This window comes from Sturnus vulgaris, chromosome 10 (genome assembly GCF_052056855.1).
Source record: "Sturnus vulgaris isolate bStuVul1 chromosome 10, bStuVul1.hap1, whole genome shotgun sequence".
Lineage (NCBI taxonomy): Eukaryota > Metazoa > Chordata > Aves > Passeriformes > Sturnidae > Sturnus > Sturnus vulgaris.
This window is the reverse complement of record NC_142252.1, coordinates 13,407,435-13,549,786: the sequence shown is the minus strand read 5'-3', so window position 1 is coordinate 13,549,786 and position 142,352 is coordinate 13,407,435. Positions and strand designations below refer to the sequence as shown.

Below are 142,352 nucleotides of genomic sequence, written 5' to 3'. Positions count from 1 at the left end.
TGAGGCAGGCGGCCTGCCTCAGCTCACACACTTTCTCAGGGCAGCGATTGAAGCGTCTGTGGGAAAGTCTGCTCCTTTGTAATTCCTCCGGCATAATCTCCACAAATCCCACCCCAGGCCCGCGCCCTGGAGGGCGAGCGATGCCGGCGGCCAGCCCCTGCCCCCGGCCCTCGCGTGCGGGATGGCAGCACTGGGGCAGGCGGCAGAGTGCCGGCCACGGGCACTGCCCAGGCTGCTCACTACGGGCAGGAGGAACCTTGGGGGCCCGGCATTTCGGTGTGGAGCTGTGGAAGATGCTGAGATCTCTTGCCACTGCTCCAGGCACACAGCAGGGCTGGCCAGCCAGATAGGCAGCAAATGGCTTTGAACCAAAAAAACCTCACTTGCCAAAGGCCAGGTGTTGTCCTGACAGACGAGTCCTGCTGCCCTGGTGCCTCCCTCTCCTTGCAGGAGTGCCAGGCTGTGCACCCAGCAGCTGCCGTCCAGACACACATAACACTTCCCTATCTCTGGAAATGTTCAAGGTCAGGCTGGATGGGGCTTTGAGCAACCTGATCTAGTGGGTAGCATCCCTGCCAGTGGCAGGGGAGTTGGAACTAGATGATCTTCAAGGTTACTTCCAACCCAAACCATTGATTGCATGATCCTATGACATTGTGCCAGTGTGCAATGCAGAGACAGGTTCAGCTTCTTTTTCTTCCTGACTCAAGATATTTGTTAATGTGGCAGAGGAAATCTTGGTCAAGCCTTGCTCGTAAAAGTCAGGGAGGGGTGAAGGTGCTGCACAGTGGAGGTAGCAGTGGTGGGCAGGGCAGCATTTCTGTCTGGCAGCTCAAAGCTAGTGCAGCACATAGAAAACAAAGCACTAAGGCACAGCTTCCTGCCTGACCCTTTGCATCTCAGAAAGTGCCTCTGTGTGCTCAGCTCAGCCTTATGGTCTGGTATCCTGGTTCCTTCATCCTTTTCCCAGGCCAATAATTGCCAGCTTGCAGTGCAGCAGGAGTCCCAGGCCCTGCTGTGAAGGTGGCAGGTACTGGGGGGAGCACAGGAGCTCCGATGTGGGTGAGCTCTGTCTCAGCTGCTTGCAGTTGTTGTGTCAGACAGACTCAGCATCAGTGGGTGCAGCTTTCCCCACTCTGTGCTTTTGGCTGCTACTACAGCATGAGGCCGAGGGTTTCACAGCTGAGCAGCACTGATGAAGGCAAAGGCTTCCTCCTCCTTGTTTTAGACATTCTCAGCCTGATTTCACTGTTCCAGTTTGATAGTTTGATGTCACGTCTTCCTCCACCTCCTACTCTGACTCCTGGGAACTTTAAGACCTTCCTTCAGCTTTTCCAAGCTAGTGTGACAAGCCATGACATCTGATCTTTCCTGATCTTTTCTCACCACGCCTCCAAACTATATTCCCGAGCATCCTTAAGGCCTTTCTTCATACATTTTTCCTTTACATCCTTTTTGAGAAAAAAACACTGCACATACTACTCCAAAAGAGAAAGTATTTAGTTGTTCTCTCTTCTTTCCCTAATCACACATCATGCTCACTCTCCTGACTCTTTCCCACCATCACTGAAGAGGGGGTCAGCATTTTACATGGCTCTTGAGGGCTGCTTGTCTGTGGGTTGTTGCTTTGCCTTTATCAATACTGAACTTCATGTGCCATCTTACCAGCCTGAAGTTTAATACTATGAGCTCCTGCTCAGCAGCCAGCTTTACTTTTGCTGTCTGTAAGTCTTTTAACCAGTTGCTTTTCCATGCAAGGCAAATGTGCCTTCAGTCCATTGGGCATGCAGAGCCTTTTGGAGAGGTGCCAAGGCAAAAAAACCCAAACATTTTGGAAGTGTCACTGCTCCATGACCAGCACATTGCTCTGCTCCCCATGCTTGGCGACTTGGCTGATTTGTGAGGCATGGCTTCCTCCTGCAAGGTGGTGTTGAGTCTCCCCTAAGTGCTGCATTGACCCAGATCTGTTATAGATGAGTACTCTCAAATCGTCTGTGAGATCCCCTGAGCCCCTCTGGCTGCAGCTCATGTTTCCTTCCCCACCCTCTGCCCTAGGCTGGCAGGAAAACTGGGTACCACGAGCTGGGCTGGCATTGCTTTGTCCCACGTTTGCCATCTGTAGCCCCTCATTTTGTTGGAAGATGTCTCCAGCAGGCCCCTGCTGTGGAACCGACACAGCCCGGTAGGAAGGGTGACAGGCACTGTCTGAACATTCTCAAGCCACCACTCAGCTTTTCTGCTGAGGCTTTGCCTTCCCTGGGTGTTCTGTTCATGCCTACATCATTCACAACCTGCACCAGCTTGTTGGCTGGTTTCCTGCTCCTGGCATTTATGCAAATATGTTTATTTTCAGGTTTTAATACCTTTTGCAAGTTCTTCCACAGACTTTTAAATTAATTTTATTGCGACTTTACTTTTAACTTGCTGAGGTTTCACGGTCACTTTTAAAGGCTGTCTCCACCAACTGGTTTGCTTCTCTCTACAATCACGGGGCTGTTTATAGGTCTTCCAGAGTGACCAAGTGTGCTGGAGGCTGCCCAAGCCCCAAGTGCTGCTCAGTGGCACTGGCAGAACAGGGCAGCTGTCCCCGGGGCAGCCTCCTCCCCCGCAAACACCCAGCCGCCCTCTGACTTTTGCCCTTCGTACAGCAGAGGCTCTTTCACCCCCCGCCGCATGCCCAGGCACTTCTTCTCTTCCCTTTGACAAAGCCAAACGGGAAACAAAGCTTTTCCCCAGCGCTGCCGGCAGCCGGTTTGACTCCTTGAAGTAATCGCTGTAATTGACCCTTGCAGGCGCTGGGCGCCGAGGGAGCGGGGCCGCTCATCAGCCTGCCGGGGTGTGAAAACCAGCAACTCTCCGGCTGGGCTGGCTCCGGCCCCGCCAGGCTCTGCCGGGCTGCCAGCGAGCCCCACTCCGTCCTCTTCCCACGGACCTCACTCCTGGTTCAGGGCTGGATGGGTTCCTGGGGTGCAGTAGGGAGAAAGTGAGAAGTATCTCTGTTTTCACTGCGCATCCCTATGACAGGCAGGGGTTGGGGTTGAAACACCTTCAAAAATAGCTTGCTTTCACCCAAAATCTGCCGAGTTTGTGTCAGCACCTCTGGAGCCCCAGGATGTGGGGACAGGCCCAGCTCAGTGCTGAGGCTCTGCTCTACCAGCACCATCACAGCCTGGGGTGGCACCATCCCTTCAGTGCACCCACATCCTATTCCAGGGTCGCTGCCATTCACTGTCCTGGGTCTGGAGCCTGGAAGCAGCTTTTCCTTAGGCAAAGGACATCTTCAAGGCATAGAGCTGATGTCAGAGGTGACAAGCGCAACACATACCCAGTGATAAACCCCATGGGGCTGGCTACTCCTCACCAGTGCCTTCTCCTCCTCCAGCTTACAGAAAGGAGCAGGCTTAGTTCCTGTGTGAGCAGTGGTGAGTGAGGCCGTGGAGACACAGTGCAATGGATGCCTGTCCCTGCCAGCCCACGCTGGCTTGTCCCTCTCACATGTAGCTCATGTTTCAATGAGCAATGAGGTTATTTTCTGACTGCGACTGCGACTGCTCCTGCTGGGAGTTGCTCTGGACCCTCTTGGTCCCAGTGGTCATTTCAGTCCCATTTGTCTTGCCAGCAGTTTTGCCATTCTCTTCTAATGTTTTCTTCCTCTGACTCAAGCATGCATGTGTAGCAAGCATGTTGTCCAGCCACCCACCAATGCCAGGGGACTTGACAGGAGCTCCTGGCCCCATACCGTCCTCATCTCACCTTCCAGGCTGGGGAAACACATTTTGCAAGCAAATGCACCCTTTTTGTGTCCAAGTCACTGGTGGAAGGAGAACAGAGCCACCAGTATCCTTCTCCAGCCCTCCAAGCACAACTGTCTGCCATCCTTGCTCCTGTCCCTCCCTGTGCTGCAGCTCTTTGCTGAATCCTCACTCCTCCTTTTCAAAGAGCATCTTCCCACAGCACACCAGTGCTGCCATGCATCACAGCAGGCAGCAAATAGCTAGCATTTCCAGGTCTAAAAATGGTGTCTTAAAAAAACAGATCTCAGATCAACAAGACAGAACCCTCCAACCTCTTCTGCCCTTCAAGCTTATTTTCCATTTACATCTCCTCCTTTAACCACCTTTCTTTCAACAGGGATTGAACATGTTGCATGTGAGAGAGAGTAATTTAAAGGATTGGCACGCTGTGGGCTGGGATTTCATGGGATTATGGCTTCCTCCCTCCCTGTTTCTCCCAGAGACATAATATTTGGGATCTCTGGCTGTGGTGTGACCGTGGGAAGGCTGTGGGAGGAAGGCTCCAGGTGGGACCTGCCTCTGCTGAACTGTGAGTGCATCTCCTCCCAGGAGAGCATCAGTGAGTGGGGCCAGCCCAGGAACTGGTGCTTGCTTTCCCCTGCTGTTTGCAGCTTCTGCTCACAGTTGTTAGCCTGGTGCAGGTGTCCAAGGCAGAGGTTACGGACCTTGGCAAATCCCTGTATCCCCGATTCCAGTGCTAGCAGCTGCCAACTGCAGTGGCATGTTTGTCACCCAGCATCCCAAGGCAGATGCATGTTCACTTCCCCTGGCTGCCAGCTGCCAGGGAGAGCCTGTCGTGCCCCAAGGATGTCAACCAGTCCTCTGCTGTCACCCCAGGAGAGATCTGCCCTCCCTGCTCTCCAGAGGCCGTTTGCTTTACAATCTGTGAACATAAGGAAGAAATGAAATGGCAGTGGAGAATTCCCTTCAGCAAAGCTTTGATGGTGAAAAATGTGCTGTTGGGTTGTCTGCTTCGTGGAATTCAGGGCAAAAAAAAAAAAAGGACAAGGAAAAGAAAGAGGAAGGAAAGAGAGAAACCATCTGCATTTTTCAGAAGTTCTTCACCCACACACTAAATCGGTGCTTCCCAGAAAGGCTTTTTCTCCTCTCCCCTCCACTGCAGTGCAATCAGATAGTCTCCAAACTGCCCCTGGGTTAATTGGAACCAGAAGCTGCTGTCACTTCCAAGTGTTATGAGCACAGGGACCACAAGGAGTTCAGGTGTTTTGGAAAGGCTGATGTCAGAAGGGGCTGTGATGAAAGGCTCGTTGACAGCCTGCGAGGCGATGCTGCGGGAATGGCTGCAGGCAGGGGCTCAGCCCTTCTGTGGGTATCAACTCTGCTCCATCAGCCCCACACTGACAGGTGATGTGACCAGGGCCACCCTGTGCTGCTGGCTAACCCACAACAGATATGGCAAGGCTGGACACCAGGTCAGGGACTTTGCTCTGCCTGCTATGTGCCCTCACTCCCATGCTGTTATTTTTAGGGCATAAATAGTTAGATTTTAATGAAGAAAAAAGACCAGAATGGAAAAGGCTCTGAAGTCCTTCCTGACAGGGAACAGACAGTTACAGTGTGTGCCCAACCTCCCTTCAAAGTGCGAGTGGCTAATCTCGTCTCAATAAAACCAGCATCATGTCAGGGTAATCAGCAGATGTCAACACTTTAATGACACTGGCAGAGTCCCAGCAAGGTCCGGGGGTTATCTCGGCTGCATCGTATTCCCACGGGAAAGGTAGATAGCAAGGTCCCTCCCTCAGGTACCCACCCGAAGGCTCTCAGGCGCCGTGGGGCAGGCACAGCACTGCCGGCACCTCTGCTGCTGCTCCCGCTGGGCTGTTCACGCGCCTTCTGCTGCCTGCAGCCAGCCCTCCTGGGCACCCTGCCTGTCTGCACTGCGAGGGCACAGGCTGGCATGGCATGGCATGGCATGGCATGGCATGGCATGGCATGGCATGGCATGGGTTGCCTCGCTCACCAGTGGATGGTGTAAATCTCAGCTTCCCAGGTGGAGGAGCTCTGTAAACCACAGCAGCTTCAGCACCAGGTTTATGCGCTTACTTTTACAACAGGTAAATTGACAGATTAGGCTGTGTACACAGATTGTGTAAACTGCTGGGTGCTGCCCTGTGCCCCTCGGCGGGCGCTGGCGGGTGCCCAGTCCTCCCCGTGGGAACAAGAAGGAAACAGGGGGGACCTGCCAGCAACGCAGCCCAGGGCGAGCCTGGTGTGCTCCCACGTACCCCGTTCCCTCAGCCTCCAGAGCAGGCCTGGAGGAAAGCGAGGAAGGGAGGGGACCATTGATTTAAGATGTGAGAAGGTCAAAAGTTTTCTCAAGCAGAGTTGCTATCACAACACCGAACACTTCATCCCCCTTTTTATCTGCCCCAGTATTTATTGTCCATGAGCAAATACTTGTGTTTTTATAAATTCCTTTAGAGTGAATCACCCTTCTCCTGTTTAAACTAGCAAAGACCACATCAAACAGTATCACTCCATCTAGAATTAATCATTAATTTGAAGTATTTGACAATATTTTGCCAGCATTATTTCTTCCTCTCTCCAATTAATAAAGGTTAAGCCTCAATTCTGGCACTTTTGCAGGACACTTGCTACAGAGTGGTGTCACTGGGAGCTCAGAGTCCCAAACCCATTGTGGGCAGCAAGGGGAGAGAGATGCAGGTCTGCAGCAGGTTTTCAGGCTGGTGGAAGTGTCCTCGCTGCTGCCTTTGCATCATGTGGAGCAAGGAGCTGAGCAGCCCTGGGATGCTCCATCCCACACCGGGGGAGCCTACATACATAGGGTTGGTGTCAGAAACCTTTTCACTTGGAAAGTGCAGTGATCTTGCCTACAGGATTGTAGGAGGAGATAAAGACTTCTTCTGCCTGCTCTCACTGCAGCCTCTGTGAGCACAGCTTCAGATCACGCCAAAATCTGATCTCAGATGAATGCATGTGGCTTCTATTCACTTGAGATGGAACCCAGCCTTTAAACACCACATTTTGTACTTTGGTTTTGGTTTAAGTCTCAGGCATGTGTTTTGCTAGGACACTGCATTTCATTTAAAAATTAGTTTTGACAAGGCCTTATGGTTCATGAATTCCTGCACGCCAAGTCCTGCAACATGCATCCCAGTTCTGCTGGCCTCTTCAGAGGCACCAAATCGGGGTGGTTTTGCTTCCTGCTCACAAACAAGCCATGAAACGACCTGGATTTTCCAACGTCTTTGCAGCAGAGCATTTTCCTGAGACTTTTCTGCCACTCTATTGCAGTCTTTTGATGGTTTGCAATGCAGCTTGCTTGGATGCTCTGCTAGAGAGCATGGCTGGTTGGTAAATCTTGTGGCACTGGTTCTTGCTTTCAAATAGATGGGTAAAATGTATAAACACACAATGGCACATGATGAAGGCAGAATACAGCCTGCTAAACACAAATAAAACACAGGAGAAGGAAAGATCAGGCATAGTAAGCTTGCCACACTGACACCACTCAGGCAGCTGAAAGACCTCTGGGTCTCTGGCATTTCATGAGCACATTTGGCTCTTAGTCTGGTACTCAAGGAAGCTAAACAGGAACAGGCTTGGTGTTACTGCAGCTTGGGACCTTTTGGCATGTTTTTCACATTGTAACACTTCACAAACTGCTCTCCAGGTGCCTACAGAAAACCCTTCTAATCCACAGGTGTCTTCAGCTCTGAGAAAGCAGGGACAAGCCCCTGGGCATGCAGGACAAACAGTCTCTCCTAGCTCCTTCCTTGTCCTCTCCTGTCTGTGTCATCCAGGGTGTTTATATCACAGGGGACAGGGAAGCCACCACCATGGTCTGCCCTCCTGGCTGCAGCTTGTGCTGCTCAAGAGTGCGATGAAGATGGCGCTGGGCAAGGCATGAGAGCTATTTTTTCACCTCCCCAGCAGCAAGATTGCAGAGGCTGGATGACCTGTCATAAAGCCAGGGGCAAGGGTTGCTTCTTGTTTTGGAGCCAGTCACCTGCCAAACACTCCCCAGATTTACACCAGAAAAGCCCTCTTTTATTGTGGTGCAGTAACAGAGAGAGCAGGGCAAAGCACTCTGTAGCCAGGGGCTGGACCACCATAGCATCCCTTCAGGGAGCATCCCTGCCCACTCTGGCTGCTGGCATTTCTCCACCAGGTTTATCACATGGTTTATCAGCCATGTGAATACACCTTTTTTTATGGCATGAGCCTTTCAGTGGATTTTTTGAAAGACAATGATGAGCCTTCGAAAGTTTGGCCAGTCCTGTTTCCTGTATGCTCCTGAGCCTTGTATATATTTAAATTGGACTTGTTAACTTTATAAGGTACTTCAGACTTGTATTGTACTGAAATTGGCTGGGATCTCAGTATCTCCCTTATTCCCACGTACTTTATTCTTAGAAATGCTTTGTAGTCATGTTATTGCTGTTGGGAGGTTTGGCTTTAACAGCCTCCAATAAAGATATGGGCCTGCGAAAGGGCACCAGTAGCCCAAGATTATTCAATATCAGCAACTGAAGCACAGGTGCCTTCTGTTTGCAGGGCCTCTTACTCTGGGCAGCAGCAGCCAGCCCTGGCTCAAGCAGCAGGCAGGGCTCCTCACTCCCCGGAGAACAGGACACAGTCCTGCACAGATTCCTGCAGCCTCCCATGGTGCAAGCAAAAGCCACTGGGCACGCTGGCCAGCAGCAGGCTGCAAAATCCCCCTTTGCTGGGTTTATTTGCTGCTGCTTCTGCTTGCATCCTCACACTGGGCCGAGGCCTCACCAGTGGCCAGGCAGCAGCACTAATGCCTCCCTTTCATCACCAATACCCCCAGCTTACCTCCTCAAGTGCTCCCTATGCTTTTCACAGCCCCACAGCCATCCTGCCAACAGTTAGCACTGATGTGAAGCCTCCCAGTCTACTGCAGACATCCCCCATTTTCAGCTCTATATTCTCTCTTTACATTTTGTAATATTAAAACCCTGCATCTGCATAAACCTAGGTTTGCTACTCTGCTCTCTGTGTCACTCCTGAAGGATTCTTGCCTTCCCCTGTGTTCCCAGGCAGCCTGGACACATTTCTGAAGCAGCCGATGACAACACTGCCCTTCATTGCACGGAAGGAAGAACAAGGACCTTGAAATCTCATTTCAGGATATTTCATCATGTGAAAATAAATGTCATTTCATACGACATTCAAGATTACTTATCAAATAATGATCTGCCTCTTAATGTCTAGACTTCTGGAATCTGTGCAAATTAAATGTTGTGCTTGCAAATGTATTTATTCATTACACTTAGCAATTAACACATGATTTAAGCAATTGAACTGTAAATTATCCCCTTGTTTATAAAACAACAACATCCTCTATTGGATGCAGCAATATTTATTACAGCAATTAGTAACACATCAATTCTTGACTAGCTCACAAGAGATCTCATATTAGCCCATTTGAGGATGATTCTCCAGCGTGATCTCTGGCACCAGGGCATGCACACAGCTCTGGACCAGCACATGTGCAGCCGTGCACCAGGCAAAGCAAATGGAAAACGCACAGGAGTTTTTCCAAAAATCCCACCCCTTGCTAACACCTGTCAACGGCCAAAGGGCTAATGGAGAGCTCTGGCTGCACAACAGAAGGTGGGAAAAGAAAAATAAGGGAGAAACCACTCCATTCTAGCACACACCCTGCGCTGCTGTCAAAGCGTGCTTATTGAGGATTTCAAATCCCCTCCTCCCACTGCCTGCCCTGGGTAGAAAAACAAACAAAAATCCACCGTCCCTGTGTCCCCCTGGCACGCCGCCCCAGATCACCTCACCTGCCGCCACTGCTGAACTCTGGTGCAATTCAGGTGGCTCCCCAGGACTGCCGCAGGCAGGAGGCAGGGCGGGATCCGGCTCCCCGGATCCTGCTGGCCACGCACCTTAGCACCGTGCCCTGCCGCCCTACCCACGTGTGTGAAAGCATTGTCTGCATGAGGTCGCTAATCCAAATAGCATGTGATCATCCTGATTCCCTTGATATAGCTAAAGGACTAATTTGAGCTCTGTTGTCGCCTTGAATAATGAATATTGATTTTAGGAATGCAGGATTCAGATTATGTATACATTTCAATATTAGCGAGATAGGCTAATTCTCTCCATAACCCTGCCAAACTGAAACAAAACTGAAGACACCAGGGAGATCAGGCACCAAGAGCAAATGATTCATTGTACCCTGGATTTATCAGAGTCCATCTACTTACACATCAAGAAAGATGCTGGCTCTGCAAAGGCTCCATTCTGCAGTAGGAAAGCAGTGCACCATGAAGCATCCTGGGTTTTCTTGAATAAAGGGACACAGGAATAATGGAAATGGGAGGGCTGGTAAATTGTGACCAGACCCATCTGTCAAGGGGAAGTGCCTTGTGTCCCAAGGGCTCCAGGACCTGGTCAGCCCAGAGATGCCTGAGACCTCTGTCCCCACCCTTGGTGGCACACAGCCTGCCTGTCCTGCCTGCCCTCAGCTTAGCTCCCCAGCATGAGGCAGGGCTGCCCTGTTGCAGCATCTCTCAAAGGTTCCAAATATTTTCTTGCTGCATCATCGCGGTTGCCAGGGTTTTGAAGATAACGTGAAGTTTACACAACACTCCCTTCTGCCAATTCATGGCATGAAGAGAAGAGATGGTGATCAGCTGGTAAATTTAGCAGAAATCTCAATGGCAGTGATCAGTCCAGGCTGCCTTCTTGGACTGATTAATATCAAGGAGAAGGAACTGTGTTGGAAAATATGATTGATCGCTCTGCAGAAGAGCACAGACACTATGGCCAAGGGCTGGCCCTGTGGGATTCATGAGTCTGCAGTCGGTGAAGGTTGAGTCCCCAGGGAGCCACATGCCAAGGCTCCCACCTGCCCTTGGCCACAGGCGCCAGCAGGGCCAGGGGAAGAGGGCAGAGGGGGCACAGAAAAGGGCTTGTGTGCTGGGAATTTGAGGGCAGGCTGACGCACCCAGCCACAGGCTCCCTGCGCCGAGGACGGCTGGCGAGACTCCCACCTCGCCACGCTCCCGCCCACGTCTTCCCATCCCCTGGCTGCGCCGACCCAGCTGCGCACAGCTGGGCTGCAAACCGCACTGCTGGTCTGATCTGACTTAAAAGCCATGTTCTGGAAAACCCTGCGGGGTTTCCTGCAGCCACAGCCTGTCAGGGATCACAGATGGCTCAGCAGACTAGTGCTGCAGCAACACGGCTGGAGACTGGACTCAGGATGTGGAGCTGTTGCACACCCACCTTCATATGGCCCTCAGAGGGTTCCTTCTGCTCAGTTTTTGGGAACACGCCACTGCCAGTGCCAGTGCCAGTTCTGTGCCAGTGAGCCCTCATGCCCTCTCCAGTCTCACCACTGCCAAACTCACAGTATTTTCATGTATGTATTACGGCTTCATAGCTTGCAGTCTTTCCATTCCCTGCAAGCACGCAAGCACCACAGCTCCAGCAGAGACCAGCAGCCTCAGGCAGCAACACAAGTGGGATCTTAATAAATAAATAACTCAGCTCTCACTGCCAACACCTCCCACCACAGAGGGAGTGAACCAGAGCCGAGATGCTCCTTCTCCCTTCTGAAGTGTGGCAGTGACTGCGCATTTATTTCTGGTTCTCAGAGGGATGCAGGCTCAGCTGTCTGTCCCCTGCCTAGAGCTCCTATATCTTACCAAGGATGCTGGCTGTTGTAGTGGAGTGGGACTGCCCTGTCATGGTCAGCAGGCTGCAAACCAGTGGTCTGGTGAACTCCGGGCATGAAAAGAGCATCTCTCAGAGAAGAGTATAAGGCAGCTTACAGCCTCTGGCTGCTAGCAGCAGTGCCAGATACCAGTCCAAGTCCCACAGGAAATTTAGGGATGTTCCCATAGCTCGTTCCCAGCTGCAATGCCTGCCAACACCCAGCCTTGGCTGCCAGCAGAGGACCAGGCTGGAGCTGGGGCTCTGGAAAGGCACAGAGGGGAAGGCTGGGGCTGCACCATCTCATGCCTATTAGCACATTGTGGCTGCTCTAGCCAAACCAGCAACCTCTGAAGTAACGCCATGGGTATCAGGAAGGGAATTCCCATCCACATGGGTGGCATTTCACAGCTGCCAAAATGCCCTCCCCGCCAGCTCCCCGGCAGCGTTTCCTTGGTTCAGCAGGATAGGAGCCTGCCAAAAGGAATCAGCTTAGCAAGAGATCCAGGTATCCTGGCTCTTATCCCAGAGCCTTTCTCAGCACAGAGCCATGCTCCAGCCTGGGCTGGGATGGGCTGGGGAGATGAAAATGGTTCTTCATTGTCCGTCCTTAGTGACTCTGGAGTTTCTCAGACTGGCACTTTGCTACTCAAGCAAAGCTTTGGCCTCTCCATCCCAGTTTCCTGCACCATTCCCAGGGATGCCTCCCTGGTTGTGTGGGCAACAGAATGAAGGGCGGCATCAGTTCCTGGAAGCCAGGATGCTCCCTCCACACAAGGGGGTGTCACTGCAGAATGGCCAGAGCTGCCCCAAACACACCCGGCATGACTCACACAGTGAGGGGTAAAATGAATAAACACTTCAGCCTCTCTTCTGCAGTAGCAGCCAGGGACAGCTGAAAGGACCCAGCTTCTGGGGAGCAGCTGCTACACAAGCACCCACCCTGAGATTTATCTGTCAGAGCTGGGACCCCAGGTCTCAGCAGGTCTTTGGGAAATGGGTTCCCAGTGGAACGAAAGGGCAGGACATGCCATAAAACGAGGCTGCTGCCTTAAAATGAGCTGCTCCTGCCATCGAGGGGGCCAGGCAGTGACACTGCTGTACAAAAGCTGTCCTCTTTACTGCAAAGACCTGGTGTGTAGGGGAGCAACGTCCATGAAAGCTCTCCTTCATCTAGGGAGCTCTGTCAGGAAGTCAGTTTGAAAGTGACCTTGTTCCAAAGACCTGGCAAACGTTTATAGAAGGGAAATAAATCCTGAAACCTGCGCCCAAACCTTCTGAGATCATCCCTCCCGGGGAAGCCGGTTGGGTATGGATTGCACAACCACTTTCTGGGATGGGAACTATGAGCAGAGGCAAGTGTGCAGGGCTGTCCAGAGGAGACACCTGTGCCAGGGACATGTCCCTGAGACGCAGCACTTGTTTTCCAGCCTTCAGGGTGGTGACAACTTTGAGCTGTGGCCAGGCTAGGTTTTCAGCCTGTGACCCAAAGAGGAAAGGCTTGCTGTGCCATTCCTGGGATCCAGCTTGCAACCTAACTCTTACAAGCCACTTCGTTTCTATTTTCTGTATTTCCTAGGATCCTTCAAGCTTTGGATATTGAAACACTTGGATCTCTATAAGCACATTTTGCTCATCTTGGCTGCTTCCTAAAGGACTGGAGAGCAGGCATGGCCAACCCTGCCACCTCCTCACCTCCTGCGTGCTGCACCAGCAGCAGCATCCTATTTTATTCCTTCCCACCCCTGGGCCTGTGCCCAGGACTAGTCTAAATTTTCTTGCCAGCACATTTTTCCTCCAAGATATTCTGCCAGTCAGTAAAGCCCTGATGCATTGACTAAAGGTTCTTCCCAAATCTGTTTTGGACAATTCCCAATTTGTAATCCAAGATGACTGCCGGAGCAAAGCAAAAAAACATTTTGAGAGGACTGTGGGACAAGGAACATCCCAGTCCCTGAGGCAGTCCCTTATCTCAGGTTTTCACCTCCCCCTAGACACCTCTTTCACAAGAGAAGGCGGGGCTAGAGATGCCCAGATCCTCTCAGTGGTTAGAAACCTCTTCACTACCGCCTTCCAGCCTAAAGTTGGCCTCAGCCATTTCATTTCCAGAGACATCCTTCCATGCAAATCCTCCCCTTCCTCTCCTGATCCCTGGGGAATTCACAAGTATACGTGCTTCCGCTTGGAGATCACAACCCTTGCACATGAAGGCATTTCACAGCAGCAGGCAGGCGGAGGAGGAGATGCGGAGCTGGGACACGCCAGCGTCGCTGCTCCCACTGCCCCGCGCAGCACTCGCTGATGGATCTAAGAAGCCTCCCTCGAAGCAGAGGCTTTTAGAGCCCAGTCCCCACAGCCCGGCTCCTCACACACCCCAGAAAGCGAAAGGCACCCGCAGGCTCAGCAGTGAGCAGCAAAGGGAGCTGCCGCCAGGCAATTCCCAGGTCGCCGGGGTGGGCGAGGGCTGGCAACCCCTAATGACAGCCTGTCCTTGCTGCCTGCCCCGCTCTCGTCCCACAGAGACACCGACCTGTTGCCGGCAATTACAGGCGGTTTGCAGCTCCTCGGCTACCACAAACACAGACATAATTGCAGCCTGTTCTCACTCCGGCCGGGAGGGACCGGGCTGCCGCATGTCCTCAGCCCTTTGCAAATCCCCGCAGGAGGGAGAGAGAATACCAGCTCAGTAATTGTCATAACTTTCTTCCCCACCAATATATGCAAAGATCAGCACTAGAAGAAATATTGATCCAGCGGAGAAGTTTCTAAGCTCTCCAAAAACAAAGTGCAGTTTTCACGCAAATCTGTTGTCTCCAATTTCCCCAGGAAGGTAACTGTGAAAGTGCTTTTCAGCACTGACTTCCCAGTGCAGTCTCGGTCTTTTCCTCACACGAGTTTGTCCAGCTGCCTAGATAATTGAAACTTACGTCAAATATTGTTCATCTGAAGTTAAACCTTACACGCTGAAGGTTGCCTTCCTTTTTTCTTTTTTTTCCTTTTTTTTCTTTTTTTTTTAGTCAAAAGGCTTGTGGCTCCATCAAGGAGCTGAAAAAAAAGCCTGGATTTGTACTTTTCCGCAGTTTAAAACATGACACTCTCCCTTTTATTTATTTTTCTTTTTTTAAACTCTGAAGGCTCAGCAGGCAAGCCTCTGCAGGGACAAGGGCTTTGCACCGGTGAGATCTGCAAACATGTCTCTTCTTTCTTGAACTTTATTTTTCTCACGGTCTCTGAAAAGGCAAGATCGGGTGATACGTGTGGGATTGGCCCTGTACAGGTGCAGATCAGGTACAAGAGGAGGTGGAAAAACATTACTGTGTATACTCAAGAAAAAAAAAGAGAGAGAGAGAGACAGAGAGAAAGAGCGAGTGAGCACATTTTTGAATAGGCCAGGTCTAGTTCTTGGCAGGATGACTCAGGCCTAGCTGGCAGACTATGGGAATAGGAGTGTGAGAAAGTCAGTCAAGCGGAGGGGAGAAAAAAAGGATTCAAGTCCTCAGGCAAAATACTTTTTTTTTTCTTTTTCTTTTTTTTTTTAAGTAACCCACAAACTGTCCAAACCAGCCGGAGGTGGCAGCAGGGTGGCTGGGCCAGGGCCGAGGGACAGGCACCTCCCTCCCTGCGGTTTCGCCTGCGCCCCGCGATGTCAGCGCACGCACCACCGCGTCTGTGCCCGCGCCGCCAGCCTGGCGTGCGAGCCGGGCACCAGAACCCACGGCGGCGACCTGAGCGTGCCTCCTGCCCTCCGCCCTGAGTGTGCCACCGCGCACCTGCCCCGTGCCCGCGCTCCTCCGGGCACCGGCCCCGCCCAGCCCCGGGCACACCTGCGGGGACAGGGGCAGCACCACGTGGCATTGCCCGAGCGGGCGTGGGGACAACCTGGGCGACCGGGGGAGAGGCGGTCTGCTGCGGGGAGACCTGGGTTGCCCTGGGGAGATCTGGGCGACCGCGGCAATGCTGCGGGCACCGTAAGAGGACGCAGCCACCGCGGCGCGCTCCGCGGCTCGCCGCAGCCCCCGCACACAGTAGCTGCGCCCCTGCCACCACAGCTGGGCCAAGCCCGCCGCGTCCCGGCCATCACCCCGGAGGGCCGCGGCCCCCCACAGCGCAGCCCGCCCCGGGGCCGGCGGTGCTCGAGGGGAGCGGGCGGGGCCGCGCCTGCCACGGGCGCCAATTAACCCGGTAATTAGCGCGGCGCTCCCCGCGCCCCCCCCCGCCGCGGGCGGTGCCCAAGGGGTTAAACCGCGGCCGCCCGCCCCGCGCCATTGGCCGGCGGCCGCCGCGCGGCGCGCAGCCAATGGGCGGGCGCCGTCCACGAGCGGGGCCGCGTGCGGGCGGCGCCCATTGGCTGGGCGCGAGTGTGGGAACGGCGGCGGGGGACGTTTCACACGAGCCGCGCGCGTGCGGCGCGCGCTATATAAGTAGGGGCGGCCAAGGGCGCGCGGCACCCGCGCCCCGCCGGCCCCGCCGCCGCCGCCCCGAGCGCTCCCGCACGGCCCGGCCCTGCACGGCCCCCCCACTGCCGCCGCCGCCGCGGCGCCTCTTCCCGGCGGCGCACCATGCCGGCCGACCTGATGGAGAAGAGCAGCGCCTCGCCGGTGGCCGCCACCCCCGCCAGCGTCAATGCGACGCCCGACAAGCCGAAGACGGCGGCGGAGCACCGCAAGGTAAGGACGGCCGGGATGGGACGGGACGGGACGGAACGGGCAGCGCCGGGCGGAGCCGCGCCGGACGCTGACTGTCGCCTCTCTTGCAGTCCTCTAAGCCCATCATGGAGAAGCGGCGGCGGGCGCGCATCAATGAGAGCCTGGGGCAGCTGAAGACGCTCATCCTGGACGCGCTGAAGAAGGATGTAAGGAGGGGGGTCGGGATGGGGGGTGCGGGGGCAAACTGCGCTGCCGGGCCGGTCTGACCCCCGCCTGTTCCCGCAGAGCTCCCGGCATTCCAAGCTGGAGAAGGCCGACATTCTGGAGATGACCGTCAAGCACCTGCGGAGCCTCCAGCGAGCCCAGATGACTGGTGAGTCCCAAGGGAGAACCAGAGAGAGGGAGCTGGGGTGGCGCTGCCTGCAACCCGGGTGCTGGGGACATCGCACACTCTGCCTGCCTGCTCGGTGGAGAGGGGAGCAGGAGCGCCAGGCTCTGCACCTGCATCCCCAGGGAGTGATGGAGGGAGAGTACTGTGTTCTGTACCTTTATTCTTGGTTGTTCTGCATCTGAATTCTGTATACTGGAGAATCATGGGGGACACAATGCTCCGTCCCTGCTACTGGGGGATGCTGAGGGGCAGCGTGTTTTGCGCTAGTATCCCCAGTAAGGCGATGCTGGGAAGGTCACTGTTGTTTGTGCATTTCTGGTGCTGGAGGTCACTGGGAGGGCTGCAGTCCCAGCTTAAGTTCCCTCTGCTAGCAGACCTGTGCTCCACACATGGATCAGTTTTGGCGGTGTGAGAGGCACAAGAACTACTAGAGGGGACTGGGTCCCTGGTGCTGGTGGACTTGGTAGCAGAGGGGCTGTGCTTTCCATCCAAATTCTTGGCACTTGGGAACACAAGACATACCGCCAGAGGGGCTGCTTTCCCCATCTGGATTCCTAGCTCAGAGGGGCTGTAGGATGCAGTGCTGGTGGGCTGTGCACCCCTCTTCCTTGTGGAGCCTGCTGACTGCTGTGTTCCTCTCTCCTCTCACAGCTGCCTTGAGCACAGACCCCACAGTACTGGGCAAGTACCGAGCCGGCTTCAGCGAGTGCATGAACGAGGTGACACGGTTCCTCTCCACCTGCGAGGGCGTCAACACTGAGGTGCGCACCCGGCTCCTGGGCCACCTGGCCAGCTGCATGACCCAGATCAACACCATGAACTACCCTGCGCCCCCCCCGCCGCCCCCGTTGCCACCAGCCGCAGCCTTTGGGCCACCCCTGGTTCCTCCAGGCAGTGGTGTGGGGCCGCTCCCGGGCATGCCCTGCAAGCCGGGTGCCGATGCAGCCAAGGTGTACGGTGGCTTCCAGCTGCTTCCAGCCTCTGATGGGCAGTTTGCCTTCCTCATCCCCAGCACTGCCTTTGCTCCTGGTGGAGCTGTGCTGCCTCTGTATGGTGGCCCACCCACAGCTGCCACTGCTGCCTCGCCACCAGGCCCACCACCCGGCACAGCCGACTCAGTCTGGAGACCTTGGTGAGGGTGGCGGGCACCGGACTGGACTTGGCACTGCACCCCGTGCTGCTGGCACGGCTGTATATAGATTATATGTTCATATTGGATTGTGCCTTTGTACCATAGCACTCCCTTGACAGTGTTTCGTGTTTTACACGAGATCTTTTTTCTTACTTTCCTCCCCTTCCTTATGTGACACCAAAGATTGGGGGTTTGTTTTTTGGTTGGGATTTTTTTTTTTTTGAATGCTCTTAAAATAAAACTTTCCCTTCCATTTTGGAAGGCCTTTGGAGAAAATTGGAGCTCTGGCATGTGTGCATAGGAGGGAGCTCAGTTCCTGGCTGCCTGTGGATCTTGCTGCTCCAGGGCTGCCTCTTCCTGCTTGCCAGGCTGGAGCTGTCACTCAGACCCTCTGTCCCCTCTGTCTTGTGAAATCACCTGGCCCCTCTCCCTGCCCTGGAGCAGATGTAATTACTGCTTCTTTGGGAGCAGCTCAATTAATCAGACTTGTTAAAAGGAGCTTGTATTTGCAGAGCTGGTGAATGTGCTATGGGAAGCACCTCTGCTCTGTTCTGGCACCTCGGGCTGATGGAGTTGGTGTAGCTGCCCAAGTGAGCCTCCTGCTCTGGACCCGGAGGAGCCTGCTTCTCAGGCTGTAGTGTAAATTGCAAGTGACTCCAGTCAGTTGATTGAGAGAGCGGTGCCTGCCAGCTTCTCGTGTTACAAAAGCAGTGGCTCTCCACAGGACAAGCCTGACATGAGTGTGCCTGTCTCCTGGCTGACGGGCTGCAGCAGGCGCTGGGCACCACCTCCACCTGGACTTAAAAGCATAGAGCTGTTCCTGACCCTGAGCACCAGCCAAGCTCTGCTTGATGATTAATGATTTGCATGTGGTTTTGATAGAGTTGGGCATTTCCTCTGCTGTTATATGGAAAACACGTGGCCGAGGGAGTGATGTGGGGCTGCAGGGAGTCTGTAATCATGTGCTGCAGCTGACCCCTGTGACTTGGGGATGCCCTGTTTCCAGGCAAGATGCAAGCCATAGATAGTGGCGAGCAGCAGTCTCAGGTTACAGCTTGCATGGCCTTTCTTAACAAGTCCTAACTCAGAGCGGACAGCTTTAAGATGTGCCAGGATCCACTGAGGTTTCCGTCCAAATCCTGCTGCAAAAGCTTGTTGGATTTTGTCTGGATCAGCCAGGTGCTTGAATGTATCCAGGTGCTGGGGAAATGAAAGCTGGGGAGAGTGAGACCAGATGGATTAAATCTGCTGGGGTTTGACTCCCCAGCTTTGCTCCTGAAAAAGAAACTTATTCACCTGATCTCAAAATACAAAAATATATCCTGGGAAAGGGGGTGGTATATGCCTGGGATATCTCTCTTTGCAGGGTATACTGATGAGCCTGGGGGCAGTGGCAGCCTTTTTTTTTTTTTTTTTTTTAAAAAGAGCTGGTTTCCCTGGCATGAACTTTTCCTGCTCTTTCTCCTCCAACACCTTTCTGGCCTGCCTGCATTGCCACCCTCTCAGAGGCATCTCACAAACAGGCTTTGTGTGCAAAGCTTGGGAATATCAGATTTGCTGCCCCAAGGCAGGTGTGTAGCTGTACTGGCTGAGCTTTCCTTCCCTTCCACCACCCAGAGTGTCACCTTTCTGCAGTGGAGGTACTGAGGGTAGGACTGAACCCACCTTGTGTTCAGAGAAGTGCTCACAGGACCTGTCTCAGAATTGCATCAGACCAACTCCTGTTGCTGGATGGCTTGTGTGGAGCTGATGCAGACCAGTAATGCATCTGTATAAGAGTGAATGCTGTTCCATCTGAGCAGTCTTCATTTTCTGCTGAAGCAGTTGGTTTGGAAAGCACATTAGAAAAAAGAGACTTTGCTGTAGGCTAATGGAGAACATACAGCAGATCCCAGAGTGAAAGACAAGATGAACCTATTTGCTAATGGAGTTTAAATAGCCTAGTATAAAGCAGATATGGCATGCTTGGACTGGTTTCTCTAAAGCTTACTCTGTTTACTCTATCCCACAGCCTGTTGACATGAGAGATCTGCTTGAGTTTGTGAGCTTTAAGGGGATCAGAGCAATTCCCAAGAGCTGTGCTCTTGGTGCCAGTTCACTGAGCCCGTGACAAATTGGGATGACAAATGCAGGCTGTGGGTCTGTGGATCATTGTGTGTGGGAATTCTCCTTCAGGTGCAGCAAATGCCTTTAAACTGATGCTGTGGGATGAGCAGGTAAGGGAGGGGTGGGGAGTGTCAGGGAAGGTACAGGGCTGAGCTATGACCCTGTATGGGCTTAGTGCTGCCAGATGGGATGCAGCTTCTGTTGGCTTCCCTGGGCACCTTGCTGAGCCCTGTCTGCCAGTGGAGAGGATCCTGAGAAGGGCTGGAGGCATGTCTCTCTGTCATGACCACTCTTGGGTTGGTCAGCACTTTACCATAATCCGATGGGTGCATTTGCAGACCAGAGGGTGCTGACCTGTGGAAGGAGCAGTGCACCTGCACGGGGGTCCGTGGGCGGGGGGGCTTTTCCTGCTTTCCAGCACCCTGCCTTGCCCCCCGCCCACCACGGGACTTACAGCCCCGGCTGCCCCTCGCATGCCCGCAGCTCCCTTCCATCTGCTGCTGCTGCCATCCCGGGAAACCTGTCATTAAAGTCAATTAACTTTTCCCACACTCCTCGTGAGCGGTGCAAAAGCCCCTCCTTGCTTCCTCCTTGGCTCTTAAGTGCTACCATATGGCACAGGCCCCCGCGCCCCCCCACGCCCGCCCTGCCTTTGATTCCAGCCAGACAGCCGGAGCTTTATGATTTAAGCCGGGAGAGCCCTCGTACCAAGCCCTGGGCCGCTCTGCGGCCAAGGTGGTTTTTTTAGCAGGCAAGGCTGTTTTCTGGCAGGAAATGAATAGCTCCCAGATGAGCTCAGGAACCTGAGAGGTCGTGAGAAAGGAGCGAACCCCCGGCGCGGTGGCGGGCTGCCAGCGGTGTGGGGAGCGCGGGAGGGAGCGCGCCGCTGCCGCCGCACACGAGCGCGCCCGGCCCCCGCTGGCAGGCGGCGGGGCCGGACGCCGGCAGCCCGCGGCCGCACGCCGCCCGCACGCCGAGCCCGAGCCCCGGCCCTGCGGCGGCACAGCCCCCCGGCCGCCTGTCCCCAACCATCGCCGCGCTCTGCCAAGGGCCCGCGGCCGACGGCTGACCTTGGGCTGCCGTCCAGGCGTCCGGCCCGCAGCGAGCGTGGGGTGGTGGAAAAGCAGCCTGGCAGCCGCGCTGAGGTTTGGGGGAGACGGGACGAGAGTTCCCCCGGGAGCAGCGCTGCAAACCTGCCTGGGGGCTGCGTGCAACGGGGCGTGTGAGCGGGTTGGAGAGACTGCGGGGGCCGGGATGCTCCAGCCCCATGGCTTCCAGCTGAGACACACATCCCGATGGTGGGACCGGACTTGCCAGCCCGTGGCTCTAGCTTGCACCAGCAGCCCCCTTTGCTCTGCCGCTGCCCCTGGGGCAGGGAAGGGGACCTGTGATTTACAAGGGTGACGTGTTTTACTTAAAACAAGTCAAACAAAAGCCCGGTTTGTTTTGCGGAGTACAGACTTCCTGGGGGGATCAGCCCAGACAAATGACTCCACTCCCATTTATTAAACATTTGTGGCCCTGCGATCAGCTGGTGCTGGGAACGGCTGGGACAATCTTCTCCCCTTCCCAGCCTCTGCAGCAGGAGTGATTTCTGACGTCTCTGAACAAGCAGAGCTGTGCCCCAGGGGTACCAGCTCCCCATTCCAGTTCCTTTCAGGTATCCGGGGACGGTGATATGATACACATAGACCATAGCTTCTGGACAATTCTCCTGCTCAGCCCTGCACCAGCATCCACACTGAGCACTGGGAGCAGGCTGGGGGCACATGTCCCTTGTGCTAGCACCATATGAGGATTGTGAGGGGGCTGTGTGGCACTGAAGGGGTGCGGGGTTGGAGGGGGCCTGCTCCTGGTGTGTTTGCTAAGGGGAGTGGAGGGGCAGCAGGGCAGAGGTGCTGTTGCTGAAGGACAGCCTTGGAGGTAGGGCTACCTGCAATCTGTAATGATTAGGAAGCTGCTCCCAGGAGGGGTTTATTGCCAATAAAGCCAGCTCAGCACAACTGCTGGGGCATTAACCCTTATCTGCCTGGCGCGATAAGAGCCCTGGGCTTTGCCTTCCGGCCCCAAGAGAGCAAACACCCGCCACAGGGCATGGTACAGACTGCACCATGCCCTGTCACCCTGGGGACACAGCCAACATCCTGTGTGGGTGGGACGCGCCGCCCCTGCACGTGCTCCCAAAGCCCCTGGCCCCGGCTCCCCCCGCCTGCTGCCCTGCACACAGGGGTGAGCAGCCGGAGCCGCAGGGGTGAAGGCTCTGTACCCAAACTCCCGAGGGGTTCAGCTGTACAAAAGCAGTATCCCGCTTAATTAAAAGCAGACGTGCTGTAATGAGCCTGCCAGCACAACAGCGTGGCTCAGGCAGTGCTGCTAGAACAGAGGCTGGGACTCAGCCTCACTGCAGGACTGAGACATGAGGTGGCTCAGGGGCTGCGAGCCGGGGCTGGGAGCCAGGGCTGGGTCACCCTGTGACTGCCTGCAAAGCCATGTCTTTCTCCGTGTCCTTCCAGCCCCGCCAAGAAAACACAGCCTGTCTGATCCAGCCTGCTGTTGCCTAGCACCTCAACAAAACTCATCCCTAAAATTGCTCCTGGAGCGGGGCCTCTGCTGGGTTCTTTCCCTCAGGTGGGGTCATGCACCATCCCTGGGCTGTTGGCTCCCATGCCCAGCTGTGGCATCCCAGCCACGCTGGTATCAGGACAAACAGTGATCGTGCCTGCCCTGCAAGGGGGCATCTCCCAGGCTGTGCCAGGAGGAGGCTGCTCCCTGCTCGGGGCTGGGATGGCACACACTGCTCTGGATGTAGGTGCACTGGGGTGTCTCGCAAGAGCTTTTCCAATGGTGACTTTTTTTTTTTTCTGTTGTTTTGTCAACTTTTTCTTGCTGCTGAGGAAGTCAGAAGTGTTGAGGAATATACTTAGTGCAGGCACCTTGGTGTGCAAGCTGCAGAGTGTTCCCTGGGTAGGGGGAAATGGCTGGAGCTACAGAACAGGAGCTGTGAACTGGCACCAATCGTTTGCCTAACAAAGGACATGGGGACCTGTGGCATAGCCTAGCAGGGAGGTGGCCTATCACCCAGAGACTCTGCAGGACCCAGTGAAGAGTGAGGAGACCCCAGATTAAATATCACCATTAGACCAAGAGGCTCGCACAGCACAGACCGTGAGGGTGTAAAACCCCAGGGATTGCTGTGTTCAGGTCCCTCTCTGGGAACACACAGCTTGACCTGTTGTCATGTCACTGCACCACGATAAAATTAGGAACCAGAGGTCTGGACTCTGTTATGATAAACATGGAGTAGACTCAGGGAATGAAATTTGTCTGACTGTGTGTGTGGGATGTAAAGGGAGTCAAAGGGGGCACCCATTGGCTCACTGGAGCCACCCACTGTGAATGGGCTTTGGTCCCAGCCGTGAAAGTGCAGGGTGGTGTGAGTGTGGCTCCTCAATGCTCAGACAGGAATATCCCATTAAAAAGAAGGCTGTCAGCAATGACTGGAGGCTCCCACAGCTTGTCCCACTGCAGAAGATGGGCTGTAGCTCTGTTCTCTGGAAAACATTATGAGTTCTTGAAACCATAAAACAATCTGGCTGGTGTTTCTCCCTCTGACGCTGGAAATCTGGACAGTGTTTGTAGCAAGAGAGGGAGCAGGATATAGACACATGCCGAACCTTAGTTACATATCTTGCCTGGCTCTGACCCTCACAGACCTGCTGCAGCCCAGGCACAGATAAATCCCCATCTAATTTGGCAGTGCTGACACACATGGGGTATCTGCCAAACAGAGGAATTGGTACTGGGCCCCCCCAGCCCAGCAGCATCCTCACTGATGCTATGACTGGTATAAACCAAGACCAACACAGGCTGATCCTGCCAGGCTTGGGAAACATTTGGCTGTTTTGTATCTCCAGTATTAGGCTGAGCCTCATCCCTACCTCCATCAGCAACAGGCTCGTGTCCGGACCTGGAAGACAACCTGTCTTTGTTCCAGCAGTGAAATGAATCTTGTTTATGGCAGGGAAGAGCAAATGGTCCATTGCACTCAGGCATTCAACAGCTACATGTAAATGCAGGGCAGTACTGGAGACCTGCATGGCTGTGGAAGAGGGGCCAGGACATCCTTCAGGGCTGCATCACAGAGGGTACTGGAGGAGATGAGGAGCCTGGAAGGGAAGGGGGAGCTTTGGCATGATGATGCATCAGGACAAATCCTTCCAATAAGCAGTGTTTCCAACCAAACCAGTCCCCTGCGTGGCGTATGGACAGGGAAATCAGCACTTATCCCTAGCTCTGCATCTGGGAGTGCTCTGGTTGGTCATCAGCTGCACAAGGGTCTCACAGCAAAGACTCCGACAGGCCTGATGGATGCTTCCTTTCTCCCTGCAGCCAAGCCTCGCTCCTCACTGTGGGATCAGTGCTGGTGTGTCCCACAGTACTGAGGAGCTCTGCACTTCCCTTCCCACGGGGCATTTGCTTTCAGCCATCCTTCAACTTTTATTGTGCTTCAAAACAGAGAAGCTGGCAGCTGGACAGCCTGGGCTGGTGTTTCTGAGCAGGCTCCAAGCAGATGTTTGTGCTCACAGAAGGGGCTGGCGCTCCCTGCATTCCCCGCTGGGCTCAGCTGCGTGCGGGCAGGCTGCAGGCAGAGCCTGTGGGCACCCCCTGCCTGCAGTGCTGCTTCTTGGGGCAGCTGCCCCCAGAGATTTGAGAGTGGGTCTGGTGCTGGGCACAGGCTGAGTGGGGTCATGTCTCCTCAGAGGGATGAGGAGCTGGACCACCATGGCCACCCACAGCTGAAGTAATGGATGAAGGCTGTGGGATGAGAGCCCAAAACCAGGGAAACGGGAGAGGGGCATGGCTGAGAGCTGCATTGTGCTTGCTCAGCCAGTGTCACGGTGAGCAAGAGGGTCACAGAGGACCTCTTGGGAAGCTCCTCCCAGGCTGGGTCAGCCCACAGCACAGTCACCACTCTCTCTTCTCTTCTCTTCTCCTCTCATCCTCACCCCCACTGCAGATCTTGCACAGGATAAGGGACTCTCTTATTGCTCAGTGTCTGGAGGACACACTGTAGTTGCAGCTGGTTAACCATCATCCATGTGAAAAAGGACAGGAAAAGGTCTGACAGGATGGACTGTCCGTGGCTCCCATCCTTCACAGGGGAGGCTCAGACCCAGCTGGTTCCATGCACGTGCTGTGGGTTGCTCCAGCCATGGCTCTGATGTCAGCCGTATTTCACAGCTCAGAGCTGGCCCTGTTGTGTTAAAGCCTGACAAGACACCCCTCTCAAAGTAAACACGAGCCAGTTTATTGCTTGCTGGAGTCATTTCCCAGGAAGGTCAGGAGGGTTTTCCTTGGGGCTTGAGTCAGCCTGCTAAGCTCCACTGAGCGGAGGTGTTACAAGAGCACCATGGGCTGGGAAGAACAGCACTGGGCCCTAGAGATGCCTGCAGCCTGCTCTAAACCTTGGAACATAGTCCTGTTTGTCTTCTCTTGCTCTTCAGCGAGCTGTGCTCTGGGTTCCCCCTCCCACTTGTTTATGACAGTGATGCAGAAAATTGTAATGGCTGTAATTGCCAGTGGTTTTCTGACTGCATGTTCACCTGTTTTACTGGGCTGGAGACAAAAAAGCTGAATCCCCTTCCAAGGCCTGAAACTGTGTCATCCCAATGGGCAAGAAAGAGAAGGGGTTAACTTATTTGCGTAAAGAGCATCTGGATGTAAAATAAGACAGATGCACCTCAGGGCAAGGGCAATGCCAGCATCCGTGGGTACTGCCCTGTGACACTGGCTCCCTGCCCCAATGTGTCTGTCTGCACCAGGAAGGCAGCTGGGCACTCCCTCCAGGCTTCATGTGCAGGAGACCAACCCCTGGACAGGCTTCCAGATCAGCTACCACCAATCCCTCTGCAGCCCGGGCAAATTGACAGAAAGCTTCCCCCACGGGCTCAAGCACCACGGACCCGGCTTCTGTGCCGGAGCCGCCCAGCATCCCAGGGGACTGCTCCTGACAGCGTCCCTGCCTCCAGCCGGATGCTGCCAGGAGGCTTTTGGGAAGGGGGAGCTCCACCCTGAGTGTGAGATCCCAGCAGGAGCTCAGTTGCAGCTGCGGCAGGGCTGAGCAAAGCGATGCAAGATGTCTGGAGACGGCCAGCTACCGGCAGGAGCGTGTGGGAGAGGAGCTGCCCTCCACGGGGCTCTGCCTGCGCGGGAGGGACCACACAGAAGCTTCTCCGTCCAGCCCTTCACAGCCTCAGGATGCCTGGAAAGAGGAGCACAGATTTTCCATCCACCCCCGAACTGGGTACCCCCTCCATCCCCCCAAAAGATATGTGAAGGGACAATCTAGCCCCTGGCAGGGGTCTGGGGGAGCTCTGTGTGTGCTGCTGTGTGCTGGGGTGGGTGAGGTATTGGTCTCTGGGGTCACTGTGGCTGAGGAAGTTTTGCATGGGACCCCAGGGATGAGTGAATGAATACTTGGCCGGGCAGAGCCCATGAGGGCAGCCTGGGGAGAAGGGCAGCAGAGCTGAGGCTGGTGTCAGCAGAACACAGTGATGGGGACACCCTGACACCTCACTGTGTGAGCCGGGAAGTGCCAACAGCTGCAGCCCTGCCCAGCCCGTAGAGAAGGACCCTGTGCACAGCCACGTCAGAGCACGTTTGCACAGAGGAGTAAAACTTCAGATGGCGGGTGTTGTTTCAACCCCAGAGCCTCCTCAATAGTGAGTTGCCCTCCGGAGACCTCCCCTCTGGACACAGAATGGAAGTAGCAGCCTCAGCACTTTGTCAGGAGCAGTGAGCTTTCTGCCTCCCCGCCCTGTTGAATAGCTGCAGAATTCATTACAGCCCCGTTTCACTTCTCCCTCCAATTATCCCTCTGGACAATGGGCCGGGGCTGCAGCGGAAGGTCCCTTTCAGGAGGTGCCGGTGGCAGGACATGCTGCTGGGGCTCGGCCGAAAGCTCCTTTGCTGGGGGGCAGTGACCTGAGTCCTGCCAATGCCACTTTTTGGCCGGGGCAGTAAGCGTGCACAGGGTGCCAGGGCTAGCTCAGCACCAGGGAATGGGAGATGCTCCCTGCAGGGCAGGAAGCACTTGGTAGCGAGAGCTACTCCCGGTCTGCATAACACCTGCCATATGTATTGCAGGGTATTCAGTCAAAAGTAAGATACTGAAGATTACTTTAATTAAGTACCAGACTGTCATTTTATCTGTACAAACACAATGATGATTTGGTCCATTTGGCACTTCTCTGCACAGTGACTGTGAAGCCGCCAAAGACCACAGGCACTGCTTGCACTGTGGCTCAATGGACTGAGCTCCTGCAGGTGACACCTTGTATCCAAGGTCCCAGATGTCATTCTCGCTGCACTGGCCACCCAGGTCACCACTCTCCAGCCAGCCACGTATAGGTCTGTCAGCTTCTAAGGTGAAGAAACAGGCACCAGAGCCATTGGGGTTCTCTGAGAGCCTGGAGCTGGTGTTGAGGATCATGGGATGGATGTGGGTAAGGGCTGGCCTTCACCGGTCCCTCCCTGGCAGCTTGGAGAGGCCCCTCATTTCCTGAGATGCTCAGCCTCAACCATCCCATTGCACAGCTCCCCAGAGCCTTCCTCCTGCCCGAAGAGCAGAACTCACGAAGGGAGGTTTGAGGGGGGATTATGCTCAGAGTAAAATTTGGTGTGGGGAAAGAGAAAAGGGGCACATGCCCAAAAGTCTTCAGGCTTCCTTGAGGCATTTGCAGCTGTACAGGCAGGGAGGTTTGTGTAGCCTTTTGTTTGTTTATTCCTTCCGCCTCTGGCTTTGCAAGATTTAAGGGCTGTTTTGGAGGAGCTGACACAGCAGACTGACTTTGCACCAACAGGTCCAATCCTGACACACTTGAAGCCATCACCAAAGCAGGCTGTGCCCAAGCTGGAGAGCCTGCAGAGAAACCCCGGGAGAGCGAGACAAGGACCGAGGACGTTTCCGATGGAGGCAGACAGGACACTCAGCCTACTTAGTTTATCAGGAAGAAGATCAAGAGGTGGCTTGATTACAGTCACAAGGACCTTGGTGCGTAAAGTATCCTGGCAGAAATAACAAACCAGGTACTTAAGAGCTCTTTAATCTAGTAGGGAAAGGCAAAACAAGGGCCAATTGCTCCACATTTCCAGCAGTCCAGGTGATTAACTCCAGAAGGAGAGGCAGGAACATAGGCTGACTCCCCAGGCTGCTGCGAGGGAGACTGCCTGGGAACTCACACCTCAGTATTACCTGGAGCAACATATTTTACCTTAACATAAGCTGCAATAAACTTTTGGGGACGGCAGAAAGGCTCAGAGCTGTGACAGCATTGGGTCCCCTCTGCTTGGGCTTCAGAGGGCACATCTCGTCTGGTGAGGTGGTCACCACTGGTCCTTGGGACAAGGCAGAGGACATGTGGCACTGTTCAGGAGCAGTGGATAGGGTCACATGGGGTGCGTGGCTCTGGCCAGAGAATCTGCAGAATGGTGTTTCCATTGAGAATGCAGCTCTTAGTGCCCAGGGGATCTCCCAAGTGCTGATCTTCCAACTCCTGAGCAGAAGGACAATTGATTCCCTCTCTGCAAGCTCACAAACCTGACCAAAAGCTCCTGAGGCCGCTGAGGAGCTGGATCACCCAGCAACCAGCAGCACTCAGAGCAGATCCTGATAATATGCCCCTGGGATCTCCCAGTGGACACAACAGGTACTGAGCAGCCCCACCTCCATCATGCCAAAAGCATGGTGAAGCAGGAGGAACAGAGTCCTTATCTCATGGAGCCATTCATGTTTCTATTTAAATCCTACTATCCCCTCATTTTTGCAATTTTTCTGGTTAAAAATCAACAGCCCAGCCAAGGCCTTGTTGCAAAGCATTGGGAAGAGCCCTGGCCCGAGGCTGTGGCGTGGGGACCCTGCGTGCAGCCCTGATGCCCGGCGTGCTGCCAGTGGGGCTAACAAAAGGCCAGCAGCAGGGCCAGCCCATGCTGGGAACGCAGCAGTGCCGCTGTTGAATAGCTCTTCCCGCACAGAGGAAGGCATGAAGAGGCGTAATCAAATAAGGGTATCAGCATGGTGCTCCTTGAACGGCGCTCCCAGCGTGAGCCGCCGGCGGGGCCGGGTGGAGGTGACAGGTATCTTTATCCCACCACGCAGGAGAGCTCCAACGTCCCGCTGGCAGGAATTTGTCTGCAAATTTTCCCCCATTGAAAGAAGAGAGGGGGCCAGCGAGGCACGGGCTGAGATGATCGCTTGATTAAGGCCAGGGCAGGCGAGGTGGAGAGACGGGGCAGCTCCCAGGGAGCCGTGCTCCCAGTCCTTAACCTCTCCTCGGGAGACCGCAAATTATATCTGTTAATGTATCAGCCCCCTGGTATCCTACAAATAAGTCGTCTGGCTAAGTGTGTGTCAGACGTTCACAGGAGGAGTTGCTACCTTTTCGTCGTTTAATCATTTTCATCATCATCTTTTAATTTATCTTGCAATAAGCTTTAACCCAGTGAGTCCCGGGGAAGGGAGGTGAAGGTCCAGCTGGACCGTAAACACAAGCAGGAGGCACTGGATTGCAAAGAGAGTTTGAAGAACAGAGGAAAACTGTTTTATTAGTTCTCCCGTGAAAATGGGAAACCCTTTGCCATGGAGACAGGAGTATTCCCAGCCCTATGTCCCATCCCACTCCCCTGCCAGCTTGTGACATGGGGATGTGCAGAGCTGGGGTCCGCTGTGCCAGGCACCAGGAGCGGCTGGAAGGAGGATGCTCCCCGGGTGCACTGGGACTGGGGAGGGAGGGGGGCATGTCACGCACTCCCCTGGGTGCCAGAAGTGATTTACACAGTGCACCCGAGAGCAGAGTCAATTAAGGTCACATTTCTGTGTTGCTAAACAACAGGCGGCTCTGGGTTCAGGCCCGCTGAAAAGGAAACAAAAGCCACCCCTTGAAACGGGGGCTTTGAGCGGGTTCAAAGGAGCACGGAACAAAAGGCGGGCTTTGTGGCTGCCCTCGCCCGCGCCTTCCCGGGCCCTTCCGCCACCAGAGACACCGTTCATGTGGCAAGGGGGAGCTTTTAATTGTCCAGCACAAACAATGCTGGCATATTTAGGCCGGCCTCATTACAGAGCCATCCGAAATGCTTGAGAAGCATTCCCACCGCTTAGCATAAATAGCAGAAACGCTCTTTCACCAGCAGAGCAGGTCCCATCTGCTCCCAGCCCGGCCTCACCTTGACTTGCAGTGGTGAGCCCACAGGGTCGGCCCCTCTGCCCCACTGCTCTCAAACTCTGGTGCAGAAACCTGCCTCCCTCTCCTCATTCCTCCTGCTGTAGGAGCAGAGGGCAGGATCTCCAGGGATTTACAGAAACTGGCTGCGATGGCAGCCCTGCCTGGAGTTTGCTCTGTCCACCTGTCTCCAGCAGCTTGGCTATGGTTGCTGAGAGCTTGAGGAGCATCATTCACACCTCCTGACTAGACAAAGCAGTTTGCATGTGGCCCCAATGGGTGCTGGCTGATATCCCCTGTAGGGAATGAGACAGGGAAGGTCTTGGACACCTTCCCCAGCTGGGCTGAGAATAACAGAGTTGTTTCCCAGAGAAACCCAAATCTGACTGAATGAGGGTTGGGCTCTTCATGGCTATGGCTGTTTCAGGTTTACACCCCATTGCACTTATCAAAGCTTCCCAGCTGGTGTGTGGGTGCCCTGGGGTGAGCCACCCCAGCAGCCACGGCTCCAGGCGCAGGACAGCCGGGGCAGGCAGCCTGTTTCCACAGCGTGGCTCCTGGCACGGCGCCTTGTCAGCCCACAGAGATCAAAGCAAGCAGCGTTTCCCGACCAATACCTGATCCTGGTGCTGCAAGGGAGCCGGGAGACTGCCGAGTGCCTCCTTCACTGTTCCCACCACCACGCAGCACCAAGCACCACCATGGGCTCTGCACCTCTGGGCTGCATTTTATGGTACCGTGGCTTCTGCCAGCATCCTCTTCCTCCTTTTTTGCCTCCCCTTTCTTGCAGGCAACTAACTCTCCACACCCCACAGTTTATTAAAAATCCTGGGTACCTTGGAAGAGACAACACAATAGTGTACTTGTTACAGCTGCCCAGTATTAATGGACTGCCCCTTTTGATTTTGGAGTGGAACTTCTGGCAGAAAACCAGCATCCAAAAGGGAAAATTGCTGTAAAGCTCTGCAAAAAGGGGGTGGGGAGGGAGGAGAAACAGCCTGTAGCTTTGATCAGAAAAGCTTGAAGATGAATCATGGTGATGCCCAAAGCAGATTTGCTGAAGTTTGATTGCAAAGAGGGGAGCCAGGACTGGTGCGGAGAGGGGTGGCTAGAGTGGTGATGGGGCTGGGGTGGAAGGGAGCCCTGGCAGCCAGAGGTTCAAAGGCCTCTGCAGCAAAGAGCAGAATTGGAGGATTATTCACTTTCTATATTTCCACTTCTGCAGCACACATGGGAATCTAATTGGCCAGGATGAGAAATACAGCTAGACAGCTTACAAGTGGACTTGGGAAGACAAAAATATTTGCAGCTGCAAGCCATTAAAGGCAAATCCAGCCTCACTCTTACACTTTAATTACCCTGCTGTACACTTTCCTCCACGTACCAGAGCTAATGTCAGCTCAAAAACCTTTCTGATCTTAAAAGGACAAGCACAACGCCTGGCTGCACCAGGGCAGCAGCACACCAGGGCAGCAGCACTCCAGAGCAGCAAGGGCTGGACACCTCGCAGGGCATCAGGCATCAGCTCTCACCCACTGCCCCAGTGCAGACCCCAACACTACCCCTGCAAGGCTGGTGGCAGCCCTGAGTCCCATCAAAGAGATTAGCCTGGCTTTTTGTGGAGGAGGGGCATCCAGCCTTGTGGATTTGGAGCTTCCCATGCACCCCGTGCTCTGCAAGGTCCACCCAAGCTCATCCCAGCATCGCCTTGCTGTGACAGCAAGTGACAAAAGCCTTGGCAGTGATCACCCCTGTGCTCTTATGGCTTCCCCAGTCCTCCCTGCTGCTGCTGTATTTCAGCTGAGATGCTCATTTTCCATGGTCCAAAAGCACTGGCAGGAAGATTTCTCCTTTATTGGCAGCTGGACCCACCCGATGGCTGGAAGCAAAGGGTGATGGAATGACCCCATGTCCTCATGTCCACCACAACAGCCACATGTCCAGGTGACTCTTGGCAGTGTTCTGGGCACTGCAGGCTGTCCAGAGGGCCATGCTGACCCCGGCCACAGTGCAGCCACCCTGGGGAAGCACAGCAGTGCCTGCAGGGGGCTCTGAATTTGGTGAGGGGTGATGCAACAAACATCACAGCCCAGCCTGCCCAGCCACCACCGTGCTGCTCCCGGCTCTTTGACTGCTCGCTTCCTTTTCCGCTCCTGCACCAACACCAAAAATGTTATTCCAGGTGCTGGCCCCAGCACTACTCACTCCCCCACATGCTTCACTCCACTTCTCCTGAAACCTGAGGAGAACTGAACTCATTTTATGCCATTTTATTTCAATGCTTTGAGGGTTAACCTTGTGCCAGGCATTTTTAGTTCTGCGATAAACAAAGGAGAGGAAAGGGCCCACAACTTGGCTTAATGAACAATTTTTTTACTGACTATTTTGAAGCTTTGATGCAATCTCCTTTCAAATGCATGAGCTTCTGGGGAGAGGGTGTTTGCATCTGGACTCATTTTAAATTGAGCTTAAAGTTGCTTGACAGCAGTGAAGAAGCATTGCAGGACATAGGCAAGGATCCTAGAAGATAAGGAAGGACCCTCAGGGAGAAGATCTGAAGTGAATATATGTTGTTCGTACTAGTTTGAGATGTTAAACCCAGGTGCATGCATGGGACAAGGAGAAGACCTGTCTGGAAATGCTGGTCCTGGGACTGTGCACTGGGGCCTCCCTGGTCCTGAGTCTCCACAATACCTGTGCTGGGGGGCTGAGAGAGCTGCCCTGATCCTGTAGGAGACATTTCTGGGGAAAACAAAGTCCAGCAAGGAACTACAGGAGCAAGGGGGCTCAGGAGCCCATCACTGCCCTGGGACATCTCTTCTGGAGCCATCGTGAGAGGGGTGTGTGGGGTGATGCTGTGTCCCTGGCCCTGCCAAGGGCTGATGGACACAGCACAGCAGAGCCAGGACAGAGCAGGGACAGGGGTCAGCCCTGGCAGCAGGACCCAGCTTATCTCTCTACTGCCCCAAGCCCTGCCTCCCTGGCAGGACAGGGGTGTGTGCCCACAGAACCCACCTGTGCCCAAGGACAGCAAGGGGGCAGCGACAGTCATGAGAGAGAGAGAGAACAACAGCTGGGGAGGGTGAAGTGAAGGCTAAATTAGAATGGTGGGCACTGCTGGCTGCCAGCCCAGTGCTGCCTGCCAAGAGCCCTTTGGCAGATGAAAATCCAATCCTGGTGGGAAGATGATGCCTGGGGCTGGGCTAAGGGCAAAGGGGTGATGTTAGTCCCTCCACGGGGTGCAGGCTAGTGAGGACCATTCCGGACATTGTGTCCCCAGCAGGAATTTTCTGTGAACTTCTCTCACACCCTGGTGGAGGTTCCCTGTGACCTCCCGAAGAGAACTGGCTGGGGGACACATCTTGGGGCCAGGGAGCCAAGGAGGCTGCTACGTGCCCGGGCCAGCACTGGGCTGCTCCTGGCTCTGCCCTGCACGGCTGCTCCCGGCCCCTGCCGAACCCTGGGGGGCAGCACGGGGGGAGCAGGGGCTCCAGATTGGAACCACATGGAAGCACATTTGCAATGAATTAGGCTGGAAGCCAGCAGCTCTTGCTTGGCTGGGTGTGCAGCCAATCTTTGGGGATTGTCAGCTCCTCCCAGGTTTCCACAGCGGATGTTCCCTGGCCAGAGTGCAGCTGGGCTCTGCACAGAGCTGAGGCCAAGGCAGCGCAGAAGGAGATGAGCACACGCGCAGGCAGGGACCCCCGCCCACACACAGAGCCCTGCTGGCTCAAGTGGGCCCCCACGTGCTACTAGCCTGGGCAAGGTTTCAGGGGCTGAGGATGCTCTGGGGCAAGGCGGTGGTGGTGCACAGGAGGGATTATTTGGCCACTTCCCAGCCTGGCAGCCCCAGGGTGAGCATCATGTCTCCCTGCCTGCCCTGGCTCACCAACCCCTCAAGCTGCACCCAAAATTAAGCAGATGGGGAGCTCTTGCTCAGGCATTGGTGTGAAATCACATCTCGGGGTACCTGAGAAAAGGGCAAGATCCAAAAGGCAGGGAAGAAAAGTTTCACCTGGCAGCCCTCTCAAGGGGTGAGAGGGTTAAGGCACTGGTGCAGAAAGGCTTTGAGTGTGCATGTCAAAGAATGACACTAACAACTCATGTGACAACCTGCCAGGAAAACTTTTCAGATCGTAATTCGCATAGCGTTTGTATCATGTTCCCTTCCTGTTTAAAAAGGCAATATGGAAACCGTGCAAGGGGTTATTTGCTGGTCAGGCCGATCTGCTGGTTATGCTCCCTGTCACGCGCGTCCCTTTAGGAAGTGATGCCACCACGACAGACATAATTTCTAAAAATAACACCCATCCCACACATTAGTCTCTAGTACTGCTTGCTCTAATTATTCATTCCCAACTAAAGAATAATGTCTAATTATTAGTACGGGGTGCATACTAATCCTCTGCCAGAGCAAGAAGTTGGGCCCCCTACATGCCACCTGAGCATCTTCCTTGGTGGTATGTCCTACTGATGGCAGAGAACACAAAGGGGACACTGCCTTCCTGTGTCCAGCCGAGCCATTTCGGCCCTGGCAAACCAGTCAAGAGTATTCCACTGACGCTGCTCCACCTCTCTGGGCAAATCCCTGGGGCACCCGGAGTGCCTGCGCAGCAGCAGAGCCACAGCACAGTGCTCAGCTGGGTGTGTGTGGGCCCCAGCAGCACTGTGGCTCTCTGATAAGGCCATGTCTGTCTCTTGTTTCACGGGTGAGGGTATTTATGAAATGACAGGCTGCAGTGTTAATCTCTGGTTGGCAAGGGAGCATGCCAGCAGCGTGGCAGCCAGGCACAGCCGGCAAAAGCCTTTTGCTGCAGTTGGGGCAGGGAGGTGCTCGAGGAGGTTTTGGAGATCAGCCCATCTGCCAGTTGCTTTCACCTCCTGCACTTTGCACAGCCCCTGCTCCCTGACATCCACGTTGCTTGTGCCCAGCTCCCGGTTCAGAGGGGCTGGGGCAGGAGCTGCCTGTGTGTGGGCATCCCCACTGGGTTAGCTGACCTGCAAGCCCCCCATGTGCTCCTAGAATGGCCCTGGAAACACATTGACCAAAATGCAACTCCCCCTTGGATATTTTTATCACCCACATAACACTGGTGAAGGAAGGGAGGCCACCGCCAGGGAACATCTGGGCTCCATTGCTCATTGTCTGAGCAATGAGTGCTCAGACACTCATTAATTGATGTCAGCGCCGAAGACAGAAGGGACGTCAGATATTAAATAAACACAACCGCACTCTGCAGACCCCTGGGGAAGGCGCACATGCACCCGCACCCACACGCTCCCCCGGCACGGCCCCAGCCAGGCCGGCACACAGGCGGCTCACCACACACACGTGTGAGCACAGCCACACGCTCGCCCGCTCCCACACAGCTCCGGTTTCATGTCAGCAAAGGCAGAGCTGGGTAAAAAATAGTCCTCCTTTTCCTTTTTGGTTTTCCAGCAGGCAGATTATCTGCAAGTGCAGAAACCGCCAAAAACTCTACCCCGTGGAAGAGGGGGATATGTGGAAGGTGGTCAGAGCCCTCCAGGGTCTGGGCTGGCTGCTATCCCCCATCCAAAGTTGATGCTTGGGGTCCCACCTCTGGCCTGCTGCATGCCAGTGCCCAAGGGTGATCACACACCATATGTGGGGCTGTGCAGGCTGTATCCTGCCTTTACTAGTACATCCAGCCCCTCCTGCTGCCCCCAGAGTCCTGGCACAGCCTGGCATCCCAAGGGTCTCTGTGCGTCCTGGCGGTCCAGCCAGTGGGAATGGACAGTCCCACCCCTGCTTCCACCAGGATGTGAAAGTCTGTTTTCCCCTCACTCCAACTTTTGAGCACCCAAAGTCTAGTCTCCTGCCTTCCCCTCCCTGTGCTCTGAAGAAGAGCAAGCTGGGGAGCAGCCTGACCCCCAGAGAGGAGGGAGGCCACCTGGCCACTGCACTGTGACAGACACAATGTCCCTGTGCTGCAGGGCTGCTCCAGTGACTGCCAGCCCAGGGGCTGAGTGAGCCCGTGCACTGATTAGTTCACAGGCCAGGGCAGTTCTGCCTCACAGCCTGCCTGGTGCCAGGCACAGAACGGGCTACTGGTCCAGCCCCAGCTCGCAGGGCCGGGTCTGGAGCAGGGTGCAGCATTACCCTGAGGTCACCATTATCCCTGGGGGCAGGCTGTGGCACTAAATTGCTTTGACGTGTGTTTTAGAGCCACACCACAGCACCCAGATAAGGCATGGACCAGCACATACCAGCAGGTGTGCGGGATACTCCTGACCTATGTACACTGCTGCTGCTTTTGCTGCATTGCTGGAGCCAAGTTTCCTCCATCCTATGGAATCTTCCATTGAACAGGAAACATTTCAGCAAGATGCATTCACCCTGCACAAGTGCAGGGGGAAAAGCAGCCCCCGCAGGCTGGTAGGTGCCCAGGCTCAGCCAGGGTGGTCTCCCAGTCCTCATGACATTAAGCCTGTGGGTCCTGTAAAGGGCAGTGAGGAAAGGGATGGTCAGTGAGATGTGTCTTGTCACACAGGAGCATAGCACCAGCCAAGGGCAGCACACAGGGCTTCCTCCTCCTGCGTGTGGCGGGGACTCATTAGCTCAGGGCTGGCTGAGCTGGCTATGCCTACTTTATTCTCTGGCAGCTTTTGTTCCCTTACAGAAATGTAGTCTCTCTGTCCCTAGCCCTTAGCCCCTTTTAATATTAAGGTCAATAGGTTGACGATTAAGCAGGAAAAGGGCATGAAGAATCAACCAAATTAAATCTTGTGTGCAAACAGGTGGGTGTGAAATTTCAATCAATGGCTGGTGTTAGCAGGGACCCCTGGGATCACGATTTCCCAGGGGAAGACTGGGAAGCCCCGGAGGGATTTGGGTACAAAAACTCCAGACATGGGAGAATAGAAAAAAAGTCTTCTCAAAAACCAATATTGACAAGGTTCCTGTGTTTGCACCTCGGCTTTCCCCGGCAGCACAAAGGGAGATGATTATCCCGGGTCCACTGGGGAGGGGATGACGGGAGCTCAAAGGTGAGCCAGGCCCCCACCCCCGGCTCCCCTGGCCCCAGCTCCTCCACTTAATCCCCCTCTCGCCCAGGCTTTGAAGTCGCCAGAGGTCGAATATGGGATGTAAATCACGTTAGACGCAGTGTGTGATCACAACGCCGCTGCGAGACAATGCCGTGCTTCCCCCGGTGCCCGGGCATCCCGCCGAGCCGCGGCTGGCCCTGGGCTATAAACATCCCCGACATCCCCGAGCCGCGGGCGACAGCGGGGACCGAGGGTGGGCGGCTGCCGGGGACACCCAGGGCAGGCGGGACAGAGCCGTGCGAGGCCGGGAGCCGCGATGGCACCCAGGGCTCGTCCCTGGGATTAATTAACGAAGGCTGCGGCTGCGGAGCGATGTAAAACACGAGCCGTTCGCTGGGCGTTGGTTCCCGGGGCTGTCCCGCAGCGCTGCACATCTTGTAAGCATTAGCATCACGTAAGGGGAGCCTGCACAGAAGGACCTGGGGTTTATTGGGCTGTAAACTGCGTTGTTCCCGTTACAGTAACGACGTTGCTGGTGAAGAGATGTGCCTTTAGCACATGAGGCTCGGGAACCAGGTGTGCCGGAAGGAAACAGAGAAGGGTTTGGAGGCTCTGCTGTCACCAGTGGGATAATAGAGAGAGAAACAAAGCAGACGTGGAAGGAAGCAGGGGGCGGCACCAAGGATATGCTGCCCCTGCCCCCAAGGCTGCTGTGCTTTTCAGCCCTTTGCATTTATCTGCCCCAGGTCCGACTGGACGGTGCTTGGTCCCCCTGCTCCCTGATACGGAGTCCCATGCACACCCTGCCCTCCGCCCGGGAAGTTCAGACCCAGGTGCAAGGAGTGACAGGGAAACAGCAAGTGGCTGCTGACTCCTTGGCTCTGCTGTGATGGACTTTGCCCTGCCTTGCTCCAGCATTTCCTCTGCCTCCTGTGGCACCTGGGAAGATGTGACACATGGGGTTTGCTGCCCAGAGCAGAACAAGGGCACTGTTGCCCAAAGGAGCAGCCCTGAGCACCAAGAGCTTCCTTGCCCTGTGGAAAAGCCACCCATGTTTAATTTTCCCTTAATCACAGAAGCAGCCTCCAAAAGAAAAGTGATAGTGGACCGTGACAATTAACACCTTTCCTATTTTCCCATATAAAAAATGTATCCACGCTCTGCAGGCAGCAGGTTGACTGGTTTAAGTCTTTTTTCACCAGTTCACACCTAAACCAGGACTGATTTTTCCAGACCAGACCTTACCAGCCATCACTGTCTGGCTTCACAGACCTGGATGAACTGTATTATAGGCATGTTCCCACTAGTCTGGCTCCAAATGCCTTGTTCTCTCCCTGGAGCTGCCACCTGTCTTGGTGGCCCTGGCAGACATTCCCAAACAGGTGCCTGGTGGGAAACCAGAACCTGTCATACTCCCCACCTGGTGACAAGTGACAGAGAGGGTGATGGTTGATGCCAGGGACCTGAACCCCATGGCATCAAACCTCTACACATACCCACTAACAGGGGCCAGGCACAGGTACCAACCCACCTCGCCCTCCCACCCCAAGCTCCTCTCCACTGCTGTGCTTCGTCCCTGCTCACTGCTGCAGTGCCCAAGCACAGGACCCTGGCAGTCAGAAACTATCTGCTTTCAAAGCCTTTTTTCCTTTCTTCTTAATTGGGAGAACGGATGATTTTTTTTTAAAACAAAAATATGTTGTTATTGTGGAAAATATCTGCTCTCCACAGAAAATGCCTTGCATTCACTGTACACATTGTGGACCATACCAGAAAACATCTGATGTGCTTCCAAAACCGCTGGGGAATTTCTTTTCTTATTAGAGTGGAAATTTTCTTCAGGAAACAAGTTTTACCTAGTTTGCACTGACATTTGCTGCAGCAGAAAGCAAGCAACCCTGTCCCCATCTCACCCCCTCATCTCCAGGAGGTGGCATCACAGGGGCATTGTGGCATGACTGAAACCTGCAGCACAAACCCTGAATTGATTCAAGATTTGACCCAAGTCCTGTAAGCCACCAAGCACCAGCCACCAGCACCCACCCAGGCTGGCCCAAGGGAGAACCATAGTTTCCTGTGGCAAGATGATATCTGTGTGAGAAACACTGAGGAAAGCACATTATTTTACTGGTTTCTGGCTTTCAATTAGTGTTTATGCTGTACAGTCGTACTGACTAATATTAAATAGATGTTTATCAAGCAAAGTCAAACCCAAATATGGCCATTTCAGTTTAGTATTTTTTATGATTATTCTATAGAACAGAAAAAAAAAAGAGAGAAAAAACATGCAACATTTTGTTCATGTCTTTCAAATTCATCTGTGATTAATGTAGATGTTAGGATGGTGATTACAACAACTCCACCCATTGGTTTTCCCACTGCATTCTCAGCACAAGGTGGGATGCACCTGAGGAAAACTATTATGATCCCTCCACAACAGCTCTGACTGGGTCTAAGTTTGACTCTGTCTTCAATATTTGCAGTTGGGGACTACTCCTTAGCTCTGTTTCCCAAAAAAAGTCATCTGGAGACAGCAAAGAAAATTGCCTGTGTCCCCTCACCTGAAACCTGCCTTACCAAGTGTTTTTAGGTTCAACCCCCAATGGTTCCCCTTGAACTCTGAAGAGCTTGGGGGCTCCTTAGGCAAGGGCTGCCTTCTCCAGGGACCAGCCCAGGAAGTTGCTGAGGTGCCGTGTGACACAGCCAGTCGGGACACAACCATATTCTCTATTTCTTTCTTTTTTTTTCCTAACAGATTTCTGAGAAAACATCTGCTGTACCCCAAGCCCACACCAGATCTAAAGATCAAAATAAAGGACTTTTGTCTTTTTATTAAGCATTTTAGCAAACGTGACTATTACATTCATATTATATTTCCCTGTTTTGTACAAACACGTTTAAGTCAGCACTAAGAGGATTACGTTTATGGTGCACCAATCTCTGCTCAAATGGGTTGACTAAGGAAACTCTTGTTAAACAGTATTTTCTCTAATGCCTGTTGCTTTTCTTCCTTGCTTTAGTGCTCAGACGTCTATCCAGGCTCCCTAAATCCACCCTCCCCATAAGCTTTCAGATCAAGACTCTTCCCCCTTCTGCCCCCCTCCACACTCTTTAATACAGCTGAAGATGAACATTAGTGCTTGGTTCAACTGCACTGGAAAGGGAAAGGGCAGATTCATCAAAATCTTTATACCTCCATAGAAAAATGTAGCCTTTTGCCTTTCCTCAAGTGAATGTCTTTTCTAGAGGGTATTCATTAGGGGTTTGGTCTGTTTTTGCAGACAGCTCCACAGATGTTGACATTTTTTTTCTTCACTGGGTTAAGACGCCTTCTATAGGCTTTCAGTCTTCATTTGTTACTTCTTTATTATCCAAGAGGGGTTTTTCTTTTTTTTTTTTTTTTTTCTGCTTCTTTTTTTTTTTTTCCTTTTCTTCCCAAGGAGTTGACTCAGTTCTCTGAAGAGAGCAGTGGTAGTCAGGCTCATTATTATCTCGGGCCCTTTTTCATCGCCCCGGCAGGCCGGCCGGGGCCGCGGGGCCATTGTGGCAGAGCAGCAGGTAGCTGTGGCACAGCGGGGTCAGCGCTCCGGCCGGCACAGCGCCTTTGTGTGCCCGCCTCGTGCTGCTGGCTCCGTTTGTCCGGCGGTGGGAAAGGTCAGGAGCATGCTGCTGCTCCGTACCTGAGGTTTTGTCTCCAGCCGCTGCTGAGAACTTATGTAAATAATTCATTGGAAAGCAATCGCCGGACAAGGCGGGGGGGGAACACAGGGAAAGGGTGGAGATGTGCTGGCAGGGTGGTACCAGAGGTAACTGGTCCACCACACACTTGCCAGAGTCTTGGCCAGAGCTGTGGTGGGCTCAGGAAGCCACAGGCCTGCCACATTCCATAAGGCTTCATATCATCACCTCTGTACACCAAGATAGCTGGCTTCCCACTGCAAACTTTGCCAAGAGAGCCATTTGCGTGTGGAGGCTTAAAGCATGGTGCAGGCAGCAACCTGCACTGAAATCCCCATCCCTGAGACTGACTGCAGTTTGCCCAGGACCCGTTACCCTTGCCTGCAGACATACACCATCCAAATACTCATCTCAGTGCCAGTACGTCTACCTCAGCTCCCACAGAAAGTTTACTGTGTATCTTGAGATTTTTCCACAAAAAAGATTGGCAGTACAGACATGGGGGCTGGCAAGGGCATCATAATTCAAGTGGTGCTTCAGGACCTGCCATAACAGAAACCCGAGGTAAGGACTCTGGCTAATCCACAGCACGGCTCAGTGTGTCACCCCATCACTGCGGGCCATGCATTATCTCAGGGAAAACTAAAGCCCTTCTGCTCTTCCTGAGAGCCCTCCTAGCCCATTCCCACACTGCCTGGAGTCACCAGCCCTGTGGAGAGCATGGAGCTCCCCAGCCGTGCTCCCAGCATGAGCTGGTGTCGGGGACAGGGCAGAGGTGACAGGTATCTTTATCCCACCATGCAGGAGAGCTGAAAAGTCCTGCTGGCAGGAATTTGTTTGCAAATTTTCCCCCATTGAAAGGAGTGAAGGGACTGATATGACTGCTTGATTATGGCAGGAGCAGGCAAGGCAGAGGGATGGGGCAGCTGCTGGGGAGCCATGCTTCCAGTCCTTAACCTCTCCTCCACATCTGGATGATTTAGTACCTTAGTGGGGCGTGTTGGGGTGGGCATTAAGGGTGATGTGGTCCCAGTTAGCAGTCACTATGTGAAGAACACTGCCTATAGTTGGGAAGGCCAGCAGGCATGGCTCCCTCTGCCCCGCAGAGCTGCAGGACTGTGCCAATGCTGGATGCCCACACTGAGTGCCCAAGAACTCCCCAGCTGCCCTTGCCCAGCCAAAAGTGGAGCAGGAAGGGAGCAGCTCTCCCCTGCCTGCTGCAGCCTTGTGCTCAGCCTAGGACACTGAGCTCGACTGGAGTCCACACAAGAATATTGATGGGGAGGCCAAAATCCATCACAATCAGCCCCCACCAGTATGCTAAAAGCTTTTGCCATTTTCTCTTTTTATCACAGCTTTAGCAGGAGAGCTCCCATTAGCTTTACACATCATCCCTGGGGAAATAGTGCTGATAGATGTGCGAGATCAGGCAGGTGGATTTTCTTTTCATCACATACGCTGGAAAAGCCTTCCACTGCTAAAAGCAAGAGGAGACTGAGCCAACTCTTGCAGACTGCTAATGATTCACCTGGAGGGTCATGGCTGGATTTCAGGCCCCTTGCTCTGTGCTGGTGCCTGGGTGCTGCCTGGCCCAGCGGGCAGGGCAGGATCTGGCCTAGAACAGCACTGACTCAGAAGGACTTTCCTTTGGGCTGGAGCCCCCATTTTCCCCTGAATGGATACTGGTCCTCTCCTAGCACAGCATTTCACCCCAGCAAATTCCCAGCGCAACCACGAGCAGAAAGTAGCTTTTCTGTAACAGTAACATCACTCGATGGCATCTCTGGCTGTGCCTGCTCTTTGTCACTCTGCTGTGTTTGTGCTGGCCATTGCTCCCCCTGAGCACAGCAATCTCAGTGGTGCTCACACACACTGACCAGCGTCAGGGATACGAAGGAGCCCTGGGTACAGGATCCACAGCAGTTTCTGCATGAACATTACAAGTGCTGAGGTTTATAACCCAGAAAATCTGGGCTCTGAAGGGGTGAGAGGCATGCCGCCCTGCTCAGAGCCACTTTTATGCCATTGTGCCTTTTCAGCATTGCATTATGGCAGCCAAAGAAGGGGGATTTTTAATGGTTCCAGGGGAACAAAGCGGAAACATTCGACCCAACTTCATTACAGAATCATCTGAAACGCTTGAGGAACGTTTCCCACTAATTATCATAAATAGCCGAAAAAAATCTTTCCCTCCCAAAGCAGGTTCCAGCTGCCCCTCTGTGTTTTCTCACCTCCACTTCCAATAGCCTGACCCTGCCCCCGCACAAAGGGGAGACCCAATCTCCGCTCCCCCCACACTCAGGGGCTCCAAAGAAATACAAACAGGCAGCAGATTAACAGCACTTGTTTGCACCTTAAACAAACAGGAACTTCCGCCCCTCCGGCTCTCTCACTGCCCAAGGGAGGATGCACCAGCTTGTTTTTCTTGCCCTTGCTCTCATGCCCTGCCCAAACCCTGGATAAAAGCCTGGACAGCCCAAGGCATAAGGCAGACAGGATGAGAATGCCAGGGGTGTCTGCCCCCATCTGCTTAAGCCTCATCCCTCATGCTGTATGTCCTCTTGCTGCCCCATCTGCCCCTGGGGAAATCAGGCCCCTGCTGCAGTAGGGTTGTGAGATGCCAAGGGCAAAGCAAATGAAGGAATGTCCCAGTTCAGCTCTTGCCCCATGTGTCTCCCAGGGCTCCTTGCAAGAGGCAGCCTGACATGGCTGGATGAGTACTGTGAGTGGGTGTGGAGAGGGATGCTGAATATGAAGCATGGAGAGAGAGAGAGCCAAACCATCCAGAGGACACACAGAGTGGTGGTGGTGTTCAAAACTATCACCAGCATCGAGGAGGCACAGCAGCACACTGAGCAATGACTGCCAGCCCACAAGTCTGATGACTGCAATAGGCAATGGATGAGCGCTGTGCATGCCTGTGCAGCCAGACCTGAGGCTGATCCCAGCAGTTGCCTCCTCTGCCAGGGAGCTGCCCCAGCTCGTCCTCAACCTGCAGGTCCTATGTTGCCCATTCCACCTCTCCAGTGGCATTGCCAGCGTCTCCCTTTTCCTATAGGACCAGGTGCCAAAACAGCTCCTTCTTGCTCTGCCCACAGCACAGAGAGAAGCCAGCCCCCAGCTCCCCATGCCTCTCAAACCACAGCAGCAGCTTTTGAGACACTGCTCCCAGCACTGCTCAGCACATGTCTGGGACCAGCACACGAGGCAGGTAAGCAGGGAGGAAGCTGTGGCAGCGTGGCCACGAGCTGGGACAGGTTCCCATCACAAGCCAGCAGTGAGACTTGCCCATCAAAGGCCCGGGCTTGCTCCTTGTATGGGTTATTGTGCAAATCCCCCTGCAGGTGTTCATTGCCCCCCTTCCCACGAGCCACAAGAAACAGCTTTGCTTGCGAGTCTCCTTCCTGCCCATGGGGTGCCCCAGCGACAGGAAAGGGAACTGAGGCAGGTGGTGGGGGCATGCCACCATACCCTCAGCATGGTGGCTCCCGGTGGGGCTGACATGCAGATGGTTACAGGCCAGTGCTGCAGCATGAGTGACAGTGCTGTGGGAACCACTTCTCACCTGCACAGGGCAGGAAGAGAGCCAGCAGCAGCTGCAGGACTCCCAGACCATGCTGGAGACCCCCAGTCCCAGCACCACCCAGGGACACACATGTATGGTGTCCTGTCTCTACTTCCAACAGCTGGTCACCTGAGGCTGTGAGGACCTCAGGCAGTCACAGCAACTGGGAAGAGGTGTAGAGTGTCACCAGCAGCCTGGAGATGCCGCAAGGGGATGCTCAACTTTTTTCCAGAGAGAGAACCAGGGGCATCCTGTGCAGGAAGTAGTAAGCAGAGGAAGAGCAAAGCAAGGTGATGTCTCCTTCAGTGCATGGGTAATCTTGGGCACTCCTCGCCACATAGTGCTGTGAATCTTACCTGAGTTCAGAGAAACCCACACATTAAAAATCTTCCAACCACTACCCAGTGGAGTGGCATGCTGCAAAGGGATACCTGGGCTGCCCACAGCAGAGTGGAGAGGGTGTGCTGGGGACTCTGCACTGCACAGGACCTGCCCCACTCACCTTCATTGCAATGGACTGCAGCCCTGAAGCAGCAAACACTGATCTCCCTGGTGCAGATTCCCATGCTCTGCCCCACCTCCGTGTGCTCTCTGGCTGCTCTTGCTCAGCAAGCAGGGTGCTGCCCCACAGGCCACTCAGGCACATCACCATCAGGACACCCTGCATCCCTGGAGTACACTGGGGCCAACAGTGGAAAATGGGAACAGCTGCTAATTCCTCCCAGCCCAGCCCAGCCCAGCCCAGCCCAGCCATAACCCTCCAAGGATTGCCCTTAAGTGGTGGAGGGAGCTGACTCTTGCCTGTGAGCCGGCTGCACCAGCCTGGCCTTGGGAACACGCACACTGTATTTTCATTGCAAATTACAAATCGATCATAGCAGGAAATTCCCGTGCTGAGAACACCCTTGGCTATTATTATTTTACAGCACTCTGAAGCACTTAGAGGTGTTCTGGGCACTTAGAAAGATGTGGCCTTTTCGGTGTATTATGGGGCAAATTAGTTTTAAAAGCAGCTGTAGGAATGTTGGCCATTTGGCTTCCAGAGCCGGATGGGCACAGGTGGAGGCTGCAGGGCTTTGTGCTGCTTTCGGATACAGCTCCTCCCTGCAAAGAGGGAACCAGCACGCTCCGGAGCAAACACCTCGTGCCTGACCCCAGCTTTATTAATAACCAGTAATTAATATGAGAGCGGACATGCCTTGTGTCTCTGAAGACCTTTTAAGATGTGATTATGTTGTGCTAATCTCACCCCGAAGTACTTCCCTGTTTAGACTGCGCTGGGCCATTAAATATCTGAAAAGCCAGCAGAGACCCCCCCCTCATCACCTCGGGAAGTGCTTGGGGTCTGTTCCCCAGCAGCCAGCCCCCGCTTTCAAACCCTCTAAATCAAGTATTAAGCCGAGTCCATCTGGATTGCCAGAAAAAACACTCCCTCCCCCTCATCTGTATCTCATTACCTGCTGTGCCAGCCCTGGCCCCGGAGCTGCTCGCTCCATCCCGCCCAGATGTGCCGCCCCACGCTCGCCTCCCGTATTTCACAGCCGTCAGCAGGACTTCAAGGAGTAGCTGAAGGGCTGTAACACTGCACAGGTTCTTAGCAAGGATGTATATCCAGGTCCCTAATGCATAGCTGCAGGCACGTGCTCTAGCACACAGCCCCTTCCCCCTTCTCTGGTCTTGCACCAGGCAGAGGAATGGGGGTGCTCAGGGCTCACTGGCCAGGAGGTTTCTGAGTTCTTTCCCACTTTACCTAGTGAAACACATGTCCAGACTATTGCTTTTCAGGGACTCTTTCCCTGGGACACCTCCAAGCTAGGAAGCCCCTATGCCATGTAATTAGGGAAGGCCACCCAAAGGCAGGTCAAGATGGAGCAGGACCAGCAGCAATGGCAAGGAGTTGAAGACAGACACCTACAACCCTGTAGAAACTGTGGTCAAATTTGGGAGCAGCTTACCTTGCACAGGGCAAAATCAACACTAAACCTAGAGCAAAATAAAAAGGTACCTAGAGATCCAAATCAAGGGAACAACCTCTGTGTTCATCAGCTCAAATTCTCCTGGAATGAATCTTCCCAGGAAAGATTTCAACACTTTCTGTGATGGCAGAAACCACAGAGGAACAGCCACTTTTGTTTAAGTTTGGCACTTCCCTGGGCCTGGCAGGAGCCCAGGACTGTGGAGGTGAAAGCTCTCATCAACCCTTCCTCCCAAGTTTCCCAAGAGACCTGTTCCCATCCTGCAGCCAGAGCTCAGCACCAGGTGAGGCTATGGTAAAGAAGCATGCCATGCTGAAACATGGCTCTTTCAGAGGGGCTGGGCAGGCAGCACCACAAAGGGCTTTTGGAGGACATGAGATTTAAGAGTGGGAAGAAAAGCTTATCTATTTTCTCACAGTACCACTGCCTGTGGAGGGTCAGACCTGGTCCTACCCCAGCACTGACTGGGGATCCCACACTCCAGCAAGCAACAGGAATCCCCCACAGCAAGTCATGCCAAGAAAAGCCCCAGGATGAAAACAGTCTTCTCACCAGCCCATCAGACATGCAGGGGAGGCTTTAATATCGGGGAGGAGAAAAGGGAGACGGACAGAGGTCTGTGTATGATGGTGGTACAGACACTGACACATCCTGTAACGTGGCACAGGGAAGAAGACGGTGCAGGGCAGGAAGCCTTGTGATATCTTTTCTCAAGGACTGCAAGCACCTTCCAGGGATGCGAGGAGATTCGGGTAGGGGCTCCTGACCCTACGAGCGACGAGCGGCCGTGTCCGCGGTGCGGCGAGGTCCCGGCCGGCGGCTGCGACGGCTCTGGCGTTTCGGTGGCCGCGGCCAGGCGGTGTCAGCCACTGCCTGTGTCGGGATGCCATCTAGTGTCCCTCGGCAGAAGGGCTGTCAGGCAGGGACACCGCTTGCAGGCTCCCAGCACCGCCAGAAGTCATCCCAAAATAGCCTGGCTGCTGGGTGGGACCCTCTTCACTGGGGTTGGCCTGGGTGCCGGGACCCCCATCCCAGGGACAGCGCACCCTGCGGCCAGCACGGCTGCAGACCCTAAAGGAGGTCACACAGGGACAGCCAAGCTCAAGGTGGTGCCACAGCTGGCTCAGGGGTCCTCGGAGTAGCCAGGGCCTGAAGGCTCAGCAGCCTCACAGGTGGCCCGGGGTGATGGCGGGTGTCCTGGTGAAGAAGAAAGGCGACCACCCCTCCCAGCAGTGTGCAGGCTGCCTGCAGTGCCAGCACAGCCAGCCCCAAGGCCAGGGACACCTGGCACTGCCATGGGCTGGTCCACAGGGACAAGCCCCAGGCACGATGACTGCTGGGGGCCAGGGGCAGGGAGGCTGGACAGGGACTCGTGCTGTCTGATGGCGCGGGGATGAGAGGCGTTGGGAGCAGGACGGTGCCTGCCGGGGCAGGAGCGTGTTGGGGGGCAGTGGGGGTGGGCTGAGCACCCGCTGTGGACAAGTCCCACGTGGTGGAATAGCCCCATTCCCTGCCTGGTGCAGGAGCATGGTGTGATGGTGAATGTGAGGCCAGCGGGACTGTGCCCAGAGCAGCAGTCCTGGGGAATGGCCGGAGAGCCACAGAGGGGGCTGAGACAAGGGGGGTTATGGGTGTCCCCTGTGGGATGGTGGCTGGCCTCTCCCTGGGCACTGAGAGAGCAGGAGGCTCTTGTCTGGTGGTGGCTGCCAGTGGGCTTGCTGGCACCAGTGTGGTGGCAGAAGCTAGAGTAGGTGGCACAGGTTCTGGGTGGGTGGCCCCAGGAGATTTTAGCCTTACGATGGCTGAAGTTGAAACAGCTGATGATGGGGTGGTGATGGAAGCCTTGGTCATCTCAGCTGATGATGATGGTGTGGCAGTAGAGGCCTTTGGCAGCACAGCTGGTGATGAGGTGGTAATGGAGGTCTCTGGCAGCACAGCTGATGATGAAGTGCTGATGAAAACTTTTGGTAGCACAGTTCGCGATGGTGTGGTGATGGAGGAGCTGGGCACAGTGGTTGTTGATGGTGTGATGATGGAGGTCTTGGGCTTGTTGGTTGTTGATGGGCTGGCACTGAAGGCCTTCTCCAGCACAGATGGGATGGTGACAAAGGCCTTAGATGACTTGGTTGGTGACAGAGTGGTGAAGGAAGCTTCCACTGGCATGGCTGGCAACACAGCAGAGGTGAGTACAGGTGAAAGAGTGGTTGGCAGTGTCCTGATGGGAAAGGATGCCAATGACAGCGTGGTTGGTGCTGCTGTGGACATGGCTCCACGTGACAGCAATGTTGATGTCCTGTGTGATGGTGTGGAGTTAAGTGGCAGAGTACCTGGGCAAATCAGATGTTCATCCTTCAGCAGTGTTACTGCTTGCCCTGCCAGGTGGGGTGGGCTCTTGCAGGAGACTTGGGTGGACAATTTGACCTTCTCCCTATTGCCCAGGATCCAGCGGTGCAAATAGCAGAGGTTGCAGTCACATCTCCATGGGTTACCACTAAGATACACTGAGGTGAGCTTCTTCAGAGGGTCTAGGAGTCCTTGGGGAACACTCTCCAGCTGGTTCTTTCGAAGATTGAGGGTTTTCAGATTTGGGAGAGAAGCAAAGACCTCATTATCCAGAGCAGAGAGCTGATTTGTGTCCAGCTGGAGGTCCAAGAGCTTGCTGAGCCCAGTGAAGACTCCTCTTGGCAGGACTGATAGGCGGTTGTGGGACAAGATGAGTTTGCCAAGGGATGTGAGGTTCACAAAGATTCCATCTGGAAGGGTGACCAAACTGTTCCTGCTCAGATCCAGGTCCCGCAAGTGTGGCATGGTGTCAAAAAGACAGCAGGGGAGCTCCACAATATGGTTTGAGCCCAGAGTCAGCAACTTCAGTTTGTTTAAACCAAAAAAACCCTGAGGTGGGAGAACCCTGATGAGGTTGTTGTCCAAGAGGAGTTTCTCCAGGCGAGGCAGGTTCCTCAGAAGCATGGGTGGCAGTGCCCTGAGCCTGTTGCTCTGGAGGCTGAGCTCCAGCAGCTCCAGCTGACTGTCCAGCAGTCCCTCTGAGAGGTCCTGCAGCTCATTCTCATACAGCCGAAGGACTTGCAGCTGGGTGAGTTTGCTAAAGGCATTCACAGGAAGAGTTGTGATCCTGTTTCTAGACAGGTCCAAAAAAGTTAGATTGACAAGAGAATCAAAAATGCCTTCTGGAAGAGAAGGGATTGCATTGATGTGCAGGGAGAGCTCTCCCAAACTTTCCAGCCCATCAAACAGGCCTTTGGGGATGGATGTGACCTGGCTGTCTCTCAGCTCCAGCCTCTGTAAACTTGGGAGGTTTTGGAAAGTGCTCACAGATAGTTTTTCTAATGAGGCACCAGAGATGTCCAAGTCCCTCAACTTGTCCAAATTATCAAAGGCTCCAGGTTCAATAGTCTTGATCTTGTTGCCAATGAACAAAATCTTGATCAGGTTGGGCATGTAGCTGAAGGCACCTTTCCTTATAGCAGTGATGCTGGTTTGCACAAAGATCATCTCAGAAACAAAGGGCTTTGCAATCTTTGGGATCTCTTTGACATCATTTTTTGTCCCTCTGTAGACCTCCTGGTAGTCTTTGGGAATTTCATATGGATCTTCACCCATGATTTGGTCTTGGCATTTATGGGGATTGAAGGAGAGGAGGAAAAGGAAAAGGAAATGCTGGTACATTGTCCTATGAAAAAAGTTCCAAAAATCAGTTATGAAGAACAAGAAATCTCTGTCCATAGCTCATGAACTGTGGTATTACACTGTTATTCATTTCTCGGGACTCTTCTATTCACATACCATGACTCATTTCAGGAGAAAGAGACTGAACAAGCAAACATATGCTGCATTTGCACAGTTCACTGCTGTTGGTACCATGGGATGGAGAGGGAAAGCAAGCCAGCTCATGGCTTGCACTGGGAGATGCTCCAGGAGGGACAAGGCCTGGACAGTCTGTTCTCTGGCCCTTCTTCTCACATGTTTGAACTGTAGGCTCAGTCTGCCTGGGTGAAGAAGGCAAAGTGCTGCTGCCCATTAGTGCTGCCCCAGTGGGTCCAGTTAGTCAGCAGGGCAACAGCCCATTCATGCAACAACAGAAGCAGTCAGCCCTGCACTTGCTAATGAGGGATCAGCAAAATTCCCAGGAGCCAGCCAAGACCAGAGGACCTTGTGTGCTTGGAATTTCCACACTGTGCTGGGTAGACTTACTATTTTATTGCTGCTTCTCTCAGTTCAGGGGGCTGATTTAAAACATGGTTTTATGCATCTCTTTTTCAGGATTCTTGCTAATTGCATCATATTTTGGCCTTGGTTATGCAGCTCTGACAGATAGAAATAGTTAACCTCTGAACAGCAACCAAGCTTTGCAGCAAGGCTCATTAAAACCTTGGAATGTCCACAGATGAACTCTTTAACACCTAACATTTGGGGCTCTGACCTTGCAGGTAGGAAGAGAAATCGCTGATGCACACCTACTAGTAGAGCCCACTTCTTCCATTGAAGCATTTGGAAACACTCAGCTAACACATTAACTGGGGTTTAACTGCCATGAACACTTCACTGGGACCATATTTCCAACTTTTAATTCACAGCCCTGGATGGGAGCAGGGAAAAGAGGTACAGGTTTCTTCTTGGGTCACCATCAAAGCTGGCCATGCAAAAAAACTTATTTTGGGAGGGTAAATCTGCTATAAACAGTTAATTTTTTAAAGAATGTTGAGACATCAGTGAATATAGGAGACTGAAAGCCACTGGGTTTGAAGAGAAATGGATGGGAGGTGACATTGGTTGTGCAGGCTGGCCCCCAGGGCTCCCAGGGCAGAAGCCACTGCTGATCCCTGCCCATCCTCTCCCCAGGGAGACTCGGGTGGAGGAGCTGGGGCTGTGGCTGTAGAAGTGCCTGCTTCACTTCTGCTGCAGGGGCAGTGCAGTGGGTGAAATGTGGAAACATCTGAGTGTGTAGGGATGAAAATAGACAGTTTTGAACCACAAAGCCCCTTTAAAACCCTCACTCCAGCCAGGCAGAGTCTTGGAGAGATGGTCCCAGCTCACGGCACTAAAGCCTCCCCTGTTCCTTGCTGCAAGGAAATGACCAACAGCCCTCCACACCGCCCCTCCCAGCACATTTTAAAGAGCAAAAAAAAGCATTTTGCATCACTTACTTGGCTGAGCACTTGCAAACGAGTTCAGCCACCGGAGTGAGCCATGCCACGCGAGGAGTGAGGACACTGGATGGGGTCTCATCACCTGGCCAGCTCTTTATCCACATCCCAGGCACGGGGCTCGGTTTCACGTGAGGAAGGGACACAGGTCTGTGTGGGGAGATAAGGGACAGCCGGGGAGCCGGCAGAGGAGCTGTGCCCCAGGGCAGGAGGCACGGCAGAAACCCCTTGGAGGGGACGCAGTCACGTACTCCCCAGGCGTTATCTGCTGGCACCACTTGGCTTGTCACATCCAGGGAAAGCTGAAGATCTCCAGGCCAGCCTGTTTGCAGGCAAGGGTCTCTGTGGTCCCGGATCTCCACCAGGGTAACTCACCAGTTTCACAAACACCAGCCCCATCAATACAACAGACAGCTGTTTCATTCCTCAGGATTTGCCTTATGTAGCTAACAGTGCAGTTCTGAAGCAATTTTTTAATGCTTATAAACAGTGAAACATCTATGGCTTGACAGATACATCAACACCCAGGCTCTGTGCTCAGCCCCACAGCCCCACACCTTGCTGGCCCTAGTGTTGTGTGCTGCACCCCAGTGCAAGCCAAAGACCCTCCCAGGGTGACACCCAGAGCTCCTGGCTAGTGCAGGGCATCCTGTGGAATGCTCATTTTGAGGCAAACTGACAGGATATCCATCACTTCCCCATTGGTAATTGCACTGATTGCATTTAAATTTCTTCAATTTTCACCTACTCCTATAAAAGCTCAGCTTCTGCTTGCTGCACTTTTCCTGGCAAATTGAAAAACAAGCTACTGCGCATTTTAAACAGCCTTACCCCTTCCAACACCAACGGATCCATGTCTCCCATTCCTCGCTGGTGCTCCCCCGGCTCTGCCGGGCCCGCAGAGCGCGGTCCCGATGGCCACGAGATGGTGCCGCAGCACCGCCGCACCGACAGCACGGACACGGACACAGGGACACGCAGGGACACTCAGGGGCACAGACAGACACACGGACAGACCCACGCTGACATGCACAAATACAGGGACACCCTCACACGAACACCTGTGTGCTTACACCCCCGTGTGTGAACCCACACTCGCCCTCCCGTGGGAGCACACGCCTTACTTGTGACCCCCTGCGTGGCCAGCACTGCTGGGGCTTTGTGCCTCGTCTCCAAATAATCAGAATCCCTGGATGGGAGAGGCTGGAAGGGACTAGTGGAAGTCATCTAGTCCAACCTCCCCACTGAAGTAAGGTTCCCAGGGTACCCACGGCTCTGTTCAGATAGCTTTTGAAATATATATAATCTATTTGGAGAAGGAGACTCTACAGCCTCGCTGGGCAACCTGTTCCACTCACCCTCACAGTAAAACTCTTCCTCCTGTTTATGTGAAACTTGCCACTTTCCATTTTCAGGCTGCAGGGCTGAAGACCAAGCCCCGACAAAGTGGGGGAGACCTGCCTGTGCACACCTGGGCTGGAGCTCACCCAGCTCATGCCCCTTGCTGGGCAATCAGCAGCACTCACCCACACCTCCCTTGGACAACACAAATCTGTGTCCTAAGGTTTTGCCAGGCTGCAGCTGGGCCTCTTTTCTCTCTGCAGTGCCAAGGGAAGGTGGCTGCAGCAGGCAGACATGAGCACACCCATGAGCCAGGGTGGCACCTACTCACCACCAGGCAGCTGCACCTATGCCACACCTGCACCTATGCCACACCATGCACAAGATCCCAGTGTACCACATCGACCTTCACTGCCTCTCCCATACACACAGTGGTGGGAGGAGCAGAATGATTCCTTTCTCTGCCATGGGAACTAGTAGCACAGAAATAATAGATAAATTTTAATTATATTTGAAATACACAGGAAACACATAGCTGAGAGGATAAATACCACCAGGCCAGCTGTTGTGGAGAGCTTGGAGACAGCTGGTGACCATGGCAGTGGTAGCAGAGCGAGAAGGAGAGCTGTTTGTTTCCCAGGCTGGTTCAGAGGTTGTCAGAGCAGAAGCAAACGCCTGCCGAAGCTCTAGGGCACCGTGGGGAGACTTGGCGATGTGTCCTCGTTCCCGCCCTGTGCTGTGACAAGGACACTGACCTGCAGCGTGCCACAGCGGGAGCGCAGCACCCAGGCCCCCTGGTAGGCTGGCCCCAAGCCCTGCTGCTGCCCGGGAGGAGGGAGGCGAAGGCTGAGCCGCTGGCAGGATGTGGCATTGCAGGCCACGCTCACAGTGCCCTCGGGGTTGGTGTAGGTGCACTGCCCCGGAGCATCTGTGTCCCAGCCTTCCTCTGGGGGGACACCGTGTGCTCCTGGGCACCGCAGCTGCCCGCGGGAGACCTCCAGCAGGGACTGGCCCTGGAGAGCAGCTGGATGGGCACAGAAGGCTTGGCCGTGGATGAGGGGCTCAGCAAAGCTCTGGAGCCAGTGCAGGAGGTAGGAGAGGCGGCAGTCACAGACCCAGGGGTTGTCAGACAGCCCCACTCGCACCAGCTCCTCGTTGGCATCGAAGAGCCCCGGGGGCAAGCGGGCCAGGCGGTTGTGGTCCAGCACCAGAGCGGTGAGGAGGGGCAGCCCAGCCAGCAGCCTCGCCGGCACGCTGGAGAAATTGTTGTGATTCAGCTGTAGCTCTGTCAGCCCTGCCAGCCCCTGGAAAATCCCAGTGGGTAGGTAATTCATGGCATTGTGTGAGAGCACCAGTGTTTCCAGCACTGACAGGTTAGCAAAGAGCTCCTGGGGCAGTGTCTCCAGCTGGTTGCGAGCCAGAGAGAGGTGCAGGAGGCCAGGGGTGCCAGTGAACAGCATGGCAGGCACGGTGGCCAGGCTGTTACCCTCCAGGCTGAGGACAGTGAGGTTGAGGAGACCTGTGAAGATGTCAGGGGCCAGGCTGCCCAGGGCATTGTGCTGCAGCTGCAGCCGCCGCAGCCCGCCCAGCCCGGAGAAGATGCCGGAGGGCAGCTCCTCCAGCCGGTTGCCATCCAGGTGGAGCTCAGTTAGCTGGCCAAGTGCCCTGAAAGCACCAGGAGGCACCTGTGCCAGCAGGTTGTCACTGAGCTTGAGGACACGAAGGGCGACAAGCGGGGCCAGCAGCCCATCCGGCAGCTCAGCCAGAGCATTCTGTGAGAGGTCCAGGGCCTGGAGACGCCGGAGTGGGTGGAAGATGCCAGGGGGCAGTGCCTCGATCCTGTTCCCTGACAAGCTCAGGTCCTTCAGTGGGCAAGAGGCAGTGAAGAGCCCTGGCTGCAGGGTGCGGATGGCGTTGGCACTGAGGGACAGCTTGCTGAGGCTGGTCAACCCTGCCAGCATCCCAAGGCTGACCGCTGGCAAGGGGTTGCCTGACACCTCCAGCTCAATGAGGTTGGGCAGCCCCTGAAAGGCACCAGCCTCCAGCTCCTGGATGTTGTTATTGATGAAGACCAGCTTGGTGAGGGTGGTGCTGGGACCCAAGTCCCCTCTGTGGATGTTGCTCAGGGCTGTCTCCACGAAGAAGAGGTGGGTGGCACTTCCTGGCAGGCCCTCTGGGATCTCCCGCATTCTTTCACTTGAGCAGAAGACTTTGGAGGTGTCATAGCACTGGCAGGTAGGGGGGCAGGATGGGGACAGTGCCCCCACCAGCAGGGACCCCAGCCCCAGCAACACGTAGATCACCAGCCTGCACTGGAGAAGGAACAAAGCTTTATCCCATGCACCCACAGTCAGGCACTGCTGGGGAAAGAGCCTCTGCAGCCAGAAATGCAGCAGGATCAACCTCTGAGACACCACCATCATAGGCAGCTGCCCTGGCCATGGGGTATCCCTCCAGCCCCTGCTGCCAGCACCTCCCCAGCACTCCTGTTGCAGGAACAGGGAGCACTTCCCTCCCCAGTGTGTCCCCAGGGTTTTTACTCTGTGCCCAAGCCCACCCTGTGACAACCAGGATGATGCCACCCTCCCCAAAGATGGCGAGCAGCCACATCCTGCAGACCAGCAGCTGAGGTGGGACCTGTGTGGGTCCATGGAAGTCTTGGGGGAGCCTGTACTCTCATCAGATGTCTCCACAGGCACAAAGTTAGGTTCTAGGGCAGGAGAATATGTGAAACACAGAGCTGTGCTGCACACACTGGGTGATGGGGACAACCCTGCAGGGCTGCTCTGAGCTCAGTGGCAATAGGAGTGGGCTCCGCCACTTGTATTTCTAATTGCAGTGGGGTACTTTTTTCACAAGGAATCAGAGCAGCATCCAGCCTGCTGGAGGGATATTCAGCCTGACCAAACGTCTATTCCCAGCCCACAGAAGCACTGTTTCAGGTGGTGGCCTCCAGTCCTCTGCCAGTCCCTCCCTAGTTGGGATATGTGCCAGTGCTGCCTTGTGATGGGGGATATTGCCCACCCCACAGCAACGCCCACCTACAGACACCCCGCATCGGTGGAGTTCCCCTGGACTCACACTGGCATTTGAGAGCAGCACTGGGCTTGGCACTTTCTTTCCTCCATCTCGCTTGTGTTCACCACAGCCAGCAGTGGCTCCCACCCATCCCAGTTCCCCAAACTACCCAAGCAGTGTAGGCACCACTTACCCAGTGTGGCATCACGGGGATGGTCGCCAAACCTGCGGCAGATTTGCGGGGATGCTGCTTGCTGAGATGGGACAGTGTTTTCTGGGGAGGATGGGAAGCCAGCCGAAGCCAGGGACAAGCTGTTCCTGCTGGGGCGGAGCTGCCCCTCACTGCTTATCGGTAACAACAACCCGTGTCCTTGGAGCTCTTTGAAAAATAACCCGGCCTCAGAGGAACTGGAGGTGAGGCCAGAGGCAGCTGCCTGCGAGCATCCTGGCAAGGAAGTGGGGTTCTGGCCTCAGACATGCACTGGTGCAGGGATGGTGGCAGGCTGCTGCTGTGGTGGCTCCAGTCCCACACCAAGGTCAGCATACTTGCTTCCAGAAGCCCCCTAAGAGAACCCCAGGACTATTAAATCTCACTGAGAAATGGTGCTCAAAATATCTCTGCCATGAGAAAAGAGACCAGGTGCAGGATAGCAAGGCAGATGAAGGTTGAACATGATGTTAGAGGTTTTTTCCAACCTTATGATTCTATGGAGAGGGGATCACTGTGGGATCTTCATGGTGGTCACCAGGGGTTTTTGCATCCCAGCCAGCAGAGGGTTGGTGAGGGGCCCATGAATCAGCTGAACTCCTTAGGAGTTTCAACCTGCCCAGAGGAGCAGCACACACTGACATAAAAGCTGCATTGCAAGGGCCTGTGTTGGCACAGGCTGGGCTGGCAGCAGCCATGGAGGCACCCCCAGGGGCAGGAGTAGCAATACTTCACTGCACTCAATCAGTCTCATGAAGCAGATGTGACATATGGAAAAACACAACTCACAAAATCCAGTGGCAACCAGCTCTGAAGGGAGCCAAGCAAGCTCCCCACCACTCCAGCAGCTGACTGCAGGAGACAGCATCTCCATCGAGAAGCTCACAGAGGTCTCACTCTCCAAAAGCCCACCCACTGCTGTTGTATGGCTTAGCCCTCATTGGTCCATCATCCCAGGTTGGAGTCCAGGCACCAGCAAGGGCTCTGCAAACACAGCCCACTAACACTCTCCCAGCCTCACCAACCTGTACAGCCTTTTCAACACTGTAAAAATCTCTGAGGAGTGGAAATCAAGTGCAGTCCCTGTCCCTGCTGGGCCATTCCCCTGCTGCCCACCACAAAGGAGTGAATAAACAGCTCTTGGCACTTGGAGTGGATAATGGCACTTTAATGAGAAGGTCACACATCAGCACCCAACAGCCCCGTGACACAGTCCTGTGTCTCTTGTTACCATGCAGGACTCGGCCCAGAGGAGTGACCCATCACATGCACCAGCCTGGAGCTGCTTGTGCCAGCACTGGCTACTGAGGTGCTATGAGCAGCCAGCAATACAGGGTGGACACCAAACACACACCTTGTCCCACAGCAGCAGTCCTCAGGCAGCCTGGTGCCACTGCAGCACACATGGATGGAAGTGAGCTGAATCCCCCCATGGTCGTGCTGCCGCTGGAGAAGGCAGCTGGATACAGGTGCTGTGGGGGGATGGCATGGCACCCATTTGCAACCTGCAGAGCAGCCAGCACTCGCTGACCCCTGCACTCTGTGCTGCCAGCATCCCCTGCCCAAGGGCTGCCACCAAGCCAGGGCACTGGGCACACACAGGAGGGCACTCAAGGGAGTAAGAAGAGGATGAAGAAGCTTTGTCAAACAGAGCAGGGCCAGGTTGCTCACTAGCTGGTGGAGGGTTTTAAGGAAATGAGGACCAGAAATGGGGTGCAGTAAAAGCAGCCTTGGAGCACGAGCACAGGAGCTTCTCCCAGTCCTTGCAGACGCTTCACACCCATTGTCCCATTCCTTTATCCTCACAGTAGGGCCAGAGCAAGCCCCTGGCACCCTGTGGGGCTGAGGCAGGGTGCTGCAGGCAGGGGCACAGCCACAACAGGGTCAGCACCAGCATGCAGTGAGGGCTGGGGGCTGCTCCTGCCCATCCCCGATGCCAGCACACTGTCCCGTGGCTCTCCTGGCTGGAGGTGCACGAGGGAAGCAGGCAGATGCCGGGAGCAGGAGAAGGTGCTGGCTGTGCTCTGGCCTGCCCTGCCTGCAGGCAGGGAGGGCAACTGGGACGCAGCTGAGACACTCAGGGTGTGCCAGCCCGGCACAACCCACCCTGCAGGGAGCCCTGCCCAGGCACCGGCGAGTGACGAAGCAGCCGAGGAAATGCAGCTCTCCTGGGGCCAAGGTGCTCACCTGGCTCCTGGCCCATCATGATGGCTCACACTGTCTGCCCAGGTAGGGGCGGGGGGGGGAGACATGGTGGGGGCAGAAGGTAGGGAAGAGGGGCTGGGCAGAGGTGAGGGCAGCAGGAAGCGTGAGGGCAACAGCACTGCAGGGAATGATGCAAGGTGAAGGATGAGGAATTCCTGTAATTTGGGGTAAAGCACCATCATGGCCAGGCTGTGGCTCCTGGCTCGAGGGGTCCCTCTCTGCATCCCACACCTCAGCTGCTGGACCTGGGCAGAGAATGAGCAGAGAGGCTGCACTGGAGGCAGGAAGGGCTGGGGATAGTGGGCAGCCATGAGAGGCGACTCGGTGGGGAGGCTCTGCTGCAGAGGAGGGGCAGGGCAAAGCAGAGCACGACAGTGATACACACAGCGCACATGGTGATGTTGTCCCATCCCAGTCAGTACGGGCAGCTGATGCAGAGCCACTGTCATGTCCTTTGACCCCACAAGCACCTCTGCCCTCAGGGTCTGCCAGATACTCAGGCTTCATTCGGAGCCTTCATCCTCATGAGCACAACATGGCTCTTCTTCCTACAGCCATAGACCACCAGTGCCAGCAGAGCAGCCAGCAGGGCCACACATACCAGCACGATGACTGCTACCACCACCCCACTCTGCAGGCGTGTCAGCCCCCACTGCCCCCTCTCCTCCTCCTCCTTCTCCTGCTCCTCCTCCTCCTGTGGGGAGGCTGGCAGCCCCGTGGGGGGCTCCATCGAGGCATCTTCTGGTGATGCTGCCTCAGAGGTGTCAGCAGGGAGCAGGGTGCTGGGATGGGGAGCAGCAGTGGGGGGCTGGGGGTCGAGGAACTGGTCTTTTGGCAGCCCGGCGATGGGGATGCCCTGCAGGGCGGGAGGCTGGGCACACAGTGGGGGTATCTCACCCACCTTGTGAGGATTCTTCTCCAGCCAGCCCTGCAGGGGCAGGATGCCCTTGTCACAGCGCCAGGAGTTGTTGTGCAGCCTCACCTCTCGCAGGGCAGTCAGCGGGGAGAAGATGCCGGCAGGCAGGTACTCCAGGGCATTGTAGTGCAGCTGCACGTGCCGCAGCGCAGGGGTGGCCCCGAAGAGGCCCCGTGGCAGTGCCTGCAGCTGGTTATGGTGCACAGAGATGTTCTGCAGCTTGGGCAGCCCCTCCAGTGCCCGGGCATCCAGGCGGCGCAGGGCATTGGAGTGCAGCGACAGCTCCAGCAGCTCCCCCAAGCCCTGGAAAGCCCCTGGTGCCACCGACCGCAGCCGGTTCTTGCTGAGAACCAGGAGCTGCAGCTGGGTGAGGTTGCTGAAGACCGCGGTGGGGAGGGTGGAAATCTCATTGTCGTAAAGCCAGAGCTCCTGCAGGTTGGGCATGGGCCCAAAGGCACTGGGGGAGATGTCCCGCAGGCGGTTGACGTGCAGGGTGATCTTGGCGAGAGCGTGCAGGGGCAAGAAGACGCCGCTCGGCAGAGTGGTGAGGAGGTTGTTGGACAGGTAGAGCTTCTGCAGGTTGGTGTTGTGCACAAAGAGCTCCGGGGACAGCGTCTCCAGCTGGTTCTGGTGCAGCCCCAGCTCCTGCAGGTCCGGCAGCCCATCAAAGGTGCCCACCGGGATGTGCCGGAGCCGGTTCTCATAGAGCCGCAGCACCTGCAGCCGCGCCAGCCGCTCGAAGGCCCGGGGCGGCAGGCGGTCGATGTTGTTCCTGGCCAGGTTGAGCTTGGTGAGGCTGGTCAACTGGTCAAACACCCCCTCCTGCAGCTCCTTCAGGTTGTTCCCGTGCAGCTGCAGCTCCTTGAGGTTGCTCAGATGGGCGAAGTGGGAAGGCTCAACCTGGAGAATCTGGTTGCTGGAGAGGAGCAGAGACTCCAGCTTGTCCAGAGGCTCGAAGACCTGCACAGGGAGCTCCTGCAGTTTGTTACTGGCCAGGCTGAGGTAGCGCAGGTCGGGCAGGTTCTGGAAGGCCCCGGGGCTGATGCGCGACAGGGCGTTCTTCTCCACGCGCAGCCCGATCAGCAGGGAGGCGTTGCCGAAGGCGGCGTCACCCAGCTCGGCGATGCGAGTGTTGATGATCTGCAGGGTCATGGCGTTGGCAGGGATGGGGCTGGGGACCGTGGTGATGTCGGCACCAAAGCACTCCACCTGGGCACTGCGGGCACACTGGCACTGCTCTGGGCACTGGCTGACTGACTGATTGACCAGCTGGATGCCCAGAAGCAGCAGCAGCCACTGCTGCCAGCCTCCCTGCTCCATTGGGCCTGCAGAAAAAACAAAGGAGGGAGGTCCAACCCCTGCAACTTCCCAGCTCCCGGACCCACTGCCAGGGATGGGTGCTGCTTTCCCCCTGGAAAAAGCCACCGAGGCTGTGGCCATCCTGCTCCCAGCATGGCAATGAGGAGGAGAAGGGTAGGCAAGGAAGGCTTGGGGCAGGCAAGGCTTGGCTCAGCCTACGCAGGAGCTCAAAGCAAGACAGAGCTGGAGGCCACAGTGCCTGGCTGCCATACCACAGCTATTAGTGGCATCCCTGGCGTCCCAGCTGTCTTGGCTGCTCTGACAGCTGGGAGTGTGGTTTCCTGTTTGACAGTGTGGCGAGCTGCTACCAGCAGCACTGGCCCCTCGGCACCACCAAAGAGCCCAGACCTTCACCAGAGTTGGCTCACGGCACCTGCAGTGGTCCCAGCATTGCCCCAGCACTCCAAGCACCCTCCTAGCTCTGAGCTCCTGTTGCAAAACCAAGAGCAGTGCCTAAGGATGTTTTAGCTCCAGTCCTCAGGAGCTGGGTCAAGAGGACCCTTGTCTGCTCCCCAGCAAAAGCTGGGCACAGGCTGACCCTGTGCTCCCCCCATCCCCAGCAGGAGGTCTCAGCTTGGTTTATTTTTACCATGACTGGGGTGTCTGGTATGGGCACGTGTATGCAGGCTGGTCCCAGGGGTGGTACCCAGCAAAGTCTTCCATTACCCCATGAGCACAGATACCATGCACACCCTCTCCTCTTTCCTCTGGCCTGGGAGCTTCCTCTCTCCCTCGAATAAAGCAGCAACCTTGTGCCAGGCTGGCATGGAGCAGCCCCCCAGTAACAGCTTCATGTGGCACAAGGGAGGGAGAAAACCTGCAACTCCTCCTGCTCTGAGCACAGCTCAGGCAGACAGGCAACTCAGGCAGCACAGGGCTGTGGCCACAGTGGCCCAGCTGGCACCCAGGCTGTTGGGGCACAGCCCTTGCCCTACTCCCCACCCGGCCCTCAGGGAACACTCTTGCACTCAGGCAGGGAGGGAGGAACCCTCCATAAGCCAGCATAGTTTATGTTTCCCATATGGAAACAATCTGCATCCAAGAACAGCTTTGTTTATAGCAAGACATTTATAAACTTCCCCAAAAGCTCGGCACATCAAAAGCCCTGCTCATGTCACTCCCTGCTAAGCAGCAATGAGAGCACCCACACTGGAGCAACCTTCAGGAAAGGCAGCTGGAAACTATTCATCTCTCTTTTTCTTCTAGGGACAAAAAAACTTACAGACTAAGAGACTGAACGTTCTCTGCTGCTCAGCCCCTCAGCATCCCACTACTTCCCCCAAAATATTACTTTGCCCCCCCTTAATTTTCTCTGTTGATCATTGTCTGGGATACATTGCCTATGTAACTCTTTCAGCTCCCACAGCATCTAAGTGGTCTCACTTTTTCAGAGAACCCTTGCAAGATAAACATCTCCATCAAATAAAAAGGCACTGAATGTGCAGATCCCACCACTCCACCACCAACCCTCAGAGCTGCCCTAGGAGTCCCCAGGATCCGTATCCACTCACAGGGGCAGTAGGAGAAGGAGACTTACCCGAGTGTCCTGCAGCCACGAGCGCCGAGCGAGCACAGCTCCGTGCTGGCAAGAGAGCAGAGTGTGGTTCATTCTTCCCCTCCCAGTATATAACCCGTCCAAATCAATGAATCAGCACAGGGGCAGTGGCGGGGTTAGGGAAAGCACTGGAGCAGAGCTGCTTCCAACTCCTATTTCCTCAGCAGAGCATGCATCTTAGGGATGGAATTTTGGGTTTCCCCCTCCTGAACCCCAGTGCTCTTGTAAGAAGACAAGCAGAGGGCCCTGTGACCATGCTGCTCATGTCAGCCAGTGCCCAGGCAGCAGCTTGGCCCTGGGAGTCCCTCCTGGTCCCCAGTGGGACACAGCCAGGTGCCCTGACCCCTGGGCACAGCCTTATCCTTCTCTGGCACGAGTTCACACCAGGGCTGCTCCACGGCACTTCCTTGGCACGGCACAGCTCTTGTTTCCCTGTCTATGGCTCCTGCAAGTGTCAGGACTGCAGGCTGTGCCCCAGCCCAGGGTCACCAGTGCAAGCAGACCCCTGGCACACTGACCCTGCCCAGGTCACAGTTCTCATTGCCCCCACAGCCACAAATGCCAACAGGTCACAAATCCACAAGCACCCACTGTGGGCTTTGTCCTGTGGGCACCACAACCAGCGCTGTCAGGAAGCGAGCACCGTGCCAGGCTGCTTCACAGAGCCCTCAGTAAGCCAGAGCACTGCCCATGAGCTATGAGGAGCAACTTGGCCCCGAGGAACCCCCACTGCAGGCATCCCTGCAACCCCAGAGCAGGACAACAGCTGTCTCCCAGTGGCTACCCCTGCTCTGCCCCCTCAGCAGTTCTGACACACAGGTGATGGAGCCTGGTACCCAGGGGTGTTTGGAAAACAACCATCAACTTGTTCAGGGGCACATGCTGCCACCCCTCCCCTGCCCTCTCCAGCGCACACGGGTGCACTGGGGTGCCCTTGGGTCCCATCACCCAACCCAGGTCTCCCCACCTCCTCCGGGCAGTCCCAGTCCAGCAGCTACCAGGAACGGATATTCGGGAGGAAGCAGCTAAGGAGAGTCAGCCTACGCGGCCCCTTTGGGTTTCCTGGAGAGCCACTGCAGTCCCTTGCTAAGCACGGGGCAGCTGGAATTTCCCTGACTGCCTCTAATCCTGTCTAAGCTCACAACCTCTGCTCAGGTTCCGGGTGGCATTGACAAGCTGCTCAGGATGGGAACAGCGTGGGGCTGCTGCCGGAAAAAGGGGAGGAAATGTGTCATGCTGTGAGGGGTGGGAGCATGCAGGGAAGTGGAAGGGACAGCTGCCCTGCTCAGAGAGGGGACCAGACCAGGACAAATAGCAAACTGCAGGGATGGAGAGCAGGGTTCCCAGACAGTCTCAAAGGAAGGAGACAGGGATCGTGGGAACCAGGGCCACCACAGTGTCAGATCTCACGCGAGGCCCATCTGCCACAGGACATGCTGAATGGCCACGGACCCCTCTCCGTCTGGAAAGTGAATGCAGAGCCTGAAACTACCCCTGGCCATGCTCCCTGCCTGCTCTGGGGCAACACCCAGGCATCTGGGCACAGAGAATGGGCATTTTGAAAACACCACCCACCAAGTGCACTAGTTCACACTCTAGTGACACAGCAGTTTCCCAGAACCTCACTTCCCAAAACAATCTCCCCACTTCTGTGACAGTGCTGCAGCTGGAGGTCAGGCACCGGGCTTGGGAGCTGCCTGCTCCCTGCAGCCCTGGCACAAGAGCAGGGCTCTCACAGCCTTATCATGGCTATGTCTGCCCACTGCCAGTGCTGCTGGGCTTCTGCCCATTCTGACTCATCCAAAAGCTCACAGCTTTTCAGCAAGACAACACAAACTAAACCTCAGCACTTCCGATAAAACACTGCCCCAAGCCCAGCTCATCAGAGGAATGCTGGACTCGCCTCCTTCCCAGCAGTGCTGCCCCAGGGTAGACAGGGATGCAGTGGTGGGTACCTCAAACACCCTGCCCCAACGTGGGGGGGTCATCAGATTATGGTCCCTACCACGATGCAAAGTTTCAGAGCAGGTAACAGCCCTGACGAAAACCCTCCTGCGTCTGCCCAGGCCTCAGGAAACTGACTCTGGCTTCTGGCCAGAAAAGATTATTATTTTCAAGACATCACTAAAAATAAAGCAGAGCTGAATAACAAATGACACACACCCATGAACCACAGCCACTCCCAGAGGTTAGCACATGGAAGATCGCCCCAGGCCACTTACAAGGGAGAGAAACAGAGGATATGAGAGTTTGGGACAGCAGCATGTACCCATCCCACAGATCCGGAGGGAAGAGGCACCTCCTGAGATGGCAAATGGATATGATTGAAGGTGAGATTAGCATTTTGCAGGGAGAGGCTGTTCCACATAGCCAGGAACTCACACGGTGCTGGATGGAGTGGAGTGGGTCTCATGCTGCAGAAAAGCCCCAGGTTCAGCATTGCCTGGTGGACCTTTCCCACCTCCAGCTGCACCAGCCAGAGGCTGAAGCCTCCCTGACCAAGCCCTGGACAGTGTAGAATCACTGTTACATCCCTGCATCTTCAAGAAGATGGAGCCCCAGAAGAGCAGCATCACTTATTGCTGGAGTTGTCTGCCTTGCTACAGGACAGCAGGACAGTCCCGTGTCTGTCTGCCCATGCTGGCACACCTCCAGCACATCCCCATGGCCAGAGTGGTGGATGCAGCAAAGCTGAGTGGCTCTGAATCACCAAGGGACTAGAGACTGCTTGGAAAAATTCATGTAATCGCTAAAATTAGCAGCTTGTGGGCTTGGCTGGGAGAGCACATCGTTCATCTGCCAAGCAGCTGAGCATGCTCACCCACGCCATGCAGCTGAGCTCCCCCCTCAGCCCCTGCTCCCTGCACACCTCCATCTCCTGCCTGAATTGGCACCCTGGGCAGGATGGGCCCTCCCCATGGCCTGCTGCTCCCTGCAGTGCAGTGCTGGGACCCCCCAGTTACTTTGCCCGGCTGCAAAGTGCCCACCCTGCTATGAACCCCCCATCCACGGTGGTCCCTGGTGCACACAGAGACCAGCTGGTCCCAGGCACCAGGCCAAACACTGCTGAAGCGGAGGAGGAGGGTGGAGGTTTGGGCTAGGGGCCACAGAGGGAGTCCTCCCCATGTTCCAGGGAACACCTCTGGGCCTGAGCCCTGCAGCAGGACCCACAGGTTCAAGCCATAGGTGAGGGGTAAAGGACGAGGCATTAGTCCTTAGTCCTTAGATGCTGGGGCCACCTTCACCCTTAGACAAGCACCAGCAGCCGCTGCCTCACCATAGGCCCACCCTAATCCTTTGAGGAGCCCAAATGAGAGAGCTCCTCCATAGGGCCAGTGATCCAGCCATAATGACATTTTCTCTCCCTGCTTGCAGAATGCAGGGCCAGGGCTGCCTCACTGCTCATGGCTAGATGATGCCGTCATCTGCCCCAAGGGATGGGGACATGCCCTGCCTTCCCTGGGAAAGTACTTATGCAAAGTGGGAACTTTGGGAGGGAGCAGCAACAGCTTTGGTCCACCGGGATGGCCACCAGGCTAACCTCCATCCAAGCACCAGCACCGGGCCCACCACACCCCTCCTGGAGCTCAAGGAAAATAGCATTTAGGATCTCATGCTCCAGTGGGGTTCACCCCAGCAGCAGAAGTGTCTCCTCCAGGCTCAGGCCTGGCCCGAGCGAGAGCAGCAGCACGCAGGGCTTGGCCCAGGCTCAGGGCAGCGCTAGGCTGGAAGGAATGCGTGGCTGCAGCCAAGTCCCCCCAGAGATAATCCGAAGCGGAAAGAGCTCGTCCGATGTGTGCTGTGAAAGGGGGAAGGACCAGCTGGAGTGGGAGGTGATGGCATGGAGCTCATACACTGAGAAAAGTTTCCTGGATCAGCTTCATCTCTGTAAAGCTACCTCTGGCACCACTAAGTGCCCCAGGGACCTCTTCCCAACATGAAGGGGGAAGGGGCCTCATTTCTTCCCAGGAGAAGCCAGCAGAGGAGTGAACAGCAGACTGCAGAGCTGCTGCCAGCCATTGCTGGCTCTCTGCCCTGAGCTTTTTCCATGCAGAGAGACACAAAAGCACAGCTGGAAGCCTGGCATGCCAGTCCTACAGCAGCAATTGCACAAGGGCTGAGCCCAGTGGTGGATGGGTCTGGGTGCTGCTGGAGCAGAAGTGCTGTAGTGAAGTGAGACTCATTCCCCGTGGCCCAAGTAAGAAACTACACCAAGGCTTATCCACCCACAAGCACCCACACGTAAGTATAAACCCAGATTTAGGCTACAAAAATGGAGGCATAACACCCCCCTAGTTTGCCACTCCGTAGCTGGGACAAAGCAGGCGGTTCAGGCCTTCTGCTCACTGTGAGTCTGTAAACACTCATGGTCCCAGCCCTGAATGGTGGGAATATGCCTTGGGCTGCGTCTTCTCCCAGCTCTTCTGACATCCCTAGGAAACGCTCTGATATCAGGGCTGCCAATCAGCAGCCACAGGCAAGCTGTGCTGGTTGGAGGCGTAGAGGAGACACAGCCAATGCTCCATAATGTCAGGCAGAGGTTCCCAGGGCTCCTGTCTCGCAGCAGCAGCAGCTGCATGCACTCCTGAACCACACAGCACTGCTGGGGGCCTTCTCCAAACACATCTGCCATCACCCTTCTTCTCTTTGACATCAGGACAGGGAAAAGCTGAGGTGCAGGCTGTGATCTTGCTGCTGGGCATTGGAGGACTGAACTGCATTTCACATGTAGCTGCCCAAGCTCACTGCCCTCTGCAAGCAATGAAAAGGGCCCTCCTGCAGTTTCTGGTCTCAGAGGGCAGAGGTGATGGGATGGAAAGGACCAGGACACCAGGGACACAAGGAAAGGATGTGTGTGCTGGTGGCTTGGAAGTTCTTGCTGCAGTGGCTGTGAAATAGGCAGAGCTGCCAGTGTTTGTGGCAGCAGCTCATTAAACTCCCTTCCTCAGCACCCTGTGCTCTGGGGACTCTCTGAATTCAAACTCCATCAAGAAAGGAGAATGGCATTTGTACTGACATCAAGCTGGAAACATAATGAATACTCACATGGCTTGGCACAGGGTAGGTCAGAGCTCCCACTGCTCCAGGATTTCCTAAACAGAGAGAACAGGAGCCACTGCTACAACAACAAGCATTTTGAGGGACAGAGCAAGCTCTGGCTGGGCTGGCACAGCTGGCCTAGTGGTGTGGTACCCAAGCACTCCCAGCCAGGATGTGGTCCTGGAAGCAGGTCCTTGACTTGGAGGTCTGGGTAACATGCAGGGCTGTTAAGCATGACTCTGCACCCCAATCAGGAGCCAAGAGAATGGAACCAACCCCTTCAGCCACTGTACGTGGATGTGCTTTACATTCACCTTTTCCCCAAAACCAGGGATCCATTGGATCAGGGGTTAGGTACCTCCAGTTTCTTCCAGCCCACCGTGTTCTCACCCAGCCTGGTGGCAAAGGCCGAGCAGCAGATGACGTGAGCGTGGACTGCAGGGACGGAGAAAATTCTTGCACACAAAGGAACGGTGCTTTGAGGCAGCAGCAAGGCACGGCTGCCCAGAGAGGGTTTGGGGACAGCTGCATCATGCTGACCTGGACAACTATCCCTTCTCCAGGAAAAACAGAAATGGGGCATGCATAAGGATATCCTTGGATTTTTCAGGCCAGGGAGTTTTTCAGGAAGGGCTGAGCTTCACTGGGCAAGAAACGATGAATCAGAGGCAGCTCAAAACAGTACACCTCAGAGGAAAAGTTAGTAAACCACCCCAGGCACTCATTGCTCCAGCCTTTTGTTGTCTGATGACTTCACTTCCCCCGTCTGGCTCAAGCGTGGGGAAAGCCCGATGACAGCATGTGAAGAGGAATCATCGTCTCAGCACTTGACTGTACACAGCTCTGTGCCAGAGCCCCCACGTGCCAGAGCTGGAGCTCAGTGACTGCACCGGGAGCCAAGGAGCAGCGTGGGGGCCCAGCCGGCTGCACTGCAGGGCTGGGGCAGCCAGAGGAGGGCTCAGAAAGGTGGCACCTGCTGCTGCCCTCGGGTTGGACAGATGGGGGTTGTACCCATACCACGAGCAAACAGGTGCTTTTCCTTAGAAATCAGACACTGTGCATCCAAGTGCCCAGAGCACACTTCCTTCACTGAGGTAACAGTCACCAGCATGGCTTGTAGAACCATTTCCTCACTAGTCCTGGTCATACTGATCTGCCTGCTGCGAGCTGATGCCTGCGTGGCACCGTGCGACAGTGCTGGAGCTGGCACAGCACTAAGTAGTCATTACAGCTGTCCAGCCAAGAACCTAAATTTGTAACAACTCTCTCTTCTTAAACACTACATGCAACCACCCAGAACCACCACTGAGAAAGCTCACTGTTGGTTTTATGCTTCTCTCAAATATATTGCAATAAATGTTCTGGAGCATCTGTTTATGATTCCAGTCACAGTTTGCTTTGCACCACTTGGAGTGACTTGCATTTCTGTTTCTTTAGAGATGGCTCCAACTCCCATTTAGCCAGATTTGCTAAATTTTGTTAAACCTCATCAGCAAGACAATGATCATTTAACACTATAGAAGCACATTCTCTCTTTTCACAGCCTGGAAAAGGAGTTTAAGCCCAGCAGCAGAGCACCCTGAAACAAAGCAGTTACAACTTATTCCTACTGCCTAGAGTAACAGCAGGGAACCAACCAACCATAAACCTGTAGGAAATGCAAGTTTTCTTCACCTCAGGTCTGTCACGTGCATTTAAAGCCTTCCCGGAAAGTCTCTAACAGTGAGAAAGTCACTAAGGTTACAAAATTACTCCTGGAGTAGAGGCTCTCTGGCCCAAGGAGCCAGGAAACCACACCCAGAGGTTTTCAAGCACATCAGAGCTTTTAAGAACAAACTAAGTCCCATAATGTAGATAAAAGCTGATAGTTAAAGCCAAGAGCTACTAAAGCACAGGCAGTCTGACAGCCACCAGTCTACTTATGAACTAAAATATTCATACAATTCAAAATATTAATAAAATGTTAGTATAAAGACCAAAACCCACACTATTGCCTAATAGTCGCCTTTGCACATCAACACTTGAAAGGACTGAATTCAGGGAATAGCAGTATATAATAAGGTAAAAAACATCAAGACCGAAAATGCAACTGAACACTCCAAGCTGATGAAGTTGTATACGTTCCCCAGCCAACTTTGAAATGGAGGTGACACTTCGTGTCCCTCAGTTCAGGCTGGCTCCCTCCTGCCCCCCAGCTGCATGCTGCTGTTTTGCTAGCCAAGCCCAGGAGAGACCATTCTTCTCTCTCCCAGCTCAGCCGAGACCAGCTCTCAAACCAACTCACCCCTGTGGAGCCCGTCCTCAGTCCTGGGCATCTGCCTAGTACTCTGGTTTCAAGATTCCCTGCATCATGCAGCCAGGAACACCTTGTTTGTCAGACCAATGGCCAAAGTTTAAGGATCAAAGTGTTTACTTGATCTTTACAAAGTTTCCAGAAAACCTCCAAGCAAACAATAAAATACATCAAGATTATATTTCCTCGCTCAGCATCTTCCTCCGCTGTTAGCTTTAATCGGTACCCCTTCCTCATGCCACGTCCTGGAAAGGGGCTGAGGACAGAGAGAAGAAGTTAAGACATTTGCACACACCACTCTGCACACATCTCCATTGTCCTTCCCAGCATCTCCTCCCAAAAACACCACTTGTTTTCTCAGTAGGGAGACAAAATTGCAGGCAGTACAGGGCAATATTATTGTATTGGAGTACTTTGGGCAGTCTCTAAAGCACAGTTGAAGCCATGTTCCTATGTAAGAGTTCCTATATTGATGGCACTTCATCTGAGCAGTGAACACTCAGCAGGCAGGAAACCCACAGCACACATGTAGGTAGAGGTGACCACAAACACTTTCATCTCGCCCTCTGGGTTCATGCACCAAGTGCTGTATCAAGTTACAGTGATTACAGCCACTCTTGGGAAATGCTGTGGGGTGCATAAAACTCATTTCCATTATGTTATAAAGACAAGGTCCTTATGGTCTTTACTATAAAAATTTGTAATCCAGATCTGAATCAAGTATTAACTGCTCAAATGTTCAAAAAGTATCCAAAGCAACACTTCCAGTTCTTTCTTGGGCTGGATTTCTCTATCTTCTTAATATTCTTATCAGAACTACAGGCTGAGCAGGAAAATTTCTGGAGTGCAAGAGTTGCCTGGTGTTACCCATCACATATAGACTGAGCACAATGACTACAGTCTGGAGTGTTAAAATCAAACTGTGAACACACAAGAATAGTTGGCAATAAGTAACTCTGGTATTAGAATAGGGTTTAGCACTTCTGAGGGCTGGAAACTCATCCCACCAGAGAGTAGTTAAATCTGTCCCTCTGACACTGTTGGTTTGTGCTATGATGCTGGGAGAAGTTTGAACTGGAACATCTGAGAAATGTAACCCAGGTTGTCCAACACCTTCAACATGGGAGTAGATAAAATCTGGAGTTGCAGGAGGAATTGATGTGGGTGTGCTGATAGTTTCCATGTCAGATAGCACTGTTACAGCAGTGTCCCCAGATGATGTGAAGGGCTCTGTCACAGCAGATGTTGAAGTCTGGCAATAAGTTGAGCTGAATGTCTGATATGTCATAGCTGTGGTTGGCAGGCACTCTGGGTCATCAATGCTTAGAGACACAAGAGAAATATTCTGCAGTGCCATTGGACTGTGGCACATTAGAGATTGCACATTTTTAACTATTGTTGTACTCTTTTGGAGCCATTCTCGGAAGCCAAGAATTTGGCAATCGCATTTCCAAGGGTTGTCATCAAGGACAACTTCTTCCAGCTCAGGTAAAGCAGTAAAGAAGTCTGCAGGAAGAGACTGCAGATTACTACTATTCAGGTAAACTTTCTGGAGGTGCTTGAGATTACGAAAGAGGTTTCTAGGAAGAACCTCAAGCTTTGTATCAAAAAGGGAAATGTTCTGCAGTTTCTGAAGGCTCAGAAAGATTCCCTCTGGCAAATTGGAAATATTACTTGTATGGAGAGAAAGGCCCCGCAGTTCATTCAGGCCACTGAATGCATTCCTAGGAAGAACCGTAAGCTCTGGGTTAAAACTCAGCACAAGAAGCTCTAAATTTGTCAAGTTACTGAAGACAAAGTCTGGTATTGTTGAGAGCTTTGTGTGATAGAGCCATAGGCTACCAAGATGCCTCATCTCTCCAAACAATACTTCTGGAAGAGACTTCAGTGGGTTCCTGTACAAGGTCAGTTTAGACAGGTCATGCAAGTGCAAAAAAAGCCCAGAAGGCAAAACCTGAAGCCTGTTTCTGGAGAGTGTCAGGGTTCTTAGTTTACGAAGACAATGAAATGCATCAGGGGCAATGGAATGGATGTTATTGGAATGCAGAAAAAGCTCCTGCAGCTCCTTCAGGCTATCAAACATACCAGACTCTATTAAAGACAGCCTATTAATATACAGCATCAGCTTCTCAAGCCTGGTTAATGCACTAAATATATTTCTAGGCAGTGCTGCTAAGTAATTTCTTGACAAGTTCAGTACTCTGAGTTGGGTGAGTTTCTTCATCACATCACTGGGAAGTGCTGTTAGTTGGTTTTTGTTCAAGAAAAGCTCCTGCAAACTAGCCAGTTTGTCAAACAGATTTTCCTCGATGGATTTCAGCCTGTTATTTTCGATGATCAGTTGCTGAAGCTGCACCATGTCATCAAATGCTTCTGGGGGAAGTTCAACCAGCTTATTATCTAACAGTTTGAGGACTTTCAGCCTTCCCAAGCCTTTAAAAGCCTTTGGTGAAACCAGAGCGATGTTGTTTGAAGACAGGATGAGATGTTGCAGTTCCACCATCCTAGCAAAAACGTCCTGCAAGTATGATATGTTAGCATTTGTTATGTGAACTTCTGTCATGTTGCAAGGCAGATTTAACAATTCCAGGTCTTTTATGTGGGGGCCAGAGCAATAAATAGCATTTTTTGAAGAGCAGTCACACTTCTCAGGACAAATAGATGCATCCAACTGGAAGAAAAGCTTGATCATCACTGACAAACGGAACACCAACATCCTTGTTGAAGTGCCAGAAACATTAGCTGTTACAAGAGATAAGAGAGAATCAGGATTTGATCATAGGTAACTCAGCAGCTCACAAAGATGTGTGATTATATCATAAACCCGCAAATGTGTGCAAAATTTCCCTTGGCTTGAAAGCAAGCTTCAAAATCTCTTTTGTTGTTGACTGCCAATATTTCTGAAGTGCTCAGCTTACACTGAGAAGTACAGATAAATTAACTTTTGTAAATCAAGTACTTCTTGTTTGTACTTGTACCAGTTAACTACAATAAAAGTACACAAAAATCATGATGAAACGCTTAAGTAGTCAACAGACATGTATTTATTTGAACAGAAAAGCATTACAGAAGTACAGAAGGGTTTGAGTTGGAAGGGACCTTAAGGATCATCTATTTCCAACTGACAGGGACATCTTTCACTCGACAAGGTTTTGTATATTATACTAAATTACATGCCAAAAATATTTTCAAAAATTATCAAAAGGTCCTGCACTCACTGAATTTTTCCATTGTAAGTTATCTGAGGTTTAAAAATAAAGTTTAGTCTGCAAAAATAGACAATGGAGGTAAAAAGGTTGTCCTGTACTTTAAGTGGTGAAAAGCAAAACAGCACCATCCAGTTAAATCCTGTCTCAGCATTTTCAGATGATGGCTTCTTGGAACAGCCCAGGAACACACAAGAAGAACAGGCTATTTTTGACACAGCCTGAAATAACACAGAAGACCCCATGTGGCACAGGACAGTAGTGAGCCTCTGATAACCAACAAGTCTCATTTCAACAGCTGAATGCAATACTGAGCTGTCAGCAGTAGTATTAAAAGTACAGTGAAATGAGAGGAAAGAAGAGCACGAAATTAGATGGGAAGTTGTAGCAAAAAAGACATCTGCATGAAACACACCACAAAGTTGGAAAGTTGCATACATTTCCAAACAAACAGGAAAGGAATCATTGTAGGTATAAATGGTAATATTTAAAAGAGCAAGCCAAACAGAAACCCACAGTCTAGAAATACTTCCTCAATGAAATCAACAAGTCCAAGTGTATCAGAAACCTGGATGTCAAGCACCTGGCTGAGCAGCAGAATAAGCAGCAGCTGGGACAGCTGGAATAGCTACACAACTTCCACAGAGGTAACTGAGACAGCTGACACAATGTCAGTCTTCTGCCAGGAACATGGGGGGAGAGGAAGGCTCCATCCCCACATCCTCTTTTTCAGGAGCAAGGATGAAGCTCTCCCATACCAACCCCACAGAGACTGTTGGGTACAACTCCCATCACTTAAAGAGAAATCAGGAGGGACAGCAGAGCTTCTCAGGCACCCAGTATGTTCTGCTGACAAGAACATACCACAACGGGCCCAAAACAACTGCATGCCCAAAACAGCTACTGCATTAACAAAAAAAGGCCAAAAGAGCAAAAGGGAGTGCTTTAAAAAAAATATTTTATTTAGGTTCAGAGTACTGAAGTCTGGTAAAATCTCCAACTCTCCCTCAGGAAGGGAAGGACATGGCATTTAGTGCTATCAACGACCAGCAACATGGTGCCACAAAGCAAGATCTCAGTGGGCTTTTCACAACTCCTTGAATGAGACATATGCATCACCAAAAAATAGCACATTTCACTCTTCCAAAGGTCTTTCACATGTCAAGCAAAAATCTTTGAGAAATTCTCGCCCTTCTAGTAATCCTCCTCATCCCAAAACTCTCATAAGCCAGTGATGCTTTTACCTCAAGTTTGTAAGTCAGCCTGTCCCTGATCCTACCTATCCCCATGAGCAGAACCCTCTATCCAGAAACACGTTAAGAAATTTCTGTTTCAAGCCCTGACTGGCATCTCAACCAGCACAAATTTAACTCAGGACCACAGAACTGCAGGATTCAGTGAGACAAGAGAACCAAATGGAGGGGAAAACCTCCAATTTGTTATGCTAGAAACTACAAAAGCAGGTCCCTTGGAAGGTATGACTGCAGGCCACTCTGTAAAATCAGAAACAGATTAACACTAGACTGTAGGTTTGTGATGTCTGTTTTCTTGGTCTTATAGCAAAAGATAAGACAGTATACAAGAAGACAAGGTTAGATGCTCAGAAATGGTAGAAAGCACTAACTTTGACAAACAAACAGCAAAATGGTAGCAATTCTTTGCAAGATATGAAGGCTGTAAGTGCTGTCACAAGAACTGGACAAGCCTATGAGTCTCAAACATCTAGAGCTGCAAACAGTATTTCTGAAGAAACATTTAAACAGTACAGAATACAGTAATACCCACAATAAAGATCACAATTATACATTGTATCAAAATTCTCTCAAACCCTCCCTCACATGAGACACCTGGCATTGCAGAAAAGGCACCAGCCTGGCTGGTCATTTACCAAAGTCTGGTCTACAGCCTCTTTCCCTTTCAGCCCCCTCTTAACATTTCTCAAGACTACAAAAGGATGCCAGAGACAATACATTAATACTGTTACTATATTAGAAGTCTCAAATTAGTTTTGAACTTAGTTTTAGAGAACACTGATCACATGCATTGCTTACAGTGGTGCTTACCTCTTTTATTGTCTTGCAAGCTCCTAAACTCATACAAGCATGAAAAAGGAATTTTGAGCTGTACCTTAGAAACTTATCTGCTTTTTAAAGGAACTTACCAGGAGCAGAGCAGGCTTCACCATGACACTGCACTTTAAACGGGAAGTAAAACAGCAAAAGGCATCCTCTAGATAACACTTTCACCCGTATTTGCCCAGTTACTGAGACAGGACAAAGGTCAAACAATATTTGAAGCTTCAGAGCAGATTTTTGCCTACAATTGTTCAAGCAACCAACTTCCACAGGTTGTATGTAACTGCAAAAGTAGGGCTTGAAGCCACTCACATAACAGGAGAAAGTTTTAAGTCACACACCCAATGGCAGAAAACCCCCTTGTAGCTTCTTTGTCAGTGATACTGGAGTATGTGCTTCAGATAACCCAAAGCAAATCTGAGTGAAGTCAGAAATCTACACTTCAATGCGAGATGTGAACAGAAATTTCAAATTTGTCACCGGTCTGCTACACAGATTTTAAAGGAGTGGACACATCCACTTTAAACCAAGTGCTCATATCTTCACAAAGCTGCTCTGACTTTCAATTTCTTGCAGGATTGGAGTCAAAGCAGTTTCAGTAAGGAATGAAGGATTTTTTTACTTAATGCTTTGGCTAAGCATTCCAAGGTTGACCCATTTAGTTTCTGTTTTTCCTCAAAGTCTTCTGGAGTGGCAGGCCAACAAAACCTAAAACCTCTAAGATTCTGAAAGAGAAAAGCTACGTTTTAAAAACAGAAGCTTGAAACTGAAAGACTGAGTTTTTGTTATTAAGTAAAAAGGTATTTTAAGTATCTTGTTTTCAAGTTTAAAATAATGTGCTCTGCCAGTGACTGTTTCAATGGAAGGTGAGCCACAGGATAGAAAACATGTCTTCATTTCCACATGATTTTTCTGAAGATGACTATGACAATGGTGACAGTTCAGATCATGCCCCCCACATGTCCAAACAGAAGGAACATCTGAATAATCAAAGATGGAAACAAGTTGCTATCCCATGTACAAGGTCTGGCTTTAGAATGGCTCTCATAAGCCACCAGGTGAAGCTGCAGTCAGCGTGATCCCCCTAACACAGCAGGCACCATTCCCACCCTCACCTGAAAAATACACAGGTGCTGAACACCATATCCATGACAGCAGAGGGACTAAGTCTGTGTTCTTCAACAAGCTTTGGATCTAATTCTATAAAGAATAATTAAAACAATTCCATGAAACTAATGAGAAGAATTAAAAAATCGGTTCATTTAAATTTTATTTTCAAAGAGCTTCAGTCACAAAAATGATTTACAAGTCTATTTACAATTCTATTGTACAGTTATTTATGTATGCCTCTTGACAACAGGGTACCATTCTAGAGCAGCAATACATATTTTAAATACAAAGATGTAGTATCATTTCAGATTTAAAAATAAAAGGAAGCTGAGCTTCTAGAGAGCGCTGTAATGATGAACATTTTAATCTGTGTTAGGCTTGAGGAATTAATGACAAACTAAGTAGTTTCTGGTTCACATAATTATTAAACAAGCTGCAGTTTGTTGAAAATAGTTTTAAAAACCTGAAGCTTTACTGTATATAAAATCAACATATTCAAGACTCTAAAAATTGTCAAAAACCCACAGCTTTCCCTTAGACATACAAAACCCTAAGTTTACAATTCAGAATTTCATGGGAGAAATCCTACAGGACTTGAGCTCTCTCATTTTGTGATGACCAACATAAGCATTAAAAATCTGCAGCATAAAAAGGACTCCACATCTGCTTAGTATTATACTGCATATACACACATATACAGTACAGGATTATTTACCCAATTTGGGATGACTGTTCAGCACAACCTTCATGAAGAAAGAAAAAAATAAATATAATTAAAAATCCAACAACTTTTTAAAAAGTGCAACAGTAAGAGTTTCCAATTTAAAGTTATGATGAATATGGACAGTCAGTTCTGTGGGTTTTTTCAGCCGCTTCTATTCAAGCATTATTTGCAGCATTTTCTTTTTACAGTAGATTTAGTTCTATAGTACATGAAACTAGAGTTACTGCTAATTGAATCTGAAGGGAAAAGAAGAAAAGAACTTTAAAAATAACCCTGAGGGATATACAATTTCATGATCTTGTAATTTATTTCTAAAAAGTAGCATTTATTATTTAGCAACTGCTTTTCTGGATAGACCAGTCCTTTAAGTATGTGCATAAATAATATTTTAAAATCAGTAATATTTACAAATCCTAATACATCAAAATAAAATACGTACAGATTGAAGTCTGCATACACAAATAATTTAATAATAAATCAAACTCCTCAACATAAGGCCAAAATATACAGCAGGAAGAAAATGTCTACCCAGTATCTAGTGGAGCTCACTAACTTGGTCTGTTCACCTGGATTTAGATTTCCAAGATGAATGCTGAAAGAGATTTTTTTTTCAATACAAAATGAATTTCATCTTACTTCAAAACAGAAACTGAATACACTAGTGCAGATCTAGTTTGCTGCATTTCTGAAAACCAGAAAAACTAAACTGCTCAAAATGAGAAAAATTATAGGTGGTCAAATTCAGAGCTTGGGCAGGAAGGCATAAATCCCAATAATTGCAGAAAATGCAAAAGCTTATTTTGTGGCTGAACTTGCAATAACAAGATGGATTCTCAGAAAAACTGATTTATTATTCTTGACTAAGCGTCAGAGCTCAAGCATGCAACCTCAGGAACATTTACCAACCCTGAGCACAGACCTGGAGGAAACAAGCTCCCATTTGCAAAACATTCAAGTTTACTACACTCATGAGCCATTAGTCACTCAGTCAAGTGGAGACACTTGGCAATTTCTGTTTTAGTAAAAGTTCCCTACAATGTTCTCCAAAGACAAGCCCACCTTAACACAGCTGTTTCCTCCTCACTTTCTAGGTAAGTCTAATAAACTAGAATAAGACTGAAAAACTAGCTCCAGAAACCAAGCAAGCCGAGAGAAATTATCAGTTTAGGAAAGTATAAAGCAAAAGCATATAAAAAGGAAAGACACAAATATTTTCCTTCAGTTCTCATGAAACAGCAAATCTAAAATGGTCAATGAAACGGAAAGCAGAAGCTTATGCGTTTAAGGATAAGTCACAGCTCCCAGGTCCAAGATGCATAGCTTCACAATATTTTTCAACTAAAAAATTATTTTTGTTTAGATTTGAATACTACTTACGCAGCTAAGAATTATTCTTCATCAGTTATTCCATGCTACAAAGGTTTTGTAAAATCAACATCGGCAGAAATTAGCCAACTGACTCAGGTTCATGACTAATTAATGTATCCAATGTTTGCAGACCCTTTCGAAGCTACCAATGTTGTTCGATGTTTATGACCTTACGAAGCCAGGATAATAAGAACATTGCTCTGTTGAATGAATGCTAAGAAAACCACTTCCCCCTTTCCCCCTGCTCCACTCCTCAAAAACAAACAACAACAACAACAGAAATCAGGAAAAGAGCTGACAGCTGGACTGGAAGATAGTACACCATATGCATACTATTTAGGAGGAGCAATAACTTCAACAACCAAGTTCTAGGAAAAGGTCTTCCAAACCCTTTAGCACCACTTTTAAATTCCCTGTTGGCACAGTATATTCAACACTGCAGAAACCACAACATGATTGACATTAACATAGTTAACGGTTGGACTTGATGATCCTGAAGGTCTTTTCCAACCTTAATGATTCTATAAGCAGCTGGACACCCTGTCCATTCTGCCTTACAGAACAGCACAAGGGAATTAGGCCTGATCTGAAAAATTCTGCTTATTAAAACAAGGCTGGAATGAAATTGTCTCCACAGGAATTTAAAAGAACAAAACAAAACAAGACAACCCAGAAAAGAAAAAAAAAAAGGAAAAAAAAAAGAAAAAAAAAACCCTAACATCAAAACCTCAAATTCCATCATCAGAATATATACACTTCAAAACAATCCCAACCAGCCAGTAAGTTTGAGGCCCTCATTCCACAACTACTCTAAAGGACCTTTCTTCCTTCTCAAGGATCTCTACAGAATCATGACTTCTTCAGACCCCAGACCCCCTCCCAAAGTTTGGAGGTATCTGGACCAGTTAGTTGCCCCGGTCAAAAACAGACTGATCAAGGCTCAACATTTGTCGTCTTCCCAAAGACGACTTTTCCAAACATTTATGAAGTTGACAATGGTTTGAAGAAATCATTTTGTGGTTAAAAAAAAAAAAAAACCAACAAAAAAAGTTTTAAACCTTGCAAGTCAAAGTGCTGTCTGCCTCTACTTCTTTGTAGACCTATTTTTCTAGTGGTCTTGTGTTCTGATAGTGCCTCGTGGCAAAATGATGTACGGCTACCCCTAGTGCTTAAGCAGCATTAGTGGTGATACAAGCTTTTTTTTTTTTTTTTCATCTTTTTTTTTAATAAATAAAACCTGCATAAGCTTTACAGTTCTGCAGCAAGACAGACTTTAGCTCTATTTTCTCTTAATTTTGTTTTGTATAGCTACATGTAGCGCTTAAGACACCGGCAGACTCTTTGAAATGCTTGTGCTCTTAACGTGCACAAATCCCACATGTGGGCATGTGACAACAGAACTCACTCCCACTCCCATATCCCTTGAAGCAGTAACTCTGGCCTTACTACTTCAAGGTAAATTGGAAAATTATCTTTAGATTTACAAATAAAACGTGGTCCACAAAGGGATAATCCAACCCTTCTGCTGGAAAAAGCAAGGTCTGTGGAGAAATGCATAGCTAAATGTAATAAAACATGACATAGAAGAAAGTGTTTAGATTCTCCATCCTTCTTTCTCCAAAAACTTTAGAGTGTAGCCAAATGGCTCCTCCCCTGGAGGCCACCTAAGCCCTTCCCTGTGGTTAGCTAGAAAAGAAGTCAAGAATCCACATGAAAGCAATGTGCTTATTTCTTAAAAACAGAGCATATTGCTTCAACAGGATTCCCAAATCCTGCTGTGGCACACTAAAGAATTGAACTTAGAACCCAAACATTACACCTGGAAACACTCAAACACTCCTTACTAATAGGGAAAAACTTAAGAGGTACACACACAAACTTTAGAACCGTTCTGAGGCACAAAACTTCATTAGTCAAATAAAAACCAGCTAAACAAACAAAATAATCCCAACCAACCAAAAAAAACCAAAATAAACAAAAACCCCCAAAACCATGACAAGGTTATTATGCACCTCTAGCACAGCCATGAAACCATCACATCATACGGTTTACATGAACACATGCCCAGATAAGCAAGTTATAACAACTATTAAGATACTCCAGGCAAATAATGTGAACCTGTTTTAACTGCCCTGCAGTTTAAACCTTCAAATGCATCTCATTTAGGAAGAATAAAATCTGAAAGAAGGTGGAAGGAAACACAATCGTTTTTCTTCTGCCTAAGGTAACTTACATTTTTAAAATGTACAGCCATAAGATGCCTGGCTCTGAATTTTGTGTTCAGAGAGACAAAACAGTTGGAAATATCTGCATTAGAATTTGACATTTAGCACACTGCAGTTTCAAATAAAGCCTTAAAATTACATTCTTCTGAATACTACTGAAGAGGCATGCCACCAAGATCCACTGCTACGTTACGGTGATGATTTGATATGAACCATTTTCTTGGGATGGTACTTTCGCTTCTGTTGTTGTCCTGGGTTTTGGTGGCCATTCTGGATCAACCAGCAGTTCCTGAGCTAGGTGCATATACTTGGCTTTTGGTGTCTTCTCTCTACAACCAAACAGGGAAGAAAGGAAACAGACTCCACAGCGGTCCCCAGCCTCCTGTAGAAGTGAACAGATTTGAAAATTGGATTACCATAACAACAAACAAAGAAAGTCAGTAACAATACAGTAAATTACTAGAAGAAAAACTATTATTTCAGTCTTTAATTTACTATTTCATTATCACATTGGATTGGACCTGTGGTACAGTAACTCTTCTGTTGTGTCATCTCTTCTATACTATGGTAGTGATGACATTCAAAAAAACATTAAGGAAAAAACCAAGTATTTCACATTATTGTAACATCTAAGACCACCAACAGTTTTTATGCATATTTTATAATCATTTCAATAATCACAAATAGAACAGGAAACAATAAATGACTTGTTGGAGAATAAAAGCCTGGTCTAGAAAAAGCAAATTCCCAAAATCCCAAAATACTTTTTAATTGTTAAACTGAAGGCAGCCAGTCAGACAGAAGAAGCAGAATTTAACTTGCTGGTATGTGAAATCTAAATACTGCAGGTATTAATAGCTATTTAAAAAGACACAAATTATTAAACTTAAATCTTCCTTTCTATATTTCCTCTCCCGGTCTTAAATGCATGTAATTTAATTATCTGGAGAGGAGAAACACCATTCCTCATTCTTGAGACTGAATCCCTCTCATGTCTCAGATAGCACCTATAGTCGACAGGGCTGACATTTTAATGATAATATATTCTATAGTTTTCACCATGCTCTAAATGTCAGCTGGTGAACGGAACCAAATGTGAGCCTTGAGCACAGTTTCCATTCCTCAGCAAACACAAAATAATTTGTTCTATAACAGCCTCAAAAGGACAAATGTAAATCTGAAGTGAATACATTTAATAACATTCAGTGCTGAGAAATAAACCACTGTAATTCTAGCGAGCACAAATGTATAATCAGCCAAAAGTAATAAGCCAACAGGCTTAAAGTAATGCTGGTTTCTATGGGATTCACATAGATTTCCTTCATGCATTAGCAGCAGAAGGGCAGACCAGACCAAAATTCATGTCACCTGAAAAATCTTTCATTGTCCTAAACTATCTGAAGTAGCAACAGTGTATTTTCATTTGCCATCTTGTTTCGTTTCATTTATACATGCTGAAAATTATTGCTCTCAGACAATGACCTAAAACTCTAAACCAAATTATTTTAGTTGCTTCTAAGCAAATCAAGATGTTCCCAGTCCTAGCATGCTAACTTGTGACACCACAAATAAAATTTGCTAATGTGGAAACTAAAGATGAAGTGAAAAAAGTCTTAAAGCACTACTCTAGGTTTGTTTCACAGTTCTTGCACACACACTAAACTCTTCAAGTGTCAATACAGAAAAAAAATATAACCCAGAAGCCTTTGCTTTTAATATTCCAGTTACAGAAATCTAATTCAAGCAGACTTAAGCTAGAGATAAGGCAACAGACACTTATAGATAAGAGACAAAACCAAATTAATCCACATGCACTCAAATGATGACAGCAAAATACTCGTCTCCAACCTGAGGCGGCTGGGGTATGGTGAGGCGAGATTCTCCTTGTTTGTCTCGATTGAACACAACCTTCCAAAGGATCATATCAAGGAGGACATTCTGTGAGACATTACAGTGAGTGGGAAGAGTTAAAGAAACTAATGATCATTTGTTGTTAGTGTGCATATTACAAATAAAACCTGAAACAGTGTGTTAGGCATAACTAATTCAGCGGCAAGCAAAACAGAGAGTTTATGCTACTTGTTGGTACTTTTGTGATAAATGTTTTCATTACTAAAGTGCTCACACAAAATTTAAGAGTATGAACATGTACTCTAAAATCAACAGCATCTAAAAACTGCATCCATGGGTAAAAAACAAATACACATGTGTTTCAATACTCTAAAAACCTGTGAAGAACCACATGAAGACATGAGTGCTTAGAGCAGTTTCTCCACAAACCATTTTCAACATTATAGTGCAGTTCATTTTGGAGCTATGCTTTTTACATAGTCTGTTTTAAACCAGTGACATTCTCAGAAAAGCAGCAGTAGGGTGGCAAAGCTGAGCCACCAGCAGGAATGAAGGAATTCGGTAGGTATAATTCCAGGTTTTTAGAAGAGGGCAGAACTTGAATAGTATGTTGAGCACATCTGGTTATCCTCATACAGCTGTGTGGGCAGACTCAAGAGCTTTAAGCAAATCTGGCAACACAGGTGTAAACCTGTACCTTCCACAGCCTCAAGCCTACAACTCTGATCCTTGAACAGATTCCATTTCTAACATCTGACTAACCTCTGCCATTGAAAATGAAGAGCTGATTCGTCAGACTTTTGTAACAGATTTTTATAATGCTTATGATTTTATAATATACCAGAACTTGACAGTGCTTTTATAAAGCATCAGCCAACAAATCTTCAGCTTGTTAGATGTTCATTTTTGAAGCCAGTCTGGTTTAAGCATGTCAATACCAGACATCAGGGGTAAGGAGGAACAGCTGCTAGGCTCTGTCTTTGTTGTGCAGTATTTTCTATCATCTGGTAGAAAGAATCTGCACGCTTTGTGAACCTAGTCTGGCACCCACAGGGAGGAGCAAAAGCTTTTCAGAGCATTTCAGAAAATGAACAGAAAACAACCACAATCAGAAACTCTTTCTACATAGTTTCTACAACTATTCCTGTTGTAGAAGCAATGACAAAACTACATATGATCACAGTATGACACAGAAGTGTCACACTGGAAGGTGTGACTAAAGAAGATCCAATTCCTCATATATCTCATAATTATGAGACACTTAAAGAGACAGTTCCTGATGGGAGAGCAGAACAAACTAGGTGAAAACAGGGTAACTTGTTAAAAGATGGAAGAAGCTGCCACCAGGAGCCTCTTCCAGATACTCAGAATGTGACCTGTGGCACCCACTAAGTCTGTAATGACAAGTATAGGGAGAAGAAAATCCAGCCAGGCACACAAGGAGAAAAAGATAATGAGCTACACCGGAAGTGAAGGAAAGAAATAGCCTGGGATTTCTACAGAGCACACTGGATCCAAGGAGTTGGCACCACATGACAAAGCTTTAGGGAGTGCAGAGCAGCACTGCTGGAACTGGGCAAATGCAGCTCAAGAGGTGGGCTGAAGTTATGAAAGGTGAAGTGTACATTGTAAAACAAGGTTTGGGATTTGAGGATTGCTAGACAACAGTTCTGTTGGGACACCTGCTGCACAGTAAAACAACTCATCTGCCATAACAAAGCATTCAACTTACACTTAAAAAGTGGAAGAAACTTGGTTTAAGACAAAGCATAACAGCCCAAACAATTAGTGCCAAGAAGTAGGTACTTCTGTTTTATTACTAAAGTACAGGTAACAAGATAAATAGGGAAGTCTGTTTAAAAGAAATGTGACACATCATCCCTGCAGATTTGGTAATGAAAGTCAAATGACTCAAGTGTAGAATAATGCTAACTCAAACCTGCATAGGAAAAAGAGTGGGGTGAGGTTTGAAACAGTGGGTGAAAGAACACGGTGTGAAGGTAATTACATTGCTTAGGTGATGCTTAGTAGAAAGTCACAAGTTTTCAGGCTGATGTGACAACCAATAAGGCCCAGAAGTGGAACTTTATGAATACGTATTTAAACCAAAGAATCAATTTGTTCTCGAGAGCCACATGCTGATACATAAATTGGCACACTGCACAGGCTTTCTACTGGAGCCCTTACACATCCAGAAGAGAAACACCAGATTCTATAAAAGTTACAAGATCACCTGCAGAACAAAGGAATTTTCAAGCAGATGATAAATTTATTTCTCTCAGTAATCTTTATCACTGGACTGAAAATTGAAATTGAATTGAAATTGAATAGGAAAAAATATTTCTGTCTACAAGGTTTGTTTTAAATTTATCAGAAGACCAGAAAAGCCATGATTCTGAAGCTTCAGAATAGTTGTTTTGTTTCAGTGGTAAAAACAGCAATATACATAAAATTTGACTTTTCACAAATAAAAGGAAGCAAACCAAACTATTAAGCATTCACCAATACAAGAAGAAAAAGAATTCAAAGGCATAAAGGAAAATCATCACAGGAAGAGTTAGAGTACAAAAAGGACAACGTAAGAAAGGCACAGGAGCTTTAATAGTGGATAAACTTGTGAACAACTAGACAAGAGGCCAATAAAATTGGTGTCTACTGACATGTTTTGGAAAAGACAAGTTGTCACCTGCCATGTGAAAACATAAAACCATGTTCCAGTAGGCAGCAACTTAAGAGCATATTTCGCAAATTCTACTTGGAATAACATTTTAAACACAAAGCCTTGATAATTTTGTTTCAAGAATCTGAAAAAAACCCTTTGTTAGCGTTAATTTTTACTAGGTCACAAATAAAGGGAAAAAACATGTCAATTGGATAGAATATTAACGGTGTAGTACTCTTTGGAGGCCAAAATTATATGATGCAAGCAAGTATTATGCTGGTTACACTGATAGCAATCCCTCAAATTGCAATGGAAATACTGATCAGAAGCTGTAGAAAATGTTACACAGTAAAAACAGATAATTGTAGTGTGCAAGCACTAGATAATATTGGATGATTGAAGAATCATCTTGCAGGAAAAAAAATGACTCATGACTGCAACCAAAACCCAAATATATTCAGGTTGGAAATGACACGTCAGTTAACAGGGAGAAGAACTAACCACAGGAATAAATAACTGACGGTGAATCCGGACTTCTTCTGGAAGATTTATCTGCCCAACTTTGATTCTTGGAAACAAAAACAAGGCACCTGGATGAAAGGTTTCTGCACAGACTAACTCTGGAATTACAGCAGAAGAGGTCAACATCCAGAGTGACTGACTTCAGACAAGCTCAGTGATGGAAAAAGCAGATTTGCATGAACATCTCTACTTCTGGACTTGGATCATATCAGACGATCGAGTTACACAGACCTGCATTATTCTGAACAATAAGCTCTGTGTATGATCCAAATGAAGGAAGAGGGGCTCCCCTAAGGATTTTAGATAGTTCTCTAGTATGTTTTTATTCTGAAGTAACACAGGAAATAAAAATGGAGTATTTTAATATTAAATAGTTGAATTATTAAGTCTTTCAACTTCTTCCTTGTCCCCATTTTTTTAATAAAAAAGATTTTAAAATTACACTTTAGACACAGAAAGTCTTGACACATTAAATCTAGTTTACAGGGGCATTTGTAGAAATACACTTAAGAAAACAGCAGCCACTCATAGTGGCATGCTGTGAAGAGTAACCTTCTAAATAAAAGACTAACGTGCACCCTGAAAAAAGAAACACTTAAAAGAGAAGCGTTTTTTCCATGTGGATTTCTTACCTCCGTCAGCACGGACACAACTGCATTTAGAATAACGATGATGACAATTCTTAGGCGCCACTCAGGTGGCACACAAACAAGCTGTGGAAACAAGTTGCCAGAGGTTAGAAACACACATGTGAAGTAAACACACATTCAAAACACACTCAGCATTGTAAATTCTCCCTTCCCCACTCAGTGATGTGAAGCCAAAGCTCTGCAGGGGTTGTGCTTGCCCCAAAGGTAGCCCATCAGTTCCCCCAGGAAGCTGGCACCCTCAGATCTGCTGACTCTCACCTCAAGAAATTCATCAATAGGTTCAACAGGATGCAACATGATGAAAAATATGAAGACATAAAGAACTATAACAGATAAAACAAACAGAACTGCAAAAGAAGAAAAAAAATAATTTTAATTGGACCATCTCACAATCAAGAGTTTTAGACAATTTTAACATGCATCAAGAGTTCATTACTGCCTGGAAACAAACTCTCTTCTCCTTCTAAACCCCTTCCAGGCAAATTTGGGCAATACCAGTTGTACTGACAGCCATAAAGAGAGAGAAGGCCTGACTCCTTCTCACTGGCTCACTTGTGGAGTTGAAATATACATACACATACACTTCTACAAATTAAGCAACTATTAACACAAATTTCTCCATACAATTTAATATTTCCTTATTTCTAGCTGTGATTATGAGAGGATAACTGCACTATGAACTCCTAGCAACACTATTACTTCTGAAGTGGCACAACAGAATTGTCAACAAGTGCACAGTCAATAGGGAGTTTTATTTGGAACTCTATATACTAAGAAAGGACTTACAATTTTTGTAGCATGGTTGTCTAAAGGGCTTTCCTTTAGAAAAGACAATTGCCACTATGAGGTACTGAAAGCTGGATATAAAAAACAAAGTTGTGTTTTCATAATTTTTAATGTAATGTTCATCATGAATAGTCTCATTCCCATGGTGTGCAGAGCTGGTGTTCTTGGCGTCCAACACATTACATGCACTACAACACAAAAAACAGTAAACACTGAGCTATGGAGGAGAGGCAAATAGGGCCCACTTATTTATGAAAGTAATGACAGAACAAATTGCTACAGTAGTAAAAAAGCTTAAACTTGAGAATATACTACAGGTAGTAAGAAATAACTCAAAACTTATGGCAGAGAGGTAGCAATTTTTGTGAATTCAGAGATTCGAGTTCTTTTATGCTGCCAGTTTGTAAATTTTCTATATAAACTGTTTAAAAACTACCATTGTAGACAGACTTCAGAGGCAGGTATGGAAACATTGCAATCTAAAAAACAAAATTAAAACACCTCTTCATTTTCAGAAACATGAATTTTATTTACTCTAATAGGAAAGAAAAGCTTTACAATATGAAAGAGAGAGAACAGATCTTAACCATAAATTTCAAATTTCTACGTCAACTGTCCCAGAGTCGAAGAGTCATTAGACCAAACCATCTGACTCTGACCCAATTTTGCTTTTCAGTCACTGGGTAGCTCTAATACATTAGCAGGCTTTTCACAGAAAAATCAGCAGACTAGCAAGTTGTCATAACACAAGCTTTATTTTCAAAGTCGCCAAAGGGGGAGTCAAGAAAAAAGAGAGCAATTATTGCCTATAGCCTTCCAATCACTACTGTATCCTACACAGAGCCACTGAAACACTTACTCAGAGTCTGCTGTCCAAGGCTCATACCAGGGTTGCTGTTTGACCCAAATGAACCCCAAGGTTTGGAAAGCAAGGCAGATGATGATCTGAGACAACACGGAACACAGAAGTGGACCTGAGATAAGACCTGATGGAGGCCTTCGTGCAACAAGCTCTGTCCAAGCAGGGTTCAGACTCACTGCAAAGAAAACAAAAAACAAATTACACATTGCATCATTATGGTTTTCAAGAGTTATCCTGTTCACATTCTGTGGGATTCGAATGGCTTGCTCATGACATCACTTTAAAATTTAGTCTAGAACTGCAAATGTGAAACCACCTTGAAAAGACCACGGAGCCCTAGAACAACACCACAGTGCCTTCTACAGGCTGGTTCCCCAGCAGCACAGCATAGGAGGGGACAGCAGCAGACATGAGACTTACGGAATTAGTAGTGTCTGGCCAAATTCCCTTTGTCTGGCAAAAGGACTTACATCTTGCCTTCTTAATTCTGGACTGCCATTGATTCAATTAAAATGTTTTTACTAAATTTGAAAATGGAATTCGACTGTTAGCTAGTGAATTGAATGCTAGGCTCGTATGTGGAATCAAATGTTTCACTAGGCAATACCTAGAGTGTAACATTTTGTGGACAGAAGTTCAAAGTAAAAATACAAGGCATCAAAATATTTGAGCAAGATGATATTGCAATAACTCCTGTTTCGATTTCAAAACCAGCTTCCTGTACTGTGAAGACTTAGTTCCCCAAGATTGTGCCCACAACCTGCTTCTTATAAGAGGACATTTCACAAACTGCAGATGAATCGAATTCAATACACAGTGGTGGTTTGGGTTTCTTAATGCACAGATGTAATAGTCATAGTACCTTCACTATATATCACAGTGTTTTCTCAAAACCACATGCCATTAGATGTTAAAGAAAATCTGAGCAAGCAAAAAGTGGTTCACAGAAGCCATAATAATAATTTAGTACGGTACTTACTAGTGAAGACAACCACCAAAATGATTGCCAAATCAATGAAGAGAAACTGGAAATCTCCCAAATTGCTAAGGATCTGAAGAGAAACCACAAACGAAACAAAAAAATTTATACTGACACTCTTATAGAATTAGTTCTTTGAATTTCACTCTATAAACAAGACAGCGTCATGTCAAATTGACCTCCTTTACCTGCAGGAGTCCTGAATACTCAACAATTCACAGAACAATTCCTGAAGTATCATGGTATGAAACTATTTCCTTTTCAAGATGGACAAGCTATTTGTAATTGAAATTTGTTTGTAATCAAAACTATATTATTGAATCTTACATATCAATGCAGTAACAGCTTAGGCCTGCATTCTTTAAACACCATGGCCTTACTGTATACTCATACAGCTGTCAAAATTTCCACCTCCAAGGTCCTTTAAAACTCTGCACCTTTAACTTGCTCAGAATACAAGTTAATATACAGGATTTCTATCATATGCCACTAATGTGAAACCAATCATATCAACAAGAAATATTCCACTTTGCTTCCCTCCCACCCAAATCAGTACTTCCAGTTTCTTTCAATTATAACATAAAAGGAATGCGTTGCCCTTAAAAAAAAAAAAGGTTATTTCAAAATGCTGAAGGTTTTCAAATAACTGAAACCTGTACTTTTGCTTTGTATATATACTTATTTGGTCTTCACACTGCAGAGACTCTTTTCACAGCCATTGCCTTTTCTAAACAGATACTACCATGTATTTTGTACAGTTAATGTGAAAAACCCCCCGAAAATATGAATACAATACTTTTAGTCTAAATATATTTTTGAATGCATATGTTGTACTCAAAGGGACTGGCTATAATTTGTATTTAATATCTATCAACTTTCAAGTCTCTGAATAACGCTGACACTGCATAGGTATTTACAGAATACTTACAGAATACAGCAAAGTAACAGTGATGTACTGGATGATGCTGTATAATGCCATGAATTTAAACACACAGAAGGAAGTTATTAAAGCAGCACGACCTTCCCTGTAAAAACAGATGCAATCATGTAACTACAAAGTTTTCCGTGCAAGTGGTTAAGTTCTGCCTACCAAAATGTTAGCTGCAATGAAACACACCAGCAAACCCTTTAAGGGACATGAGGCTACAGACATGCAGAGAAACAGGAGTCAGAATAGTACATTTCCCCCAACAACAAAGTTGTAGGCATGTCTTCTGAACTCAGCTACCACCCAACTTCAGTCCTCTTTGGACTTCATGTGGTTTTTCAACAGAGGTTTTAAAATGAAAGTCTTTTTACACAGGCATCTATGAAGCATTAGTTCACTGCATGGATTAAATGAACACACAGTCAGCCACAGAACTGCTGACTTCAGAAATGTTTCTGATGATGCATTACATCATTAGTTCCCTACAGACCCCTAGATTCTTCTTTGGCTGACCTAACTTCCAATTTTAGAGTCAACAAATTGGTCAAACCCTATTTAGAAAATTTGTCTTCTACTTTGTATGGTGCTGAGCAATTATCTGAAGATTTTTACTGCTTGCAACTACATATGGCCTTTTTGGAAACTAAAAGTCATTAAGACAAAATTAAAGACTAATGTGTAGAAGCTGGGTCATGCTTTGAAAAATTAATTTTACATGGACAAAGGATTTTACAATCTTTCTGTATCCTCAGTAAAGAAACAGAACCACTAAAATATACAGATTGTTCTGTAACTCACACTGGTTTCCTACAGCATCAAATATATACTAAAATAGAGAATGCAAAATCAGTTTCACACACACACACTTACGTCCACAGTGAGTGGCATTACCTGATCAGCTTTGGCACACAGGAAATACTGGGTGTCCTGGAAGTAAATGGTGATGCCACAGAAGCCTCAAGTTCAGACAGAGATATACCACCGTGTGCCCTCTTTAGTGCCTGCCAGGTAACATTGAAATAGAGACCATTTTAGAACTTGCCTTCAGCTGTAGAATTTAACTGAATGGTTTTGTATGGAAAATAAAAATATACTTACCCCACAGTCATTTGCTCCATCTCCACACATGCCCACATAGTAACTATAAAAACCAAACAGACATCAGCATTCTGGACTATTCTCCAACCATGGTCCATTTAGGTTATTTCATTAATTACTTCTATATTACTTTGAGTTATTCAGGGTTTGGATACAATGGATGATCGTTAATGCTGAAATCAATTACTGCTGCTGTTTTACATATAAGGAAGTAGATGGAAAAGTAACATGACAATGACAGGTCAATCAAAGCAATATTAGTTAATTCGCTCTGTATCATCCCAAGGTAGTCTAAAGAATCTTTGCTCTAGGCAATGACACTTTTGTAGTATTTTGTAGAGCTGCAAGGCCTGACACCAACAGTCACATATTGACCAATGTGAACGAAGTCACCCTGATAATACTTCTGTAATACACAGAAGTATGGGTTTGTTTCATAAACCAAGCAGCTGCTTTTATAAAATGTTAGTCAGTTTATGCACACATTCCTTATCAAGAACTTAATGAAAAGTCTGAAACTTTCCCAACTAGCCAGCAGATGGTACTACTCTCATTCTATTAGATCAGCTAATAGGCTGATCTATCAACACAAAGAGTTCTATCAGCCCAGCATTTTTCTTTAGCCAAAACAGCTAGTAGCAGCATGCACACTTTTTGTTTCCTACCACACCAAACACATTCAACTGTCTCACTTTCTACACTTAAGCAAATACTTACTCTACGTTTTGTAAAGCTTCCACCAACTGAGTTTTCTGATCAGGCGCCATGCGAGCAAACACAGTGCCATGTAGCACGAGCTGCAAGACAGAAGAGCTTTAATGCTCACAGGGCAAAGTCTGGTCACTGTTCAAAGTGCCCATACTCAAGTAAAACGCTCACCTTGGGTACCAGGTCCTGAAAATGCTCCAAAATCACTGCAAATGACTTCCCATTCATTGCAAAATGGTATTTTGTCATCTGGAGATCCTCAAGGCTTTCATGGACCAATTTAACTGGAATATCCTATCAAAAGTAATTTAATACTCTAGCTGTAACGCATTTATACAGACACCTCACCATTCCAAGCCAATATGCAGAGGGGTATTCCTAGAGATCCCACACAAGACTAGGTTTATAAGAACATCACTTGAAAAAAAAACCTCATACAATAAAAACACATATTACTAAGAAAATGTGGTTTAATGTTTCAACTACAAGCAGCTAGAGAAGTTTTAACAGATTGAAATGTTGGGAAAAAAACCTGTCAAGTGAAATGTCATATGTCATATCAGTTGAAAAACTACCTCCCCCAGCTGCTTTACTAGTCTTTGGCATTTTAAGATCTGAAAGTTAACCAGTATATAAATTCTGAACTGACACTTAACAGCAGATTTACTATTTAATGGAATAACAAAAAAGAACAGTAAAACTAACTGCTTACACTCTAAGGGCACAATATGGTCATATTACCTCTGAGTTTATGGCTGGTGATGAACTAGTGCATTTTGCGAGGGTATCTGCATAATGCCAGTTGATCCTGGCAGCCTGCCCATCCTTTGGAGGTAGTGCTTCAGCAATAATGACCTTATCCTGAGGTAGAATCATTCCACAGTCTCTGGCCACAGAGATAGCAGTTAACATGTTATCCCCTGTCAAACAATTGCATTTAAAAGGGTTTCAGTCAGAAAATAATCAAGATCATACACTGATATTCTCTGTAAGAGAAAAGCTAACAAGCCCTGTATAGAACTAGGAGGCAGACTGCCCCACACAGCAGTGCCAACCTCAGAGCAAAACATCCATAGCCTACCAGGTAAACCCCCTCCCTTAGAAATTCTGTGTGCTGCTTGGAGCTATAAAAATCTTTTATTGATCAAATCCTAGTGTATATGGAAAAACAGGCAGAAAACTGGCAGCCGTTTAAAATACTGCTTTTTACACAGTCACAGAACATGCAAACAGAGCTGTATTGTTATAGCCTAGCAAAACATTCCAAAATCACAACACATATGATTTTAAAAACACATATTGTACAGAAAAACACAGCACAGACATCTAGCATGCTTAAAGGACGAAGTCATTCTCCCAGAAAAAATCCAATACAAAGTGACTTTTCATAGTATAAATCAAAATGGTAGGGACCCTCAGGACATGCAGTCCAACTTCCTGCTCAAAGCAAGTTCAGTCATAAAATTAGACTAGGACTTCCACATCGCCTGATTTGGAAGACTTCTAAGGGTTTTCATCCTCCAATTCAGTATCAAGTAGCTTATACTTGGAGCTAGGGAGAAGAAACTATGAAGTGGAATTAAAGCCTTTTCTGATTTTTCTGATTTACCATAGCAACTTGCACCCAAAAAGAAAAAAAACTGGTGTCTGAATATTTTCACAAGTTTCTGAACTTCCCTGTTGCTATAAACACAGTGTAAACTCACTGACACTAAAATTTGACTTCATACACATAATTAAATCAAGACCAAAAAGAGATGGATCTTTGAGTATGAATGTTTACATGCTAACCTGTAACCATGACAGTGCGAATGTTGGCTTTATGCAAATCTTCAAGTACAGCAGGGGTTTCTTGCTTTAACTTGTTTTGCATGATAATTAACCCCATAAAATCCATGTTGCTTTCAATAGCATCTCTGATGAAAAAGAAAGAAGGAAGAGAAGATTAAAAGAATTACAATTATTAGGTGTAGCTTTAAAAGCCTGATTTTCTGTTTATCAAAGAGGAATGTGTATTTTTAACCATGAAGTAATTTTCTTTATAAAAAATGTCATGAAAGATATAATCACAAAAATTTATACTTATTTCCCTTGTTTTAATTGAAAACCAGTGTGAGAAAATGTTGTTTCCTTTCAAGCATAATTTTCAGTTTCCTCCACAAGAATGCTTTCTAAATGAAATTACAGTCTCAAATAAGTTATAGCTAGAAAACATGCTCTGAAACTAACTGCATTCACAGCCCAAATATTAAGATATGCTTAGAGTGCACATCTCTGTTTTCCAAATAAGCTGAACCTTAACATAAAAGCTACCACATTCTTAAAAAGGCATATGAGACTAATAGGCACTGGTTAATTAGGTAGAGAAATGAATTAACTTTGGTTTACATAAAAAAGTCAGTGTATTTACAGGTCTTGGGTATTCTACTGCTATTGTAGACTTTCACACCTGAAACCAGAAAACTCATTTCTCTGCTTTGCCAAATGTTCACCTTGTACACAGGGCTAATACAAAAGAACAGTCAAAGCTGGCATTTTCATAGCTGTGCTACACATTCAAGCACTGTGGAAAGATGACTTTATCCACAAAACTAGGCTCAGCCAAAAAATAACTCACAGGAGGTATTACTCTTCGAAGGAAGTAACCTTTCTACTGTCCAAACCTCTGCAATGAACAAATGGACACGCTGCCTTTTGGAGACAAAGAAACTGCATCAAACATGCATGGGAGGATTTCCACTACTTGCCATTATCCTTAATAAACACAGATGAAGTAAGTACGTGCAAGTAAAGAAATCAGACGAGGTTTTCTGCCAAAATTGTGTCAATTAAACATAATGAAAATAATATTCCAGTTCATTTCCAGCTTAAAGCTCATCCTCTGAATTCACTTCATTGCAGAAAAAAAACTTCCTTATCTTGTATGTCCAGGGCACAATTAAAGAATGCACAGAACTATGTATGCCAAGACCGAAAAAAGCTGAAGAAGAGTAGTAATTGATTTAAACAAAAATACACATTATGCATTAATTCAAAGCATGCAGCTTTTAAAGTTTGTTACTCATTAAAAAAGTGAAGTCACTCTTACCTGCTAATCGTCTGCACTTTGTGCCATGTAAGCTTAGACTCCAGTTTTCTGTGAGCAAGAGCAATAACTCGGAAGCCCTGCTTAGTGTATTCTTCCAGGACACGCTCAAAGTCAACAGGAACTTTAAAAAGATGAAGCTCTGAGTTATTAAAATATTCATATTTCAGCTGAGCTATAGAAGAAATAAAAATAATTTGTTCCTCTACCTGTTTCCTGCTTACACAAGCTGGCAATCACTTCTGGGGCACCTTTCATGTAAGCATCCATTCTCTTTTCCCCCAGAACCCTGGCTATTACACACATGCGCTGCAACACTGAGGAAAATGGAAACTGGCGCACGATTCCAATTTCATACCCAGTCTGTATCATACAGGAAGGAAGGAAGAGAAAGGTTACGTCCATATACATCTTGAGAAAAATAGGTATGTGCTAAATAAAAAAGCATACTTACCGACAGCTCAAACAATTCCTGAAAAACAACAAAAAAAAAAATATAGTCACTCCAAGCATTTCTTCAGCTACAAACTATTTCAACACAAATCAGTAAGTGAATCTGCATAGCATTCTTGGTATCAAGTCATATTGTATTTTCAGTGGATTTCATAAAAGCTGAATATAAATATACTGCATCTGTTTAGTATCCTTTACTTTAAGTGAGACACAGTAGAACTGTAGAGCTTGATTTCCTAATTAGAATTTCCAAGACCTTTAACAGTCCAAACTGTTTAGCCTTTGTAAATGACTAAAGTACTATGGTGTTTCAGAATGAGGCCACGATTATTAAGTATATCCCCCCCCAAAATAATGTAGTAAGTTTCAAGAATGTTCAGATGTCAACTACTGCACAGTAATTACTGCTGTGCATGTACACTGAGCTCTGAACAAAAGACATCTCTATCTACTACAAAACAAAGCTCATAAAAATGCACTCATTTGTTATACTCTCTCACTACCCTACTCTGTGATAATCTGGCTATACATTCACATGCTTAAAATTTCCCTTCGTGAAATATTTAAAAATACTTCAAAATACAGCTAGAAGAAACTTAAATCTGCTAAGTACATTTTCTTTTTCCACTCAGCACTTAATATTATCTCTAAGGTATAAAAGTGGCAAAAATTCCACGCCACAAAGTGACATTAACAAATGATTGTTTTAACTGAACAGCAAGGTGAGCATACCTAAGCACTTCATTAAAACAGTAAGAATTTGGTAACTACCAATATTAAAAGGCTTACGCTCAAAAAGCATTATTGTACTTTATAAGCAGTCTGTAAAGGTAATAATGCTGACACTCAGTTTGCTCATCTTGAAAGTGGCATATACTGAACCACTACCTTCAACAAGTCTTTAAACAGGTTTGTTGTGTCTTTGCCATCAAAACCCTCACAGTTCTGATCTCATTTCAATTTTATCAGTCAGAACCTCAGCATACAGTAAAACGTGTTTCTTTAACTCAAATCAATTGTTTTGAGATTTTATACCATTTCTTGATCTGTTGCTTGCTTGGATTCTGGGGAAAGTTGTTTTGAAGGTCGAACCACTGTTGGCATGATTCGATTATGAAGGGCTGTTTCCTCTTCAGTTGCTTCCTCTAAAATCTGTATTTAAAAGAAAAAAATCAACTAATTTATACATTCATTAACTTTGACTTGCTCATAATGCAATATTCAGGGGGAAAAAATGGCACTTACCCATCCTATTGCTTCAAACATCTTCAAGTCAAGTGGATCCCCAGAAAGCACCCCTTCAATTTTTGTAAGAGAATGACAAGTTGCCATGCAAGCAACAAACTCTGACTTCAGCAAGCTCTCACTGCAAGCCCTCTCTTCCGGCAAAAGGAAACTGAAACAATGAAGTAATAATATACTTAGCACTATAATTATTTATTATGAGCCACTTCAAAAGGTTTGTTTAGATTAACAGAAGAAAATTGACTGCACAAGTCCCTTCACTTGTATTTTCACACATCACAGAAAACAAATTAAGACTGAGCTGGAATCTTCAGAAACTATCACAACTTTTTCCTCCTTCAAACACGCAGTGTTCATTCCTTCCCTGTCTAGTTTGATCTCATACAAAGCCCTCTTATCACTTAATTAACTTAATTAGCTAAGATAATTCATTTTAGCAATCTGAAAAGTCACCACTTAGGAGGACAGGATTAAAGAAATATGAAACAGTATCTGCAATAGTTTTGCAGCATGACCGTGATGAGTTCTCAGAGTCTAACAAAATTCTACCTCAGCTTTCCTGTGAAGTTGTAACTTCCACTATACCTAAACCACAGTTTAAGTGGCACTCCTACAGTGCATTACAGAAATGTAAACATATATGAGCTCACACTGAATTTTCTATCCTATTCTGCTGAAGCTGAGTATCTCATTTGCTATCAGCTCCGAGCTCATCCTTACCGAGCATTTTCCACCCGCTGAATTCCCCAAAGATCCAAGCCATCCTCAGTAAGTGTGCCAGTCTGCAAAAGAGACCAAGGAGCATGGCATGAAGAAAAAGCCTTCAGAAACAAATTATCTTCTGGCAAAGCAAAAATTAACAGTTATTTAAGCAAATTACACGTGAACAATATATTTTCTTTTGTTTTCACATACAAATCCAGACTTCGGGACAGAAAATACAGTATCTCCCTTGCTTTTTGCTAGTAATTAAGTTCTAAACCTGTTAAATAACTTTCAAAAACATTCAAAGCAGTTATGCTCCTCACTGGAGACAGGACAAATGAAACAGACCTTTAAAATCCAAAGATGATTGCACATCATCTTAATATTCCGGGACTGGGGACAATGGAAAATGGGTACTAAACCGTTAGTACTATCTTATATAGTTAAAAGAGTAACTGAAATTTACTTACAGTTGAAATAATACAGTCAGTATTATACTTGTTATTTGAGATAAAATCTAAGGAGGAGAATAATTTTTATCCAGGAAATAGGCAACAGCAAAGAATTCAGGCTAACAGCATTACTGTCTTTTCACTCCTGTCTGGTTAACAAATAGTAAAATACACTCGCTCAGCTTTTCATTGAAATGAATGAAAATGAGAAAAGGTCTTGACTTCACACTTGAGTTTGTCAGCAGCTTGTGTGCTAAATAAAGTTCTTAGTAAGCCTCAACTCTCACATTTCTGAGATGCCAGTAGTAAGTTGGGACTTGGGAGTTTTGAGATAAGAAAGCAGCTCAATTACAACTTTTTGGAGAAGATTAAATTAAGAGAGTTAACAGATAGTAAACACTGAATACCTGGAAGCTAACAGATCACAAAAGATCTAACTTACATGAAAAATAATGAGTTTTTCCTTTTTGTCTATACAAACTCCCTATTCTAAGACAATGCCCTTCCAGGTAGCAAGCTTTCAAAATTCACCTAACCTTATCAAAACACACAAGATTCAGCTGGCCACAAATATTTATCCTTTGTGGGCTGATGCAGAAGATGCCAATTTTTTTCAACCTTCTTTGTGCATAAACGATGCCAGCAGTCATAGCAGCAGGGAGTGCTGGAGGCACCGTGATAGTGATAATGTCAAGAGACTCGATGATGATGGTACGAGCTGGAACCTGCAACAGAGGTCAGAGTTAATGAACAAGAGCTCACTGCTTACAGATTCACTGTCCCACTGATGTGTTACCAAGAGCAAAACCCACACAATTGTTTTCCCCAGTACAGTGTGTTCTGGATTGCCCAGAAATTTAGCACAATCTTCACCCACCATCAGCAACCACAATAATCCGGTCCTAAATTATCCACAACCCAACTTCAAATATGCATTTTTCCCCCCGGAAATATATTACTTTAAAACATTAGCTGAATAATGAATTTTTTTTTAGAGGAAAAAACAAACAAACAAACCAAAAAACTTAATAGTTATCAGGTTATTCCTGGGTAAGGATTTTTTTTGCCTGCAGCATGTTTTAGATGTGCTGTATCCTATTTCTTCCAACTGCACATAAGTCAGATGGCAATCTTATGTATAACAAAGATAAAAATCTAGTAATTAGGTCAAAAGAAATCACGGTAAACTCAAATTTCTCTGTAAGATATTCAAATTTTGATTCTGTGCTGAATTTTATTCTCAGTAACCTTGTCCCATTTCCCTGATATAAAATAGAGCAAAACATTTTTCACTTTAAATCATCATCTGAAGTGCGATGGAAGTCATGGTCCCCCCCTTTTTAAAATAAGGCAGTTCTGGACCAGAAATGAAAACATACCTCATTCAAGATGCTATTGACAATTGTGTAAAGAAACCCAAAGCCTGCCACCACCACCAGAGACAGGAGAAACAAATAGGCATCTCTGTAGAGCTTAAAATCAGTTGGCTTTGGATACAGTATGGAACGAACAAGCTGTCCTTTAGCAGTACTGAAGCCTAGAAATAAAAAAAGAATAAGTTATTAAAAATACAAACAAAAGCAAAGCTATTAAAATATATTAAAAACCACAATAAAACCCTTAAGCCACTAATTTCATTACAACTGTTTCTCAATATCCATAGCAGATGTTTTGCAATACTGCAATTAAGGTGCTTTAAAAATACATGTGCACATCATACAAAAGGGCTTCTCTCCTATGGCAAGGACATGCAGATGATGCAAATAAACACCTCCTCTGCAGCAGCAACAAATTCTCACATGGTTTGGCCTGGTAGAGTTTATTGTACTACATTTTGTCCCTCACAGTGCAGAGCTAGTGGGTATATTTATTGTCTAATTAAGCCAGTCCTTGCAAAAAAGAAAATGAAGCTGCTCAGAGTCCAGCATTAAATACTTAAATAGCAAGTCTTCATAAGGTCCCTTGAGAGCCAGAATGAAAGAAGCAGAAAAAATTGCAGTGCAGGGAATCATCTTCTGGAGAAAGGCACCTCCTGATGGCATTTTGACAACTGAACTGGGAGACTACCCTTCTAAAGGTCTTACAGTTGAACATCCAACAGATATCCCAAGGTCCTCCTTGAACTTTTGCCTCGACGTTTAAAGAGGCCAACATTAATGCCCAATTCGGTGTGCCCAAAACATTTTCCATCTGATTAGACTTCAAAGTCTGTTACTACAACCTCAACATCAATGTCAGATCTTCTGGCATTAGTGACAGCTCCCTGACAGCTTCTCAGTCTGCAAGCCACCACAGCAAAGGCTGAGCCCTCCACTCTGACATTTGCCAAACAGGATTCCACCAAAACAGAGTAACTATGGAATCAGTCAAAGCGGATGAGCTCATCCCAAGATGAAAAGCCATGAAGCCTCCAGGCTTTGAATTTGCTGCTGCAGAATACAAACCATGGGCCTGTTCAGAGAAGTTCACCATGTCTGTACGTACTTGAGCATTTAGCAATGAATGCTTTGTAATTCAACATGGTGGTCAACAAAAAAAAAAAAAAAAAACAGAACTAAGTTCTACTTTTTTTCATGGTTTTGCAGAAGGTTCTGTAGCTACACACGATAGAGTACATCAGAGTAAAACAATAAATGAACACCCCAAAAATGGGGTGTCTTTAGAACACATTGGATATACAGATAACTTTAGTGGATAATTCTGTTCTCTAAAGCAAAATAACCAGTTTTGAATTCTTTTCAATTACAAATAGGAGCCACAATGACACCCATCAACTGAGTTTTAGGAGGAAAGAAATGAATACATTTTATGTGTATTTCAGCTGTAACATCGAACATGTTAAAGCTTTAAATTGAAGAGTACTGTAAGTATAGTCCCAGTAGATCAATCTTACATCCTGGTTTATGACAAGATTAGGACTACATGCCTTTGCATACAACCATATTGAGTTCTGTTCTTCTAGATCTTTTAAGGACTAGATTTTTAAGTAATTTCAATTTTGTGGCATTTCCCTCCCTTATATAAGAGGATTCTCACTGTGTGAGAATTATTTTAGCTCTTACAACATCAAACATCTTAGAAGTAAGAAGCTACAAGTGCTGTGACATCTATCCCTCTTTCCTGAGGGAAATTCCCTCTTGCCTAAAAACTGCTCCTGTGAACCAGACCGGAAAACAGAACATTTTGCATCACTTCGCTTGTCGCTATACATAGCCACAGCAGGAAAACCATATTTGTCCATACATAAAACCTGAATAAAGCCCACAGAGCTGAATTAATCCTCTTTACAACAGGAGCTAACTCAGACCTGCCATGGGCAAAGAACATTTTACACCTAACTTCTGATGTCAGGGCAGTCAGCCTCAGCATGTTGGGAGCAATTGCAATGCTCCTTGTAAGAGTTATAGACCATGGCATCAGACTTCAAAACAAAAAGTACTATCCTTCCTGCAGAGCAGAAGCAACATGCCTTCAGCAGTTCATTTCTGTTGCTGTTTGGGCTCACCTTGCACACCGACTGAGCACATGAAATGTATTTAAAAAACAAAACAAGATGAGATGGCTATTATCAAAGGGCAGATGTGTTCAAAGGAAGGAAAATATCTCTTTGAAATAAATACTAATAAAAGCCTCATGAAAGAGAATAAAACAAAAAGTCAGAACTTCTACTGTTAAAGCAGACTAATAGCAGGTGAAAATAATACACCAGAGTAAGAAGCAACTAATTAGGATGAAGTTATTTGTTGGAAAACTTGCTTTAAGAAGCAGTCTAGTCAATGCAGTCCTGTCTCTTCTACCTAATTCTATTGTACCTTGGATTATAGCTTGCATTTATTAATTTTGTGGAAATTTTCTTAAGAAGATCTTTGTAAAGCAGAATTCCACAATTGTACTAGCTTGTGCAATTGGTTTTCATAGACTGTGTTATTTAACCCCAGATCTCTAACGTAAGAATTAGCATTTCTGTAAATAGATCAAACTAATTTTTAAGTAAATGCTATGGATTTTGAAATAACTACAGATACAGAAGAACATTTGGCATTGTGAATGACTCTGCTAAAATCGGCTGTTCTCCACTATCCACCCAAACCTTTTCTAAGAGGAATATGCAGTTTAACCAACACACTACCAAAAAAATCTCTAAAGGACACGAAAACATATTCAAGTAACTTTTAAGTTGATGCTGAAGACTGATTCACTTTCTCGCTTGTCAACTGTTAATCTTCAGACCACCATCTAGTTTTATTATTGTTTTAAGACTTTTATCAAGCTATTTGGGGTATATTTCTTTAGCTAAGTTTAGCAGTATCAGCCAGTTGACACACAGCTACAAAAAGGAGTAGTACATTAACAATGGATAAACTTAACAAACAATACCTGTTCTCACTACCAGAGCTTTGACCAACTCTCCAGTGTAGAACCGGGTCTGAATGACATTGGTTCCACAGAACAGCGTGTGCCGCTTGTGCACTTCGGGACTGTAGATCTCATCTCCCACCGCTTTTGGATATTCCGAAGGATTTGGCAGATTAATCTTTGTGACAGGAACACTTTCACCTTAAAGGAAAGAAAGTTTCTAAGCAAGATCAGAGAAGAACAGATTTTTTTCATTCATAACTACAAGTAGAATAATATAATCTCACTTCACCAGCACACAGGCAGACTTATGGAAGTAATCTTCCTTTCAGCATGCTATTATGTAGTCTCTCACCTATTAGCCTCAGCTCAGCAGATTCCTTACCCAAATGCTATTTAACTCTATTCCTTACAGAGCTTCTCTGCCCCTTACTTCAAATCACATAGACGTAAAACACAGTTCATTAAAAAAAAAAACAGGATAAGCTTCCTTCTCTTGCTGAAAAGTATCATGTCCATCTTTACTAAGAAAGACTAGAAGCTGAAGAAAATTATTCTCAGCTCCTTTGGTGACCGAGTGCACTTAAGCTACGGCTACAATCAATTTTTATCAGTTGGTAACAGCAGCAAAAGGATCAAGTATATTCAGAAAAACTGAACACGATAGAACACACAATCTCTGAACGACAATTTTCTAAAGGCTGTCAATTTGGACAGATTATCCTACAAATAACAAAAAGTCCACCTAGTCACTGAAGCTGTCCTTTAAATACATCAGATCTCTGGTTTCAGCATATGCAGTCACAACTTGAGATAATAATTTGTGGTTTTAAATACAGTAGAACATTCTACTCACTACCTTCATTTTTGGAAGAAGCTAAAAAGTTTGGGCAAAAATTTTCTGAAGAAGCACGCTTCAGAACTCCATCTGCACTGAGAACACCATGTCAAGAGGCAGGAAGACAAACTATCACGAAGAAATCTTTTTAACAAGAAACCATCACTCATTTTTGGAGTTTCCAAGCAGTATCAGGTAGCTGTTGCAGATAAGCAGGACACAAGTACTTAAGTACATCAGAATATGTCTAATTTTAAGAACGTACACATTTCAAACAAAATAAACATTTCCATTTATGCTAAAACATACTGCAAGCAAGCCTGCACACAGGTATAAACTAACACTTTTAGCCATGCAGCATTGTGTATCAAATATACTTTACCTGTTAGCATACTTTCATTTACAATGCAAGTACCACTGAGCAGTACTGCATCACAGGGCATAATTGTCCCATTGGATGGAATCAACATGGTATCTCCAGGCACAAGGTCAGTGGAAAGGATTTCTTCTATTTCTGAATATTAGAACACAAACAAGTTTACTTGAAAATAGCCACTATCTATAAAACCTGATAAAGATCCTCACATCCAAGATCCAGGTGGTGACAAGTACAAGTATTAATAAAATTAAGTACGACTTCATTTTATAAATGGCACAAAGAGATTTTAAAAATATACAGAAAAAGCCATTGATAAACCCCAATTCCACCACAGATTAAACTCAAGAGCACATGGATAGAGTGCATAATGACAAATGAAAGGAATCAAGCTTATACAAAAGATATTAACGATTAGCTACAGTGTAACTTCGGTATTAATAAATGAATCCAACACAAATGTATATCTTAAAATCATGCATCACAATCTTTTGGATACCATGCCTTTAACTGCTGTGGTATCCAAATGAGAAGTTCAGAAATCATCTTGGCAGCCCTTGTTAGGTAATAAATTGCAATGGAGACCCAACACATGCAGATCTTTAAGTCAGGAAAGAAACTAGAATGACAATTACATAAGTGGAATGCTAAAGAATGAGGAACAGCAATAGGACAAGCACCTAATCTAGAACAAACCTGATACTCACTGAAAATATCAGATCATCTAGAAGGTTAACCCTGAACACATTACACTATCTAATTTCCACTGAACTTCTTTTCCTATGCAATTTTACTAAGGAATGCAAGCATTTCAAGCTGATCAAAGAAAGAACACATGCACACCCACTTTACACTCACACTTCATGAGCAATTTAAATCCAACCTTCCAGGCTACCTGCGAAATTTACCTTGGTTTCCTCTGCAGACAGAAACCCTTACAATGCTGTGAGCTGCTACCATGTCATGTAACATAACATATTGCTGCAAAGGGGAGAAAAGTTCATTATTCAAAAGTACAGCTTGTCTTTTTCTAAATGCACATTCTACAGTAGAAGTGATGAGATTCTCTACTAACATTCTTTAACAACAAAACACTACTCAAAACATTCTCTTGAACATAGTTTAGAAAACTTATGGGCAAATAAAGTTTGAGTGCATCAACCTGTACATGCTCCTATTTTTAACAGCGTTCTGGAAGCAAATATAGACTGTCATACAAAATATTATAAAATCATTTGGTCATTAACATACAAAAGTAAACGCTGCAGTAATTTTATGAACTTGAATTAAGGTAGAAGTTGTTTGGGTGTTTTTGGTCACTGGTCTGAATTCAGAGACTGCAATTTAAGGATAATTACCACTGTGACTTCCATCAGCTAAGTCTACACAGAAAACTGAAGCACCAGTTTAATAATCCATATGCTTCACTGGTGCTCTGTTCTATAGGACTTTTTCAAACAAGGAAACAATGCAAGATAAAATCACTGCTGTCAATAAAACTTGGTACATAAACTTGTGTCCGGGTTTTATTTAAGCAAGGTAGTGTTTCTATTATCTGAGGCCAACCTATTGATTCATCAGTGTGGAAAGTCTGCAAAGGTCTCAAAGAAAACTGTAAATCCAAATTCTTTCAGCTCGAAGAGGCAATAACAATATTCTACCTATATTACTCTGAAATTTCTCAAATTTGTAGGTAGTTTCACAACAAAATAAGGCAATCAGTAAAAAGCCAAAAAGATGCATCCATTTTCGTAGAACTTACCTTTCTAATGGTGTAGAGTGAGCTAACAATGGATATTACAGACATAATCACAATTGCTAATGCATAGTAGTGATATTCATCAGTGATCCACAATATCACACTGAACAACTGGAAAATGTAAAAAGGGTTGAGAACCTAGAAGAGTGACAGAAATTCAAGTTACACCGAAAGGTCAAATGGGTTCTCCATCAGAACAAAGCTGAAATTATCCTCCTCCAAGGAGAAGACAGTTTCAGCTCTTTATACATAATTTTTGTTTGGTTTGCCAAAATGATCCTTTTTTCCACTACCTGCTCAGCCCCTCAGAAGCACAATTCTCACGCAAATAATACACAAATACAGATTTTGAAGACCGCATGCATTTTCCCCTACACCTCAAAACAAGGTAATGGGAATATCTGATGCACCTTAAGCGATAATTCTTAAACCAATTGGGATGTTGTTTTCCACTTATTTTTAATAAATGCCCTGATACCTTAAGTTCTTACTCTGTTAAATCAGGCTGGAGAGCTTCTTTGCTCAAAAGTTCTACTGTGCATTATTATAGCAAAGATAACAAACCAGTTATTCAAATTCACCTCATACAAGGAAAAATGGAACAAATCTAACCACACCACATTTGATTTGCTCAATATATTGTAATATATATTCCCTGGCCTACTCTTGGAGAATACAAGTCATTTTATTTTTTAAATTAACTATTAAAAAAAAATAAAATGCTGACCCTTTCAAAGAATTCTGACATGTTTTCTAATGTCCTTACTAAGGCACTAGGCTGTGAACTCTGGAGAGCTTACAGCTGAGGCCTCTTTGATCTTTATCTCTAAGGAGAGCTGGAGAGCTCAAAAAAATTGTCCATATGATTTTGTTTTACAATGCTGGGCTCTAGGGGAAAGTTTCCAACACTCAATAGTCATTGCACATGAAACAACTTTCAATGATGTACCTTTTTTAATTTGTTAAAGAAAAGATTTTACCTCCTTAACCAGAAGCTTAAAAATGGAAGGCACTTTCACAGCAATTTCATTTACTCCATAGAATGCTTTTCTGCATTAAAAAAAACAAATACAAAAAAAGTTAAGATTTTCATTAGGAGTCTTATTGATGTCAAGGTAATTCCACTAATCTGATAAAGCATAACATCTCCCTAAATCTGTGACTCTCTTCCTATTTATCATAGTTTCAAAAAGTGCTTTTCAGAAAACATTTACCTAGTGAGATGTTCCAATACAAAGATAATTATTTTATACTTCAATTTGAACTGTACCTTATTTTTTAGATTCTTTCATAACAAGATTTCTCAGTAAACTGTATGGGTCCAATGTTATTAAATATGTCATTCTGAAAGTCAGTATGTGATTCTCATTACATTAAGCTTAAACAAGTGTTAACTCTTACCCTGCAGTAAGACATTGTTTTCAAGATCCTGTATGTTAGTTTTATTCTTAGAACTAAGAAAGGCAAATCATGAGAGAGGAAGCAAGAAACCAAGCTCTGATGGGATCAGAGACGCTTAAATCACAGTGACACGAAAAAGCCCTTAAAATAATCTGAGGAGAAAGGTTTTTATTTGAAAAAAAAAGGCACAAATTGCCAGAAGATGAATTGATAAGCAAGCAGATGCTCCCATATTTTAACCTGTATGAAAGTCTCATTTTCAAAAAAATCAGACACTGATCTCTCAATTGACTTCTGGGCTTTTTAACACGCTGAGCACAAGTAATGAAACAAACAATTCTTCTCTCAAACATTACTGCAATATTACCTGTAATCATGCATTCCCTTTGTCAGTCCTGTGCTGTGTTCGTTATGAATTGCAGAGCAGAAGGTAGATTCATCAAGACCTCTAAATAAAGGAAAAGTCAATGAGTTATTTAAGAAACGTAAGATATTTAAAATTAAGTCTTCAGATTCAAAAGAACAAGGTCTTGGCCAAGAGGTATAGACCATTTTCTAAAACAACTATGGATTAATGTGTTCTTAGCTGGTTTTATCACAACTGTAGACACCAATGACACATTAAAAGCAATCTTCTTGTTGATGTATCTTACTGTGTAGGATAGTCACACCTATTCCAATCAAAATAGAGACACTTTAAAAATTAAGTAGAATACTAGCATAACTAGTATTCAAAGGCCTCTAAAAAGTGAGCAAGTTTTATAAAACATTACATGAAATCAATGTGGATTAACATTTCTTCAAATTATCTTCATTTCACTCTAAGTAGTAATGGAAGTATTCTAGAAATAATTCTTTTAAAATTTATTAAATAAATCTATACCACAGCTATTTTACAGCATCTTACTATCACAATGTTATCTAGGAAAAATACATTCAACATTTTCAGTTCTTTCTTATCACCGGAAGACTCACTTTCACAGGACTTCATATTTTGTGGGCTTTAGGAGATCTGCAGCTATGCAGAAACACCTAAAACATCGTTATGTTTACAGCTGTGGGATTGTGTTAACTATCACACTCAGTAAATCAGATGTATGCTGCCCAATATTCAGGCATTTTCTTGGGGACATACTTTGGATGCACAGGAAAATATCACCACCTTCCAAAAGGCTTTCACAACAAAACCAGCATTATTCCACACAAATGTTTTTTTATATTGGATATCTATTAAGTTATCTATCAAAAAGCATTCAGAGTTGTCCCAGAGGAAAAAAAGAAAAAACTCAACTCTTTATTGTGCATATTTAGTAACAATTACTTCCATTCTCTAGAAGACAGGGAAAGCTTTAAATATCCTCACTACTGCAAAGCCTAGGATCACATTTCCACCAACTGCTTGTACAAGAACAGATGATGAAAATTATGTGTTTACCTGGCCCTAGATTTACAAGGTTTCTCTAAACCTTTTTAAGTTCAAGGATTTTAAAAATACTATTTTAGATCAAAAATACACCAAACTATGTTAATAGCTGTGTCTTTCCTCCCACTCTATCATGAGTAATTTTTCTTTTCCTGTAGAAAAAGAAATGTAACAGTGGATCTAAGCAGGGTCCCTAAATTTAAGAGGTCTATATGTAAATATGCATACCTATGTGTGCAATATCATGCAAAGACAGCTTCTAGCACGACCTTCTCTGCTTTTTACACGACTGCAACGGACTGAATTCCCAGGGCATTTAAAAAAAAAAAGAATCCCTATGTGCAGAGTTTATTATATAAAGCACTCATCAACCCACTCAGAAATTCAGTTGACAGTAGCTAAAACAAAACAGACATCCAAGGTCAGAGTTGCATCCTCTTTGGCTATGTGACCAAGTCTGACTTAAGTCCAAGAACAATTACACTTGCATTTCCTGTGTTTAAAACAGTGATCTTAATATTATGGTAATATAAAAAGAACAATGATATGAAACTCAAGCTCTCATAACTGAATTAGTTGCCCAAGAAATCTTAATTTGCCCCCCTTCTGAGTTGTGCAAAGCCTTTCATTATGTGATCCAACTGCTCTGTCTCTGAATACTTGCGTAAGCAGCAGCCCGAAGTGAATGCTCTTCGTGATGCAGTGCTGTGCTTAGATCCCAACTGCAAGCATGCTGCCTGCTTTAAGGGTTTTACTATAAAGACCTGTGTCTCAGACTGTCTCGTTATAAATATTAACTTGATTCTCTACCAGGTTATTAGGTAATATCAATTTTTGGTTTATACATATAAACTGAATCTTGGAGAAGGACAAATTTTTCAAGACTTCTTTTCAGAATATTCATCATTCACAAGCTACGATATTATTTTGCACATGGTATCTAGTACTTCACACAACCACACACTTTAGAGAAAAGTTGTAACAAACTGGCATCTGACCTTCTGGAAAAGTGACTTAGTGCTCTAACAGTATCCAATATGTCTCAGATCCAGATCTTTCTCCTCTTTATTATTCAATAGCTAAATCATCATGTCCAGCTCAGCTACTGTACCTGACTAAACAAGTGGCCAGGCTCAGTCATGGCTAATACATCAAACAAATGAAAGTCTGGCTTATCAGCAAGAATGTGATTGAATAAATGCTCACATAACTTCACAGGCATATCTGAGATTTTTCCAGGGCTTATAAATTGGCTGAGTTATCACAAGAACATCAAAAGGCACAGTCAAATACTCACAAATGCCAAGTTTCAAGTCACTGCTTTAATGCTAAGGAACAACATTTTTTTCTAAACACATGGAATTATAATGATTTTTTTCCAATACCTGTTCCTAACATACAAGTACAGTTTCTTAATCTCATCTGTGGGAACTATTCCCTTTGAACAGTTTAAATTAGGAGCACTATAGCTATGAAAACAGGAGCCTGCAAGGCAAAATGATGAGTGTCACTACCTGCACAACTCTATTTCATGGGAGGCTTAACACAAAAAATGCATACAAAGCTTTTAATTACTTACTCCTGAACTGAGACATTTCCACCCTCCCAGACGAGGACTGCTCAGTTTTATAATTGCTTGTGTTATAATAATTTCTTAAAATTTTTTTCATTGCTGATAACTTTCTGAATTTATTATTTTAATGAGCAGTTTCCAAAAATGGAGAAGCCTGTGCTCATTTGACTTGTGGCACTATGAGAAGGCCTTATCACAGAAAGAAAAATCTTTCTTCTTCAACTCTAACATCACGCAACAGTGCTGCTGGATAAAAGAAAATACAGTGCATCACAAGCTAGTGCTGCCCACTAAAAGACATTTTTTATCAGTGCAATAGACCTGTTATTGTTACTAAAGAGTAACAAAAGATGGACCAGATCCAGCTCAGCTGCACTAAAACGTACACAAAGATGAGCAAAAAAGGTATTTGGTGAATTCCCCTTCTTCCTAGTTACTCCTTTTGAGTCTAGCGCAGCAACACAAAATAGGAAGTTATTCCATCATAAGCAAAGTTTTTCAGTGTTTATAGAAGTACTACTGCCTATGAACAGGTTCTCTGATTCTCACGTAACACTCCAATAACAGGCAAAAAAGCCTGCAGAGGCATGCAGCCTGTCACCCTACACAAATCACACTTGATAAATTTGATAAATCTGCCTTTGATAAAGGCAGATTAAACAAACACCTTCCTTCCAAATTCACACCGAGTTTAAATCTCCCTGCCCTCACTACGGCTCAAACAAAAACTCAATGAGCTAAAACAGCTACTCAGAAAGTAACACCAATTTTCAGCATGTTCCTGGGCATGGTATTTTATTTTTTTAAAAAATGCAGTTTGAAGTATATAACACAGAAGAAAAAAGTACTCTTACCGTACAACATCAAAACTTTGAACTGAATCATTCCAAAAATACTTCACACTGTGATGTGTGAAATAACGAATCTGTAAGGGCAACAAAACATAGATGTTAAACTGGTACCACTTAACACCTCTCTTCTGACTGACCTTATTCTGAGAGGTGACAGAAAGTGAATTTAGAAAAGCTTCACTGAAAAATGAATACTTTTCTTTCAACATAATCTTTCAAGCTTCTCACAATTTCCAGTAACAGGTTATTGAAAAGATTTCTGTTCCACCCAGAGAATGAGTTAGCCTTTCAAACAAAAGTAGCAGCTCACACGGTCTGTACTGTGCGTGTTTATTCTCAATAGTACTTGAGAATTACAGTATTGCCAGCATAGTATTGCAAGTTTACTTACAGGCAAATATTTTTTCGAATCATTTTTATTCTCTTCTGCAGCAGATTCAGAGAAATGAACAGCATGGCCATTTGAAACCTTGTGTAGGATAGGGTTAGGATTCTGAAAAGGATTGGCTCCCAAGGAAGGCATAATGCGAACCTTTGCACAAAACCATATCTTGAATTCATCCTTTAAAATAGGGGGAAAATGAGTTAGCTGAAAGAGCATTTAAACAGCATTTTACTACAACAGCTGTAGCAAAATCACAGATCACAGATTAGCAGAGTCCATGCACAATTACAGAACATATCTCCAAGTTAATATCAGCGACCTTAAGAATAAATTCATTTCCACAATTCTAAAAGCACATTTTTGCACTTGGGTCAGCAGTTACACCTTACTTCAACAAATGTATCTTTGCTGAACAAAGGACGGGATACCATGTTTCAGCTTATATGAACAAGGTATTTGTTCTGTAACAGTGATGACAACAGCATTCATGTGTTTGATTCTTACACTGAAAAACAGATTATTCACTATGCCCACTGCAAACAGCTGTCAGTCTTCCCACAGAGGCAGTAAAGCTACACACAGGAGCACCGTTGTGCACTGCTGTAAAACACAGTCATGTCTACACTGCAAGGCAAGGATTGGTGTATTCTAGCAAGCAGAGGAACTGTAAACAGGGAGAAGCACATCCCCCTGTACACTTACAGTTGTTCTCAGCAGAACCACCTCGCAGTCTTTAAGTGTAGTCCTTTTGCACGTTGCTTTCACACGCCACTGGGGCATCCAGTAGAGGAGGAGGAGGAGAAAGCCACCAGAACAGACCACTCCTACAGTAACTAGCACCAACTTCCAGCGACACAGATCGTAGCCATAGATCTCCTGTATGGGAACAGAAACGAGTTATGATGACTCTCTTAATTACTGCAGCTCAGGATGCCGACATTAATTTTTCATAATGTGCAGTATTTAAAGCAAACAAAAATTCACAGCCATTTCCTCTTTTTTCTTTTCTAGGGGAAGGAAAGATTTGAAACACTTAATACATGATGGAGTGGAAGCTAAAAGTGGAAGCAAAAAGCAACACTGTTTTGCTTAGTCAGAAATATAAACATCAATAAAAGCCTGACAGGCAGATCATCCACACTGTAAAACATTTCATTGCAAGACTGTCTCCTCTCTGCATTGCTCCCTAAGGACTGAGGCTGCAACACAACCCGCCTTAACTCTCAGTGAAAAACAAGATTTTTGACTGTGGCACAGCACAAATCAGCTGAACATTTAAGAGCAAAAGCGTGCTTTTGTCAAATGCTGATTTGTGACATGGCATTTGACTAGCTAGCATTCACAGTTTTGAATTACCATGGCAGGCTGAATTCTACGCATTCTAAAAAAGCCCCTAAATATATCAAACATCACTTTTTAGTAGAGAACTTTGCTTATTTTGCCTGCCATTTAACAAGAAATGCTACTTTACAAACTCCAAGCCACATTCAAAGGTTCTGTAACTTGCACCAGTTAGAAAAATCCTTCTCTCATGAAAAAAAACCCAAGTATTCAGTGTGCAAGCACCAACTTAACTTGACAACAGCCAGGAACAGAAAATAATTTAGTGATTTACTGGACACTGTGTTACATTCCCGAGTTTCACATTACATCATTAGATTATATTTCCTGCTGTAAAAGGGCAATGAAGTTTCCCATTGAGTTCCACCCATTGTTCATATTGACATGAACTTCTTAGATTTTTTCTTTACTTTTCATTAATAGTGTTAGAAATTGTTTAAACTCCTTTCCTAAGAAAAGGTTTTTCAAAAGTTTGTTTTGCTACCTTCTCTGATGACACAAAGCAGAAATAAAGCCCATTTTCTCTTACCCCCAAAACACAATTTATTTTAGCAATAAAAATAGGAGAGTAAAAGACAGTGAGAGAAGTTAATGCTTCCTTTTATGACGAAATAAAATTATTTCCTAAAAAAAAATAATTTTAGTGATCAGGCCATAAGCATCTCCCGTTCTAAGATGCATTTGCTTACTTTCTGTATTAGAGCTGTCTAGTGAAGAACTACTTTTCCTAACAGTGTGCACAAGGACAGAACAAGAACTTTAATTCACAGAAAACTATCATGTTTTGAAACAAAAATCGCTATATATACCAAATGTACTAGAAAAATCCCTATGAACTCCAAATGGGCTAGAAATTGAAAGATTAGCTGCTAGTACTTTCCTGTCAAAGCTTACTGCTTTGAATCACATTATGAAGCCTTAACCTGTTTTAAAATATAACAAAAAATCTCCAGGACATGGAGGAAAGAAACATCAACTAACCAAAGAACAACAAAATAATAGTAATAATAAAAAAACCCCAAAACATAACCCACTTTGTTTCCATTTTCATGTTTAAGTAGAAATGTTAAGCACCAAAATGTGTTATCTCTTGGACTACTCACCTTAACAGAGACCTTTTCTATCTCAAGACAGCTTTCTTAATACCAAAAAATATTGCCAAAGATCATCTTATAAAATTGCTAAATTGATTTAAGCTGAGACAATCCACTTCCTGATCTATTATGTCCCCTTTAAACAGAAAACCCTGAAAATGTGTTTTGTCATTGTATAAAAATAGATTAACAGAATTCATTACCATCTCATCTTCCTCTGCTTTATTGACATATTTCTTTTCTTCTTTCTCCATGTTTAGTATGATATGGAACTTCTCGACTTGAGATATGGAAGACCTTCAACAAAACAAGAATTAAAAACTGAAGCAACATTACTGATTTTACATCTAAGTTTTAGGTAATTTCAAGTTACTTTCGGTAAGTGCATACATAAAACACAACACTGACAAAATATTAATATTAAGATCTTCAATCTGCACTATAACTAGTTTCTAGAAGTAACTATCCAAGGAGGTCTATAAAGCTTTATGATTGAACATCAGATGAACACAAATGAAATACTGCAGAAACACCAGGCTTTAAAAGAGGGAGAAGAAGCTTGTACCAATTTAAACTGGCTACATTCTACATGCAGCAAGCAGTTTTTGGTACATTCTACAAGCTTCATGATAGAAATGTAAATTAATCCTGTAAAAAAAAAAAAACTTAAAAGTAGGTCAATATTACACGTTTGTATCACTCTATATGTAGTAGCTCCAATCAAATGCTTTCAGAAGTCAGGCTATCCTTAAAGAAGAAAGGCACAGTACCCCTGGGATCTATCTCATCTGAGCAGAAGAATAAATACATGCTTAAAAACATTTAGTCCCCAGTTTACTATTTCTAAATCAAGACATGCTTTTTGGGCAGTCTTTCCCCTTCTTTCCAATTCCTCTATATTCAATTTGCATCATAATCTCTCACAGTTGCTAATCTTGAGAGGTGCTTTGAGGACAGATCACAATTTTCATGAATAAGAAAAGGCATAGAAAAAACATGGCACTGTCTACAAGATGAATGCAGTGCACACAGATCCATACTCCAAAAGGGGAGAGTTATAAACAAAGGCTAGAACATACTGAGAGGCTTACCAGAATTTTCCTCATCACATAAGCATGTAATATCATAAGTACCATACCAAAAAGGCAAATTTTTGAAATTAAAACTGCATCTAACCTTCGTTTGGGCACCCCTGTACATGTTAATTGTATACAACTTAAAATTAATGCACAGGAACAAACAACTATCACAATTAAAATAACTAAATAGCCAGTGCTCACCTGCTGAGATAGAGATTAACTATAATTCTCTGCTCTGACATGGTACAGCTTTCAATTTTATTTACTGCACATACATAAATCTCTCAGAAGACAGCACTTACTATCACAGCTTGTAACCAGGCCTCAGGTATTAAGTCACAGCACAAGCAGCTACTTAAATTGTCCTTTTTCAGGCTGTTAATTAGTATTAGGTAGCACAGTAAGTACAATCACTACCAACTTCTCTGGCAGTAGCTCCCCAGCATTTTCACAAACCGAATCACCAGACTCCAAGGCAGCTCCTCTCAAAGCGAGCCCCTGCATCCATGCACTTACATTCACCAGCAATGCCAGCTCTTAAGGGACCCTCCTCCCATCTCCTGCAGCTTTATCAACAGCATCACATCCACACGTGTCTTCTGCAACCTACCATCTCCTGCTCAGTTAACCCAATAAATGAAGCAGGAACTCAATAGGAAAGGTTTCTTTTGCTACCCAAGACTGGATGTCCTCAGAAATACATTCCCACTGCTGAATAAGGTGCTAGTAGAAGAAACACACACTCAAAGGAGAAAACTGCATCACAGCAGAGAGTTGAGTCTCAGGTGAGAAGAAGCTCAGTACTTCATAAATTGAGTGCTTGATACAGTTGGCATTTTGTTCTGAATAGAAAGAAGCTAACTTGGCAAAAATTGCCTCCTCTGATCAGAACATCAGCTCACTCTTCCCTGGTTAAGCTGAAAATTTTCTATTGCTATACTATAATTTTACTGCAGATTTATTTGGAAATTAAGCCACAAAAGTCATTAAAGTTCTAAACCACACTTTTCTCTAAATTGCCTCTTTTCTTAACTAAGGAGCTTTCTGTCCTGGGAAAGATATAGATAATACATAAACCCAGTTAAAAATCTGTCCTAAATCTACACAGGACTGCTAAGAAAGCTCCTGAGGACAGTATTTGAGTTAATCACATCAAAAAAACTTTATGTACACCATACAAATCACATTTTCAATCAAGAAGTCATGAAGCCAGAAAAAGTTCTGTGTATTTACAGAATTATACTTCTAATAGAGTTCACAGCTCCAGGAAAGATTTATTAGGTTAATCACACTTGAACTAGTCTGCTCTTAAACAAACACACACTTCCCCACTATAATGTACAGTAACATCAAAAAGGGTGCCTGCAGGCAACTCTCCAACCTTGATGGACATATCAAGGAGGAACTTGATACAGGAAAGCACCAGGCAGAAAAATAAGTGCAAATAGCTTCCAGATCAATGGATCTCAACAGAGGTTTCCATATGGCCAATATGCCAGCACAGGGACCTTATGGGACATCATGGCAGTATGAGGGAAGTGCAATTGCTTTCATTCAGGGCTGTTCCACTGCTGGGAAGGAATATCAAGTTGTAGGTCTGAAGAAGTATGAAAGGAAATCTCAGCACTAACAATAATTCCTGTGATTCTGTAAGCTCTTTCAACAGCTGGGTAGAATCAGACAAGGAATACATGAGGAGAATTAGGAGGCTATTTCTGACTCACATCATTAGCTCCATCTGCATTATTTTATACAGACTCATTTACTGAGCAACCTTCAACTAACACACATTCTCAACATGGCACATACTGCTGGTAATTTTCCATATTAAACTCCAATTCAAATCTCTAGATTTAAAAAGCATCATAGAGATATTTTCTTTGTTGATGGGTCATGAAAATGAGTCCTATTCGACAACAAAGTACTGCACTCTTCCTCCTTTCATATCCCTTCTGGCACACTATCAGCCCAAGCATGTCATCAAGAGCTCAAATGGGTAAGTTCTTTGGTTTGTCTCCCACTGCCCTGCTGAAAGCTGGAGTTGAACACCACCACATGGATTCCCCAGGGCTTCCTCCTTGGGTGACTTCAGCCTGCTGGGTCAGACTGAATAAACCTTACCAATTCAGACGAGATCTTAGCAATCTGCATTTGAGTTTTACTTCCTTCCTTCTACAATAGGAATTAAACATTTCACTACTTTAAACCCTTAATTAAAGATTAAAATATAATCCTTGGACTTCTCAGACCATGAGAGAGTATGACATTTTACTAGTATTCAAATTGAAGTGAGGTGGAAATCCACTTGCAATAAGCAATATGAACATGAGAATGTCCAAATATAATGTGCCTCTGATGCACAGTACAGGCTGCCACTCAGCCTCACTCCAGCCCTGAAGTGAACATCCAGAGAAATCCTCTCCTCCTTTTAATAAATTGAAAATAGAAACCTTTTAAAGAAAGAAGACTTATAACCAATGGGAAATGGTGAAAGTTACTATCATTCCACTCATAATTTTTACTTTTTGAGTTGCTACTGTATAGCTAAGAATATTCTAGTTAGAGTAGTAGGAAACATCAAAAAGGTCTGTAATAGAAAATGCTGTTTACTGCTGAGATGAAGAGAATGAAAATCACTTGCAACATTTTGCAACAATGTAGGCATAAATTTAACAAATGGTCTAGAGATCAGCTGAACAGTGTCTGAACAGTAAGTACTTTTAAGAGCATACATTTGAGTCGCAAGCCTAAACAGTAAATCTGCAACTTTGCAAAACATAGTATATCAAAATTAGGTTGAACAGCATTTCCAATTTGTTACTGTCCTGAATAGTATGCAGCTGTGAGCAGGATAGCACCTGCAGCTTCAGACTTAAGCTGGTACTATTTGGAGCTAAAATAAATCACAAATTGGATCACTGAAGAAATTATAGTAGCGTACAGAGCTTAAAACTATATCCATCCCTCACAATGAAGGAAATGCTGCACTTTTTCTCAATTGCTACACCACTCCATATTTGTTCATCTATCCTGACCAAACAACCAGGATACCAAGCAATTGTACCAAAATATTTGTAAGTAACAAATATTTGTAGCAACAGTATAAAAGGTGCAAGTGAAGTCATGCAGTATTTATTAAGGAAACTGTTCTAAAAGCACAGTTCTCCATCAATACACCTGAAGCAATTCTCCATCAGTACACCTGAAAACTTTTGCAAGCCATACTTTTGAAGGACTACTGACTTACCTCAAGTGAGTTTTCTAACAGCTGGCATAATTAGTAAACCAACTACTTCAGTGCAAATTTTACCCTTAGACTCTGATTTTTGGGGTGGGAAGCAAAGAAAATCTTCCCTCTGTTGCCCTCAACATTTGTCCCAATTCCACAATCCTTAAAAACCAAATAATACACACGTTGCTTCCATCTGTTTATTCTTCCAGTTTTTCAACAGAAGTGGAAGTTTCATAGCTTCAAGAGAAAATGTTCAAAGTCTGGACAAATTACAGCTGAAAAAGAAGAAAGTTGATATCTCCTATAACAACTGGGTGATTTAAATCCCAGATTTCTCAGACTAAAATGTAATTTTTAAAGCTGAAGTCTTCAATAAAATCCATAAACATAAAATATCGAGTTATTACTTTTGCTTATGCTCTTATCATCTGTCCTAAATCTGCTTAAAATATGTGAGTAAACTTACACATTTGTATCTTAAACACTCCCTATTTTATTCTTCTCAGATTTTTGTAAAAATTCCTGTGATAACTAATAGTTTCTCTTACCAACAAGCAGTCCAGCAGCTGTCCTCTGCACTTGCTTTTGTTACCATGAGTTAGTGAGGCAGTTCTTAATAACGGAGACCCTATCTACAAGGGAAGTCCTGACAAATGAACTATTTTGTCTAAAATCTAAAAAAAGTCTCCAAGGGCTTTTCAAACTGTTATCAAAAGATTAACATATCAAAGAAAATTTGGCACTGCTTGGAATGCTTTTTTTTTTCCTCTTCCCTCCAGTGTGGCCGAACAATTGCAAGACTGTGGCCGGGCTGGCGCTTCCAGGCATCAGCAGCCCGGTCCAGCTCCTTCTATTCAAACAACAAATGCCTCCCCAGGAGCCTGCAGACACTTGCAGGGCTATGCACAAGCCCTGATACTATCTGCCCAGCTAAAAGCATCCATGCTCCTGACCAAACCCTTCCTTGTATTTACAGCGGCTGTGAGTGAAGACAACAACATTCATTTTGAGGAGCTAAAGGCAGCAGGTCAGAAATGCACACATTTCTCACTCTCAGCATTTTGCAGTTTATCACAGAACATAATGAAGCAATCACATACTCCAGATCAAACGACCTTTAGAGACTGAGTGCTTCAAAGCTAAGAAAGTGAACTTAGTCACTATCTGAGCATCACAGAAAAAAGGTACTTTTCTGTACAAGACAAGGCTCAACCAGCTCTGCTTTGGTAAAGAACACAAAAGGCAAACCAAGAGATGTAGCAAGGCAGACAGAAAAAGCAAGAGACACACGAGAAGCCAAACATCAAATTCACTTCTGTGCCAAGATTAATACAAGTAAATCTTCCTCAGCACCCTATGTAATCACTCTCAATAAATAAATCAAACAAAGTAAACTAATACAGGAAGAAAATTAAGAACAGAAAAAAACCTGACTGACCTGCCTAGAAAACAATCAAACACGATTCCTATTCCTGACATCTGAGCTATTGTCCTAGCAAGTGACTCGCCTGGCTCTCCTGGGTCCAAACAGGCTACTAAAGAACTAAAACTCCTCTTTCAGAACTTATTTACAGCAAGTACATCCTCCACTAAGAGCCACCTTACATCTCTGTTGTTAAAAATTAAGTTTCTAAATAGCTCGATGTCATGAAAAGGCTTTCCTATTTCTAATAAAAAACACCTTGAAAGTCATCATCTCAACTGTATCCCGACTAGTTACCAAAATGCAGGGAAAAAATGTGGGGTTTTTTGCAATTTGAAAGCCAAATATTATTTAGTCACTCAGAAATTCAAAATTTCTGCACTTTAGAGCCGTATTTCAACAGTTTACCCCATGAAGAAATCAATCCTACAAGGGAACAGACCTTACAAAGGCAATGTTTACCACTAGGGCTTATTCTTGTTACAGTACCATGACATTCCCACACACTCTGATCATTTACCAACAGTCCGTTTTCTCCAGACATTATAGTAAAAGTTTTTGGGATTCATGCAATGGGCCTAAAATCGAGGTAAAAGAATTGCTACACATACACAAAACACCAGCTAACGCTCAATCTCTGCCATACCAGCAGTAATGAATTAAAATTGAAGAAATACTCAAACTGGAAGAGCCATAACAGGCCAGGAAGAGGAATGAATGTACCTTCTAAGAAAATGCATCTGAATTTTTAAGAAAGATGAAAATTCAGCCTGGTCAATAGTTGACCATTAGCAAAAAAAGATGGCAGCTCATTTTCCCTGACACAATGAAATAAATAATTTCCTTGACACAAGGCTAAGAAAATGCAAGGATCAGGAAAAAAAAAATTATAAAATACTTACAAGCACATTCTTTTCAAAACATATAATATGCTGCACACGCTAAAAATCCATCACAAAAAAAGCAAATTTGGATACAACATTTCCAGCTTGCAAGGGATGGAATCAAAATTTCTGCCCACAGTGTCTTGGACTTAAGTACTGTATTTACTTTCCAGTCCTTCTCTTCAACCTAAGATATCCTACTTTAGCATTTATATTATTTCCTAAAATTTCTCCACTGGCAGCTTTTGAAACAAGACAGGAAGAATCTGCAGCCACTGAGTATGAAAGAAGGACCATTTCAATACACTTGCATTTACGAATCTTGCAATCTACTTAAACAGCTATAAGAAAGTCCTGCTCAAATGCACCTTATGACGTCTTGTCACCAAACAGTCTGTAACCAGGATTCATCATTAGTCTCTGTAACTCCTTAAAGAGTTTCTAAGTTGCTCTTTTTGGATTCTCAGTCTCCAAGGAGCTTCGGAACACAGGTATGTCTGCACTCTACATTTTTACTTCTCTGATTCTGTTTCACTGCTGCAGGTACCCAGGACCACAGCCATGTTGTGTGCCAGATGGATTTTGCTACGCCCTGGACTTGGAAGGATCCATGTCCTAGCAGCAGCACAATGCCAGAGACTCTCACAACACCTGGCAAGCCTGACACCACATAAAACCCACATCACTCAAAGACCACCCTGAAACTCAAACAGATCCCTTTACGGGTGATACATGACTTAGCCAAAGGCCTGGGGGTATCACACTTTTGTGACCGTGAGCTTACACATGTAATGCACTTGTAAAGCTTTCAGTATTATTTGAACATATCTGTATTTTTACAAGCATGTGGTTTACAAACATAAGAGATACTCCACTTGAGAGGCAGCCTCACCCTAAGAAATGCACCTTACAAAAATGGCAACTGATGCAGTTTACAGCTCTCCAGTAACTTGCAGATGAACCCTTAAATATGAAGTTATCCACATAATGTACAAGAGATGCTCAGGTAAGACATCCAAACTAAAATAACTATGTAAGATCAAAAATCCTTCAACTGCATTTTGAAAGGAGTTAGGGTTATAATTTGTACTACAAACAAAGCTTAACACTTTAGTCAACTAACCAAGCTCAAACAATAAGAATGACATAATAGTTTAATGAATACATGGAAATTTTACAAGTACACGAGCTAAATTTTAACAAAGCCCTCCACTCAATACCTATTTTATCACTTCCCATCTTAGGCTTTCTGTTATAATACAAGCTTTTGTTTCTGTGTTTAGGCTTAAGGAAGACCATTGTATCCAACAATCACCAAACCAAAACTGTATTTACATTTGTAGAGTGTATTCTTTGTAAAGTATACTTTCTGCAGGCTGTAATAGCAATTGCAATGTTTATAGTAGAGTACAGTCTACATTAAGGAAAGATAATTCTACATCTAACAATAAACTCAGTATGTCAATTCATCATGATAACGAAGTACTATAGCCAATACTAGACTCAAAACTTACTTTCTAACTGGTATTCAGATCGTTATTTTCAGACCACTTAGAAATTTGTTACTAATATAGCAGCAATGAAGAAGTTGAAGACATGCTGGAAGACAATTTAGGAAAGCCCTTGGTCATCTCAAGTTCAATAAGTCAAGCATTTTACCACCTAGCCTTCCCAGCATCTCATTTATCTTACTTCAAGCAGCAGCTGTTCACATTAACAAAAATTTTAAACTGAAAAACCAAGCACCAAAAATCACAATCACCCAAAGCTTGTTCCCACTCTCAGGCTCACAGAAACAGAGTCTTTACCCATTTCCTTTCAAATTTCTGGATCTCTTTACCTAACTACCATGAGGGAAAGAAGACCTGTCCCACAGTCAGGGAATCCAACAAAGCATACATTTATTTTGGATGCTTATTAGTTCTTTTGTCTCTTGGAAGAGTATACCAGACATTTGGGTTAGAATTCACAGACTATGTTTTGTTTGTTCTTGGAAGAGAAAGTCAAACTGTTCCAAATACCTTGGGTAAGGCATGGCGCCATTACACCCAGCTGAGTTCTCAATAGCTGAGCACTGAGGCTGTTTCCAAAGAAACGTTCCTTTCTCACACCAGGCGTGAACTTTACTCAGCCCTTCTATGTGATTAAATAACCAAGACTATTATGGATAGATAATGGGGATGGCAAAGATGTCCCATCCCAGCACCAAGAGACCCGCAGCCATTCTAGTGGAGAACTGGGAGTCTGAAGACCCAGACCCAGCAACAATGGGTCTTTTCAAGGAAGCATTTCCCCTTAGGGGCTGTGCCAAGAGCCCAACCTTTCCTGTGTGGCTGCCGCCTTATTGTGCAATGTAGAGTATCTGCTTCCTGGGATATATTTGCTTTTGTAGTATGGATGCTCAATAAAAGGAGGTAATGACTTTTTTTCCTCTTCCTCTTAAATTCTTGGAAAATATTTTTGAGGTTAACATAAGAACATTTGAATCAAATTTCTCTTCGTCTGCAAGGAGATCATTAAGCACAACTAGACTAATCACAAGAGATGAACTTTCCTCCAAAGTTTAGGCATTTAACTTTTGTTTCCTCAGAAGCACATACAGTGGCATATGGCTATGACTACAGCAGTCACACTCTTCCATAAGCAATTGGCTTTCACATCTTCCTTTCCCATCCTAATTATGACTTAGTACCTTTCACTGCTTTCAGCCAAGCCATTCTCAGACAAAGAAGCAGTATTTCTTCAGTTTCCTGAAGTCAAAATGTAAAACTTAGATATCCTAAAGTTCAACTATGTAACTATTAAAAGTACACAAGAGTATATTCCAGAATCACAGATATAGCATCAAATTGTACTAATTTCTAAAAATATATATATTCTGTAAGAAAATCTATACATTAAACCAGGGGTTTCTAATGTTTACTGAAAGCACAATTTTTAAAAATAGTCATAATAAATTGACACGAAGTCTGAAGTATGTGGCACATTCACTTAACTTAGATCAGAAATATTTCAAGGAAAAAGCTCTCATGTGCAAAAAACTTGTCAATCAATAGAAATACTGTGCATGACAGAAACTGTTAAAACTCTAAATATCATATAACAACACTAAATATGAATGTTTAAAAGAATTAAATTCAATTTAAGATATCACATATGACAATTTATTTGTTTTGATCTCAAATTACAGTAACTGAAATAATTAACAGAAAACAAGTTCCATTCCAAGACTGAACTGCTGTAAAGGACAATTTTTTATGCACAGGAATTTATAGGACCTGACAGCTTAGCTCCTGAAAATGATTAATTTACCTTCAGAACTACCATATGAGGCAAGATGAAAAAATCAAGGGGGAAAAGTTGCACTCTCTGTTTCCATGAAAATAAGTCTGACAAAGACAAGAAGAGAACAGACCTACAGGACTGTAACATTTAACTCCATGCCTGCAATGTAAACCTTGGCCCACATCCATCTATCTACTATGTCCCAGTCATTCAGAACAGTCCTACAAACCCAGAAGAGCTTCAGAGATTTAGTAAACAGTTATATTTCAGAGAAGAACTTCTACAATCCATGAAATTAAATAAACTCCCCACATCCTACTACAATACATTTCATCATTGCCTTAAATAGCTCAATTTAAATGACACTGTGCAGTGCTTCTGTGCCCCTTGGGAATGACTTCCACAGCATCAGCAGTGGGAGACATCTCCTGTATAACGGAAAGAGACTGCAAAAATCTGACAAGGTATATCCCTTCAACTGCTGCAATCTTCTCAGTCCTAACGACCATCAGCAAAACGTCTTGAATCTTGCTTCTCCCATAAGCAATAGCTTTTGCTTATCAGTCCATTTGTAGTCAACTTTTATCCCGCATGCTTACCTTAAAGGAGAAATTGTGCTTTAACATATCTTGTCAGAGCAACATTTTTATCTCTGTTTGAAATACCTTTCTTTCTTTCCTAACCTATAAAAAAATTTTTAACACTATTAAGAGGTGTAACTGTATCCATCTTCTCTGCTGTGAAGAGGAAAGTTTCCTAAAAAGCAAGACTGAAATGTTTCAAGTACGTGAATTTTATCAAGGAGGGTTTTTTCCTCCAGCATTGACCTCACTAACTGAAATATCACCACTGTCTAGCCAAATGTTCAGAAGTGCCCTCTTCCCAGATAGCTCCAGTCCAGATGTTCGACCTGCTTTCCCCCTTCAGCCTTGCTTTTTCATAAATGTTAGGTGAAAACAGAGGTCAGCTTCCTAAAGCAGCACTGAGGACTGTCAAAATTTCACTTATATTAAATGCCCAAGTAGCTTTAACTCCATACCCTTTGTATCAGTGCCACAGAAAAACAGAAAGCTGGGCTGAAGGCTAATAGAGCAACAAAACAACGGGCCAGAAAGGTCAGATCAAACGTGCATTTTCCCTGCAGCCAAGGAGACAGGACAGGGACAGTCACATAATGATGCTCCCCAGTGCACAATCTCAGTCCCAGGGACTTGTACTTCAAGAGTTTCATGAGCCAAATACCCTATCATCTTATTTATTACTAAGTGGATTTTTCCTGGAGTTTTTAAAACTATTTTGTGGCACATTTTAAGCTTGCCAACATCCTGCAAAGAACTCCTGAATTCACAAAGATGGATTCATTTTGCCCTTATTCTGACCCTGATTCTATTAGCTTTATGAACGTGCTCTTTGGTTTCTCCTTGGCTACAGCATTCAGAAAAGGAAACAGCCAAACTACTACTCAATCTAAATACAAGCAAAAATGTTTTGAAAAAGACTGAAGCTCTGAACACTGCCTTATTTCTATGGGACATTAAAAAAGGAATCAACCACCACTTACTATGTTTTTACTGTCTTTCAGGCTGATGTTATAGGTACCAAGCTCTTTTTCATAGGTGTATATACTACCACACCTTCAAAATTAAAAAATGCTAACCTAGCTAAAATCAGTATTAAATTAGTATCCAAAGAACGAGGATGATCTTTGATAGCAGGACACATAGATATAAAACACACTCTTCAGGAATCCAGCAAAGGTAAGATGGGAGGATAGAGCAAAACACCACACAGATGATTTACCATAAAATACTGCCCCACAAACTTAGCAAACTCAACTGTCTGGGTATAGCTCAATGTTTGCACTACCAAAAATTAGTCTCCAAAAAAGTGAGCTTTACAAAAGGTGAACTACTTCCGTTAAGCTAAGCCAACAGAAAGTATTTTCTGAGAGTGCACACCAAAATATTCTCAACCCAATACATTCTTCTGCTGACAGTACCTCATCAACCAGCACTACTGTCTTGACTATAATGCTGCATGAGTTTTGCTACCACACCCATCAATGTTACATACAAGTGTTATCAGACTTCAGCTCCATAACCAATTCTGGCATTTAAGATACTATTTCTTCACAGTCCTTTATGCCAGCAGAGGATGACAGCAAGAAGGAAACCGAGACTATGCATTTGTTCCAAATGCAAGATGCAAACTACACTAATTCAAAATACTTGGCTCTGAAACCAGAGAAAAAGACTTCTATGACCTGCTGCAGCAATGGACTTATGTGGAACAGCATCTCCAGCAGAGACAGCCGCTATTTAACACACCAGATAGTCACTACTGAAATGACCACAGGCTAAGAACTGGAGTTACAAATGCTACCAGCATACCAGTACCAGCTTAAGGCATAAAAATCCTCCATAATACATGCTCAGAGTGCAATTATGCCAACAGTCTCCCTATTGAAAAAACCTGTCTCACTCCGGGAAGGGATTTTGCTGGATAATGGAAAGGGTGACAGAAGGAAGAGTGCTATGAGGACAACTCCATCTGCACACTACTGAGTAACGACTCTGTCAGGCTGACAATTCTTTAAGTTATTTTTCATTGTGCTCTCACCCTACAAAAGGCATGCAATATGTGTGGTGAAATTTGTGTGTTCTTGTATTTTTGCCTGTTCATTACTGAAGTTACTTCTGCTGAAGAAGACAAGTTCACAAAAAACCGCAAATTATATTGCTAACAAAAATTAAAATTTGTAGATGAACTAAGGAAAATTAAGAAGTTAGGAGCACAAGTAGACTTTCAATCAACTTAGACTGCACAATAATGGTTTTCCAAGTGCTTCAGTTCACTCAGACATTACATCTGCCTCTGCTCCAGACACATGTCATTCCCCACAGGTTGATCTCACCCCAGCAGTAGAAAGCCATCACAGCAGTATAACTGTAACACAGCAGAAGCTCTGTTTTATCCATATACTGTTGATTTAAAGTCTGCCTGTCTGAACTGGACTCAACACCATTATTCCTCACCACAAGTCTTCAGTATTGCCAGTATTAAGGCTGCCTCTAGCAATAAAGCATGGCTATGATGCAGGAGCTGTAATGTCAGGACCCTCTCTCAAAGCACTGTTTAAGGTTTGAGGTCCTCACCAAATGGACCAACTGAAGACAGAGTTAATCTAAAGAATGCACTCTGCAAGACTGAACATTTGACAGCCCTTGTATGTTTCTGTTGGAATTACCAGTTGGTCTGAAAAGAACTTTTTGCTGGCTTGTCAGATCTGGAGTACTGCTCTAGTGACAGAAGCATCACTTTCAGACAGCAGCACCCTCAGCCAAAGACTGCTCAAGCCAGTGGAACAACCCTTTGAATTCACTGGGCTTTGGATCAAGCCTTCACAACTAAGTGACAGCAGTAGATATGTTAAGAACCCTGCATACCTCTAAGATAAAAACAGATACCCTGTCTGAGAAACAGAGGTAAGAAAAATAATCCCTCAGCTCAGAGAAAAAAAATCTCTAGCCAACAATAATAGGACTTCTTAGGAAATGAACCTGTACCCAAAAGTCATACAGTTCAATAAATATTATTATGGAGTAAAGACAGGCAGGTAATGCAACTTAACTGTACAATCTCCCCATTGGAGGCCAACCATTATCCCTGTCGTTGACCTTTCAGCTCCTGCTATCTACTGCTGCATTAAATGTAGCCTCCAGAAAATAAGCTCTTGCTGTTGTTGATGTAAAACACCATAGCAGATCTTAAGGGCAGAGTTCATAAGGGTAACCATACTTTTCTTCAATGATTTGGAGATATGACATGGCAGCGAAATGCACAGGATTAACTGAAGTGTTTTCACACATTCCAGTTACATTACAAATCATTTGCTGAACTAGAAGGATTAGCTGGATCCTTTGTTTTGCCGTGCAATCTACTGCAGACAATCAAAGGTGATTATAACAGCACATAAAAATAATGATACATAAAATAGCATGGCTATTCTTGCAGCTGGACTTTCCACTTTGCAATGTGTCCATCCTCACTCAGGCCCCCTGTAGTAGTGAATACACCACAGTATGGGAACTGCAAAGAGATCCTCAAAGCCAAAGGTGGACCTTTGTAATGGATGAGAAACATTATAGGATTATCACCTGACTCTAAAGCAGCAATCTGAAAGCTACTAAGGCTACTGAAATGAATGGAAATTCATCAGTGCTCTGCTAGGCTTAACTCACACAAACCTTGCTAACGTGCAGTACCTCCAGTACCTCCGCCATTAAGGTTTAGAACATCGTGACAGCACAAGAAAACTCACTCCATTTGCAGGAGGCAACATCCAAGAGAAGAAAGTAATCCACAACACCATATGTTTCCAAACCAATATAAGCATCACAGTTCTAACCATTCAAACCTGTACAAGGTCTAAACTCACATCATACAACCAAGAGATTGACAAAAAGAATCCTGTATATTTCTCCCTCGTTGGCTCTAACCTAACATCAGCTAAAACTAGAATCCTATGAAATTAGATGAAAAGGACATGAATAGTGAGTTTAGTCTATTCCCCAACCTAAACCATATACCATTCTTTCTAAACACACAAACCTGTTCTTCATGGCCACAAGTACAGACTTCTTAAAGTACTACTTCAACTGTGAGAAATGTTAAAAACTTAATTGGTGTTTTATGTGATGAAACCTAATCCTACTTCAACCTGCCCATCATGGCCACTGAAAATAGCATTTCCGTCTTACAAATCTTTTAAATACTTGAAATCTCTTACATTCTCCCTAAACTCCTCATCTCTTGCCAAAATAACTTGGATTTTCTTCCACATTTATGAAGTTGTTTCCTCGAACGCTGATCACTCGCATTTCTCTACTCTGAACTCCTTCCAAGTGGTCCAAATTCTTCTTGAATCTTGGCACCCAAAACGATGCTGTCTGCACAGACTGTACATCAACAGCAAATAAAGCCAATGGATTTAAACTTTACGTCTGCCAGACAATACTCCTGTTTAAACATCCCAGTAAGATATTTGCCTTTTCTGCAAAACAGCATGACACTGACTCATATTTAACTTGTGATCCAGTACACCCCCAGGTCCTTTTTCTAGTAGCTAACCAGTTATTCCTCACCCTGCATTTCTGCAGCTGGCAAATTCCTGCCTAAGTGCAGTACTCTGCATTTGTCCCTACTGAATGCCATGCTATTTTTCAGGTTATTTTGAACTCTCATCATGTCCTCCAACATACAGTCCCTGAGAATTTAATAAGCAGATTTAATCAGCCAGTTGACTAATATTCTCATTAAAGGCAACCGTACCCAGGACAGAATCCTTCAACATAACTTCTGATTTTAACACTGAATTGTTAATTACAGTTCTCCAGATAGGATCACCTACCCCCAGATCATGCCTCCATTTACTTATGAGGCCATTAAAATAAGGAAAACCTTGTTAAATCAATCAATTAATTCAGGAGACTAAACCTCCACTGTTTCTGCTATAGCCACTGAGCCTTCTGCTCTGCAGTAAAAAGATATCAAGACTTCGGACACAATTACTTTTTCCACATATCAGCTCATGCTGCTGTATCTTCCAAGCACTTGAAAATAGCATGTTTGCTTATTAATCTCAACTGATGGAAAAAACTGAGACAAACTGAACTGTCAGACTGTAACTCTATTCCTCAGCTCTCTTCCTTTGTAACTGTCCGAAGACTCATCCTTTGCCAGCCTTCTAGTACTTCTGAGTAGGTCTAGATAATATTTTTGAGCTCTTTTGAAAATTGTACAGTGAAATGTACCAGGACCAGTTGACACAGAAATATCTAGTGGAAGTACACTCTAGTGTAAAATACCATACCAAATATTCATAAGATTAAGCACCTGCATGGCACTATGCAAAAGAAGACAAGTAAAATAGGCACTAAGCCCTTCAGATGTTCTGCACCTTCTGTAGACACATGAGCTCCCCACCAAATCAAGTGAGGCATTTCCCAATCTTCCAACTGCTACTAACATACTTTTACAGGTAGCTGACTTTTATGTCTCTTGCTACTTGCCATTCCATCTGCACTGTAGCCTTTGTGGTATCTGCCCCTACCAATCTTTCACATATATTCTTCACAATGTGACTCAATTTCACACTCTACATATATTTTCTTCTTGCATCCCAAGTCAGTTAAGTTGCTCTTACTGTTTCTCAAAAGCCTTCTCATTACACTGTTCTCCTACTGTTTAAAAAAACCAGCTGTGATTTCACAGCCATTGCTGTTTATCACCTTTCATTCTGACATATTCTAGCTAGAATAAAATCTAAAGGAGCTGCCATTTTTGTTACTGCATGGACCCTCTAAACTGAAAATATCACTGCCATATAACTCTGCTAAAGGTCAAAATGGAAAGAGTATTTTGATTTTGAAGGATGATCTTTTAGTCTTAAATACCACATAAAAAAATCTCAATCCAACTAAAAAGTAACTTGCTACCAGTTCAACTACCACGTCCTCTTCCAAAGAGCTATTTTTAGATGAACAATGCAATGCCACAATTCTAATAAAGCAGAACCGTTAAAAAAAGGGTAAAATTCTTTCAAATGAAAAACACACAGTGAAAAAATGAAAATACAGTATGAACGCAAATGCAGCTAGTTCTGGTAAGATGAACAGGATTATGACTATGATTGACACTGCACCACTTCAGAGCAAACAGCAAGATTCTGTGGCCAGGGAGACCCCTTCCCAATCCCAACCTGTGCACAGCACTTCATGAAGATGGTGCAGAAATTATGTATTGTAGAAAAAGAGCAGCAAGACACCGAACTTCAGCATTTTGTGCAGATCACGTCCATAACTCCTGAACAGAAACTGTGAATCACCCATCATATTTTATTTAAGCCTGCTTTTTAGCTACCAAAAAATTAAAGTTTACAGTCTTATTTCAATCAAAAATAAAGGTGTCAGACTTGGAGCTACAATACAGCTACAGTTTACTACAAAATTAACTTTTGTTCTCTGCTATGCAGATTATTTAACAAAGGAAGCAGCTTTTTTATGAATGAAAACTATTTTTAGCTAATTGTGTAACAGTGAAAGGGAAACATTTTAACATTACTGTTATTTATTCCAATGTTTTATTGTGAAATTAGGATTTTTGAACTAGGATTTGTCTTGTATGAACTTTCTCATGCTAATCATAACCAGATCCAAGCACTAGTCAGAATGTTGGGAGGTTTTTCACCACTGAAAGTCCACATAACCTAGTGATCAGCACAACAATATGACTCCAGACCCAAAGCAGGTTTGACTATAGTAGATGTCAGGCTGTGGAGACCAGTAATCCCTGCACTTAAATACAGACTGTTCTCCAAGGCAATTCTTGCAGACATTCAAAAGATGAGTCTGAACACAAATGGCAGAACCACTTATTTTCACATTACAGTGATAAGGTTTGGGCACTGAGTAAATTAAACCTAAGGAAACCGTTTTTTTCTAATTTCCAAAACTCAAGAGTTTTAGAAGATTTAAGTAAAGGACTTTGTTTCACAAGGCAATAAAGGAATGAAACATCTTCTCTTCATGCCAGATACCATCAGGTCCCAGGGTGACTTTATGATGCTGTATCCCCATTGTCTGCCTACCACACAGACATTAAGTAAGGAAGGTGTTACAACCATGTTCCCTGGTCTGCAGTTAAAGATGCTTGAGCACAGCACTCAACAGACATTTATCACAACAGAAGTAATAATTTCTACAACTGACCTTGGACAAGTTAAGTCAAAGTAATCCCCTGCTGCAGGTTTCTGCTGTTTACAGAAATAAAGCAAATGCTATCTGAAGGTTTCCAGAAAAAGGAACAAGGGTGCAATGGTCAAAATGCTTGATGAAAACCTGACCTTTCCATGTCAGTTCGCAGTTCGACTACTGATTTCCTCTGTGACCTGGACATTCCACTTGGACCTGGCTTTAACAATATAAAGGTATTTTACTTCCACAGAATAAATGGAAATTGTCTTCATCCCACAGAAAATCAATGCCTTGTTGGCTGTTCTATACTCCACACAGAAAACAGTAGGAGAGTACCTCCTCAAGGTAAATGGGAAAAATAATCTGAGGGTTCCATGTCAATACAGAAATGTATTTCCTTTTTAAAAGTAATTTATTAGGAACACAGCAAAATAGCAGTCTGATGCACCATGCCTGTCACATGGCACAGTAGCAGAACAGGACTGAATCACAAAGTTTCTCAATCACTCAGACATCATGATGCAACTTCCCTTCCTGCTAGGCAGCCCCCACGCTCCCTTGCAGGCACTGAGATCTTCCTGACCAGGCAGCTGGGACCTTTCACCCCTCTTTCTCTACATTAGGGATGAATTAGTGCCTATCAATGCCATGAGGTACTCCACAGACTAGAAAGAAACAAAAAAGAAATACAGCAACAGATGCCTGATCCTAGAAGACAAATAAAAAATTTAAGGGGGGAGAGTAAAATGAACTCAAAGTCTAGACAGTACTTCAGGAAGACACCAAGCACAGCTTGGAACAGCCCCAATGCTCTTGGGAGGCATTTGGGAAGGCAGAAGCTGCTGTCCAGCATCTCTGCTGGAGTCTCCAGAACTGCTCAGAGCCCTTTCACTGCTTACACCTCCTTGTGTCACAGACAGTAAGTCTTGGACAACACCAAAGTTAACAAAAAGATCTCTCTTACTTATTTTCTGAAGCACTTTAAAAACTGATAACCTTGGAGCACACCAGTTTTTCGTAGCTGACCTAGGTGCTCACACTGGAACACTCAATGTAGCCAGAAGCCAGTGTTCTTTCCCACCAAGTGACTACAACAATAGATGACATTTTTGTTTCACTAAGTCATGTTAATGATACACTTCTTAGAAGTCAGGAGGGTTAGATCAGTACCAATAAATTTCCAAGTCAACTGTACAGTTCAAAGTTTACACAGTGTATTTTCTTTAAACTTTGTGAAACTGTACTTGTAATTAGCCAACAAGAAAAAGCAGCTAACAAAAGCAGCAGTACATAGCCATCAGTGTCGTGCCAAATACCAAGACAAACATTTCCTGAGTAGATGTGTAATAAAGATACACTGCTGTCACTCATGACACTGATACATGGACATTAAGTTTATGAGGACCACACTTACATCATAGAGTAAATATAAATAACTCCAAAAAAGCTGTTTTTCACAAGATCAAGAAAATCAATATTCTACAAGATGCAACAGTGTTGTACAAAATTTTAAAAAGATGCAAAAGTAGCAATTCTTTCAAACATGATGGAACTGATGGCTGAAAAATACTGCTAACCTGTCTGAAGAGCCAGTGTGTGGACAAATCTCATACATACAACAGCTGAGTCACCTACAACAACAAAAAAAAAACAGTCAGAGTAATGAATTGGCTAAATGAAACATAATCTGTATTGCCCTTGCTAAGAAAACACCATACAATTCTAGTGAGTGCATACTGCAAAGAAAACACATTAACGAATTCTAACTCAGTAACCTCAGAAAAGGAAGCAGTCAGACGGCGTGGCCAGACAACTATCAGCACTCATGTTAGAACAGTTTAGTTAACCATCTCCCACTGCTGGAGGCTATGCTATCTCAGCTTCTTGAAGAGCTCCAAAACCCTCTTCCAACTACAGCACCTGCAGGGATACACTGATCCCAGCAGGCAAGCCAGAGCACTGATGGTAGCAGCAAGCTTTCAGAGTCAGTACTGTAGATACTCAAGTTCTTCTTCACCTTAAGTATCAATTCTGTTAAGGTTCTCAGTGTTTAATTCACCTAGTAGCTGTTTATCCCTGAACAGGCATAAACAGGCCTTCTGTTAGGGATGACGCAGTGGCTGTCAGAGGTGTTCGCAGTGCGAGATCCCCGTCTCCATAGCTCGGCTGATAGAAAAGTGCTCTATAATCATTGTCAGCAGCAGGAGAATGCACTGACTCATGTGCTGAAAAAAGGATGAGACGCACTGAGTCCTCATCTTGGGCTACGAAAGTTTCTCTTTGGTACACGATCACCAGCATTCTCCACCGACCCCGCCACTGCAGAACACGCTGACGTGTGCCCAGGCAGCAGAACGCGCGGTGTTCGGTACACCGGGACCTACGGCAGAACTGGAGGCCGGGCTGAGAGGACGGAAGAAGCGGCACGGGAGAACTGCCCGAGCTGCCGCGGGGGCCCCGATAGCCCCGGGTGGCCCCTGGGCAGCGCGGGGGGGCGGCCTGACCGCCGGGCCAGCGCCGCACGTGTCCGGACACCGGCGGCCGCGACACGCCGGGCGCCCGCGCTCCGGCCACGCGCGCTCCTTCCCCAGGCGGCGGGGCTGCCCCGGCCGCGGGACCCGCTCCACGGCACCGGCCCCGCCACAAGTCCCGCGCCCGCGCCGGGCCGCCCCGCGGGGGCTACCGCGGGCAGAGGAGCGCCCGGCGCGGCTGAAGGGCGCTGCGGGCAGGCGGCCGCGCCGCGCCCGGCGGAAAATGCGGGCGCCGCTGGAGGCCCGCGGACCCTCCCTCACCTGCCGTGCCGTGCCGTGACCGCGGCCCCACTCACCGGCGGCCTCAGCGCAGCCCCATCGCCGGCGGGGCGGGCGCGGGACCGGCGCGGGACCGGTGCTCCCCCCCCACCCCGCCCGCCGCGCGCGCGGCTGCGGCTGCCTCGCGAGGCGCGAGCGGATCCGCCGCCAACCGGCTGCACGCGCCGGCCGCGCTGGGCGGGGCGGGGCGGGGCGGGCGCGGAAGTGACGGCGGCGCGGCACGCGCCCACCCCGCTCCGCGCCGGAAGAGAGGGGTGTCGCGGGGCGCGAGCCCAGGGGGGCGGGGGTTCGGCGGGGGGCGTGGCGGGGGAGCACGTGGGGACACGGCTGTGGGGGACATGGATGCGGCAGGACGTGGATATAGGGGGATACAGATATGGGGGGACATGGACAGGGGGTACGGAGATGGGGGGGACTTGAATATGGGGACATTGCTATGGGGACATGGTTGTGTGGACATGGATATGGGGGGACAGGGAAATGGGGATATGGGCATGGATATTGGGGACATGGATGCGAGGGGCAATGGCTGTGGGGACATGGATATGGTAGGGCATGGCTATGTGGGGACATGGCTTTGTGGGGCTCTGCGGGGCAGGATAAAGGGTCCCCTTGGTACAGGGATGGCAATGGGTGTTGTGCTGCTGGACCTCACCTTCAGGGTGTGAATGGAGGCTCCCAGGGTCCCCCAGGCCATATGTGCTGGCCATGGGGTGTCCTGCAGGCACTGGAGGCTGGTGTTTTCCCTAAAAGCTACATGGCAGACATCAATGTGGAGTCATGTCCAGCTCTGCCAGTTACCCTCCAGCATTACCTCCAGTCCTCCGTTCTCATGGGATGGGGAACACCACCAGGCCAAGACCTTTTCAGCTGCTGTTGGGGGATTTGGCTCCATCCAGCACCGGTGAACACCATGGCAGGATTGACAGGCTACTGAGGCACCAGAGGAGTAGCTCTGCACATCTCACTCAGTGTAAGCACTAGGTATGTTATGTAGTGGTGAGAGAGGTTGGGGATCACCTCAGAGAAATCCCTGTAAGGCATGAGTGCCCTGGGGCACTGCCCAGGGGCTCCATCACAGACCCCAGCTCAGATGTTGGACACAATCCCATCCCTGCAGTGGGTCACTCAGCTCTTCCCCTCAGCCTGACAGAAGTGACAAGGGATCTTTCCTACTGTCCTATCTACACCTGCTTTTAATAACCCATCCCTGCTTCTGTCAGCTGTCTGCTCAATTTTGAAGAGCACTGCAAACCATTTAGAGGATTTGTAAACCACAAAAGGATCTATATTTATTTTCACATTTATTTTCACATTTTTTCCAGTAGTTCTTCTCCACTGCAGATGAAGGGAGCCATTGACTGATAATCTCATTGCATGCAACCCCAGCAGTGACTGAACAGGGGTTACATCCATTTAGCAGAACATCACATCACCCCAGTACCACTCTGGGCTTCCTGCAACAACTCCAGTGACCCCACAGCTCTGAGGTGAGTCAGAAAAAAGGAAATTCTGACAGAAAGAAAAGACACCGTTTTCTGTTGGCCTGGTGAGTTGATTCACTCATGTCACCACTGTTTAAGGGAATGAGAGGAAAAGAAAATGAGAAACAAAACTGCACCTTTTGGCAGCCACCCACACATCAGGGATAATGCTGAGCTGCTCTGACTCAAATCAGATGGATGCCTTCCTCTACTTGAAAAAACCCAAAAAACATTTATTTTCTGTTAATGTTCTGACTCTACTGTCACACCTCTGTTCTCTGTTGACTGCACACTTCATTGACCACCTCACCACTCTTGCCAAAGGCTAGTGTCAGCCTGGCCAAGCTTCTGTCCCTCCTTAGCTGGGACACACCAGATACCGGGTTTTCTGGTTTTATGTGTGACTCAACAGTTACTTCCCCTGATTCTCTGGAAATTCAGTGATACAATATTTACTGAGAAATCAGTACTAAGAGTTTGGTGATCTTCTCAGGCAATTCTTAAAATACTTTTGCGTGAAAGTTTTAAAGATGAGTATTAACTAGTGGTTTTCATTCACTCTGATTATATGTGAAAGACCATGTGAAATACCTGCAATTAAATATGGTGACACTCTTCTGTCAATTTTCTAAACAAATAACAGAAAAAATACTTTATAATTTGAGGGGCTTTTTTTCATTGAATTGCAATTGTTGTCCAATATCCAACCTAAATCACTGCTAGGACTTTCTTTGTGCCTCAAGGAAATGCCACTGGTGATCAGTGGTACTGGCCAATGTATTTTCATTGAATTTCCCTAGCTAGTTACTCCTTTTGCAAACTGCTAAACTACCCATTGCTATCAGCTTTCAGAATTCCCATCTGTATATGCTTTTATTGTTGCCTATTCTTCTCTTCTGAGCAAGATGTTTTGTTTTAAAACCAGAAAAGCCTCCTTTGATGCCACTGGAATTGTGAATATCTAAATCATCTAACAACACATTGATGAAGGACTCCCCCAGTTTCCATTTGGATCACACTGAAGTATTTCCTCAGGCTCACTTTTGCTCATAACCTCTTTTAGCCTTGCAAACTTGCTAGCAGTGTCCCCAGTAGAGTCATAGGAATATGGGGAGATTGAAATGGGTACCCTTCTGCCTGGGTGCTGGAAAAAGAGAGGTAAAACACTTTAGTAGAAATAGCTTTCAGGTCATACAGACCTAGAAATGACTATGATGAGGAGAAGCCAAGGAGAATTTTTTTTTTTTTTTGGATGAAGTACTGACTGATAAAAAGAGCCTATCATATGACTCAGAGGAAAAATATTATGAAAGTATTAGTGCTATTAAACAGAAGCTCTTATTCTGTCATTCCCTATTAGTAAAAGGAGTTAAAAGGTTTGCTTTGATATATACATTTCTATGTTCTTCATCAAAATTCCTTTAGTAATTTTCAATTAAAGATTAATTTCTCATCACGGTTTTCAACCCATTGTATATTCTAATGTATTATCTTTATCCCCACTAGAAGGTTTCCCTTAACACCTAATTGCTTTTCTTGTTCAGTCGCTGGCAAATTTGAACTCGTTTATTGCTTCACAAACCTCAAACCATGCAGCCTTTTATTAACTCAGAGATTAATTTTGTGGTTGGCACACTCCCTGCTTTCCAGCTCTCTTGGCGTCACTCTGGTTTGTACTGCTGGAAGTGCCTGGCAACCTCAGCTCTCCTGCAGCATTCCTGGCTGCAGCTTCCCTAGTAAAGGGACAGCTCACAGGGCATCTCAAGTTATTTCTAGGTATACAGCTAGAAATCACAGCATTCAGTGCCTTGAAAACATCAGGTGTTTAACCTGGTAGAAAAAAATAAAGTAAATTATAAGAGGAATTACAAGAAAAGCAACTATTTTTCTCCATTCTGTTCACCTTTGAGAGATTGGTTAGCAGGAGGAAATGAGCCAGAGAACACAATCCAGCATTGTCAGTGCTTCTGGAAATGTTATGGCCATTCACAGCCAGTGTAATTCCTCCAGACTGCTCCGTGGGAGGAGGTAAGCAGCTTGGGGCTTGAGGACAGGAGGAGTGGTAAGTCCTGCAGCCTTTCTTAACGGGCTTCCCATGACTATTTTGATTGCCTAGTTACATACATTCCACCTGAAATATGAACTGGGTACAAGTCCCACTTAATAATACAAGTCCTTTACAACTTTCTGCAACCAGATCATTTCTTACACATGACATTTCTCAACTGCTCCCTCCCACAACCTTTTCCCCAGTGTTGAGGGCGTTCGCTGTTTTCTGTGTCTGGCTTTGCCCCACTGAACCCTGCACTCTCCCAGGTGAGGCACAAACAAAGTGAACAATGCTTATTAAGTGTACAGCATTTAGTGAGTCTCAGACTGACTAATCACATTTTATGTGCTTTCTCAGTCTGACTCTACCCACTGTTATCTCTCATCTGTAACTGTACATCCTGCAGGGCAGAGACCAGCATTGTTACCTGTTATATATTAGCTAGCTGAAAGGGGGCTAAGGATATTATGTGCTTTGGCAATAAACAGCATAAATACCATTATGCTCTAAGAACATTTGTGAAGTTTTTCTCCTTTGCACATGGTTTCTAAATCAGGCAGGAAAGAACCTATCTGGGGATCACATTTGTATATGAAATCTGTCTTGTGCCAAAACTAAGATATCCAAGTAGCAGAGAAAATAAATCAGAACCTACTGTTTATTTATTCAGTTTCTTCAATGTGTATATATTAGCGTGTTCCACCCTGCCTCTTCTGGTAGGGCTGTATAAATATGTGCCTTAGCTCAGAGGAGGTTATGAGACCCACCTCTGCAGTGTACCAGCAGCCAGCTGGCCACATCTGGTCCCAGATGCTGCAAGCACACCTCTGCTAGCCCTGTACCAACAAGCCCTCCCTGAGGACAGCTGTAGGGCCTCCTACAGGAGGAACAGCTCTGGCCCTGTTTGTTTGACTTTCCTGGCAAGGGTATTATATAGGGGAAAAATCCCTATAGCCCACTCTCTCTAATCCCCAGAGATCCTTGGGCAAACAAAAAGAACCTCATTAGAAAAGGGGCTGAGAAAGGAGACGACTCCATGCCTTGGCTGTGTGTGTGGACATGACATTCTCCTACTACCTTTATGTGTTTTCTCTGACCTCAGTTGCTTGCAGGCTCTGCCAGCTTAGATTTTCAAGTTCAGTAGTTTGGCAAAAGCATCCCTTTGGGCTCTCAGACACAGGCATGGGATCTGCATGGGAATATGACTCTTGAACTGAGTGCCAGAGCTCATGAACACACAGACAGGTATATGATGATCCATTAAATGGAGGTTAGCAATTATAGTCTCACTCTGCAAGATGATTCACGTGCAGTTGAAAGCCACAAGTCTTTAAAAGTTTCCTTTGAAAGCTCCTTAAACTACTTTGGCAAACCTGAGTTGTTGAACAATTTATCACTTCTCTGCCAGATGAGCTTGTGAAACCGCTTTAAGAGGAAATTGTACAAAGTGCCCAAGATTGTCACAGATTAAGTTTCTTTTCTCTTGTGCCACTCAATCCTTTTTCCCCCATTTCCCAGACATACAGTTCTTCATGGTTTAAAATAACCTGGCTAGTTACTTTCATTACAACAGCAGCAAATCTAATAAGTCGTGTGTCTCCAACAGCAGAAGCAAAGGGGAATTCATTGATCCATTTACTTGAACAAGATCTTAAAAAGTCCCTTTTTATAGTAGATGAAATAAATAATACTGTGCTTTCCCATTCCTCTTGCTAGCCCCACGATTGCCAAGGGAAGCAGTAAAGGAGGTCACTCCTGTCTCTAAATTACTTCTCAGGTCCTTTGAAGACTATTCCCTTCACAGAAGTCACCTTCCACTCTTCTCTCCTGGCTCCCTGCTGCCACAAAGCTGTAATGGAACCACTGTGGAGCTACTTGGCACATCCTTTTTGTTGGTACTTGTCTCTCCCTTCTATTTTTAAATAAGGCAGAAGTTTTTCAGTCAGTAGGACTGCCAGCCTTTGCCTAGTTCATGTCATACCTAAGGAAAAGTGGGATCTGAGTGCCTTTATCTGCTTTCACACCTCCACCACATTATTTCATAAAGCTGCCATGCAGCACACGCACAAAAGCTCACTGGGGATTGTCTCCACCAAGGACACCAGTTTCCTGATGGCTTGCACAGGCTTTGTCACATTCAGCCTGCGGACTGGGCTGAAATCCTCGGGCACCACATCAGCACTGGTGATCATAACAGCAGAGCAAAAGCTGCTGCACTATGACACAGGGTTGAGTTTGGTAGCAGTTGTCTCAGCCACAGGGAAAAGTTGCCAAGGGAACCCAGTAGGTACCTGCAATGCTGCTGACTTCACTGGGAAGTATTCCAGTAAATAGTGGGAGTTTCACCCTCACCAATGGACAGCATAAACCCCTTACTAGGTAACTTATTTACAGCTAAATTATCCCAGGACTGCTAAGAAAAATAAAGCAACTAGCTAAACAGAGCTAAAAAAAACCCACATACAAACCTTCAAAGTGAGACTTGAGAAACCATCACTTCTACCCTGCGAAATAAAATGGGCAAAGGGCAAGTGTCTGTGCTTTTATTATTTAGCTGCAAATATTTTACTGTGAAATTAATCTGCTGATCACTGCCCACCCAGCACAGAGGACAGATTCAAGCTCTCTGGCAACTCTCCTAGCTGAAGAAGGTGATACCCTCTCCAGCTGAAGAATGCAAACACTGCTAATGGATCTCACCATCTAGTAGCTCGATGTTTTGATTTCATATTAGAATTGCTTGAAAATAAGACCTTTAATGTCTCTATTGTTGTACATTTCTCTCTCAAAGTATGTTTAAAGGACTTAATCAGACTCATTTCCTTAATTTCAAGCATATCTCTGAAAACTTATTATCCCAGGCTGATGGCATCAAAGACTGAATTAGGAATAAAGCCAAGTGAATAAAACCAAAGATATTTCCTTTCAGTTACTGTGCTTCACAGGCTGCAGAGCATTAGAGCTGCTGAAATACCACTGTCACATTCTTCAAGATCTGTGAATTGGTATCTTGCTCTTATACCCTTGGCAGGAAGTGAGGAAACGATCCCTGTTACACTTTGCCCAACAAAGCTGTGCTGTGATGAGCAGCTTTAGCTGTGTGGCACTGGAAAAATGTCTTTGAACTATTGCTGTTTGGGTTCCCGGTTTCTGAGACATATTTATCCCATCAAAGTTACCCTACTAAACAAAAAAAACCCAAACCCTGGACTTGATTTTTATAGCACATGAAACCCTTGATTTCACCTTCTGTCCTTCAACATCATTTGCAAAGATGGAGCAGATCTTGCAGCTGTTCTGGGCCAGGCTGGAGGTCCACCCAGGCCACTGTCCTGGCCATCTCTGATGGCAGCAAGGAGCTGAAGTGCTCTGAAATCCAAGGTGAGGAGAGACCTTGCACACCCTCCCACCAGGTAACCAAACACAAATCTCTCTATTACAGCCAAGGCACTGGGGACTGCAACATGGGCTGGAAGAGGGGCATTTCACATCCACTTCTCCAGGACTTCATCACAGATCCCAAACCAAGATGCCCCTGTCCTGCCCAGTAACCCTGCTGTACCTGGGAACTGGACACAATTTTAGCATGGTCCAGAGCAGATTAAGCAGTTATTGCTGAAGTGACTTCTGCAACCTTGTTCTCACAGCACCTCCTGGGAAAGTGCTTGGCAGACTGGCAGTCGGTGCTGTTACAACAAAGCAGAGGGCTGGGAAGCTTTTCTTCTGCTTTGTGCTCTCCAAAGGCTCTGCTTTCAGAGAAGACAGGAACCAAAGCCTGTGTGCAGCTCTTCTCCCTGGCATGACGCCTCAGAGAATGAAGCAGGTTACGCTGTCTGGTCATTTGACCTACCATCAGTCATTCTCAATAACTTTTTCATCTCTGTTATTTCAACTAAATGGGCAAAATCCATGAGTTTATTATGATCTGAGATATTGTACTTCTGCAGTGCCCTCTGATGCCCCGGTGGCTCCCCATCCGCTCTGCAGACTGGCAGCATTGCTGCCGTGGAGACAGGCGTTCCCTGCCCACATGGCCCGGCACCAGCTGGAACAGAGCAGGAGCTAAATGTGCTGATGGACAAAGAACGTCTTATGCAAGAGCTGGAGAAGACCGGCTCATCTTCAAGACACTGAAAAGCAAGGCAGGGGAGCATTCACAGTGTGGGAGCCCAGTTCCCCCGCATCAGGGAGGCTGGGTTTGCTGGGGGGCAGCAGCACCCCACAGTGCCAGGCAGGGTGGGCAGCAGGCAGAACTGTGCCGCCCCCAGGCTACGGGCAGCGCTACGCACAAACCAGACTTAGAAAGCATAAGGTGAGACCACGTTAGAACATCGTTTTGCTTTTCTGAAACTACCGACATCAGAAGTTACCTGTGTTTCCTTTGCCCTCTGCTTTCCAAGCCATACTGCTCAGGCTCCCTCCTTCTCTCCAGTCTTTCCTCGGCAGGAGCCAGGCATGGAGCAGGGTTGTGAAGAAGTCGGGAAGGACAGTCAGTTGCTGACAGGAGGCAGGGTTTGCATGCACAGCCGTGGCAGCACCCTGACAGACCGTGCAGTGCTGCAGCCAGATAGTAATGGGCAGTTCTGGGCTTTCTCCTTCCCCTGCTCTTGCCAGATGTTTTCCCAGTGCGTTCTCTTCGGCTCTGCAGTGTGGCAGCTCCAAAGCCACGACTTCGAAGTAGCAGCTAATGCTGAAAGAGAAGCCGCTGGATCCTTTCCACCATTCCTTGCCCTCTGGAGTCCTTTCTTCTCTATCCCTGAGGTTTTAGGTATAAGAAAGGTCTAATTACTCTTGCAGCTCGTAATTACAATTGGAGCTCCACCCTAACAAGCAAGCTCGTCTGCTTCCCCAGGACAGGTCATGCCCTGACAAACACCTGGCTGCTTAATTGCTCCAAACGGCTCTTGGGGCTCTGCAGACACTCCGGGCTGAGCGTGCAGTGGGTGCTCTTGGTGGCTGGGAAATCCAAATGGAGGACAGTGCAAGGAGGAGGAGTGCACGTCCCCCTTTCACACACAAAGGAACTCACCCCTGTGCACTGCAGGTTGTTGCAGCCTTCTCTAGAGGCAGCATAGTACATGCTGATGGTGACCTCCCAGGGCACTGTGTCCTTGGAAAGGGTTCTTGGGCCCCTTGATGGCTTCATCCAAGAGTGCCTGACTCCCAGGAATCGGGCTGGATCCTCCTTCCCTACTCTCCACGGCTACAAAACTGGCAGAGATGATCAACAACAGAGATGTCTCCTCACATTCCAAATCAGCTGAACTCCAGTCACCCCACAGAGCAAAGGATACCCAGCAAACGCTGAAACCACAAGATCTGCCCAAACCTGACCTGGTACCAGCCCTGTCCCTGGTCAGGCTGGTGACCTTTGCTGAACACATCACCCCCCACAAATCTCTCGGAGAGGGGGGCTTGAGCAGGCAGATGCATCTGCAGCCCCACAGGAAAAGCCTCCTCTAAAGCTGCACCCGCTCAGAGCAATCCCACCCTGGCCATTGTTTTGGGAATGACTGGAAAATGTCAGCAGGGCACTGGGTGCGGGTGGGGGGGTCAGGAAAAAGGAAAAAGAGATGATTAGATTTTTTTTTTTAAATCAGCCAATAAATTATATTAACTTTTCCATTGACCTTTTGTGGGGTCACATTATCAGACTAGTGAACGTGGTTCATGAAGATAGGATTATGCTCAGATTTCAAACTGTGCAGAAAGTGCATCCCAAGCAACATGCCAAAATGGAAACATCAGCTCTGCCAGATGGGTGTGCTTCTCATTATCCTCCCGAGGAAAGCCAGATCCACCACCTACAAATACTGTATATGTTATTAAAAGTGTCTGGTTCCCAGGGAGGCTGGGAATTGCATAAGGTCTGCCTTTGTCAATGGTGCCTTTTACTCCTTTCCCCTTGAGACTGTAGTGGCACAGGAGCAGCCCGTGGAGCGACTGGCTTGCCACAGGCAGCCAAGATCA

The 142,352-nt window shown here is 46.8% G+C and overlaps 6 protein-coding genes and 1 long non-coding RNA gene across 10 annotated transcripts; 1 reads left to right on the top strand and 6 right to left on the bottom strand.

Moving 5' to 3' along the window:
- The first annotated feature begins 15,913 nt into the window (after positions 1–15,913).
- On the top strand, positions 15,914–17,919 carry HES1 (hes family bHLH transcription factor 1). The gene is made up of 4 exons (XM_014888855.2): positions 15,914–16,141; positions 16,231–16,326; positions 16,406–16,493; positions 17,163–17,919. The coding sequence occupies exons 1-4, from the start codon at positions 16,034–16,036 to the stop codon at positions 17,645–17,647; spliced, it is 777 nt and encodes a 258-aa protein (XP_014744341.1). The 5' UTR covers positions 15,914–16,033; the 3' UTR covers positions 17,648–17,919.
- A 27,052-nt stretch (positions 17,920–44,971) lies between these two features.
- Positions 44,972–53,058, bottom strand: LOC148222662 (uncharacterized). The gene is made up of 2 exons (XM_088170883.1): positions 51,356–53,058; positions 44,972–49,881 (listed from the first exon to the last, which is right to left on the bottom strand). Exons 1-2 carry the CDS (start codon positions 51,460–51,462, stop codon positions 47,295–47,297), a joined length of 2,694 nt encoding a protein of 897 aa, XP_088027009.1. The 5' UTR covers positions 51,463–53,058; the 3' UTR covers positions 44,972–47,294.
- Positions 53,059–53,170: 112 nt separating this feature from the next.
- Positions 53,171–56,932, bottom strand: CPN2 (carboxypeptidase N subunit 2). Its single transcript, XM_088170884.1, has 2 exons — positions 55,908–56,932; positions 53,171–55,008 (listed from the first exon to the last, which is right to left on the bottom strand). Exons 1-2 carry the CDS (start codon positions 55,917–55,919, stop codon positions 53,383–53,385), a joined length of 1,638 nt encoding a protein of 545 aa, XP_088027010.1. The 5' UTR covers positions 55,920–56,932; the 3' UTR covers positions 53,171–53,382.
- Positions 56,933–57,069: 137 nt separating this feature from the next.
- On the bottom strand, positions 57,070–69,412 carry LOC148222661 (uncharacterized). 4 transcript variants are annotated; one of them, XM_088170886.1, is made up of 4 exons: positions 69,282–69,374; positions 67,004–67,050; positions 61,940–61,984; positions 57,070–60,368 (listed from the first exon to the last, which is right to left on the bottom strand). In XM_088170886.1, the coding sequence occupies exon 4, from the start codon at positions 60,361–60,363 to the stop codon at positions 58,624–58,626; it is 1,740 nt and encodes a 579-aa protein (XP_088027012.1). In that variant the 5' UTR covers positions 60,364–60,368; positions 61,940–61,984; positions 67,004–67,050; positions 69,282–69,374; the 3' UTR covers positions 57,070–58,623. The 4 variants fall into 4 exon arrangements, with proteins under 4 accessions (XP_088027012.1, XP_088027014.1, XP_088027013.1 ...); XM_088170888.1 differs by lacking the exon at positions 61,940–61,984; XM_088170887.1 differs by lacking the exons at positions 67,004–67,050; positions 69,282–69,374 and adding an exon at positions 62,925–66,955.
- Positions 69,390–75,675, bottom strand: LOC106860802 (uncharacterized). Its single transcript, XM_014888836.2, has 2 exons — positions 74,560–75,675; positions 69,390–72,032 (listed from the first exon to the last, which is right to left on the bottom strand). Exon 2 carries the CDS (start codon positions 72,004–72,006, stop codon positions 70,081–70,083), a length of 1,926 nt encoding a protein of 641 aa, XP_014744322.2. The 5' UTR covers positions 72,007–72,032; positions 74,560–75,675; the 3' UTR covers positions 69,390–70,080.
- Positions 75,676–75,824: 149 nt separating this feature from the next.
- ATP13A3 (ATPase 13A3) lies at positions 75,825–132,869 on the bottom strand. Its single transcript, XM_088170882.1, has 34 exons — positions 132,831–132,869; positions 131,616–131,669; positions 112,585–112,678; positions 110,649–110,822; positions 109,953–110,123; positions 109,565–109,635; positions 106,082–106,162; positions 105,294–105,363; positions 104,317–104,451; positions 103,463–103,535; positions 102,561–102,692; positions 101,362–101,541; positions 98,364–98,521; positions 97,521–97,709; positions 96,548–96,609; positions 95,828–95,978; positions 95,618–95,734; positions 94,584–94,601; positions 94,339–94,492; positions 94,133–94,253; positions 92,836–92,960; positions 91,786–91,964; positions 91,216–91,338; positions 91,054–91,133; positions 90,337–90,379; positions 90,130–90,239; positions 89,239–89,335; positions 88,311–88,383; positions 87,329–87,506; positions 86,470–86,657; positions 85,942–86,030; positions 85,666–85,746; positions 81,847–81,936; positions 75,825–80,380 (listed from the first exon to the last, which is right to left on the bottom strand). Exons 2-34 carry the CDS (start codon positions 131,651–131,653, stop codon positions 80,183–80,185), a joined length of 3,843 nt encoding a protein of 1,280 aa, XP_088027008.1. The 5' UTR covers positions 131,654–131,669; positions 132,831–132,869; the 3' UTR covers positions 75,825–80,182.
- Positions 132,870–134,135: 1,266 nt separating this feature from the next.
- On the bottom strand, positions 134,136–141,117 carry LOC148222660 (uncharacterized). Its single transcript, XR_015805736.1, has 2 exons — positions 140,753–141,117; positions 134,136–135,476 (listed from the first exon to the last, which is right to left on the bottom strand). It is a non-coding gene; the product is annotated as an uncharacterized LOC148222660 (long non-coding RNA).
- Positions 141,118–142,352: the final 1,235 nt, after the last annotated feature.

Coding starts and splice junctions, on each gene's coding strand:
- LOC106860802 (XM_014888836.2), bottom strand. CDS start 72,006: ATGTTGGTGTTCCGTTTGTCAGTGATGATCAAGCTTTTCTTCCAGTTG.
- LOC148222661 (XM_088170885.1), bottom strand. CDS start 69,312: ATGCCCAGGACTGAGGACGGGCTCCACAGGG. Junction 60,369..69,281: donor TGAGGACGGGCTCCACAGGG/GTGAGTTGGTTT, acceptor TTTTTTCTGCAG/GCCCAATGGAGCAGGGAGGC.
- HES1 (XM_014888855.2), top strand. CDS start 16,034: ATGCCGGCCGACCTGATGGAGAAGAGCAGCGCCTCGCCGGTGGCCGCC. Junction 16,142..16,230: donor CGGCGGCGGAGCACCGCAAG/GTAAGGACGGCC, acceptor CCTCTCTTGCAG/TCCTCTAAGCCCATCATGGA. Junction 16,494..17,162: donor CCAGCGAGCCCAGATGACTG/GTGAGTCCCAAG, acceptor CTCCTCTCACAG/CTGCCTTGAGCACAGACCCC.
- ATP13A3 (XM_088170882.1), bottom strand. CDS start 131,653: ATGTATGAGATTTGTCCACACACTGGCTCTTCAGACAG. Junction 102,693..103,462: donor TGTCTGCAGAGGAAACCAAG/GTAAATTTCGCA, acceptor TCTAATATTCAG/AAATAGAAGAAATCCTTTCC. Junction 97,710..98,363: donor TCAATAGCATCTTGAATGAG/GTATGTTTTCAT, acceptor CCTCTGTTGCAG/GTTCCAGCTCGTACCATCAT.
- LOC148222662 (XM_088170883.1), bottom strand. CDS start 51,462: ATGTGGATAAAGAGCTGGCCAGGTGATGAGACCCCATCCAGTGTCCTC. Junction 49,882..51,355: donor GTTTGCAAGTGCTCAGCCAA/GTAAGTGATGCA, acceptor CTTTTTTCATAG/GACAATGTACCAGCATTTCC.